Source organism: Panthera leo, chromosome A1, assembly GCF_018350215.1.
Source record: "Panthera leo isolate Ple1 chromosome A1, P.leo_Ple1_pat1.1, whole genome shotgun sequence".
Taxonomy (NCBI): Eukaryota; Metazoa; Chordata; class Mammalia; order Carnivora; family Felidae; genus Panthera; species Panthera leo.
The window spans coordinates 99,814,499-99,936,394 of NC_056679.1; the positions used below are offsets into that span (position 1 = coordinate 99,814,499).

The 121,896-nt window shown below is 37.0% G+C and overlaps 1 pseudogene; it reads left to right on the forward strand.

Annotated features, from left to right (window-relative positions):
* Window positions 1-12,201: 12,201 nt before the first annotated feature.
* Window positions 12,202-106,782, forward strand: LOC122229919 (annotated as a pseudogene).
* Window positions 106,783-121,896: the final 15,114 nt, after the last annotated feature.

Below are 121,896 nucleotides of genomic sequence, written 5' to 3' on the forward strand. Positions count from 1 at the left end.
CTTTGAAAAGTTATTGTGAAATTGAAGGTCCAGAGCCAACTTCGGGAATGGCAGAGTAAGGAATTTGGTGGAATCCTCTCTAATGAAAATAATAAAGTCACAAGGCAAGACAAGATTTAAGGGGTGAGGAAATAGACTCTACACTTGTTGGGAGGAATTACAAAATCATGTTACAAAGCAGTATGGATCTTTTCAACAAATATTACCATGAGATAGGATATCTACATGCAAAATAATGAATTTAGACTCTTTCCTTACATCATACACAGAAATTAACAAAATGGATCATAGGCTTAAATGTAAGCACTATAACTAAAAATCCTAAGGTGGAAAATAGAGGGAAATCCTCATGACAATAGGTTAGACAAGAGTTGCATAGACACAACACCAAAAGCACAGCATCACAAGAAAAAGATAAACAGAATCTTATCAAAATTAATAACATTTTTGTTTCAAGGGACCATTAAGAAAGTGAAATGACAGGGTGCCTGGGTGGCTCACTCGGTTGAGCGCCGACTTTGGTTCAGGTCACGATCTTGCGGTCCGTGAGTTCGAGCCCCGCATCGGGCCCCTGTGCTGACAGCTCAGCCCGGAGCCTGTTTCAGATTCTGTGTCTCCTTCTCTCTGACCCTCCCCCATTCATGCTCTGTCTCTCTCTGTCTCAAAAATGAATAAAAACGTTAAAAAAATTTTTTTAAAAAAGAAAGTGAAATGACAACCCACAAAGACCCCACCCAAATTAAAAATGGACAAAGGATTTTAATAGTTCTACAAAAAAAAAAATAGATACAATCAGTTAATAAGAAGAAAAAAGATACTCAACATCATTAGGGACAATGACATATCATTTAACATTCACTAGCACATCTAAAATTAAAAAGATAGTAACAAGCGTTAGTGAGGATATGGATAATTGAAACTCTCATACATTGCTGGTGGGGATGTCAAATGGTGCAGCCACTTTGGAAAATCGTGTGACAGCTCCTTAAGTGCTAACTTACCATACGACTCTGAAATTTTACACCAAAGCATATACTCAATAGAAATAAAAATGTATTTCCACACAAAAACATATACATGATTGTTCATAGCTACATTATTCATTATAACTAAGAGTGGAAACATGCAAAAAGTACATCAATTGATAAATGGATATACAAAATACAGAATATTCATTCAATGGAATATTAAAAAGAATGAAGCACCCATAAAAGCTACAACAGAGGATGAGAGGTTGGGAAGATGCCAGAGTTGACAGACCCTAAACTTGCCCGGTTCCCGTGGTTGAAACTAGGTAACACTTTGGTGTCAATAATCCAGAAAATGAACCAAAGACTGACAGAACAAACTCCACAACTAAAGGTTGAGAACCTGGAAGAGGTTCTCAAAGACGCAATTTGGGAGTAAAACATACCATGGCCATCTGTGGTCTGGAGGGGGTGCAGAGAAGGGCAATAAACAAACTCTCACACTGGGGAGCTCACACAGCGCACACAAATCCCCATTAACATTTGGCTTTGGAAGCAAGAGGGGCCAAAGTTCTTACATGAGTTCTTACAACCAGCAGGACTTAAAGCCTGGAATTTTAAACATCAGTGGGCTCAGCTCTGAGAAAGCCTGGGGGCATTAGGAAGCTGAATCCCTGCCCTTAAGGAGAGATGGATGAATGGATAAAGAGGAGTTATGTGTATATACAATGCAGTATTATTCAGCCATAACAAAATAAAATTTTGCCATTTCCAATGACATGGATGGAGCGAGAGAGTATAATAGCAAAATAAGTCAGTCAGAGAAAGACAAATCCCATATGATTTCATTCATATGTGGAATTAAGAAACAAACAAATGAGCGAAGAAAACAAGAGAAATAATCCAAGAAATGGACTCCTAATTCTGGAGAACACACTGATGGTCACCAGAGGGGAGGTGGGAAGGAGGATGGGTAAAATAAGGAATTAAAGAAGACACTTATCATCATGAGCACTGCATAATATATAGAAGTGTTGAATCACTATATTCTACACCTTAAGTTACTATAACTGTATCTTAACATCACAGAACATGACTGGATGTTAAGTATACTGGAATTACAATAAAAAACTTAACTAAACACTGCCTACAACATGGGAGAACTTTGAAAACATTGATGCTATGAGAGAAAAGTCAGTCAAAAAAGTTGCATATTATATGATTTCCTTTAAGTGAAATTCCAGAAGAGGCAAATCTAGAGAGTCAGAAAGGACATTAGTAGTAGCCTTAGGCTCAGGCAGGTGGGTGGATGGAAGCAGAAAAGTATTCGGGAATGACTGCTAATAAGTATGGGATTTTTCGGTAGCGTGATGGTGCAAATGCTCTAAAATTAGATTGTAATGATGGTTGCACATTCTGTGAATACATTAAACAAAACTGAAGGGCACACTTTCAATGAGGAACTTACATGGTGAGTGTTTAGCTTACTTTTTTTTAAATGAAGGGCCAAAAGGTAGTAAATATTTTAGTGTATTTCCTGGCATGAGAATTCTACCTAGGCCACCTCAAAAATATAACTTCTGCATTCTTAAAAACAAACAAACTCTAGCTACCTTGGAAATTGTTTTGACAGCATAACACAGGGACTCAACGTCTGTGTTGCCACATCTTTTTAAATATCTAAATTTTTCTACTGCCATCTCTTCTGCAAATTTCTGATAATTATTCTAAAACACTTGATTTCATTAAGTGTTTTCACTGTTTAAGATACTACTGTTGGTATTCATTACTAAGCCTCTTTTATGTAAATTCTCTCCTCAAGGATTTCAATCGTTTGGCTTTCCTTAATGTCAGTTTCTTTACAAAAATAGACTGGCTTTCTTCCCCCAAACATCTTACTACCTATGGAATCATAATTTTTAACATGATGCCGTTATAAAGTCTGTAGTTACAGGTAACAAACCAAGGCCAAGGTTTAACCAATAAGAGAATACACGATCCTTCATAATCAGAAATCTGAAGAAGACTAATAATGGAGGTTAATTAATACAGGGCCTCAGTACTTTTATTTAAGATTCAAGTACGTTCCACTTTTCCACCATCATCTGTAGCATGTTCTCCTCAGTTTCACTTCCCTCATGGCCCAAGACAGTTGCTAAAATTTTATGTCCACATGCTGACATGTCAAATACAAGTTGAAAAATAGAAACTATTTAAAAGTCTCTTTATAAAACTCAAACAAAACTCTCCTAGAGCCTTCTGGTAGATGTCCCGCTTTCACAATAATTATCTAAAACTGCATTATATGCCTACCCCAAGTCCACCTAAATTCACTCTCTAGGCCTGGAGAGGAGCCTGTCACAAGCAGAACATCGAGTTAACCGCAGTCAAGTATAAAATTCAGTTAGGTCAAGAAAGGTCTAGAATGACTACTGATTATATGGGGGAAGAATGGTTATCAGCTTTATACAATCACTCCTCTTTAATTTATACTCCATTAATTGAAATGTGCCATGTCATGATTTCTTCTATCTCTTTCACTTTCCCCAAGCCTGTCTATTCACCCCATGTAGAAAATAAGTCTTGATTAACTACCTTCAGCCACCCACATTGATAAAATGTTTCCTTAACTGTTCATGAGATCAATACATTCTACGATGGTTTTCAATCTAAGAAAAACAGGTCAAAAGGGGGTCATCAAAGTTATATGCTTTCAATTATAAGACAAGTCAGTCATGGGGATATAACAACAGCATGATGACTATAGTTAATAATACTTCATTGTATATTTAAAAGTTGCTAAAAGACTAAATCTTAAAAATCCTCATCACACATAAAAAAATTGTAATTAGGTATGGTGACAGATGATAACTAGACTTATTGTGGTGATCATTTCACAATATATTGAATCATTATGAGGAACACCTGAAACTTATACAGTGTTTATGTCATTATACATCAATTCTTTTTTTTAATGTTTTAGGAATTATAGCTGTAGGTAATTTAAAGCCCATCTCTCCAAATTCAGTATTTTTTCAAGAAGAGACCAAAGTCAAGAAAAAGAAAATCTAGGAAATAAGAAAGAAGATCCATTTAAATGACAAGGAAGAGGAGGATAAGAGTAAGAAAGCAGTAAAGTAGAAGAATAAGAAGGTGGAGGAAATGGGAATAAAACAACAGAAGAAAACAAAGGAAGTGATAGTGCAAGGAAGGGAGAGAGACAAGAAATAAGAAGAGGAAGGAAAGAAGGAAGAATACACAAAGTGGAGATGAGAATGGGAAACAGAAAGGTAAAGGCAGACACCTAAGATTAGCACATGAAAGTTGACATGTTTCACACTTTTCTTAAAGAGCACATGGAACATATAACCGTGTGGTAATCAATGCAGGAGAACTACACACATGTTAACAGTTATCTATCTGGTAGAAAGCAGACCATCATTCATGATTCTGACATCATGATCAGTCCTAGAAAAAAAGAACTATCAACAATGCATGGATTCATTTGAAATAGACTCAGCCACCAAGAAAAGTGGAGTCAAATACTGAGTGCTGAGAAGCACAATGGTCTGACCTTTGTATTTTACTGTGTATGTTTCTCAGACTCAGAACGACGTATCATCTAACCTTTCAGAACCCCTTGAAGGATCAGTTTTTCAGTTGCCATTAACTGAGCACTTTTTAAATTATCATTTTCTGGAAGTGTATCAAAGTTATGTTAAGTGCTCTCTTAATTCTACCAATTGCTAAAAGATTTATGCTGAAGTACATACATTACTTAGCATCATGGGGATAAACCAGAGTCAAAGTTTTGCCACCAAACTATTCAGGTAGCATTTCCCCTTAGGTCATTCTAAACTTATACTATACATACTGTTGTAGGAATGTGGAGACAAATTACAAAACATGTAAAGATGACAAATATGGACCTACAGGTACAAGATCTCTCAGCAAAGCCATTTTGCATCCTCACTTACACAGGAAAAATAAGAATCACAGCAAGGAAGCATCTGTTTTCTTAAATTCTACATTAAAATTAAAATTAGTCAACATACCAAATAAGTATATTTGGAGGCATGTGGCTTTGACCTACAAAATTAAGCCCTGTTTCTTGCAACAATAAACCTATTTATAAGTTATCTAAAATAAAATGAAAATCTCCCTGTTCCAGTCCAATTACATATCTCTTATTTTTTCCTTTCCTTGTGCAAATAGGGGTTCATACATAGTTATTTCTTTATTTCAAAAATGGGTACATAAACTCTGTAATTTGTCTTTTTCAATCTCACCTGTAGAAATTCATCTAAATCACTATATATCACTCTTGTTCTTTCCATAATTATATTTTATTCCATAGTGCGAATGTACCATAATTTAACATTTGCTTAGTAAAGTGGAACATTTCAGATGTATCAAGCCTTTGCTCTTGAAATGTGCACGAATATGAATTTTTCAGTAGTACAGGACTATACATACTTTCATACCTCATTTATAGTAATACTACTTTTATACTTCTTGCCCAAAACATGCAAATAATTTATTAATTGTCAGAAGTCCTAATTTCAATAATGGTCAAACCAATGACAACATCTCACTAATCTAATGGCTAAGAAATATAATTGTTAAAAACCAACATGAAGATTTCTGCTTTCTTGCAGGATGTAGAAATCCCTAACACAGATGCAGTAACCCCACTTCTGGGAATATATCCAAAGATAATGAAAACACTATGTCAGAGAGATAAATGAACTACCATGTTCATAACAGCATTATTTGTAATAGTCAAGACATGAAAACAATTTAAGTGCTCTTTGAGAGATGGATGGATAAACACATTGTGGCATAAACATATATACAATGGAATATTATTCAGCCATAAAAAATGAGGAGATCCTGCCATTTGTCACAACATGGAAGGTCCCTGATGGCGTTGTCCAAAGTGAAATAAGTCAAAGAAGACAGATACTATATGATCTCACATATGTGTATAATGTAAAAAAGGAAAAAAAAACAGAAAAAGAGATCATTTCTGTGGTTACCAGACATGGGGAGTGAAGCGAATTGGGTAAGGATGGCCAAAAGGTACAAACTTTCAGTTATAAGAAAAATAAGTACTAGAAATAAAATTAAAAACATGTTAAGTATAGTGAAGAGTGCTGTAGGATATACAGAAAAGAGAGTAGATCCTAGGAGTTTATAATTACAAGGAAAAGATTTCTTTCTTTCTTTTTTTTAAATGTTAATTTATTTTTGAGACAGAAACAGAGCATGAGCAGGGGAGGGGCAGAGAGAGAGAGAGAGAGACAGACAGACAGACAGACAGAATCCAAAGCAGGCTCCAGGCTCTGAGCTGTCAGCACAGAGCCTGATGAGGGGCTCAAACCGATGAACTGTGAGATGATGACCTGAAATGAAGTCTGACACTTAACCGACTGAGCCACCCAGGTGCCCCAAGACATATTTATTTCTTTCCCTTTTATATTTTATCTATAGGAGATGATGGATGTTAATTCATCTTTATTGTGGCAATAATTTCATGATATATATCTCAAATCATTTTATGCTGTATACCTCAAACTTATACACTGTTGTATATCAGTGTATAAGTAAAACTAGAAGAAATATTACCAATGAAGGCAAAGAAAAAACAAATTGATACAGGAGTGTTACTCTCACATTAACAACAAGGAAAAGTCAAGTAATCTAAAACTTACAACTATTTTCTTTTCCATCAGAAAACAGGTCCTCAGACTACCAGGTATAATGAATTCCAAGGAGTAACAATCTCCTCTGAGGAAAGACAAAACACATAGACCTTTTTCCCCATGGACAAACAGAGGAAAGAGAGAGATCAAAAAAAGATGTAAAAAGAAAACTGAGGTTTTAATAAACTTTCAGGGGCTACGTGTGACTTAGTATAAAATAGTTTAGATTCTCTGAGATACCAGGTATAAAGGGATGTTTGTTTTTCACTACTCACTAGCTATTTTGCAAAGCTCTCAACTAGCATTAAGAGAAAAGATTACAGACATGGAAGAAAATTGAAAGTGGCACAGATATGCCAGAGGTGATGGCATGATGCCGACAGACATGCGTGAAACCAAGTTCCTTCTCTCCTGCCAATTGAAACTTGTCAGTCATTGGAGCAACGGACAAGAGAAAATTCCTCCTCCAGCTTAATCCCAAGCAAAATTGGCCCTGTGGTTGTGTAAAAGTAAAAGCAGTCTCATGCAGAGGGAGTGGGAGAAAATCCACTTGTTCTCATGATCCTAAGTAGATATAAGGTGAAAGACTGCTGTCATGGGGGGAGGGACAGGACACATGTTCTACTCTATACCTCCAACTAGTACAAGGACACTATGAATAGGAGAGCAACAGAAATGCTGAAAAATATGACCACGGAGCTTTTGAAAACACAGATAACAACAAAGATTGACATTTTATGAGAGAACTGAGAAACTCTGACCCTGCCATATACTTTGTACTAAGTACTCATCAAAAGTAGTGTGCCTAGAGTAGGGACAAGAGGTATAGGGAGAAACTGGTGCTGTTCAACAGCCATAGTGGCCCTTTAGAAACTTAAGATCCAGTAAAAACTCCTGAGAAAAGGTAGCCACAGAATGAGACAAAATATGTGCAATACACATTTCTGATAAAGGAATTAAGTCCAAAGTATACAATAAATTCTTAAAACTGAAGAGTAATGGGGGAAAAAAAAGTTAAAAATGGGCAAAACTTCTGAATAAATACATCACCAAAGACAATATACAGATGGTAAATAAGCATATGAAAAGATGCTCAACATCATTTGGTGTTTAGGAATTGCAAATTCAAACAATGAGATACCTCATTTGTTAGGATGGCTCAGATCCAATCAATAGGCAATACTAAATTCTGGCGAGTATGCAGAACAAGAGGAATTTTTATTCATTTATAGTTGAGATGCAAAATGGTACAAGAATTTTGCAAGAGACTTTGGTGGTCTCATACAAAGTTTAATATAGTTATCATATGACCCAACACTAGTGCTTTAGGTATTTGCCCAGCTGATATGACAAGTTATGTGTATACCAGACCCTGCATGTAAATATTTACAGCAGCTTTGTTAATATTTGTCAAAAACTGGAAGCAGAAAAGATGTCCTTCAATAGGTTAATAGATAACTGTTGTGCATCCATATGATGGAATATCATTCGGTGGTAAAAAGAAACGAGCTGTGAAATCATAAAAACAGATAGTGATATACATTTAAAGTTCACCTAAGTGAAAGAAGCCAGTGTGAAAGAACTACATACTGTAGGATTCAAATTATATGGCATTCTGGAAAAGATCAGTGGTTGCTGGGGGGTTGGAATAAGTGAGGCAGGCTTGAATACATGTAGCACAGCTGAACTTTTAGGGTAACCTATTCTGTATGATACTTCAGCAGCTGATACATGACATGAAATTATCAAGACAACACAGAGAGTAAACCTTAATGTGAACTACTTACAAAATAAAAATTGTGTATAATTCACTGGACCCCAGAAGGGAATGCAGACTGGGGAAACATATGAAATAAGTTCACCCAAGAAGGTGATTGGAGAAAATGTGCTAAGTAACTTTGGAATAAGTGGAGTCCATAAATTTCACCAGAAGAAACCGGGGAAGGAGTGTAGTCGAGTTGATAAATTTCTGCCACATGGGGGTTGAAGTTAATAATTCTGAAAATGCTATATATGGATACTGGAAATGAACAATTAAGTAAATGCATGGCAGATGGTGGAAGCCAGGTGTTTCATTGCTGGAGTGTGAATTTACAAATAAGCCAAAGAAGCAGACTAGAATGATCTAGGTGGTGATGGACTAAAGTGGCAGACATTGATATAAACTCATGTTTAATATAGATATAGATGATTGCATCAAGAAACATTTATAGATATGTATTTATACATGGATTCATAAACCCACATTCCCTTGCTCTGTCGGAGGAGAGAACTTAAAAGCAAAGCCATGTAGGAGCAATGAGATCACCCAGTTCTTAAATCTTGTTTTCTAATATGACTCTACAATAAAAGGGACCAAGACTCTTTGGAAAAATGTCTAATTCTAGGACTTGGGCAAGAAATTTAACAGATGAGCTGGAAATAGTATTCAGTGCCAGGATTATGGAAGTGCTCAACACACGTGTGTATACACACACACACACACACACACACACACACACACTACACACACACACACACACACACAAATGGAGATACATCAAAGAAATCCAGGAACCAATTGAAACATCCCCCAGGGGCCCATGCTGGAACACTGTGAGAAACAAACAACAAAAAAGAAATAGTAGCAGGTTATAATCCAGAGTATTAAATAAATATCTATGAGGCTATACTGATATGAATGTAACTCTGCACTCCTTAACTGTGGGCTGCATATAGTACTTAGTTCAAAAGAATACAGTTCGGGAAGGGTAGGTAATTTTACAGTGGAAAATGGCAAAGAATACATAATACAATGCTTAAGGTCAATATCAACTTTTGTAGATCATGTTGACAGTATGTAGCAATGATATGATGAAAGTGGAATTTTAGGTCAATGGTTTTCCTTCCCAAAATGCACAATGCCAATCTAATCATGACAAAACAGACAAATTCCAACAAATAAACATATTACAAAATACCTGACCAGTACTCTGTCAAACTGTCAGTAACCTGAAAAACAAATAGAGTCTGAGAAACTCTCACGGTCAAAGGGAGTCTAAAGAGATCTAACAACTCAATGTAATGTAGTCCTGGATGGGATCCTAGAACAGAAAAAAGACATTAGATAGTAAGTTTAAAAAGTGAATAAAGTATGGGGGTGCCTGGATGGCTCAGCCAATTAAACCTCCAACTCCTGATTTCAGCTCAGGTCATGAACTCAGTTCTTGAGTTCAAGCCCCACATCAGGCTCCATGCTGTCAGCTTGGGATTCTCTCTCTCTGCCTTTCCTCCACTCACTCTCTCTCTCAAAATGAATACATAAACTGTTAAAACGTGAAGAAAGTATGGACTTTTATTACTACTAATAATACTGATTCATTAGTTGTATCAAAGAAATCATTCATGTTAGGTGTAAATAAGAGGAGGGAATGGGGTGGAGGGTATATGAAAATGCTATCTAGGTCTTCCTTCCTCTGAAAATCTAAAACTATAATCAGAAATAAAGTTTATTTTGGGGGGTGCCTGGGTGGCTCAATTGGTTAAGCATCCGACTTCGGCTCAGATCACGATCTTGCAGTTCATGGGTTCAAGCCCCACATTGGGCTCTGAGATAACAGCTCAGAGTCTGCAGCCTGCTTCAGATTCTGTGTCTCCCTCTCTCTCTGCTCCTTACCTGCTTGTGCTGTCTCTCTCTCTCTCTCAAAAATAAACAAGGGTTAAAAAAATAATAATAAAAAAACGTTTATTTTGGGCCAGATATCAAAGTATAAAAGTAAATAGAAACAAAGATAAAAATAAACATTTTTAGCAAAAAAAAAATGCTTACAGTATTCCTTTCAGTAAAGCTGTGATGCAATAAATACAAAAAGTAGGTTTCCATGTAAAAATGACATGACACACAGTGGAAATTTGTATTCATACAAAGAAACAGTAAAATGGAAATGGTGAAATGACACAAATGTAGGTATTTTTCTTGTATACTTTCTGAAAGTAAAAGTCCAAAATGTACATAGTAACATAGCATTGTGAAACTTATAACACATAATACAGTAAAATGTATCATAACAAAAGCTGAAAGAATGGGAAGAGAAAAACACAAGTGTTTGAACATTCTTACACTATATATAAAATAGAATATCATTTGTAGACAAATTCTGATAGAGAAAAATACATTGCAATCCAGGCCTATCTCAAGAAACAAGAAAAATCTCAAAGATGTACAGTGTAAACTTTCACGCAAATTTTAAAACTTAAAACTCAGAAGTTTGCATAATGAATCAATAGTGGAAACATACTTGAATCATAAAACTACTCAGGGCCCCCAAAAAAGACATGAAACTATTTGAAAACACAAAGATAGAGGAGACAAAACAGAAAGTAAAAATCAAGATGTTAAGTTCGAAGTCAACCACACAAAAAAACTGCATTAGGAATAAATAGCCTAAATTTTTTCTATTAAAGGAATAGATTGTCAGATTCTATTTGAAAAGGTTAAACATAAAAATAAAAAAGAAACAAGCAAAGCTACTATCATCCTTAAAATTTTCAAAACTACTCTCTTGATCTAGTTGACATTTCAAGAACATTGCACCCAAAAAGAGCAGAATACATTTTCAAGTATATTCTTGAAGGGAATGTTCACCAAGGGATATTCACCGAGACAAAACATTAATTCTTGATAAACTCATAAAGATAGAAGAATGTGTACTCTGACGACAATAAAAAAAATAGGAATCGATACCAGTATATTTCAGAATTTTTTCAGATATCACTTAGAAATTAAACAATGCACATAAGTAACTCATGGGTCAAAGCCATAAAAGATATTAGGAAATGTCTTAACAAGAATGAATAAAGACACCATAATCAAAATTTATGTGTTTTAGTGTTAAAACAGTGCTTAGAGTAATATTTACATCATTAAGTACTCGTAACAGGAATAAAGGTGTCAAATCAATTTTCCAAACCTCTACCAGAAAGAGCTAGAAAGAGAAATAAAGTTCAAATAAGCAGAAAAGAGTAATAATGACAAAAGCAAATTCAATGAAATTGGAAACAGAAATTAATAATAATAAATCAATAAAACCAAGAATTACTTTATAAAACATCAATAAAATTCATTGAACTTTAACTGATCAAGAAAAAAAAAACTCACACACAAAGTACACCTATCAAGAATGAGTAGGGGAGTGATGTCAGCTTTATTGTGGCATGAGGCATGCCTTTCCCTCTCCCTTTGATTTAAAACTAATTGGATACTCATAATCAAAACTAACTACCTTTACACACTACACCAAGACTTCCAAGAGTTTCTACACACCTGTGTTTCCAAAAGTGGGCAGACAGGACTTTGGCGAGAGCACGTAGCCGAGTTAGTGAGCTTGCTTACCCCCAAACTCACTGCGATCTGGAAAAGGGCAACTGGGAGAGTGCAGGACTGGGCAGATACCCATGGGTATGGAGCATCTGTGGAGATCCAGCCTGTCTATTAGAGGAATCCAGCAGGCCATCTGAGCATGAAAGAGATGAGTTTTGAGACAGCGGAGATGGACGAACATGCCAAGTCATCCCCCCTCTCCAGAGTGACAATGCAAGGTGTTGAGCTTCTAGTGGCACCTGAGGTGATCACTCTGGCAGAGGAGGCAAAAAGCCAAAGTGGTGAGTAACCACCCAGCCATCTCAGATGTTCAGGTTGCAAGTGCAGGGGCCCCCTTCTTCCAGTAGCATCTCGATTTCTGAGGTGGGACCACTGCAACTTGGAAGACACAGAAGAAAGAAAAAGACAGACAAGACTATCAAAGGGAACAAATTTCTGTCTCACTGCTATGGGTCCATGATGGACCTCTGAAAGTGCCCACTGGAAGATCCCCTTACAGGGCTGTAATCAGCCCCCTCCGCCCCACCCCCCCAGAGCTCCAGGTACTAAGCCCACATTTCCCCTAATCTGTTGCCAAGAGATCCAGCTCTAGCAGGAGAAACCACAAATTTGGGCTATAGCACCACCTTCTGGAATACAAAAGAAAGATATCGAATAACCAATCTGCTGAACTTCAAGAAACAAAGTAAACATAAATTTTTAGCAAAGGAAGTTGACTGCTGCTTCAAATGTGACAAAAGCACATGTCATCAAACACTATAAAATAATCAAGTAATTATGGTATCACAAAAGAAAATTCTAATTCTCCAGCAACTAAAGTCAAAGGCACAGAATACTGCAATCTGATAAACCATTCAGAACAGTACTTATAAAGAAATCAACCAACTTCAAGAAAACTCAGAAATTAACTCAATAATTAACTCAATAATAACTCAATCAATTAACTCAATAATAAAATTAATGAATATAAGGGGTTCTTTGCCAAAGAAATTGAAATTATAAAAAAAAGAACCAAATACGAGAGCTTAAGAAATCAATGAACGAGATAAAGAATAGAGAACATAGCTAACAGAGCAAACCAGATGTGTAGAGAAGAAGGGACTTGGAGAACAGAAATATAGGAAAATTCAGTTAAAGGAGAACATAGAATTATAATTTTTAAAAAGCAAAGAGGGGCGCCTGGGTGGCCTAGTCGATTAAGCGTCCAACTTCAGCTCAGGTCATGATCTAGTGGTTGGTGAGTTCCAGCCCCCTGTGGGACTCAGTGCTGACAGTTCAGAACCTGGAGCCTGCTTCAGTTCCATGTCTCCCTTTCTCTCTGCCCCTCCCCTTGCTGTGCTGTGTCTCTCAAAAATAAATAAACACTAAAAATATTTTAAAAAGCAAAGAAATCTGATGAGAGTTATCAGATTTGATCAGAAGCAAATATAAGAATAAATGTGTAACAGAAGAAGAAAGGGAGAAAGGTGAAGAGAGTTTACTTCAATAGTAGCAGAACTTCCCAAATCTGGGGTAGGCTTCAAACACCAAAGTCCATAGTGCTAAAAGAACACCCTAGCATCTCAAAGCAAAACAAAAACAAAACAAAAGCTTTCTCCCAGACACATTATAACAAAACTCAAAAACCAATGGTAAAAACTTCTTAATGGCAGCCATGGGGGTAAAAAGTAACATACAAAGGAACCGCCATTAGCCCTGATGTGGATTTCCCAGCAGCAAGTCTATAATCCAGGAGAAGGTAGAAGGGCATATTCAAAATTTATCTGGTAAAGGTGTCCTTCTGATAGGTAGGAGAAATAAAGGTTTTCCCCAAACAAAAATTGAGGGAGTTCACTACCACTAGACCTGCCTTGCAAGAAATACTTCAAAGAGTTCTTCAAGCAGAAATTTTAAGAAATGGTCACCAATGAATTGAAAAACATGTGAAAGTACACAACACTATGGTAGAAAACTGTAACTGTATATTATTATGATCTATTAACCAATTAAACTAGGCAAAAAAGTTAAAGGAAAAGAGCATTACAAACAACTATAACCTACTATAATTTGTTAATGAAACTGATCAGTTGTGACATTAGGAATACAAAAGGGGAGGAATAAAAAGGTGGAGCATTTACAGGCAAACAAAGAGAAGCTGCATCAACATTAAATGGACTATTTTATCTGTGAGATGTTTCATGTAAGCCTCATGGTAGCCACAAGCAAAACTCCAGAGTAGACTCAGGAAACATAAAAAAGGAACAGAGAGATTGGTCACATTACCATGGAAAACCACCAATTTACAAAGGTAAGCAGAAACAGAGCGGGAGGAGGGCGGGGAAGAGTAGATGTACAAGACAATTAGAAGGCAAACAATACTCCTGTAGTGGTAAGCCCTTATGTATCAACCATCACTCAAAATGACCCATATACACTAAACAACAAGTTGGAGGTTGCCAGCGGGGAGGAGGATGGGCAAAATGGATACAGGAGAAAGGGAGATACAGACTTCCAGCGATGGAATAAATAGTCACAGAAATAAAAATCCCAGCATAGGGAATACCATAAATGATATCATAGTAACATTGTACGGTGACAGAGGGTAGCTACACTTGTTGTGAGCATAGCATAATAACATAATGTAAGAGAAGCAATATATATGCACCCACTATTAGATCCTCTAAATATTTTAAGCAAATGCTGACATATTTGAAAGGGGACACAAATAGCAATCCTGGTAAGTCACTTAAATATCCCATTATCAGCAATGACAGGCCAGTGAGATAGAAATCAATTTTAAGAATGGAATTAAACTCTACTTTAAACCAAATGGACTTAGTCATAGATACAACATTCCACCCAACATCAACAAAGTCCACATTCTTCTCAAATCCTCATGAAACATTCTCTAGGAAAGATCATATGATAGGACACAAAACAAATATTAGCAAATTTAAGAAAACTCAAATCATACCAACTATCTTTTCTGACCAGAATGGTATAAAGGTAGAAATAAATAGGAAAAAAACTGGAAAATCTACAAGTATGTGGAAACTAAGTAAGACACTTCTGCACAATCAACTGGTCAAAAAAAAAAAAAATCAAAAGGGAAAATTTAAAAATACCAAAAAACACATGAAAATAAAAATAATAGCAAATCTTGGGCATTGGGGCAAGAGCAGTTCTGAGAAGAAAGTTTATAGCAATAAATACATATATTAGGAAATTTAAAAGACCTCTAGTAAACAACCCAAAGAACATCTCAAGGAACTAAAAAAAGAACACATTAACCCAAAGCTAGCAAAAGGAAGAAATAATAAAGATGAGAATATAAATAAATAAATCTAAAAAGCAACAGACAAAATAAGACTACAATATGGCTTTTCATAAAGATATATAAAATTACCTATGTTAATAAGAAAAAGAGAAGGATCAAAATAAGAGTAAGAAGAAAATAATAATAAGTAAACGTTCCCACTGATACTACAGAAATACATAGGATAAGAAACTACTATGAACTATTATATGTTAACTCAATAGCCCAGAAAAAATAGATACATTTCTAGACACACAACCTACCAAGACTGAATCAGAAAGAAATAAAAAATATGAACAGACCAATAACAAATAAAGAGAATGAATCAATAATAAAAAATCTCACAACAAAGAAAAACCCAGGACTAGACAGCTTCACTGATGAAACCTAACAAACATTAAAAGAAGAGTTAATTCCAGTCCTTAAACTCTTCTAAAAACTTGAATAGGGATGAATACTTCCTAACTCATTCTATGAGGCAAGCATTACTCTTATACCCAAATAAGGACACTACAAAAAAGAAAACTGACCAGTATCCTTGATAAATATAGATGTAAAAATTCTCAAGAAAATACTGGCATACCAAATTCAAGACATAATTAAGGGATTATACCAGGTCCAAATGGGATTTATCCTTGAGTTGCAAGGTTAGTTCAGCATATTATTAATTAATAAATGTAATACATTGCATTAACGGAATAAAATATAAAACTCACATGATCATCTCAATAGCTCCAGAAAAAACTTTTAACAAGATACAATATCCTCTGATAAAAAAAAATTCAACAGACTGGATATTAAAAGATATATTTCAACAAATTAAAGACCGCATATGACAAATTCACAGCTAACATACTCAACAGAAAATAGTTTTTTCTCTAAGATCAAGAACTAGACAACAAAACCTACTCAATCTTAGTACTAGAAGTCCTAGTGAGAGCAATGAGGCAAAACAAAGAAATAAAAAGCAAACCAATTAGAGGGGAAAAAGTAATATTGCCAGTATTTGCAGATGGTATGATTTGGTACACAGAAAATCCCAAATAAAGAATTTTTTTTAATGTTTACTTTAGAGAGCACACATTCTCATTCAAGAAAGCAGGGGAGGGGCAGAGAGCAAGGGAGACACAGAATCCCAAGCAGGCCCCAAGCTCCTAGCTGTCTGCACAGAGCCTGATGCAGGGCTCGAACCCACGCACCTCAAGATCATGACCTGAACCGAAGTCAGATACTCAACCAACTGAGTCATCCAGGCGACCCAGAAAATCCCAAATATTTAATGAAAAAACTGCTGACACTAATAAACAATTTTAGTTAAGTTTCAGGATATAAAGTTAACATATAGAGTCCAGTTGCATTTCTGTACACTGATAATCAAACACCTGAAAGAGAAACTAAGAAAACTATCCCATTCACAAAAGCATCAATACAATACTTGGGAATAAGTTCAACCTAGGGAGTTAAATTATGTGCGATGAAAACTAAAAGACTTTGCTAAAAAAATCTGGAAAAGTCACAAACATATTCATGGATGGAAAAAATTAATGTTAAAATGAAAGCTGTGTGTAGATTCAATGCAATCTCCATCAAAATAACAATGACATTCCTCAAAGAAGTAAAAAAAACAAGCCATCTTCAAATTAGTATGGAATCAGAAATGACCCCAAAGCAATCCTGAGGAAAAAGAACCAATCTGTAAGTATGACACTTATTAATTTCTGACTACACTACTTTAGTAATACAAACAATATGGCACTGGCATAAAAATAATCACAAAGACGAATTAAACAGACATATACAGTCAACAATTATTTGACAAAGGAACACACAACACCATACAGGAAAATAGAGTCCCTTCAACAAATAATGTTGGGGAAAACAAGATAAATATACAAAGAATAATGAAACCAAATCCCTGTCTTATAGTACTCACAAAAATTAACTCAAAAAGGATCAAAAACTTAAACATGAAACCCTATACCACAAAACTCCTAGAAGAAATCTTAGAAAAACTCCTCAACATTGGTCTTCACAATGATTTTCTGGATATGACACCAAAAGCAAAACAAAAACAAGTATCAACAAATGAGATAACATCAAAATTAAAATCTGCTACACAGCAAAAGAAACAATTAAAACAAGAAGGCAACCTATAAAACAGGAAACAGTTTTCAAACACGCTATGTCAAATAAGTGGTTAATATCCACAATACAGAGAATTCATAACACTCAATAACAACAAAAAATAATAATGTGATTAAAAATGGCCAGATGGTGGTGCCTGGTGACTCAGTAGGTTAAACGGCTGACTCTTGGTTTCGGCTCGGGTTATACCACAATTTGTGAGTTCAAGACCCACATCAGGCTCTCTGCTATCAGCACAGAGCCTGCTTCAGATCCTATGTTCCCTGCCTTTCTTTGCCCCTCCCCCACTCATGCTCTCTAAAATAAACACTTTGAAAAATCTTTAAAAAAAATGGCCCGAAGAAGTAAATACACATTTTCCCAAAGAAGACCTCCAACTAGCCAACAGAAATTTGAAAAATTGGTTAAAAAAATAATGGCCTTTATTTTTTTTCCAATAGCTCATCAAAGTGGGAAGTTACTCAACTAACTTCTGAAGCAAGGAGCCAATTTGAATTACATTACCATATATTTCTTTCAGAAATACACCATATTATGATCCTCTGCCAAATACTTCCAGAAAATACTTACACTTTCTAACTTTTCTGTTTGGGCAAATGTCTTTTCTGTTTGTTATACTTTCTGGGCATTAACAAAGTTAACAATTATCTTCTGGTTTTCTACAGGTGTTTTGTAGGGGCAAGGGATCCTTTCTGGGGAAAGCAGTAGCTTTCCAGTCAAAAACTGTTTTCTGCTAGAAAACCATTTTGGATGCTACTGGCAGTGGAAACCATTCTCTTTGCACTTGGAATGGTATTTATGTGATTTCCCCCCCCCCCCCCATCTTCATGCCTATTTCTGTCGATCTTTCAAATTACTAAAAGTCATTCCAGTATTTCTTAAATTCTTATTTTTAATAATTGTGTTATATAAGCTTCAATACTTTCCTACTGCTATAGAAGAAAAATGCATACTCCTTGTGTAGAATCCTCAGATTAAGCTGAGAGTTTTAAGTGGGTCTACAAACATTCTCTACTTATTCTATCTAGTTTTCTCTATTCCTCATTATTCAGATTTTAGATATGCTTATCAATTTTAAAACAGTAATCGGTGATTAATAAATTCATTTAACTCTTTCATTTTTATTGAACTTATTAGACATATAGCATTGTATAAATTTGAGGTGTATTACAGGTTATTTTGATAAAAGTATATATTGTAACAATTGTGGTTATAGCAATATTTAGCACCTCAACCACATTGTGTAATTGTAATAGAATATTTTAGTCCATATTATAATGTGCAGTCTCTATGACGTACTACTCATTACAAGTTTGTACCATTAAACAACATCAATTTAATCACCTCAGCCCCCATCCCCAAGTAATCACAATTTCACTGTGTTTCAGGAGTTTATTCTTTTTTAGATTCCGAATATGAGATCATCCAGTCCTGGTCTTTCTGTGCCTGGCCTATCTCACTTGGCACAATTCCTGCAAAGTCCATGAGTGTTCTCATAAATGGTACCCCTTCTTATGGCTGAATAATATTCCCATTTATACATATACCCCATCTTTTTATTCATTCATTGATGGACATTTTGATAGTTTTCCTATGTGGGCTATTATAAACAATGCCATAATAAACACGAGACTATGTTTGACTTCCAAAGTCTTTTTAAATTTCCTCTAGGTATACACTCAAAACTGGAAATTGGGATATCATATGATAAATACATTTAAATTTCTTGAGGAAATTCCCTATCATTCTCCTAGTGGTTGTACCAAACTATATCTCGCTGTACTTTTCATTTGCATTTCCCTCATGCTTAGTGATGTTGCATATCTTTACATTTTTAATGTTTATTTGAGAGAGAGAGAGAGAGAGAGAGAGAGAGAGCGCACACAGGTGGCGAGGGGGGAGAGAATCCCAAGCAGGCTCCCCACTGTCAGCATAGAGCTCAATGTGGGGTTTGATCTCATGATTATTAGATCATGACCTAAGCAGAAATCAAGAGTATGACCCTTAACTGAGCCACGCAGGTGTCCCAAACATCTTTTCAATTTTTAATTGATATAAGTGAATGGATAAGGTACTATCATTTTTTAGGAAAATATCCTATTTACTAGCATCTTTTATAAATACATCTAAGGCCAGCATGGCTTCTTTACTCCTGGCCTACCCCATCTGAAAACCTTCAAGATATCTGTATTTTCTATCTCGATGTCTGTTACACATTTCTATAATGTTAATACATATCTCAAATTGTCAGTATTGCTCAGTAAGTCATTAGCAAAAAGGAATATATATTTTACTTCTGCATTTATCATATTATTTAGAACACTGTAGAATGAACTAGAACAAAGGGAGGATATATGTGGTAAACACAGACATTACAAGAGTTCCAACTACTGTTCCATTTAAGTTTCACAACAGTCCTATGAGATACGTAGGTACTATTGTCCCCAAATGACAGATGTGGAATCTTTGTAGTGGGCACTTGACTTCTCAAAGATGACTCATCCAGTGGAAAAAATGGAAACGAAATTCACTTTAGGTAAAAACCTGTAAGTTTTCCATTACATGAAGCTACACTCAGGCTTTTATTAAATTAGTACTTTTTTGTTTATGCTACTTATTTTTTGTTCCATGGGTATATTTTTCTAACTTCCCTTGATTCTACATTCATTAAAACCAAGTAATAGGTATCATACCACTTTTATGTTCTGTTCATTATAGACAATCAGGTTTTCTTACCGTAGCAAATGAAAGCAGTGAGATCATAATGTACCATAAAACATCAAAATGAAGTTTGCATGTTAAAACCTGGATACCCAAATCTCACAAACATTAACAATCCTATGCCTAATAGGACATCAGGATGAATAATGTCATGAGTTATGTAAATGGCAAACATACATGATTCACCTTAGCACTGTCAATGTAATAACTATAAATATTTGTCAAGATGGAAACTCAAAACTAACAACTAGTTGACTCAGAAAAATTCTCTACAGATATTCATGGCAGATGGGTTTCTTGCACTGACACAACTTTTCCTGGGAGGAACTGATTCAGAAGTCCATTGTAAAATCTGTAGTCTACGTCACTCTATTTTAGTACATTAAATTATGTGAAATCAAGCCAACTCTATTTAATAAGCCAAGTAAGTTTCAAAGTACAGCCAGAAAACTATTCTAATGAACATGCACTGTTATAACATTTTCAAAAGAAAATTTCATATAATCAAAATTTCGTATCTCCAATAGTGATAAGCCCCAGAACTCCTTTAAGCATTAAGATATTATGACTTAAAAGTTATTTTCCGAAGATATTTAGGGGAAAAATCCTTCATTATGAGGTTTTGATGGAAGCTTAGCCTCTTACAACAAAAATCACAGTATATATCTTTATTCCCCATTATAGGGCAGTATCTCAAAAAATATGGAATAAGGCAAGGTGTTTTTTTTTTTGTTTGTTTGGAAATGGGCAACTAAATATGGCTCCTTAAAAAAAAACCAAAATCAAAGCCCAAGAAGGATGCTTAAGGATTTTGAAGTATTTTTCTTCCCACACTGCATCAAAGAAAAAACAAGGCTTTTCACATGTTAACAACAAAGATTCTGTTATAATCAGGGGAACATACAGAAAGTTTGTGTACATGTACATATATGACAAGGCTTAATTTAAACTCTTAAACTTTATTAATTACTATGTGTTATCAAAAAGATCTATGTGTTACACAAGATGCTGGTGACCTGTACATGATCATGCACAAAACACTGCTGAGAGAAAATGAACCATGAAAGAAATTCAGGAACATACGGTGTTCCTAGATGAGATGACTCAACATTCTTAATATGCCATTTTTTCCCCAAACTTTTTTTTTTTTTCATTGTTTAAATTTTATTTCTGAGAGTGTGTGCCCAAGCAGGGAAGGGGCAGGGAGTAGGGGGGGACAGAGCATCTGAGGCAGGTGTTGCAATGAGAGTAGCGAGTCTGAGGTGGGGCTCAAACTCACCAACTTGCAGATCATGATCTGAGCGGAAGGTGGAGGCTCAACTGACTGAGCCCCTCAGATGCCCCTTCCCCAACTTTAGAGTCCTTACAGTCCAACCAAAATCCCACCGTTTTTAGTGAAATTGATAACCCAATTCTTAAGTTTATGTAGAAATGTCAAGGGCCCATACATTTTGAAAATATTGATAAAGAAAAAAGGTGGTGAATTTGCACTACCGATTTTAAAGTTTTAAAGCAACCAGCAGAGTATTGGCATTAAGATAGATACACAGAAAATGGAGTCCAAAAATACACTAAAACATCTAGAGTCAATTGGTTTCCAAAAAAGGTACAAAAGCAATTTAAAAGTATTTTCAAAAACTATTCCTGGAATCATTTGATATTTATATGAATATAAATTCTCTAATATTATCTCCCGTCATATAAAATAAGCTCGAAATCAATCATAGACCTTAATGTAAAAGCTGGGAACCTTGTACCATTTCTTCAAGAAGGCATAGGTAAAAATTTTTTCTGACTTAAGGTTAAAAGTTTCATGGATCAAACAGAAAAAGCATAATTTCGTAATGACTAGTAGTATTCCATCAATATTAACAACATCTGCTATTTGAAAACCACTCAAGAAAACAAAAATGAAGTCCATAATGAGAACTCACATATCTGAAGAAGTCTTTGTAATGCAGAATGTATCTCTTTGAAAAAAAAAAAAATCAAAGTACGATAAGAACACAAATAAAAAGCAGACAAAATATGTCAAAACATACTTTACCAAAATAGACATACCAAGGATCCATAAGAAAAGTTGTTCAACATCATGCTTCACTAGTGAAATGTCAATCAAACCACAATGCAATACTACACCTTTTACAATGTGTACAATTAGAAGGACAGCATACATTGGAAAGAAGGTGGAGAAAATTCAGCACTGTTACTGGGAATAGAAAATGTGCAACCACTTTGAGAAATAATTTTGATTTTTTTTTCAAAGTTAAACATATGCCTGGCATATAACCCAGCCATTCTACTTCTAGCTATATGGATAAAACATAAATCTAAAGGTGTGTTCCTACAAAAGACTTGTACAAGAATGTTAATCACATTCTTATTTCTAATAACCCCAAACTGGAAACAATCCAAATTTCCATCAACGAGTGAATCATAAATGAATTATGTAACCTTCAAAAAAAGGGTCCATTGCTGAGTAATTAATTGAACAATCTAATGATAATGCAACAACATGGATCATTTGAAATAATGCTGAATGAAAAGGTGGGCATACTATAGGGTCACATTTGTATCAAACTATGTAAAATAAAAACTAATCTAAAATGGAAAAAAAAAAAAACACAAAAAACAAAAAACAAAATTGATCCATGATGGTCCGGAATAAGTTCAGTGGTTTTCAAGGTTTACAAAGAGCACCAATGAACTCTGCATTAACAGATACGGTCATTATCTGGTTAACAGTGATGGCTTCATGTCTATTTATCTATGTCAAAATATCAGATTATGTACTTGAAATTTATGCATTTATCATAGGTTATCTCTACCTCCATCATACTGTTGCACCTGTTTCTTTATGATCACTGTGTACAGGAAGGCCAGAATATGTCAAGTTGCCCACTCTACTGACTTCTCCCTCTACCTAATAAAAGTATCGCTTCCCTTTACTTTTCCACTTCAGTTGCTCATTTGAGAACAATGCTCCTTTGAAAACTGATACCATGTTTTCCACATCTTCACATAAATCCTTGTACAGTAATGATGACAAGGTTTAGGTAGACATTTTATCCATGGCAAAACCTGTGTTCCAGTTTTTTTCTCTTCGGGTATCATAATCAACGACATAAATATTTGGATTTATTATCCAATCTATTCTAAAATAATTAAATTCTTTTCAGGTAATTTTAAAAGACAATCATTTTTTTAAGCACATGCAGCATTGAATTACACCGTATTGTTTTACCTCTACCACTATAAATGTGAATTAGGCAAGACACCTACATGGAAGTTTCTATTTAACAATAGTATCTCCCTAAAATAGAGTTCACAAATAGGACTGTTAAAGAAAACACATTCTTCTGTTTGCCACTGGTTCAATCCCTTGTCCAAGGAAGTCAGTCATCCCTTGAAGAAAATCAAGATGTATTATAAACTGTGCACAGCATTATAGAAGATAAAACCCGCAACAGTTAAATGCTGGAATAGTGTCCTGACCTTTTTACAATAGAGCACACACAGGGAAAGGTAACATTTCTAAGTACAACATGGTAAGGTGAAGCCAGTTATAGCTGGAGGGAGTTCTGTAAATTTCCCACTCTATAAAACCATGTCAAGGGCTACAGGATCCGAATCTCAAACATGTCCATCCCCCATGTGTAGCACACTGGGAAGCTCTGGGCTGGGGGATGTTTATGCAGCCTAGGGGATGTTGGTGTAAATAGGAATACTAAATTTCCCATAGCTTCTGTTTTGGGCTAAGTAGGATTTGTTTTCCCTAGGTTTCTCCAACAGCTGCAATCCCTCCAATACCATTCTTCCCACTTACCTCAGATTTATGCAGAACTATATTCCTGAAGAGTCATCATGTATCAAGTTTCAATTTGTCATTTTTCCTATCCTGTGTATTTTACCAGCAACTTGTCTGTTTTGTGAAGAAGGTTGACAACCTTAACGCTTCAGTGAAATTACTACAGCAGCCATTTTAATTTTTTTTTAAGTTTGTTGATTGATTGAGAGAGAGAGAGAGAGAGAACATACACCCTCACATGTTTGAGTGTGGGAGGGGTAGAGAGAAGGAGAATGTGCAGAGAGAGAATCCCAAGCAGGCTTTGCACTGACAGCAAGGAAGCGTGATGCAGGGGTTGAAATCATGAACCATGATAACATGACCTGAACCAAGATCAAGAGCTAGATGCTTAACCAACTCAGCCTCCCAGAAGCCCCAGCCATTTTGTTTTTTACATAAAAAACTTATGATTACCATATACTTTCTCTTAAACTTTTCTGTCAATTAAACACAATAGCACATAAGTATGAAATCATATGTAATACGTATTTACCTTTATTCCTCTTGTTTTTAGTATTAGAAATTCAATAGGTCAACTGCTCTAGGAAGCAAAGAGTAAACATTATCAAAGTCACCCTTTGCCTGGAATGAGAAACAAAAGAAATAATCCCTTTTTATTGTCCCACTTTACTGCCCAGAAAACAGATCATAGTCACAGTATAGTGAAGAGAAAACCACAATATGGAGGAAAAGCAGAGCCCAGTCATCTCATTCAGTTAACCAAATGGATCTTGAAGTCTAGAGAAACCAAGGCAGCTAAAATTAATTGGGTAGCTTATCATAAAGGGCAGAGACACTAGCCTACAGAGAATCATCACACACATATGTGAGGAAATTACCTTACACGCAGGAAGGAGTCACCTCAATGTATTAAAAGGAAGAAACCTCTTTTGTGCAGAAAACCTAATTCAAGAGGCACACGTCCAGCATTCAATAGAGGTTTGCCTCAGAACAAGGATTAAATTGTCCCTAAATAAACCACTGTCCTCGCTCAATCTAACACAATTTACAAGAAAGACCCCAAAGAATCAAAAGCTTCCAAGTAATTTGACTCCATCTCATAACAGAGCACCAAAATATTTATGGAAACACATTAGAATCCAGCACCCATGAAGGTAAAATCCACAAAGGCATCCAATTACAAAATCCCTAGGCAGGTAGAGCAGGGCAAACTATGACCCATTAATAGAAAAAATAATAAATAAATCAGCCCAATTTATAAACTGAACTTCATCAACATTCACAATGCCTGCACTTAAAAAAAAAAAAAAACAACACACTTCTACAAGAATTAAAAACAAGATACAGACGGTAAAAATCATTTCCAAGCCACGTATGAGATAAAGGACTTCTATACAGACTATAAAAGAACTCTGAATACTGAATTGAATATTTAAACCCCTAATACACCAAAGTAGATACAGAATCACCAACATCTAAATGAAAAAAAAAATATTCAAAAGCATTAAGAAAATGTGAATTAAAACTATGAAACAATAACATGCACATGTTTAAGTAATTAATATTTTTAAAGTTTCATCATACCAGGTCACCTGGGTGGCTCAGTTGGTTGGGCCTCCGACTCTTGCTTTTAACTCAAGTCTTGGTCTGGGGGTCATAGGTTCCGGCTCTGTGTTGGGCTCCGCACGGAGCACGAAGCCTACTTAAAAAGAAAAAAAAGGAGCTTGAGCATACCAAGTTTAGTGAGATTTTTAACAAACTCCAACACTCAAACATTAAGGAACGAATGAGAAAACACTTCGTAAAGTATTTTGGCAGCTTCTTAAAAGGCGAAACATACAAAAGACATATAAGCCAGCAAATCCATGTCAAGGCATTCACTCGGGAGAAATGAGACCATCTGTTCACACCAAGGTTTGTTCATGAACGTTGATAGCACCTCTACTTCTAACAGCCAAGAACTAAAAATAATCCAAATAGCCAATAAAGATCAAGGGACAAATGCTGATGTATTCTTACAATTAAATACATTTTCTCCACATTGTGGATCAACCTCAAACTTTCTTAAAGAGAACATAGCCAAACAAACCAAAAAAACCTACACAGTCTAGAACTCTTTACACACAAGTGTAGAAATTCTAACTTCTCTCATGACACAACACACATCAATAGCTGTCTGGGGACAAGGAGGTGCAGATATGGACAGAAGTGATTGCAAATAGGCACAAGACAATTCCGGGGATGTGATATGTTCATTACCTTGATTGTAGTGGTTATTTCCCAGATGTTTATACAGGACAAAACTTAAATTGTACACTCTATAAAAACGATGATCAATTTCTCAACTTCCAATAGTTTTAAAAGCATTTTTAATCAAACAAGAAAATATGCCTGCTGAATTCTGAGCATTATTGTTTTAGAATTTGTAGTCCAACAAAAATCTTAGCATCTTCCATACCTTCGTGAATTTCACACCAGAGGGAAGTGATATGCTTTGATGATGAACTCCAGAGAAGAAAATGGCCCACACCTGGAGGAGTCCCTTCTCAGTTGTCTGTCCTCAAATCTGCTCCCTGAGACAGTATTCATGCTGGTTTTCCCTCTGCTGTACAGCAAGAGACCTGAACTATTAAAACACACACACACACACACAAACACACACACACACACACACTTATATTTAAAATATATGAATAAGCCACATTATTTGCCATAAAATTGGCGTGTGGTAGTTTAACAGATATTTTTGAAAGCTTACCATGCACCAAACACCAATCCATGCTCCGCAGATGACTGAATCACCAAACAATTCTGGGGTTTTGTCCTCAGGAATCTGACCTGCTACTGCCAGTGTGGCTAATTTAATTACTGGATTTAATACTTCACTACTCTTTGTTTCTACATCCTTTCCCCTTCCTTTCATTTACAAAAACAAATACTAGAAGTAGTAATCTTGTAGGCTGCCACTTCATAAAGCCTACCACGCAAAAGCTCCTCCCTTTGCAGGCTGGCTGTACTCTGTTGACTAATGCTAAGACGGTTCTTATACTTCAGTGTGAAACCATTTCACCTGAAGGGCTCGTTAAATACAATTGATGACAACCCCTAGCTAGTGTTCTTGATTCAGTTGACCTGGGGGGAGCATAAGAATTTCCATTTCTAACAAGTTCTCAGGTAAAACCAATCCTGCTAATCATTAAACCACACCTTGAGAACCACTGTTAGGAGCCCTAACAGGTGCTAATAAGAATGCAAGGAGAGGCTGATTCACGGAGAAAAATATTGTGACTCTTTAAGAACCAGTCTTAGCTTGCCTAGAAATGGTGAGAGTGGGCATCTTTGCCTTGTTCCTGATCCTAGAGTTTCCAGATATTTTGCTTTTGAGTATGATGTTAGCTGTGGGCTTATCATTTATGACATTTGTTATATTAAGAAAATTTCTATTTCTAGGATTTTTTTTAAAATTTGAGATGTCATTAACATAGAGCATTATATTCATTTCAGGTGTACAACATAATAATTCCATATTTTTATATATTGCAAAATGAGAACCACAGTAAGTCTAGTTAACAACCATCAACACACATAGTTACATCACTTTTTCTTGTAATGAGTAATTTTAAGATTTTCTCGAAGCAACTTTCAAATATGCAATAGAGTATTATTAACTGTAGTCACCATGCTGTACATGACATCCCCATGACTTCATTTATTTTATAGTCGCAATCCCTTTAGAATCTCTTTATCCATTTTGCCCACCCTCTACCTCCCATTTCTGGCAACCAACGATGTGTTCTCTGTATATGTGAGTTCAGTTTTGCTGTTTCTTTAAATAATGTTTTCATGTTTATTTATTTTTGAGAGAGACAGAGACAACATGAGCAGGGGAGGGGCAAAGAGAGAGAGGGGGAGAGAATCCCAAGCAGGCTCTACGCTGTCAGTGCAGAGCCCAATGTGGAGCTCAAACTCATGAAACCATGAAATCATGACCTGAGCCAAAACCAAGAGTCAGACACTTAACTGACTGAGCCACCCAGGCACCCCAGTTTTTGTTGTATTAGATTCCACATATAAGTCAGATCATAGGGTTTTTGTCTTTGTCTGACTTACTTAGAATAATGCCCTCAAGGTTATCCATGTTATTCTATGCACCTTTGTTGTTTCTTAGTGTGCAGCTGTTATCACTACAATCTCTGCCTCTGTCATCCCATGTCATTTCCTTGCGTGTCTCCATCCAAATTCCTCCCTACTAACTGGGATTCCAATCATATTGAGTAATGGCCCATCCTATGACTTCATATTATAACTTGACTGTGTCGGCAAACACCCCGTTCACAAATAAGGTCCTGTGTCCAGGTACCAGAGGCTATGACTTCAACATATCTTTGGCAGAGACACAAGTCAACCCATAATGAGACCAAGCCATTTCAGTAAGGAAGATCTATGAGCAATTTTGTAATCAAGTCTCTTCTTTCCTTTTTATTTTTTTCTCCCCTGGTAAGACACCTATAATTTAGGTGTCTTTTTCTTTTCTAGGGACACAATTCTCTTTTTTCCCTTGGATTTTTTAGGGATTCCTTTCTTTCAACGAGAAAGAATTACCAAATTGGCTTTCTTCTCAGGATTTATATTTATATATTGATTAGTCATTATCATTTTTTTCTGTATAATTCAATGCAGCACACCAGGGGAACCATTTAATGATAGTTCACAAGAGGAAGAAGGGAAGGCTGTTCTGCTCAGTTTGGGTGCATTCTGAATCATTTTGGGAGACCCTAAGAGATGCAAGGATCAGTGTAGGATTGGTTGCTCTTTCTAAGTTGAGATTAGGGAAAGTGGGAACAATCTAGTGATGGAGCACTACTCTGTGGTAAGAATAGTTTAGCAATAAGGTATCCTCAGTAATACATAGGTGTAGAAATATAGGGCTGGGATCATCATTGATAACAAAGCAGTCATCAGTCAAAGAGGGGGGCTGTTTTGCATTCTTCACCAGCAACACAACTTGCCTTTGGGGAGAACGATGTTTCATGTTAACTTTGCTGCTGGCTTTACTGTGTATGTTCTCCAGACTGAATCATTGCTGGGCTGCTTTTCTCATTGTTGGTCCAACTTGCTCTTTCTCTGTTTCAGTTTGGTGAGCTCTTTACTCTCTCATGACTGAAATTCTCCATGGTGTGGACTGTTGCCAAACATCCTTACTGCACATTGCCCAACGATCACTGTAGAGGTCAGTTTCTTCATAAATCATGCTCCTTAAAGGTTATGTTTTTACAGAGGAACTTTTGTTTTTTAATCTCTGCTGCGTCTTATTGATATTGATTTTGGTTGGTTTGGGAAAGAGAGAGTTAAGAAATTCCATGCTCCTCCACACTTTATTCAAGCGGTGGGTGAAATTATTTTTATTTTACGTCACAATAAGCATGTGAAATGGAATCTTAGGATTTATTCAACGTAGAATGAGTTTTATAGGGATGCAACTATGCAACGATAATATGATCAGTTAGCAACTACAGTAAAAAATAATATATTTTTTAAGTTTATTTATTTTGAGACAAAGTGAGAGTGTGAGCTGGGGAGGGCCAGAGAGCAAGGGAGGCAGAGAATCCCAAGCAGGTTCCCCACTGTCACCAAAAAGTCTGATGCAGGGCTCGATCTCACAAACTATGAGATCATGACCTGAGCTGAAATCGAGAGTCAGACGCTTAATTGACTGAGCCACCCAGATGCCCCTACAGTAAAAATTAAATTACAGAATGGAAATGGTTATTTTGTTGACATGTAGATGTAATTTCTGATTAATACAAGATTATGTCAAACTACAAACAACACCTTTTTGGAAAGTGATCACCTACGCAGTTATTTTTATACAATCTGTGTTTTCCCACAAGTTGGGAAATGAGTATTATTCTATATATAGCCCTAGGGAGATCCCCCTTATTCAAAACTGGAGTTTTAAGTAAAAAATCATCAGTTTAGAGAAATGGCAAAGAGATGGATATAGATTATTTTAGGATTTTGGTGGTACATAAAAATATGGAAATTGACTTTATGAAGCACATTTTAAGGACACAGAAGTATAATATCTTAATAATAATCATGAAAAAAATTTAGTTTTTTGAAAAGTCTTTAAAGCTGGGGCGCCTGGGTGGCTCAGTTCGTTGTGTCTGACTTTGGCTCAGGTCATGATCTTGCGGTTCATGGGTTCAAGCCCCGCATCAGGCTCTGTGCTGACAGCTCAGAGCCTGGAGCCTGCTTCAGATTCTTTGTCTCTCTCTCACTCTGCCCCTCACCCACTCACACTCTGTCTCTCTTTGTATCTCAAAAATAAATAAACATTTTAAAAAAGTCTTTAAAACTAAGTGGAAATCATGAGCGTTTGGAAATAATTGAACAATTTTGATGGATGTACAAAAAAAAAAAAAACCTCACACACCCCTGAAACTATGATAAACCTGGTCACTGCACAGCATTTCACTCCATTTGTATTTGCAAAATTCATTTTCTGGTACACACATAAAAGAAACATTTTTCAAAATTGAATATGAACTTCTTTGAACTGACATCTCATTTCTGGGAAATGCTGTGGTTGTCACATATACTTGTCACAAAAGCAATTACTCTGAGTGCCTTTTCAAGTAACAAATATAAAAAGGTACACAGTCACAACATGGTCTGACTGTTCATTCATGCAAAATTAAAACAGCAATAGCAACAAGTAAAACAATCCTGTCAATTCAGTGAAGTTAAAACCAGTCTGGGGAAGATGCTTAGTAAAGAAAATGGGGAGGAAAAAAATTCTTCTTAAAAATAGAGGCCCATCTTTCAAAAAAACATTGGTGCTAAACATAGAAAAGAGAAGGCATGAGCAATAGGAGAGTGGGTGAGGAGGAAAGGTGTCGAAAGAAACTGTTTCTGTTTTAAACTACATATCACCCAGACTCATTCACCAAGTCTCATACACAGAGCACCAGAGACAGGGCTTCTCGGGACTGGATCAGTGCAATAAACTTTTTGCTAATACTTATTTTTGAGAGAGAGAGAGAGAGAGAGAGAGAGAGTGGGTGAGGGGCAGAAAGAGAGGGAGTCACAATCTGAAGCAGGCTCCAGGCTCTGAGCTGTCAGTATAGAGCCGGATACGAGGCTCAGACTCACAAACCATGAAGTCATGACCTGAGCCAAAGCCAGAGGCTTAACGTACTGAGCCACCCAGGTGCCCCACTATTGTAGTTACTTTATAACCAATATTGAAAACAAATCAAAGTTAGATAATCCTACAGTGTATGGATGTCTATTGGGAGAAAATGACAAAGTTCTCGTCAAACCAAATATTTTTGCCTTTGCTTTCCCTATTATAAAAAAATAATTAAACTGCCTACGTTTAAAACAACAAATTCCTTTAATTTTATAGCAGTTCAGTTTTACACATTTTTAGTGAGAGTTCTGCCTTTTTTCAAACTGCAAAACTGAGCACTAGGACATATGTATGACTAGAAATTAAAGATATCATGACCTCTGGCAAAAAATGATACATCTTGGAGCACCTGGGTTGCTCAGTCGGTTAAACATCCAACCTCAGCTCAGGTCATGATCTCAGGGTTTGTGAGTTCAAGCCCCGCATCAGTCTCTGTGCTGACAGCTCGGACCCTGGAGCCTGCTTCGGATTCTGCATCTCCCTCTCTCTCACTCTCTGCCCCTCCCCCACTCGCACTTTCTCAAAAATAAACATTTTTTAACAACTTAAAAAAATAATACATCTCTAAACCCTTATAATGTTTAATTTAAGGCTGGTTAAACCTTTCCTTCCACGGAAGGATAAACCACTCAGTTTTTCTCAACTACAAACAGTGTATCAAGAGAAAATGGTGAATCTCAAGAAAATCATAGTTGCTTCAAACTATTTTTTCCCCAAGTCTTTATTCTGGCTGATTATTGTGGGCTTTTCCTTTCAGCCTATCAAGAAAGAACATCCAGAGAGGAGGATGGATTTGGAGAGTAGTTTCTTGAATCTGTTTGGAGCATCTACAGGACTAATAAGGCCGTTTACATTCATAGTCCGATGGTAGCCTGGAAACAGTCTACAGATGGATGATACAGCCAAAGACGTTCCTTAAGCAAACTCCACCTTAAAATTGTTTTGTCCGTACTAACTTCTCTTCGGACATCAGTTTCATCTTTAATAATGTCAGACAATCAATCTCTTTAGTTTAGCCATAAGGTTAGGTAAGACTGGGAAATTTCTCACTGCCTCTAGCAGGTGAAGCCTAAAGACAGGCTCAGAAATAGGCAACTTTACAGTCTTCGTGAACTTGGACACACACTGGTTTGGAGGGCTTTCAGCAAACAACGTTAGTTCACTTCAAGAATTTTGGATATTAGCGTATTACCTCAGTAATAAACCTTAACCATTAGTACAGTGACTTCTCTGAGTTCTGTGACTCGTCTGTAAATGTCATTTAAATCAAGTCCATTAACATCATTGTTACTCTTTTATATCCTTACAGCTTTTCTGATTACTTCTCTGTTATTGAAAGAAGATTGTTGATATCACCAACTGTAATCATGAATGTATTTCTCTTTTCAGTTTGTCTCTTTTTCACTCACATATTTAGAAGTTGAGCTTTTTTATTGTTTTAATGTTTTTATTTATTTATTTATTTATTTTTGAGAGAGAGACAGAGAGACAGAAAGTGAGCAGAGGAATGGCAGAGAGAAAAGGAGACACGGAATCCAAAGCAGGGTCCAGGCTCTGAGCTAATAGTAGAGAACCGGATGCGGGGCTCAAACTCTTGAACCACAAGATCATAACCTGAGTTGAAGTGGGATGCTTGACAGATTGAGCCACCCAGGTGCCCCTTAGAAGTTGAGCTTTTAACATATATATACATATATACATTTATGATATATTTTTCTGGTGAACAAACTCTTTTGTCATTCATTACGAATGCCCTCTCTACTAATAATAGTATTCTTTGTCCTGAATTTTATCATTATCGAGTGCTTGTAATACCTTTTGCATTTTTTTTTTTTTACTTTTAACTCAGCTTGTATCTTTAAGTGTGTCTCTTATTACCATCCTGGTAGTCAAAGGGTTCCATTCCTTTAAAGATGACAGTCTGGAGATTATCAGGGAGAACTTGGGCTTTCTGTTCTGCTGGGATGTAATTACAGATCTTTGGGCAGAATGATCAACTTTTAGAAAACTGAACCACCTGCCATATTTTTCAGTGATTTCAATAAATTGCCCTGGATATAACATATCTGATAAGTAGTTCTTAATGCAAAACATACTTTTTTTTTTTAACCTGCCCTGAGAAATAATACAAGATCTGGATTCCATTTAAAAACAGGACTAGAATCTCACTCTCACCCTTCATGACTCCTTCAACCATTCCCTGTCTCAAACTCAAACATTCTTCTGTATCATTTCTCAGACAAGGAAAGGATGGCACAGAGAGATTAACTGATGGAACTGAAGTAACAAGCCAGACCCTGGTGTGAATATTGGGTTTCTGGCTCTCTGTCCTGGGTGCTTTCCTCCAAGACCATTACCTTTCGTGCATGTCCTACCTGAAAAAGGTTTACAGCCTATTACTAAAGTATCCCGTTTCCACCCCCAAAAACCCTGAAACACATAGAAAAAACACAGGTATCTTTACTCTGATTTAGCGAGAAGAAGTTCAACTACGTCACTCCAGACTTCATAACCACTCTTGGTGAAAGTGATCTCCAGGCTTGCTTCTAGTGCTGTATGCTTGAGGATGGAGAAGAAACTCCACTTTCAATGTTCCTAATGGTTTAACATTAGAAAGTCATAGTTCCAAAGTCTTATATCAGATGTATCAGATATACAGGTGTGTGTGTGTGTGTGTGTGTGTGTGAGAGAGAGAGAGAGAGAGAGAGAGAGAGAGAGAGAGGATCTATACACTCTAAAAATAATCCTAATGGTTTGATTTTATACAAATATTCTTAGTAACTGAATCTAATAAACTGGTAAATGAATGTGAATATACTCCTAAAGTGATATATAGGATATTTTTTTTTATCATCACTGTAGTACAGAAAGCACTCTGTGTGTTATTGTTGAAGATACAACAGTAGTAATAGGTAGTTTCTGCACTAAAAGAGCTTAATGTTCAACATTAATATTGAAGTAAACAACTGTATAAATATAATTCAAAGAAGATAAGGTCTTCTGGGGATGAATGTTCTTTAAAAAAAAGAAAAAGGTAAATAATACCAGAAGCATGAGGAAAGGCTCCATGAATAATCTTCATGGCATGCTTTTATCCACACAGTAATCTTAGAAGATACACAGAAGAGAGGTGACTATTATCCTCACTTAATAAATGCTCTCAGCATCCATTTGCTTATTCCATATTCATCCAGCTAAGAGGTAATAAAAAGAATAATTATTCTAATTCAAGTCATCAAAATTCAAATGTAGAAAAAACTATGCATTCTACTTTTAGAGCTCTGCCTTCCATTTCTAACTGACCTAGACCAAATCACTTAAAAATTATTTTACGCTCACTGCATTCTCTGGTTAAAAGCAGACATTTTCATATCGATGATCTTAAATGAATTACCAAGTCCTCTAAAGTTGTAACATATAAAAAAAAGTTGTGACATATGTCATATACCAAAGTAATTTCAGAAGTTTCCATTGGTAAGTTACAGAGGAAGAAATAGGAGGTGGAATTTTCCACAAAGAAAATATGAAACCCCATTTCCTTGGTAATCTATGACTCAGAAAAACATATCCAGATAAATCATTTTCCAAGACTGATATTAGAGAAATAGTAGCCAGTGTGGGAAGAAATCCAAGAGTGGACAAATGGCCGTATGGTATTTTTTCCTTCTTCTTTTTCTTTTAATGTAGTGCCTATCTGGAACTCCTTATTCCCTTTATAATAAGAACCTGGTGCTTCTGCTTTATTCCTCGCCATGTGTGGGTGATTATGGGGGAGGATGGCTGTCTGTCAAAAAGCAGATGATGCCCACAGAATGCCTGAAAAAATAAAACTGCTTATTGCCAAGAGATCGCTTGGGTTTATCTGCCACACACAGACTGTCTGGTCGATAGACAATGTAATTTGTGTGAGACAGTTGTGTCGACATGTAGTACTGAAAACAAGACTTTAATTCTTAATTAGCCGCAGTAACTGAATTTTCTTAATTTTTCAAAGTAGACACATGAAGACTAATCACTGATTATTGAACAGTGCTTATACTCCACATAATTTCATTACTAGCAAATAAAGCACTTATCATTCACTTCGTCAGTATTTTTAAATATCATAAAACTTCATCTGTGCTTGATGATGATATTTAAAAATTTCTTTTAATGTTTATTCATTTTTGAGAGAGAGAGCGTGCAAGAGGGAGAAGGGCAGAGAGAGAGAGGGAGACACAGAATCTGAAGCAGGTTCCAGGCTCTGAGCTGTCAGAACAGAGCCCGACTTGGGGCTGGAACCCACGGACCCACGGGATCATGACCTGAGCTGTGGTCAGACGCTTAACCGACTGAGCCACCCAGGTGCCACAATTAAATTCTAAGATGTTAATATATCCTTCCATTAGTCATTTATACATACAGATGTTGTTTACATATATTTTTTAAAAGTCTATTCATAATAGCTAGCAATGTTGTGGTAAAACTATATCTACTCACAAAAATTCTAAAATAATCAAATGTAAATTTTGTAATTTATAGGAATGGTACAGAAAGATGAATGTGATAAATACATATTCTGACTAAACTCCGTGTAAAATTCACAGGACTACCAAAATTTTCTTTGTGATTCAAATAGCATATGAAATGAATAAATGCCTATAATTACCAGTGACCATGCTCCTTGCATTCCTGTTAATAATAGCTTTTAGAAAGATTAATAAATACAATGACTAGCTGAAAATAATTCAGTGTGCTCAATTGCTACAATTTACACTAAAATTTTTATTCTGCATTCTTTTTACAAGTTTTATACTTTGATTAAAAAGAAAGAACTCAATATTCTAGGGAAATCCTCAGAGGCATACTGATTTTTTCACTTTTGGAAATATAGAGGATTAAAATAATTGGGGGTGCCTGGATGATTCAGTTGGTTCAGCAACCAACTCTTGATTTTGGCTCAGGTCATGATCTCCCGGTTCATCAGTTCTAGCCTGGCGTTGGACTTCGCACTGACAGTGCGGAGCCTGCTTGGGATTTTCTCTCTCACTCTCTCTGCCCCTCCCCAGCTTGTGCTTTCTCTCTCTCTTCCTGTCTCTCTCAAAAGTAAATAAATAAATCTTAAAAAAAATAAAATAAAATAAAATAATAAACACATTGTAGCCAGTTATGCTGATATTTCCCTGGATAGTATGGATTTTTAAATATTTTATTTCCTTCATCTGTTTGTTGAAATGGCTAAGAATGTTATGGAAGATTGCTGGAAGGATCTGTATTAACAATGTATTGATCACCTTGTGTTCAACTGCTGAAAAGATCCACAGTACTAAAACCCTCTCTACACAGTGAAGAGCTCAGTTACAAGCAGAAGATACAATGCAACCACAGCAAGAGAAACATGCATCAGTAAGCATCTGAGGCCACAGATATAGCCCCTCCTGTCCTCTCACATCTAGGTCCAAAGGACATACTTTTTCTCTTCTAGTAGAGAAGCACTACCTATGCCTATGTAAAACACCTTGATACCAAGAAGTGTAAAATCTGCCCCTGGTGGAGAGGAAGGTCTGTTGAGGTGAGCTGGTCATGTAGGCATATTCTAGGCACACTCAAGCTAGGTGGCCATCTGTGATGCGTTTCCCAACATCAACAACCAATTCTCTACTTCCCAACATTAGGTGTGACACTAAGTATCCATAATCAGCAAAGACCCCACAGGTTAAGGGTGCAGTCCCACAAGACTGCCCTGAGATATGAGCTGTAAATGGGGTACTCAAGCTATCTGCACTTCAGCCTTCTTGACTACGAGTTTGGAGTTTCCCATGACCCTCTCCATTCAGCTTCCAAAGTTTGCTAGAACAACTCACAGAACTTGGCGAAGTGCTGTGTTTATTATTTCAGGCTTAATATAAAGGATACAAATCAGAAACATCTAAATGGAAGGGACGTATGGTGCAAAGTAGAGGGACAAAGGTGATGCAGAGAGTCCAAGGTCTTTTCAGGCATGCCACCCTACCAGCATGTTGATGTGTTCAGCGACCTGGAAGCTCTCCAAATCTTATCATTCAAGAGCTTATACAACCCAATCTCCAGACCCCCCCCACCTCCCCCGAAATCGGGAGACAGAAGAGTTACCAGTTCCAATGGCTATTTCCTTTGGTGACCAGCCTCCATCCAGAAGAGTCATCTCATTAGTATTAAAAGAACAAAACCAAAACCAAAAACACCTCTTATTACTCAGGAAATTCCAGTTTTGGCAAACATATAATACCACACCATCCCTAACTATTGAAATCCGTCATACTCCATGGAAACAAGGTACAAATCATAAAAATCCAATTATAATTACTAAACAGTTCTGTCTGATAGGCTGGTACATTCTACTCCTGAAACAATTTACAAAACCATGCTTATAAAACATTATTTATCTCTAGTTAATTTACTTTATGGGGCGTCTGAGTGGCTCAGTCGGGTAAGCATCCAACTTTGGCTCCGGGCATGATCTTACGGTCTGTGGGTCCGAGCCCTGCACTGGGCTCTGTGCTGACAGCTCAGAGCCTGGAGCCTGCTTTGGATTCTGTGTCTCCCTTTCTCTCTGCCCCTTGCTCACTTTCTCTGCCTATCTCAAAAGTAAATAAACATTAAAAAACATTTACTTCATAACATTGGCCAAACATCATCATCATGCTCTAGGTAACTTTGAAGATAAGAATTTGATAAATCCAGATGGGGGTGATTAACCTATAGTATGTAGGATATATAAAGAGAAGGCTAGCAACAAATAAATGTTCACTTATTCAAAATATATAGATTTAACGTCCACAGGTAATGTTAAAAAGCATTCCTCTTTCTATTAGAAAGTAGAACCCTATACTCAATAGATCAAAACTAAACATACAATGCACAATCAGTGTCTGTGACAAAGAACAATACAATTAGGATGTGTATTTTTGGGGGTGGTGCCTGGGTGGCTCAGTCGGTTAAGCATTTGCTCAGGTCAGGATCTCATGGTCACGATATCTAGCCCTTGTGTTGGGCTCAGCATGGAGCTCAGACTGGGATTTGGATTGGGATTCTCTCTCTCTCCCTCTCTCTTTGCCGCTCCCCTGCTCATGCTCCTGCTCTCTTGCTCTCTCTCTTTTTCTCTCAAAGTACATAAAAGATCCAAAAACAAACAAACAAAAAAAAGAATGTATATTTTTCATGGCCTGTCAGCTGGTAGTATGAATGGAACTAGGACAGCCTCTGAAGTGAGAAATAGCGAAAAGATTCTGTGCGTAGTTTCCCATTTCACTGAATGAACGTGCCCACACAAAGAACTCAGCGTATGTTCATTGTGTACAAATGAGTGGAAGCAAAAAGAATACTTATCTACTTATGCATGTCGGTATTACTTAGTTATATTAACTGAACAACTACCAAGGGCAGACTACACCTCCTCCATTCTATTCTGTCCTGTTAATGTTAAATATGGCTTTCACATTTCAAACACTGCCTGTGAGGGGTACTCTGAGAAGCTAAATGAACACCTTCAAGTACTTCAATACTTCCCTAGGGAGAGGATGGGAACACTGGCTTGGTAAATTCAGACATAGAAGAGAAGAGAGAAGGTCAATAATGTAAGATTGCAAAGCCAAAAGCTGATGATGACAGGAAAGCTGGAGGTAACAGAAAGGAAAAATGTGGGCGGCAAAGATGTAATTTATCTCTTTCATTTTATCTCCTGAGGGTGTACTGTATATTTGAAAAATAGGACCCTATCCCAGTCTGAGAATTTTCAAATGCGATGGAATATTCCAAACCAAGTGAAATGGTTGGTTTCCACCCTGTACTCCTGTGTAGGATACACTGTTGATTGCGTGTAGGATACACTGTTGATTGCTTCCCCATGTACTCCTACGCCCTCTCTCCTTCCTTAAAGAATATGATTTTGTTCATGGATCCAGTCGCATCCTGACATTTCTGGGAAGTCTGGAACAATCTGTAGCCCCAAGAAGTGGGTCCTAAATGATATAAGCCAGTCTCAGTCATTACATTCCCGTTGACAATTGGTCTGGGTTTAGATGTGTGATGTAATTTTGGCCATTGCAAGCTAAGTGCTAAGACTGGTGCAGGATCCTGGGAAAGATGTTCTCACAGAAACATAGGTCGTCTCTTTCCTGCAGCAATTGCTGTATCTAGATATGACACCTGAAAGTGTGGCAGCCTGGAGTCTGGCCTGAAGGTGAAGCTAACATGGCAAAGACTATGCAGACAAAAGATGATTACTTTTGTGCCACAGTCTCACACGACCTTAGACCAACTCTGATTGCCCTTCTTATGTGGGGGAATAAACTCCATTACTCTTTACTGTCGCTTGCAGCCAATGCAGTGTTTTCCTCCCTATGTTATCAAATCCCACGTACACCTTTCAGTTCTTCTCTTGACTAGAATTTATAGAAGCATTGACACACTTACCAATTTTCCCTTCTTGAAATATAAGGGCTTTTTTTAAAAAACTAAAATGTCCTATTTTTTTTCTATTATCACCAGACACTTCTGGATCTCCCTTTGCGTCAATCACCTAAATTTAGAATTTCTCAGGGCTTTGGCCTTGGACCTCTTTCCTTTTTTTTCTATACTTCCCCCATAGTTGATTTTATTTTCCCTTGGCTCTTAATACCACCTCTAACCTGGTTATCGCCACATGCACATCTCTGCTACAGACCTGCGCTCTTAGTCCCAGGTACATATTTCTGACTGTGTCATTGAGATAGCCACTTTCAGGGAGGTTCCGGAAGATGGCGGCGTAGGAGGACGCGGGGCTCACAGCGCGTCCTGCCGATCACTTAGATTCCACCTACACCCACCTAAAGAAACCAGAAAACCGCCAGAGGATTAGCAGAAGGGAGTCTCCGGAGTCAAGCGCAGACTAGAGGCCCACGGAAGAGGGTAGGAAGGGCGGTGAGGCGGTGCGCGCTCCACGGACTGGCGGGAGGGAGCCGGGGCGGAGGGGCGGCTCGCCGGCCAAGCAGAGCCCCCGAGTCTGGCTGGCAAAAGCGGAGGGGCCGGACAGACTGTGTTCCGACAGCAAGCGCGACTTAGCGTCTGGGAGGTCATAAGTTAACAGCTCTGCTCGGAAAGCGGGAAGGCTGGAGGACAAAGGGAGGGAGAGCTGCTGAGCCCCCGGACGGCAGAGCTCAGCTTGGTGGGGAACAAAGGCGCCAGCGCCATCTCCCCCGCCCATCCCCCAGCCAAAATCCCAAAGGGAACCAGTTCCTGCCAGGGAACTTGCTCGCTCCGCGCAAACACCCAACTCTGTGCTTCTGCGGAGCCAAACCTCCGGCAGCGGATCTGACTCCCTCCCGCTGCCACAGGGCTCCTCCTGAAGTGGATCACCTAAGGAGAAGCGAGCTAAGCCTGCCCCTCCAGCCCCCGTGCACCTTGCCTACCCACCCCAGCTAATACGCCAGATCCCCAGCAACACAAGCCTGGCAGTGTGCAAGTAGCCCAGACAAGACACGCCACCCCACAGTGAATCCCGCCCCTAGGAGAGGGGAAGAGAAGGCACACACCAGTCTGACTGTGGCCCCAGCAGTGGGCTGGGGGCAGACATCGGGTCGGACTGCGGCCCCGCCCACTAACTCCAGTTATACACCACAGCACAGGGGAAGTGCACTGCAGGTCCTCACCACGCCAGGGACTCTCCAAAATGACCAAACGGAAGAATTCCCCTCAGAAGAATCTCCAGGAAATAACAACAGCTAATGAACTGATCAAAAAGGATTTAAATAATATAACAGAAAGTGAATTTAGAATAATAGTCATAAAATTAATCGCTGGGCTTGAAAACAGTATACAGGACAGCAGAGAATCTCTTGCCACAAAGATCGAGGGACTAAGGAACAGTCACGAGGAGTTGAAAAACGCTTTAAACGAATTGCAAAACAAAATGGAATCCACGATGGCTCGGCTTGAAGAGGCAGAGGAGAGAATAGGTGAACTAGAAGATAAAGTTATGGAGAAAGAGGAAGCTGAAAGAAAGAGAGATAAAAAAAATCCAGGAGTATGAGGGGAAAATTAGAGAACTAAGTGATACACTAAAAAAAAATAATATACGCATAATTGGTATCCCAGAGGAGGAAGAGAGAGGGAAGGGTGCTGAAGGGGTACTTGAACAAATTATAGCTGAGAACTTCCCTGAACTGGGGAAGGAAAAAGGCATTGAAATCCAAGAGGCACAGAGAACTCCCTTCAGACGTAACTTGAATCGATCTTCTGCACGACATATCATAGTGAAACTGGCAAAATACAAGGATAAAGAGAAAATTCTGAAAGCAGCAAGGGATAAACGTGCCCTCACATATAAAGGGAGACCTATAAGACTCGTGACTGATCTCTCCTTTGAAACTTGGCAGGCCAGAAAGGCTTGGCACGATATCTACAGTGTGCTAAACAGAAAAAATATGCAGCCGAGAATCCTTTATCCAGCAAGTCTGTCATTTAGAATAGAAGGAGAGATAAAGGTCTTCCCAAACAAACAAAAACTGAAGGAATTTGTCACCACGAAACCAGCCCTACAAGAGATCCTAAGGGGGATCCTGTGAGACAAAGTACCAGAGACATCACTACAAGCATAAAACATACAGACATCACAATGACTCTAAACCCATATCTTTCTATAATAACACTGAATGTAAATGGATTAAATGCGCCAACTAAAAGACATAGGGTATCAGAATGGATAAAAAAACAAGACCCATCTATTTGCTGTCTACAAGAGACTCATTTTAGATCTGAGGACACCTTTAGATTGAGAGTGAGGGGATGGAGAACTATTTATCATGCTCCTGGAAGCCAAAAGAAAGCTGGAGTAGCCATACTTATATCAGACAAACTAGACTTTAAATTAAAGGCTGTAACAAGAGATGAAGAAGGGCATTATATAATAATCACAGGGTCTATCCACCAGGAAGAGCTAACTATTATAAATGTCTATGCGCCAAATACCCGAGCCCCCAGATATATAAAACAATTACTCATAAACATAAGCAACCTTATTGATAAGAATGTGGTCATTGCAGGGGACTTTAACACCCCACTTACAGAAATGGATAGATCATCTAGACACACAGTCAATAAAGAAACAAGGGCCCTGAATGATACATTGGATCAGATGGACTTGACAGATATATTTAGAACTCTGCATCCCAAAGCAACAGAATATACTTTCTTCTCGAGTGCACATGGAACATTCTCCAAGATAGATCATATATTGGGTCACAAAACAGCCCTTCATAAGTTTACAAGAATTGAAATTATACCATGCATACTTTCAGACCACAATGCTATGAAGCTTGAAATCAACCACAGGAAAAAGTCTGGAAAACCTCCAAAAGCATGGAGGTTAAAGAACACCCTACTAACGAATGAGTGGGTCAACCAGGCAATTAGAGAAGAAATTAAAACATATATGGAAACAAACGAAAATGAAAATACAACAATCCAAACGCTTTGGGATGCAGCGAAGGCAGTCCTGAGAGGAAAATACATTGCAATCCAGGCCTATCTCAAGAAACAAGAAAAATCCCAAATACAAAATCTAACAGCACACCTAAAGGAAATAGAAGCAGAACAGCAAAGGCAGCCTAAACCCAGCAGAAGAAGAGAAATAATAAAGATCAGAGCAGAAATAAACAATATAGAATCTAAAAAAACTGTAGAGCAGATCAACAAAACCAAGAGTTGGTTTTTTGAAAAAATAAACAAAATTGACAAACCTCTAGCCAGGCTTCTCAAAAAGAAAAGGGAGATGACCCAAATAGATAAAATCATGAATGAAAATGGAATGATTACAACCAATCCCTCAGAGATACAAACAATTATCAGGGAATACTATGAAAAATTATATGCCAGCAAATTGGACAACCTGGAAGAAATGGACAAATTTCTAAACACCCACACTCTTCCAAAACTCAATCAGGAGGAAATAGAAAGCTTGAACAGACCCATAACCAGCGAAGAAATTGAATCGGTTATCAAAAATCTCCCAACAAATAAGAGTCCAGGACCAGATGGCTTCCCAGGGGAGTTCTACCAGACATTTAAAGCAGAGATAATACCTATCCTTCTCAAGCTATTCCAAGAAATAGAAAGGGAAGGAAAACTTCCAGACTCATTCTATGAAGCCAGTATTACTTTGATTCCTAAACCAGACAGAGACCCAGTAAAAAAAGAGAACTACAGGCCAATATCCCTGATGAATATGGATGCAAAAATTCTTAATAAGATACTAGCAAATCGAATTCAACAGCATATAAAAAGAATTATTCACCATGATCAAGTGGGATTCATTCCTGGGATGCAGGGCTGGTTCAACATTCGCAAATCGATCAACGTGATACATCACATTAACAAAAAAAAAGAGAAGAACCATATGATCCTGTCAATCGATGCAGAAAAGGCCTTTGACAAAATCCAGCACCCTTTCTTAATAAAAACCCTTGAGAAAGTCGGGATAGAAGGAACATACTTAAAGATCATAAAGGCCATTTATGAAAAGCCCACAGCGAACATCATCCTCAATGGGGAAAAACTGAGAGCTTTTTCCCTGAGATCAGGAACACGACAGGGATGCCCACTGTCACCGCTGCTGTTTAATATAGTGCTGGAAGTTCTAGCATCAGCAATCAGACAACAAAAGGAAATCAAAGGCATCAAAATTGGCAAAGATGAAGTCAAGCTTTCGCTTTTTGCAGATGACATGATATTATACATGGAAAATCCGATAGACTCCACCAAAAGTCTGCTAGAACTGATACATGAATTCAGCAAAGTTGCAGGATACAAAATCAATGTGCAGAAATCAGTTGCATTCTTATACACTAACAATGAAGCAACAGAAAGACAAATGAAGAAACTGATCCCATTCACAATTGCACCAAGAAGCATAAAATACCTAGGAATAAATCTAACCAAAGATGTAAAAGATCTGTATGCTGAAAACTATAGAAAGCTTATGCAGGTAATTGAAGAAGATATAAAGAAATGGAAAGACATTCCCTGCTCATGGATTGGAAGAATAAATATTGTCAAAATGTCAATACTACCCAAAGCTATCTACACATTCAATGCAATCCCAATCAAAATTGCACCAGCATTCTTCTCGAAACTAGAACAAGCAATCCTAAAATTCATATGGAACCACAAAAGGCCCCGAATAGCCAAAGTAATTTTGAAGAAGAAGACCAAAGCAGGAGGCATCACAATCCCAGACTTTAGCCTCTACTACAAAGCTGTCATCATCAAGACAGCATGGTATTGGCATAAAAACAGACACATAGACCAATGGAATAGAATAGAAACCCCAGAACTAGACCCACAAACGTATGGCCAACTCATCTTTGACAAAGCAGGAAAGAACATCCAATGGAAAAAAGACAGTCTCTTTAACAAATGGTGCTGGGAGAACTGGACAGCAACATGCAGAAGGTTGAAACTAGACTACTTTCTCACACCATTCACAAAAATAAACTCAAAATGGATAAAGGACCTGAATGTGAGACAGGAAACCATCAAAACCTTAGAGGAGAAAGCAGGAAAAGACCTCTCTGACCTCAGCCGTAGCAATCTCTTACTCGGCACATCCCCAAAGGCAAGGGAATTAAAAGCAAAAGTGAATTACTGGGACCTTATGAAGATAAAAAGCTTCTGCACAGCAAAGGAAACAACCAACAAAACTAAAAGGCAACCAACGGAATGGGAAAAGATATTTGCAAATGACACATCGGACAAAGGGCTAGTATCCAAAATCTATAAAGAGCTCATCAAACTCCACACCCGAAAAACAAATAACCCGGTGAAGAAATGGGCAGAAAACATGAATAGACACTTCTCTAAAGAAGACATCCGGATGGCCAACAGGCACATGAAAAGATGTTCAACGTCGCTCCTTATCAGGGAAATACAAATCAAAACCACACTCAGATACCACCTCACGCCAGTCAGAGTGGCCAAAATGAAGAAATCAGGAGACTATAGATGCTGGAGAGGATGTGGAGAAACAGGAACCCTCTTGCACTGTTGGTGGGAATGCAAATTGGTGCAGCCGCTCTGGAAAGCAGTGTGGAGGTTCCTCAGAAAATTAAAAATAGACCTACCCTATGACCCAGCAATAGCACTGCTAGGAATTTATCCAAGGGATACAGGAGTACTGATGTATAGGGGCACCTGTACCCCAATGTTTATAGCGGCACTCTCAACAATAGCCAAATTATGGAAAGAGCCTAAATGTCCATCAACTGATGAATGGATAAAGAAATTGTGGTTTATATACACAATGGAATACTACGTGGCAATGAGAAAAAATGAAATATGGCCTTTTGTAGCAACATGGATGGAACTGGAGAGTGTGATGCTAAGTGAAATAAGCCATACAGAGAAAGACAGATACCATATGGTTTCACTCTTATGTGGATCCTGAGAAACATAACAGAAACCCATGGGGGAGGGGAAGGAAAAAAAAAAAGAGGTTAGAGTGGGAGAGAGCCAAAGCATTAGAGACTGTTAAAAACTGAGAACAAACTGAGGGTTGATGGGGGGTGGGAGGGAGGGCAGGGTGGGTGATGGGTATTGAGGAGGGCACCTTTTGGGATGAGCACTGGGTGTTGCATGGAAACCAATTGGACAGTAAATTTCATATATTAAAAAATAAAAAAAAATAAAAAAAATAAAAATAAAAAAAAAAGAGATAGCCACTTTCATATTCCATGATCTCTCATGCTGAACGAGTCCAAAATCGAGGTTTAGATGATTCCAACTAAAGTCTCCTCTACGGGAACCAGAAACATGCTAAAATGATACAGTTACTGGTCAGTCAATTCAGAAACTTAGGAGTCAGCCTGGACCCTTTTCTGACATCTAGCCTACCGGCAATATATTTTGAATCCATTTACCTCTATGTGTCTCTCTAACAGCATTATTGCCTCCTTGGTGGAGAGCAGGAATACCTTTCACCTTACACAACAGCCTCATGACTGACGTCCTCGCTTTTGGTTTCCTTTTATCCATCTCCTATGCAGCAGCTAGAGTATTCTTTTGCAAATGACATTAGATCCATTGTGTATATGTGTGTGTATGTACATGCAAACACACACACACACACACACACACACACACACACACACACCCCACATCTTCCTCATCCATAAAAAAGAATGAAATCTTGCCATTTGCAACAATGTGGATGGATATAGAGAGTAGTATGCTAAGTGAAGTAAGTCAGTCAGAGAAAGACAAATACCATATGATTTCACTCGTGTGTAATTTAAGGAACCAAACAAATGAGCAAAGAGAGAGAGAGGAGAGAAACCAAGAAAGACGCTCTTAACTATAGAGAATCAACTGATCGTTGACCAGGGGGGAGGTGGGAGAGGGTGGGTTAAACAGGTGTCAGGGATTAAAGAGTACACCTGTGATCAGCACCTGGTGTTGCCTGGAAGTGTTGGGTCCCTAAACTGCACACCTGAAACTAATATTACACTGTACGTTAACGAACTGGAATTTCAATAAAAACGTGAAAAAAAGATAAAAAAAAATGAAATCAGGTCATCTGCTAAAAGCCTCTCTTCCCAATGCCATTTTAATGTGCCTCCACCTAAATCCAAAGTGTTTTAAGGAACAGAGACTAGCACATGATCTAGACCAGAGGACCTCTCCAATATCACATCATGGGCCCCTGACACATTCCTCATGCTCCAGACACACGGTCTCTTACAGTGCCTTCCAAGAGGACAGACCTCTCCCCTCCCCTTTCACTGGGTTAATTCCTGCACATCTTTTAGCTTTCACCCTGAATATTACTTCCAAGTAATGACAGCCAGAAACACCCCATCTAAATTGTATCCCCACCTTTTATTGTCTCTCATGAAACTATTTCATTTTACTTTTACATCACTTATGAATACATCGACACAAGCATATGTATCTGTGTATGGGCATGTATACATGTGTATATACATACATATCCATATATGTGTGTATAAAGAATGCTTGTGTATACATAAATATATATATGCACACATACATAAACACACACAAACAACACTGATGGATGTACAATCTGCATCTCCCTCTAGAGAATCACATTCAGGATGACAGGCCAAAGTCTGTTCCATCCACCAAGCACCTACCACCGACCTTGGAACTCAGCCAAGGAGAAGGAGCCCAGTTTTCAAAAAGTTCTAGGCAAGGCAAGGAGGGTCACAGGTAGAAAAAGAAGCAGGTCCTTACAGCCACCACTAGGCATGCAGTATCTAGCCTGCTGGAAGGGTATTAGTAAACAGGGTGGCCTGTGCTAAAGCTAAGGCAGAGACAAATAGCTTTTACATTATTTCCGTAGAGCCTTACTGATATGAATATTCCTTAGTCTTCAGTGACGATATGATAGAATTCAGTTAGATTTTCCCAAAGAAAATAAATAACATTTATGTCAGGTTTCTTAATTTTTGTTTCTAATGTTTTATTGCTACCATAATAACATTAAGCACATTGTCAGTAAATATTGATTTGCTATAAATTAATGAAATGACAGATTCCCATAGATTATTGGAATAATGCTACCAGAAAGAAAAGCTACAGTAAAAATGTCATGAGCTAAATGTGAAATCCAGTTCTGACAATTTCTAGTTATTTGTTTTCTTATTTATCACAACTAGTTTGACCTTCCTTCTGGTGGGACTTTTTAGGGAATGTACGTGATAGTAAATGTTATAGGTCTTGGCACAGTATCGGGAGCATCAACACTGTAGGGGCGCCTGGGGGGCTCAGTCAGTGGAACAGCCGACTTCAGCTCAGGTCATGATCTCAAGTTTCGTGGGTTCGAGTCCCGTGTCGGGCTCTGTGCTGAGAGCTCAGAGCCTGGAGCCTGCTTTGGATTCTGTGTCTCCCTCTCTCTCTGCCCCGCCCCAACTTGCTCTCTCTCTCTCTCTCTCTCTCTCTCAAAATAAATAAACAAAAAAAAAAGGAGCTACAACACTGCAAATGATCAAAAGTTAGGGAAGTTACCTTATTGTATTTTGTTATCTAATTTGTTAATGAAGAAGTCAATGTATGTAATGTTTTCAAGAGAGAGCACAGCTAGATACACTGGCTAATGAGTCATTTATGTGAACATGAAATTTGAGCTAACAGGGTAGATAAAAATTATGGAAAACCCAAAATAGGAAGGAAAATTTCAGTGATTTATGACTTTCAAATATGATTACATTGATCCATTTATTGAAAAAAAAATACATTTCCCTATACATTTTTCCCCACACATTTAAAAAAAATCAATGAATCTATCAATAGTTTGCCCCAGTTTACATTCTATTATATTCTTACTTTTTTATGTTGCAATATCCATGAAACAATGTTTTCTTTCCATTTCTATAATCTAATGAGCTATCTAGATGCAAAGTCATGCTTAGCTTTATTGGCAAGTCACTTTACTACCAAAGAATAATGCTATCACTCATCTATGCACACACAAGGATTACAATGCCCTGAAAAGTTGTTTTAAAAAGCAGAATTGAACAGTGAAGGCTTTGTTTCATACTGAAAAGCCATGTGAAAAGTGATCTCATCTATGTGGCTTCTTTAAAGGCTTGTTCAATCTTTGGAATCAAGCAGCAAGAATTTACCCCATGCCATTTCTGATGATCACTTCAGAAATGGCTTCAAATTCTCACTAGAAGAAATGCCATCTATAGCACCTATGCAAGAGGAAGGATGGGAGTGGAAATACACATAGTCCCTTCCCCACCCACATTCTAGTGTGTACATCATTCACGAGCGACACGAATGTTTATGGAATGGGTTAGGGACAAAGGAAAAACAAGACAAATACTGCCCCGTTTTTACATACTCTCAATTCAGTTATGCCCCTCAACTCCAAATCTCAAACACAAACTATTCCAAATCTTTTTCTTTTTTTCATGTGCCAACCCCCGTATCAGTCATGTTCGTAATAAATTCTAGTCACCCCATTTTCCATAATACCAGCCCCCAATAATACGCTCTAGAAAAGTGATTTTTAAAATTCTGAACTTTGGGGGGCACCTGGGTGACTCAGTCAGCTGAGGATCTGACTCTTGAATTCAGCTCAGGTCATGGTCCCAGAGTCCTGGGATTGAGCCCTGCGTCAGGGTCTGCATTGAGTGTGGAGCCTGCTTGGGATTCTCTCTCACTCTTCCTCTTCTCCTCTTCCCCACTCGCACTCTCTCTCAAAATAAAATAAAATAAAATAAAATAAAATAAAATAACACTGTGATCTTTCTGGGTTTTTTTGCTTCTTTATGAATTCTTAGCTTTGGAAAACAAAGCTTTATTTTGATAACTTTAGAAAACCTATTAACCATAAATGGAAACAAACCATTTACTTTTTCTTGCTCCACAACAATGCACTTTATCTTTGGGACTATGTTTGGTAAAAGTCTATACGTAAAGATTCCTTTCCCCCTTTATACAATGTAATGAAAAATTTGACTCCCTCAGGGGTGCCTGGGTGGCTCAGTTGGTTAAGGATCTGACTGTGGATTTTAGCTCAGGTCATGATCTCACAGTCGTGAGGCTGTGGCTCTGTGGTAGCATGGAACCTGATTAAGATTCTCTTTCCCTGTCCCTCTGCCTGTCCCCGGCCCATATGCGTACACGCTCACTCTCTCGCTCTCTCTCAAAATTGAAAACAAAATATTGACTCCCCCAGAAATGATTCATGTGATGATTTTTAACATTTATATAATGGGGCAAATGCAAACATACACAAAAGAAGAAAAAATAAGGTAAGTAGAATATGCTTAATGGTATTTAGGATAATATTTTTAGGCAAATCCTATCATGGCTGAATACAAATCCATATTCTGAGTACTCAATTGGGATTCATTAATTATGCAGACAAGTTTAACTACTAAGCTGCGTGGACAGCTACTATAGACTTTAAATATCTCGTGCTTCTTCTAACCTATACAGCATACTCTTAATGTCTGCCTTTCTTAAACACAGTTTTAATCCTAATGTAATGCACAATTGCATGAAACAATTTTAGGTAAAAATCATGTAAGAAGATGTTGCCTCTCCCATTTTCACAAAGCTACACTTGACCCAGATCATGTTTCAAACTCAATTGGATTTCAAGTAGGAGTTAAGCCACAGCTCACCAAACACTTCATCATATTATCTGATTGCATTTAAATTGTTTTTAGGTATTTAAGGAACAGATTCTTCGTAGGGATGGTGGAAATAACAACACTCTCCCACAACAACAGTCAAATTCCTTTGATCGTCTGTTTTTAAAGTTAAATCCCTTTCATCCCTAGTGTGAAAAATTTTTTTAAAGTCTGGTTTTCTGTTAAAGACTGGGCAGGAAGCTACATAATTCCACTTTATGCCCAGGCCAGGAATGCTAATCTCAGCTCCACCCCTAATATCTCTGTTTCAGTCAGTACACATGAATTTCAGGTACCAAAAATACTTTCATAGTCTCCCCCCTCTGGTCTTTTAAAATATTCTTTGCACAGTATGAAATCATAAACATTCAATATGTCTCACCCTCAGGAGTAGACGACTTGAATCAAACAAAGTAGCAAATGTCTTGGTAATATTCTTAAAAAAAAATTTTTTTAAGTTTTATTCATCTTTCAGAAAGAGAGAGACAGAGTGTGAGTGGTTAAGGGGCAGAGAGAGAGGAAGACCAGAATCTGAAGCAAGCTCCAAGCTCTAAGCTGTCAGCACAGAACCCTATGTGGGACTCAAAACTACAAACCGTGAGATCATGACCTGAGCCGAAGTCGGACACGTAACCGATTGAGCCACCCAAGCACCCCAGTCTCCGAAATATCCTTACCCCTACCTCCCCAACAATATAAGAGGTGCATATTCAACCATCAGCATGAAAGGTTTTATGGAAAGGCTGGGAGATATTTGTCTTTGTTTCTTCATTAAACAGCCTTTGGTCAATTGTGACACCACTGCCCTGAAGCACCATTTCTCAATGCATTCCATAACATATGATATTGGCACAAAGTGAATAGATTCTACAAGTAAAATAGTCAAAACGTGGTAAAAAAAAATTGGGGACACACCAGGAAAGCTGAGTTGAGTACAAGAAGATAGGCTTTCTTGCACAATTTCCCTAAGCTTTCCATATATTAATTTGAATGAGGAACCCCCAAGAATGAGAGTGTCTATGAATAGTTTCTCAAAGCAGGTGGAGGAGGAAGTACACGAACTGCAGAGAAAGACAAACTTGGACACAGATTCAGGTTTATGCTGTTGTCACACTACAGGTTTAGGTAGTAAAAATCTCTCCAAGCCTCAGTTTCCTCACCCGCCATATGAACACAGCGGATAGGACAGTCTCTGAAGAGAGACACGCTAATGCTCAGATCCCAGAATTGTCACTTAGTCGCTTGAGTACTTGCTATATCTTCTTTGTATTTTGGAGATTCCCTTTAGAAAGTAAATATAATAACAATTATCCCTACTCCCAGATTCACTGTAAGGATTAAACTGCTTAGGAAAATGCCCAATAGAACGGGTCCTCACTACACGTGAGTTTCTTCCTCCCCATTTCCTTCTGTCTCACACCCAGGAACTCAGGATCTCTCTGTTGCCACCAGGTTATCATGTTCTTTCCAGTTTTGCTTTTTGGTCCCATATTACATCACAACACGAACTTTTTATCTCCTCATTCAATTTGCATGTTGTTTCCTGAACTGGCCACCTTATCTTGTCCACATTTAGCATTGAGATCAACTGAACCGTGCCAGTATTTTATTGGCTCTGTACATTCATCCCCTCCAAAGTCCTGTGCTGTTAAAGGAGCCCTGAAGAGCACTGACAGTGTGAGAAAATTCAGACACCACCCTAGCCAGCAGAGTAAATGGTACCCCCAGCAAACTACCAGCTCTGTTTCCTGAGGCCAACCTTGCTCTTGGTCGCTGGTCTGATGTTGCGCTTTCCTCTGGGAGCAGGTTGACTTGCATTTGCCAAGTGGTGTCAGAGGAAAACAGAATGGAACCAGAACAAGGCACAGAATTAGTTTTGTTTCCACAACATCAGGCTTTAGCTCTTGCCTTTGTCAAAAAGAAAAGCTAAACCAAGTTTTTTCCTAGCCACAAAATCTAATCAATACCTACATACAGTGTATAAAGTGAAAATAAAGGATCCTTTTAATGAGAATATATTTACTTTTAGAAAGTAGCCAAATAAACTATATTACAACTCTTTTAAATCTGCTGAAGTCCAGCATCCCCATCATTTAATCTATTTTTCTACCCTTATTATCAGTATATCCTTCCCACCTCAAACAGACATACCTCAGCTCTTAATATTCTTGAACTCCTGGTAACTTTTGACAGTTGGCTATTGATTGCTGCCTTGTGACATATTCCTCTCCTTTGGCAAGCATGCCACGGTACTGTCCTAATCCACTTTTATGCCAAGTCCTTCCTGTCTCTGTACAGCCACGTGCACTACCTAGCCTATTTCACCTATACCTTGGTGAACCTAGATTCAAGCACTACCAATACATAGATTCCTTAATTCATCAAATATTGTTTCAATGCCTTTATCTTTGATGGTCCACAATTGGCACAGGAAGAAGCCCTGAAAAAAATGGGCATAGTCCCTGAAATCATACAGCGCACACACACACACACACACACACACACAATAAATTGTGGTAAATATCAGAAATAAATGAATACGATGTTGTGCCAAAAATAATTAGATTGGAATGAGATGTAGAGCTGGTTTAAACTGATTCGAGAGGCTAATGGAGAAAACTTGGATGACGGAAGGCCTAGGATGTCATACATCAAACATTATTAGCCATAGAACAAGTTTCAAAAGTTTCATATATATATAAAGTTATATGGAGCATGTTCCCTTACTCTGGCGTAATTCAGCTACAAATCAATAGCAGTAAGTAATGGAAAAGAACCATATATTATTGACATGGAGTGCTGAGTTGTCTACTGCTGAATAGTCCATTAGTGAAAGAAGAAACCAAAATGGAAATTGTGAAATATTTTGAACTGAATGACACTGAAAATATAGCATTGAAATTTGTGGTATATGGCTCAAGCTAGGCTTATGGAAATATACAGCATCTTCCTTGTTTGAAGAAGGCATGTAGAAAATCAAAAATCTAACATACTTAAGTTATTGGGGAGTTAATTAAGCTTCCTAGATCTAAAGTCAATATAAATAATAATTACAGGGGCGCCTGGGTGGCTCAGTCGGTTGGGCATCAGAATTCGGCTCAGGTCATGATCTCGCTGTTCGTGAGTTCGAGCCCCGCATTGGGCTCTGTGCTGACAGCTCAGAGCGGGCAGCCTGCTTTGGATTCTGTGTCCCGCTCTCTCTCTGCCCCACCCCTGCTTGTGCTCTGTCTCTCTCTGTCTTTCAAAAATGGATAAACATAAAAATTTTTTTTAAATAATAATAATAATTACATTTCTCTCTGTCAGAACAAAATCTTAGGAAATAAAACTTTAAAACTAATACCATTTGTAATAACATCAAAAAAATAAAATAATAAAAGATAGGTCTGACAAAAGATATGCAAAACCTTTTGCATCAGGAGAATGTAAAACTTTATTGAGTAAAATTAAAGACTATCTTAGTTTAAAAAAAAAAAAGGAAAATATCATGTCCTTGGACTGAAAATCTGCAAATCTTTCCAAATTGATGTACACATACAATGTGAACCCAGTGAAAACCTAAGCAGCATTTTTGTGGAAATGGGCAAGCTGATTCTAAAAACATAGGTCTGCAAAGAGCAATAAATTGCCAGGAACAAAGTATGAATGCCTAACACACCAAGAATTGTTATAAAACTATAGTAACCAGTGTGTTTATTGGTGCCAGGAGAGACAAACAAGACAGTGGAACTAAGATCGTCCAGAACTAGAACCACTTTGATTTTGACAAAATTAGCATTCTAGAGCAGTGAAGAAAACAGCAGTCTTTTCTATAAATGGTTTTTGGTAAATTACAAATGAATGAACTACATAAATAAATAATGAAAAGTGAAATCCCTGCTTCACAACATACACAAGTATCAAACCCAAGTGGATGCTATATATGCAAAAGGTTAAAAAATAAGAATTCTAGAGTAAAGATAAATTGACTTCATAGCATGGGATGCTTCATTAAATAGGAAAAAATGATCTAACACAAAGAAAAATGTAAATAAATTAGAGTACATTAATATTATAACTTCCATTTAAAAAAACCCACAAAACACAAAAAGAATAAAAAAGTAAGCCTAAATTGGGAGGTTATATTTACAATACATGTAACTGACAATGGATTTCATATTAGGAAAGTAATAAAGATCTTTTATTAAATAAAAAAATCAATACTTACAGTGGGCAAGAAATTTGAATCAGCACTGTGTAAAAGAAGAGAGCCAAATGACCAATAAGCATTTTAACATTTATTTATTTTTGAGAGACAGAGAGAGGCAGAGCATGAGCAAGGGAGGGGGAAAGAGAGAGAGATACAGAATCTGAAGCAGGCTCCAGGCTCTGAACTGTTTGTTACCACAGAGCCTGACAAGGGGCTAGAACTCACGAACCACGAGACCATGACCTGAGCTGAAGACGGACGTTCAACCGACTGAGCCACCCAAGCGCCCCACCAACAAGCATTTTAAAAGTTGCTCAACATTCATATTGATCAAGGAAACACAAATTAAAACTTCAATAGCATGCCACTGTGTAATCCACCAGCATGGTTAAAATGTAAATGCACATACCTAACAATATTATATAATGGCAAAGGTATTTAACAACTGGAAGCTCGTCCACTATTAATGGAATTACAAATATAAATGAGCGCAGTCACTTTAAAAAGTGTTGGGCAGGATACACTAACTTTGAACATGATACATCCATCCTCCTAGATTCATAACAAACAGAAATAGATTTGCATGACCCAGAAGCTAAGTACAATAATGTCCGTAGCAGCAGCATCTATAATATCTCCAGACTAGAAATATGATCATGTTTATCAGCAGTTGAAAGGTTAAATAAGTGGGGCTATACTAGGGAATGCCACTATGTAATGGAATGCTATACAGAAATAAAATTAATGAACAACAGCCACCACAGCCAATAGGATAAATCTAACAAGAATATAAAACTTTCAGTGAAAAAATATCAGACAGAAAAATGCATACTGGATGATCCCATTTGTATAAAGTTTTAAAACTTTAGTGTTTCAGGTTAAAATGGTGGTTACCTTGGGGAGGGAAGTAAGGTTATGATGGAGAATAAGAAGAGTTTCTGATGTGCACCTGATATTTTAATTTCTTGACATATGTGGAGTTCACTTGGAAGTAATTTATGGAGTTATGATGTTTAGGTACATGCACTTCTGTGTCTACTTCTCATACTTCAGTAGCAAAAATATCTTACCTAGAAATTCCGGTGTTGTCATGTCTTTCCACAACATAGAATCTTTCAATGGCTCCCCATGCCTTCGAGAATTCACAAGCACTTCAAATTGTCTTCTGGGTCTCCTTTGCCCCCCTTGCCATAGAGATACCTTATTTTCAAACCACACAAAACAGTCTCTATTGTGATTTTGCTTTTGGTGTGCCATCTGGAATCTATGAAATGGTTTCCTGATCCATGTAACTAATTTGTCTCCCTCATTAAGGGCTACTTCCTCTAGAAAACTGCCTATGAACCTCAAGTCTCCATTAAGTTTATTTCCTTTGTATTAGATTAGGACCTTGCTATGTTTCAGTAAAAGCTCTTGCAACTGTTGTGATTACCAGCCTATGTGTCTATCTTTTCCTGGAAAGTATGGGTCTTACTCCATTCAATGTTCTCAGTGCCAAGCACAACGTGTGGCATATACTAAGCTCTTAATAAAATACTGTTGAATTAAATCGCCTGTCATTTGGTTGAAAAAGGTAGCTTTGGTTGTGAAAACCAAGAAAAGCCTGCTTGTTTACACATTTTTATCAATTGTACTGTACTTGGGTAGAAAGGGCTGCAAAGGGGAAGTTAACTTAAGTTTAATGAAAACACACGTAAGATTTACATTGTACACTGAAAGTTAAGGCAACTTTTTTCCAGTTCACTCAGATCACCTTCTAGTCACTCTTTCCCTGGCTGGGTCTAAATGGTTTTTACTGAAATCAACTTTTTTGGGGGGAGAGGCATTAGAGAATATCTTATTATTCGCCATGGGTAATATGGAATTTATGAACCCAAAATGTTAATTAGTGTTATAGCTTTTCTGCACTTTTGCAGAGACTGAATCACAAATAAATATGAATCATTTCTGCAGATTTCTTATCAAGGTCTTAATTTCTTAATTCTGGGGAGGACATTTTTCACATGGCTATCTCTATGTAATAAACATTAAGGACTAGTTTAAAAAACCCTTATGTTCTATCTCTGTCAAGGTTTCCAAAATGCTACTTCCATATTTACAGAAAGGCAGATTAAGAAGAAAAACCAGTGACAACTCCTCTTACTACATGACACAGTATGCCCATAAGCCTACAGAAATGACAATCCCATGGGTTTTACTGAGCCTATTAAAGAGCAACGATCCCCAACAGTTAGTTGTCTCTGTGGCCCATTATAAGCATCTTTGATGAAAACTTTTTCACAGAAGTCAAACATCTTTAAATGTCAAGCAAAGCCAAACACATAAAGCCTTTCTCTCCAGACTCAAAATGTACTTTATTCTACAGTAACATTCTGTAGCAAGTAAACAGATAAGGCATCTTCAGAAGAACTGGTTACTTGCCCTTTAAGCAATGTTTCTCTTCCCCAATATGGCATCTAGGACTCTTTGATTTTGTGTAGAGGGAGCTCATACCAAACAGAGAAGCTCTGTCAAAAAGCTATAAGGCTGTTTCTCAGAACTTAATGACTGTTTGGAGAGGGAGGGGAAGTAGCAGAGCGTCAGGATTACACAAATGCGAACCTAAATACTGCTGGAGACACAGAAGCGGAGTCTTACTCCTGCTTCATTGCACATATCGTCCTATTATATTTCTTTCTACACACTGGCTTCGGCTGTGCACCATGCCATGTGATAGAAAATATCTTTTTAAAGCTTCTTGGATTATTACAGATACAATTACTCAAAGAAGTTGATTCTGTTTCTTTCTCTCTCTGTGTATATGTATGTGTGTGTGTGTGTGTGTGTGTGTGTGTGTGGTGATAATGCAAAGAACATATATAATATGTATGTAATATATATGTATGTATACGTACATATTCTGCATTTCTATTTAAAGACATACATATAATGTTATAATTAAACTCAAATTAAAATAATTTTAAATTTATATTTAAAATTTTAATTTATTACAAGATTTAAATAATTAGATTTATATATGTATATATGTATGTATATATGTATATGTATGGATATATGTATATATATGTATATATATATTTAATATGATGGATCATTTGATATCTTTATCTGTAATGCTTATCAAGGCACATCTCTGAAAGTATACACAGGATTAATTTCAACTCAAAAAACATACACCTTTGAGTACATATGTGTATACACACACACATATACTAATGTGATATACATTATATAAATTGCTATATTGCATTATGCTATTTATATTGCACTATATATATATATATGATGATGTGATATACATTGGTGTATCACAGACACACTCATATACACACCTACCATGAGAAAGAAAAGCTAATGTGCCTTGCTTGTGTCCAGTGTACCATTTTGGATCAAGCACTGATGAGATGACTAGTATGACTTAGTAAAAGCATAGCCTTGCAGGTCCCCTCCAACTTTGTCAGTCAACAGGGTGTCATGCTACCTAAAAGCCAAAATGAAAGATCTAAACAAAATGCCAGTAAATGCCAATTCTTTTCAGTCGAGGACAAAAACTTTGCTAAAAAAAAGAAAACTCTACATACTTAGCAATATTAGTGCTGACATTCAACAAAGATTAATCGTTCAGAAGAATCATTCATTGTTTATAACACTATACTTTTTCATCCTGAAAATGGGACATTCTGTCCTCTATCATCTTACAGATGATCTTCTGGTTGAGACCATATCAAGAAGATTTCCATTCTCAAACAATAGATTTTTCATTGTCCCAAGAAGGAATTAAGTAGCAATTTTAACAGGAAGCTTATATCTTATAATCTGTAAGCTTCACATCCACTGATATCATATCCAACTTAATTCCAAAAAACTATTTTTTTCAGACATGTGACACTCAATTTCTGTAATACAAGAAATATCAATAATTCAGAAGTTAGTTTCATACATTTTTGCATGTTTGCATGTACATTCATTACATTATCTAATTATAGAAAACTGCACTAAAATTCTTGCATTCTTTCAAGGGTAGTGGGAAGAAACTGAAAACATGGGAGCAGAGCAAGAGTCCAAAGAATTTAGAACTGCAACAGAAATAATAATAATAATAAAGCACTGAAAATAGATATCAACTCCCAAAATTTAATATTCAATAGTTAATTGGCCAAAACTATTAGACAAATTCACCCTATAATTTTAGCCCACAGGTTGACAAATCTTTTATATAAATATCTAATTTCACACTGTTTTTCTATGCTAACAAAATCAAATATTCAACAGTTTGAGCTCATGAATGGGATAATTTGAATATAGTCATAGATTATTAAAGGAGGATATTTGGAATGCAATAAGAGAACTTGAAAGGATCTAATGAGTAGGCTGGTATTTTTAACAACATCTATTGAACTTTATTAATAGACACAGAATGGGAAGAGTCCAGGTAGGTAAAAATGTTAAATAACACAAATTGTCTCACTTTGGGAAACCGAAGTTTTGAGTTTTTGTTACAGCAAACAATTTTACATATTGGACCTATTGAAATGTCCAAGGATTTGGCAGTCCCTCAGTTAATGTTGTCTTTCAAAAAATTAATAATTTTGCAACATTCTCTTATTTTATATATGTATATAATAAAATATATTTCTATATAATAAACACATTATTAATTGAGGAGGGATACATATAAATATATAATAAATAACTATTATACATATTATTTATATATATTTAACTTGATAGGTCATTTGATATCTATAATGCTTATGGAGACACATCTCTCATGGTATACTAGGGGACTTATTTATTTTAAAAGAATTTAAATAACAGATAGAAAATGATACATTACCATTATATTTTTTTCACATTTATGAAGTTAAAGAAATTTTTAGAAACACAGATGGATGGATGAATGGATAGGTGAATGATCATAGGTTTTGCATTGTTCAAAAGTGTGTCTAGCTAACACAAGAAGAAGTAATTACTAACATACACACTTTTAAGTATTAAAAAATTGGAAATCGATAAATGAAGAATAACTTTATGTCAAACTAGATAATAAGTATTTGATACATAATCTCCCATATATAAAGCAGGGCTAATTAAGCATTTTTTTTTTAAGTGACAACCCTCTTCTCCTTGATACTGTTTTTTAAAATCTGTTTTCTGTTTCTTTGATTCCTCCTATGAGTGAGGAAATAAATTAACTATTGTATTTAATTTCAACTAATTTAAGTCCAAACAGCCACACATGGTTATATTAATAGGTATGGTACTGGACAGTGCAAGACCAGATTATCTCTCTTCTATCCCCAAACAAACCATCTAAGCCTTATGTAATATTCTGTCTAGAAAGGCACTACAGCATGTGGAGAAGTATGTTCAGACCTGGCTTCTTGCTCCCTCTCCAAAGTTCGATTTCTTCATTTATCTGTCATTTTCTTCTCTTGGCATTATTCCTTAATGCAAAACAATGAATTATATATATACACGTACAGCTGTTTAAATGAAAAGAGAAGTGATTTAAAACATGTGAACATGCTTCCTCAAATGGTATCTAACATTTGCATTTAGAGAACTAGCTAAGAGTTGGCATTTGCAAAGATTTCCCAGGATGTTACTCACATTAACTATTTGTGACTTATCTACTCTTTGCAACAAAGAGAAAGAGAAATTGTTCTTACTAAGAAAGAAAGAAAGAAAGAAAGAAAGAAAGAGAGAAAGAGGAAGAAAAGAAAAAAGAAAAGAAAAGAAAAGAGAAGAGAAAGGGAAGACTGGTGTCAAGTCTGTGTCCTATGCTGTCATCTGTCAAAAGCAAACAATTTTCATACAGAACTAAATAGCAAAGTCTGTCTCCCAACCTGCCCAAGGTGATACCATCAGGTAGAATCAAATTCCATGATTCTTCTACTCACAGGCTGCTTAGGCTAAAAGTAAGGTTCACAGGTTGCAGACACAAGGCAAAAGAAGAGGAAAATATCATTTAATTCTCTGCCCTTCAATCTACTTTTCCGCCGTGGCACCTTCTTCCTTCTTCCCCTGCCCTCTTAGATAAAGGATTTTTTTTAAGTTTATTTATTTATTTATCCTGTGAGAGTCAGAGACAGTGAGAGCAGGGGAGGGGCAGAGAGAGAGAGAGAATCCCAAGCAAGCTCCATCCACACTGTCAGCATGGAGCCTAATGCGGGGCTCGAACTCATGAACCATGCGACCATGACCTGAGCTGAAACCAAGACTCAGACACTTAAATGACTGAGGCACTTAGGCGTCCCTTGCCCTGCACATTCTTACTAAGGCCACAGAGTCACAAGAAAGTTTGTCCCAGGGTATAACAGAATTGCAGTGTTCACATGACATATGGGTGTGATGTATCTTATGGACAGAAATGCCTTCTTCAGTTCACCTGGTATTTGATATTTGGAAGGCAAGGTACAGCACTATCGTTAACTGCACAGGGTATGGAATTAGACAAGTGGCTTTAGGTGGCTTGGATATTTATTTAGTATCACCTCAGGCGAGTTATTTAAACTTTGCATGTCCAAATTACCCCACCTATAAAAATAGTGATATTAAGCTGCCTCAGGGGATGATTATTAGGAAAAATTAAATAATACACATGAATTGTTACCAGCTTCTACAAATGGAAGCACCTGCAATTTTTAAAAGGACAAAATTAATTAAATAAAGGTGTAATTTAATAAGTGATCTTAAGAAGTGCTTATCATCCAGTTTTACTTTGCTACTTTACCCCTGTATTTAATTCTGCTCTCCGTTGACACTGTAAGCTATTTTTTAATGTTTATTAATTTTTGAGAGAGAGAGCATAAGCAGGGGAGGGGTAGAGAGAGAGGGAGACACAGAATCTGAAGCAGGCTCCAGGCTTTGAGCTGTCAGCACAGAGCGCGACATGGGGCTCGAACTCACAAACCATGACATCATGACCTGAACCAAAGTTGGACGCTTAACTGACTGAGCCACCCAGGAGCCCCTTTCAACCATTTTTAAATACAAATGACTGTTACTGCGCTTTCTGTTTCCCTGACTGATTCCCACCTGAAGGAACACCCCAATCTTAACATCTCTGCAACTATACTTTTTTCACCCCTCAAATGTAACACTATTTCCAGAGTTTCCTTTACTGATAAAGTACTGGCATTCCTTTGTCATTAAAGTAATCTTCCACTATTTCTGTTCACAAAATCAGTGTCCACATCACATAAATTCCACAACATGGACATGTCTTAAATAAAATTCCTATTCCCATAGCTACTGCCTTACTACAGACTCTTAATATCTCAACCTATGGTTATTCTCATAGTCTTCTAAGAGGCCCCCTCTGTCTCCATTTATGACCCCTCCAAAACACCCAAGTGACTTTGAGACAACACAATCTGGTCATGTTGCTTGAAAGCCTACAGTGAGTTCAATTGTTTATATTATGAAGCCCAAACTTTTCATCATAGCACACAAAACTGTTTATGTTATGCCCCTGTTTTTCTTTCCAAACTCATCTCTTACTATATTCTACTTTCCAGTTTTACAAAACTACCTGGAGATTCTCCAGCATCCCATGCCACTTTTGGATACAAACAACAAAATGTCACCCAAAATATCTAGAGGCAAAAATGGAAAGGGACACTTGTGATAAAGGTATGAACAGCTCATAGACTCTCATGTGGGTTAGAAGTATAACTCAGGCCGTAGGGAGTGAAATTCTGAATTAGAACATTTCTATTAAGTTATTATCTAATGCATGGTGTCTAATCTATGTCTCCCAAGTCTGCACTACTCTTTGCAGGTTCTTGACCTGGTTTCTCTACTCGGCTCACCTTGTGCATGCCCACGATCCAGATGCCTCCTAGCTCCAGAGCGTATCACCAATTAATTATTCTGTTCCATGTCACTGAGTTAAAAATCTAGCTCAAACCATCACTGCTTAGCAAAACATATTGATGATCATACCATGTATTGGTTTTTTCAATTTTTATGTCCTCCACTCACTGTGTCTTTCCCTATAGAACAAAACAAAACAAAATGAAATATTGAGCATTATTTCTGTGGGTGGTGGAAAGCTCTAGCAGTTTAAGCTGGAAGCAGCAGATGGGTGTGGAAGGTACACAGATTAACCTACACAAAGCCTGTGTGTTTCTACCTGGAATACACTTTTATCCCCATCGTCTGCTGTTGATAACTATCCACCTTGCAAAATGCTACAATCTTCCTGAGGACAGAGACTGTGTCTTGTTTCTTGTTTTATCTCCAGCCTGGAAAATACTACGCAACCTATAAATAGCTGTCAAATTAATGCAGACATACTCTTGTCACTTCCCTATAAGATCTTTCCTGTCTTTTGCAAAAAATAAAAAAATTTAAAAAATCTAAAAACAAACAAACAAACAAACAAAACAAACAAACACAGTCCTCTCCCTCCCTTATACTTCATGAGACATACATCTATGATATAGACCCTGTGTTTTGTACCCTCTACACATACCTTTATTAGAAACTAAGATACCAAAGTATTTATTTGATTCCTTCACTTTACTGGACTGCAAGATCCCTGAGGATACATCATGATTTATTCATTCCAACAAGATTTCGAACCCATAGCTGGTGCTCAAAAATGTCTGTTGAATGAATGAGTGAAACAATGGGCAACTTGACACTCCGGAGGTCCAATCAGATTTATACCTCCTTGATGACAGCACTGCTTTATGCAAGTTTATGTGGTTCACCAGGAAGCAGAAATAGGTAAAACTGCACAAAACTTGGCATTGTACAAACCATTCCTTACGTCCACGAGCAAAAACACTTCAGTCTGTTGCTGCCCCTCGTGTGCTTGGCCTTTCACTAAGGAAAATGTTCATCATCACACCCACTCTTTGAAGCATGTTCAGGAGACTCTGCTAAAAGGTTCTGATACAAAACTGAGGTTCTGATACAAAACTTTAACTGATTTGCCCCAATGACACAATTATAATGAAAGAAGTTTTGATGGAATATACGAATTGGCTCTGTTTAAATACCCAATTCTTTTGTTTGGAGATCATCTAAAGGGTATATCATATGCCAAAAATAATCAGATGTATTGTTCTTCCATTCCCTTAATGAACTCTACCATACTTTGTCTTTTCCAGTAAATTGCAAGTGAGTCACCATTTGAAAATTAATTCTAAAAGAAAGCAACTTTCCAAGCAAGAAAATGGTTAGTATTAACTTGAGTGTAGGACCATCTGTCAGAGTTAATGCCCATCAGGGATTTCTTCCCTAATGATTTGTTTCTGCAGCTAAGGAAAAGCAGAATTTTTGAACTTTGAATAGTGGCCAATTCTTTGTATATATACCAAGTTGTGTTCAAAGCTGATTAATGTTCTTCAGGCTATAAATATTTCTATATTTTTTTTAAAAAAGTATTTCCATAGAATAAAATTAGAAGGTGAAATTCTCTAAATTCTCTAAATTCCTATTCTCTGGAAATAACACAAATGAACACTACAATTTTTTATATAATTTGTTTGCTTTTTTAATCTTTTTAATGTTTAGTTTGAAGGGTGGGGGGGAGAGGGCCAGAGAGTGAGAGAGAGAGGTAGACACAGAATCCGAAGCGGGCTTCAGACTTTGAGGTGTCAGCACCGAGCACCACATGGGGCTCAAACTCATGAACCGTGAGATCATGACCTGAGCCAAAGTGGGACACTTAAATGACTGAGCCACCCAGATGCCCCTCAAATAATTTGTTTTTAACATCGTTGAGGGTTGCCTACCATCTTTAAATTTGCTTAATGTTATTAAGGTTGCCTCAAAGTTTTAAACAGATTAGTTGAAAAAAGCGAAAGTAGTATTTTTCCAAAGTGTCAAAATAGATATCTCTAATTTGCCTGTGTTGATGCAAGGTCATTTTAAATGTCTAATAGAGACAAGAGTTCTCTTACAATAACCTCAAATAATTAAATGAACGCCCTCTAATTTGTATGTGTTTTGTCTTTTCTGCTCTCATATGACAGTGAAGTGGGTGAATTGCTCTCTAAAGTAGCCAATTACATCCACAGTTAATTAACTGTATTAATTATCTACAGGACTTTTTGTACAATAGAGAAGTTTCAGGCATTACAAATGTAATTGGCTTCATCTTTTAAAGTATGTGGGTATATTATGTTCAGTAAATATACACTATTGCTTATGGTAAGCCCACTGTATTATGGTTATCAACTGGGGCCATGGAAGAGATATTGAAATCCTTTGGGAACAATTTGCTTTAACTTTTCATTGTAACAAGAGTCAAATTCATCAGATTCTTCTTTGGAAAATCATGTATACTGATAAGCAAAAGTATAAAACTCGGGGTGAAAACAAAGAATAGCTGGAACCAGCAGTAAAAGCAGAATTTAGCTGTTCCTTTTTGTCTCCAGAGAACCCAAGAGGAAATCGGCGTGATTGAATCAAGGCCCACCACTGTTTCCAACAAATCCAACCCCTCCATGTAAAAATCCATCAGGATTCTCTCACATTTCACCTGTGGCCAACCAAACTGGGCCAAATGGAAACCCTGAAAGAGTCAGATTTCCATTACTAACTTAGTAATCATAAGCAAAGTCTTCTCTCAGGTTCTGTTTAATTGGTCAAGGGTTGTATGAAAGCAAAGATCTTCAAGAGACATGACTAAAATCCTAGAAAAGCATCATCAGAATAGGAGACAATTTGTCTCACCTTTCTGGGCAGAATATTAACTTCGAGAAGTAGGCAAATCTGTTTCTGCCAAAAAGGATAGAGATGGAAAAGATAGTAATAGAACAGGAAAGAAGAAAGGGAGTGGGGCAATCCGAAGCTAAAACTGTGCTATTGTTAAGTGTCTTTAGAGAAAACATTGCCCCCTCTGAATACCCAACACTGAACTACCCATTATTTAACTGAATTTTATAAAAAGTATCTGGAAAAAAATTTTTTTTGAAAAAAGTGGTAAGATTTGAACCTTATTTTGGTTAATGAGTAGTTTTCAGAAAACGTTTTTTATTTCATATCATTTGAATGGCACAAAATTCTTAATAAATAGCACATAAAAATAAATTTGGCATAAAAATAAGCCAAAAATTCAATGATGAATTAAAGTTTATAAAATTATATAGACAATCCTTTGCTCAAATTATTAGTTTAAAAAAAAGTTTTTACATATTTCAGCATTAGCCTAGGGATAATCCTGAAAGGATTTAAAGTGAATTAATTTAGGGACACTTGGGTGGCTCAGGCAGTTAAGCATCTGACTTCGGCTCAGGTCATGATCTCACAGTTCGTTGGTTCGGGCCCTGCCTCAGGTTCTGTGCTGACAGCTCAGACCCTGAAGCCTGCTTGGGATTCTGGGTCTCCCTCTCTCTCTGCCCAGTACCCTGCCCCCCAACCCCTGTTCATGCTCTGTCTCTGTCTCTCTCTCTCTCAAAAATAAATAAAACATAAAAAAATTAAAATAAACAAAATTAACATGTAGATTGAAAGGTTTATAATCACAGGATAATTTTTGAGCACTAGAAACAGGCAGATGGGGTTCCTAGATGTCTCAGTCAGTAGAGCATACAACTCTCCATCTCAGGGTTGTAAGTGCAAGCTCCACATTGACTGTGGAAATTATGTAAAAATAAAATCTTTAGAAAAATTTAAAAGAAAAAAGAAACAGAAAGATATAATAAAGGCCAGCAGCACAGGACGCAATATTCCACATTATTCAACATAAGGGAAATGCAAGTAAAAACCACAGTGTAATACACTGCCCTTATCCTAGGACTATACACAAAATTTTCAAAGGAAATGGAAATTACAAGTATTGGTGAGGATGTGGTAAAGTTAAAACTGTCATACACGACTAGTGGGAATATCAAATGGTGCAGCCTTTGTGGAAAATAGTTTGATTGTTCCTCAATAAATTAAGCAAGCAATTACCATGTGACTCCGCAACTCCATGTTCAGTTAGATACCCAAAAGAACTGAAAACAAGTGTTAAAACAAATATCTGCACACAAACATTCACACCAGCACTATTTACAACAGTCACAAAGTAGAAACTGGGGCACCTGGGTGGCTCAATCGGTTAAGGGTCCCACTTTGGTGCAAGTCATGATCTGATGGTTTATGAGTTCAAGCCCCACATCAGGGTTTGTGCTGACAGCTCAGAGCCTGGAGCCTGCTTCATATTCTGTTTCCCTCTCTCTCTTGCCCCTCCCCCACCCACACCCTGTCTCCCTCTCTCAAAAATAAACACTTAAGGGGCGCCTGGGTGGCGCAGTCGGTTAAGCGTCCGACTTCAGCCAGGTCACGATCTCGCGGTCTGTGAGTTCGAGCCCCGCGTCAGGCTCTGGGCTGATGGCTCGGAGCCTGGAGCCTGTTTCCGATTCTGTGTCTCCCTCTCTCTCTGCCCCTCCCCCGTTCATGCTCTGTCTCTCTCTGTCCCAAAAATAAATAAAAAACGTTGAAAAAAAAAATAAAAAAAAAATAAAAAAAATAAACACTTAAAAAAATCTTTTTAAGCAGAAACAACCAAAATGCCCATCAACTGACGCACAGAGAAACAAATATGGTATAGCCATACAACTATATTCAACTATGGTTGAATATATATAGTCGAATACAGTTGAATACATACAACTGTATTCAAGTATAAAAAAAACCAAGTACTGATTGATATATGCTATCAGATGAAGGAAGTGTGAAAACATACTAAGTGAAATATGACGGATATAAAAGGTCACATATTGTACGATTGCATATGCATGAAATATCCAGAATAGATGAATTCACAGAAGCAAACAACAACAAAATAGATCAATGGTTGCCAAGGCCCACTAACAGAGGGAAAACAGGAAGTGACTGCATAATGGGTCCAGGATTTCCTTCTGGGGCAATGAAAATGCTCTGGAACTACATAGAGTAGTTGTTGTATAGCAACGTGTATTTATTATATGTCACTTAATAGAACATTTTAAAATTGTTAAAATGGTAAGTTTTATCTTATATGAACTTTATCATAATTTTTTAAGTATTAGGAAAAGAAATAGAATGAGGAAAACAGGTGGCTTCAAATGAAAGTAATTATTTCCAAAAACAAAAGTGCATTTTTTTTCCCTCTACACTCCATAGCAGTTGCTAAAAACTTTCCACCCTTGAATCTTACTGATGTTCCTCTTCATAAGTTCCATCAGTGTCACACTTCCTATGGTGCCCTTTCTACCTGCAAATTCAGTGCTGGAACTAGCACAAGTCATGTTAATTTTGTGGTGCTTGACAGAGTCCATTCTTTACCATATTTGTCGTTGACATAAGTTGTAAAAGAGGCAGCTTTCAAATACTTATTTTCATTTTAATTTATCCACTTCGAAAAAGGTAAGTGCTTTGGATTATTGAATATTATCTCTTTAAGCTATTTTTAACAGAGGATTAGAAGTGATGATTCCTACAATTCTCCACTCATGACTCCTTTTCACCCTTTTCTAGAAGCTAAACGTTACAAGTAAGCTTATTAGTTATTGTTTTGCGCCATAGGCAATGATCTCATATATGACGTTTAGCCTCAGACTTAGCCCCTGAGATGTTCAGTAATCATCTCTAAGATACACACATGACACTCATTGTAAAGTACTGCCCATCTTAAGAGGGAGAAATAAATGATTTTATTGATATTTACAGATATATTGGCCATTTAAATAAATTAGTTTGTTCCAGATAAAATGTCATGCTAAACCACAGTGACTTAGAGCCTCAAGCTGGCATGATGCTGGTATTTAAGGCTTTAGGAAATTAACTGTTAGCCTGAGGAAGGGAGACATACAATCACCAGGATCCATATCAAATGCAAAGCTCTCACCATCTGGATGCTAATATAAACCTCCCTGTGGGACGTTAAAGCTTAACCAATCATGTAAGTTCAGGCAAAAGGAAAAAAAATAAAAGGGACAAAAGATTTTTTGGCTGATTCAAAAAACATACCATCTAGTTTTCCAAAACATGCTATTTAGATGATTAATATTACACAGGAAAAAAATTATGTTTACAATATGACTTCTAAGTGGATGAAGTAGTGAATGATGAAAATACAATATGAAAAATGAAGACCTAAATTCCACACTACAAAAACTACAGTCTGAAAGATGAGTTAAGTCTGATCCAGAAGGATTTCAGAAACTGAGATGAGACTTTGGTTTTAAGGTATGAATAAAAGCAAATATGAAGAGAGGGAAAGGGCATATTGTCACAGAAGTCAGGCACCATAAGCAAAACCCAGGTGTCAAAATCAAAAAAATTGTGTGGGAATAATACTAGTCCTTTTTTTGTGATTTGTTTGTTTGTTTTTAATGTTTATTTATTTTTGGGAGAGAGAGAGCAGGGGTGAGGCAGAGAGAGAGGGATACAGAATCTCAAGCAGGCTCTGCACTGTCAGCACAGGGCTGGAACCCATGAACTGCAAGATCACGACCTGAGTTGAAATCAAGAGTTGGACGTTTAACCAACTGAGGCACCCAGGTACCCCAATACTAGTCAAGCTTGACAGAAATCAGGTGGCCATGTTGGATACAGTAAACAATAATAAAGAGAGAAAAGCAAGACAGAGCCAGAATATGGAGTTCCTTCGATGCCCAGGAAACGTTTGAATACATGCAAACGAAAGTGGAAAAATGTCAACGTCCTTTGACCCTGGCCGCTGGCTGTCGCCCTAGGAGGATGACCTGGTCTCAATATGCAGTGTAAAGACAGAAAATTGTAGAGCCAATTGTAGGAAACAATCTGGATGTTGTTAGAATGAGTTAGTTGAGTAATCCTGAAGACCAAAAATGTAGAATGAGTGTGCAAGTAGAGAAAGTGCAGATTCAGGAGCCAACAAATGATAATGCATCCCGACAGAGCAGGTGACAGGAAGAAAAGAACTAGAGAGGCAACAGAGATGTCTAGCTTGAATTCCTCTGGTAGGAAAAAATGAGCAGAAAGGCAACTGAGGTGGATTTTGTCAGTGTTAGGCTTGAGAAGTCTGTGTAGATTGTATTTCAAGAAAAAAATATTATCTTCTCCACCAACCTCAAAATATTTCAAAGGTATAACAAGATAATAGGTATGAAAGTGTTTTCCAAGCCTACATATAGCTTATATGTAAATGTAAACATAGTTTATATTAAAGATGCTTTATTATTATCTTTATTATTAACATTTACAATATGACAAGGCTGAGATTCAAGGAGGCTCAAGTTTAGAAAGACTAGTGGTGTGTCCTTGGAGATTAAAATGAAAACTTTGAAGAGAGTTGAGTTTCCTTGGTAAAGTGGATTTAAAAAGAAGAACAATGGGCTCATAGTGTCCAAAGTTCAAAAAAGAACAAATGCCAAACTTTCAACTAGAGATTTAGCCTTGTAGAGCTGGGTAAAGGTTTTGTTTTCCCTGTCACAGAAGTTAAATTTGATATGAATCAAATTCAAAATGTAAACATAATGGACAACCCAATACATTCCAACTTTTTAACTGTTACGTCTGTCATATACACAGAAACACCTACACACAGAGAAAGCACAAGCAAACAAACACACAAAATAAATAAATAAAAACCCCAAATTTGATGTTTAATGGTGTCGGAGTGCACAAAGCAAAGATTTCAGTTTATTTTCAATCAGCCTTTTTGAAACTACAATAATGATTACATTGAGATTTTGTGGTGTGTGTGTGTGTGTGTGTGTGTGTGTGTGTTATCTGAAGGTAACAGCCAGGGTTCTGTGAGATGTGTTTCTTTGCAGTAAAGAGTATCTCATTACAAAAAAAAAAAAAAAATTACCCTGTCAGTGTGTCTAGGGAAAGAGGAAAGGAAACTGCTAAGGAAATCCCTTAGCTTTGATAAGTAAATTAAAGTAACTAAATACTATGGAGACAGAGATAATGCCTTACATGAATTAATGGTTAAGAAAATCAATAGTCTATAACTTTCGGGTTAGTAACAAGATTTAATTTAAGGCTTACAGCAGAACAAAGTTGTTTTGCACAAAATTCCTCTCAGAAATAGATTGTCTTTCTGAAGAATAATTCGTTCAGATTTGTCCTTTCTCCACACCAAGACACATTATAATTAAATTATCAAAAGTTAAAGAGAGAATATTAAAATTCAGCAAGACAAAAACAATGGGTTACATACAAGGGAACCCTCATATGACTATTAAGCTAATCTTTCAGCAGCAACTTAACAGGCCAGAAGGGGTAGCATGATCTATTCAAAGTGCTAGAAGGGGAAAACACTTCCAAACAAGAATACTCTACCTTTGCAGGTTATCATTCAGAAGTAGGGATAGTTTTCCAGACAACTAAAGAAATTCATCACCTCCAAACTGGCCTTACAAAAATGTTAAAGTTGAAAAGGTAAGGCATAAGGAGAATAGAAAGGTAAAAATCTTACTAGTAATGCAAAAGTAGTAGATTAACTGCTTATAAACCTGATATGAAGGTTAGATGACAAGAGTAGTAAAAGTAAGCATAACTATAATAATCAGTTAAGAAACATGCAAAATAAAAATATATAAAATATGACATCAAAAACATAACACATGGTAGGAGGGAGAATAAAAATGTAAATTTTTAGAATGCATTCAAATTTAAGATGCTATTAACTTAAAATAAGTTGTTTTCAAGGGGCTTAGTCGGTTAAACAAGTGATCTTGATTTCAGCTCAGGTCATGATCTCATGGACATGGGACTGAGCCCCACATCAGGCTCTGCGCTGACAGCATGGAGACTGCTGGGGATTTTCTGTCTCCCTCTCTCTCTGCTCCTCCCCCACTCACTCTTTCTCTCACTCTCTCTCAAAACAAATAAACATTTTTAAAAAATAGATTGTTTTACATATGATGTAATATGTGAGCTTCATGGTAACTACAAAGCAGAAAGCTATAACAGGTACATAAAATGAGAAAGGAAGCTAAATGTAACATGGAAACAGAAAAAGAAAGAAAGAAAGAAAGAAAGAAAGAAAGAAAGAAAGAAAGAAAGAAAAAAGGAAAAAAAAAACTTATCAAACCACAAGGGAAGAGAGTAAGGGAAGAAAGGAACAGGGAGGAACTATGAAAATATCCAGTCAAAAATAAAAATAATGAACAAAATTGCAAAAAGTACATTCATATCCACAATTACTTTAAATGTGTATGGACTAAAATCTCTAATTAAAAGACACAGAGTGGCTCCAGAGGTGTGATGGAATGTCTTGATGTGAACGAAAAATTGCATTGGACCCTGGTTTAAAAGAGCAAAAAAAAAAACTTCATTCAAAGAAATTACAATAGAGATCAGGACTATTACAGCGGGGCAGAGGCAATGAACTCCACTCCACTGAAACAAAAGGTTTTTGTGTTTAAACACTAGGGGGAGCTATAGTTTAGTGGAAAAGTACTAGAGAATGTTGGTCAAAGTGAGGAGGCCATCCTGTTGGCCAATTGGTTCTTATCAAAGTGAAGCTCCTACTCTTATAGTCTGAAAGGCAGGGCTGTCTCTCTTGAGGTTTACCTTTCAGTGGGAAGGTTCCCAGGTACTCCTGGGTTGTAAAACTGTTGAGAGTCTGTGAGAAGTTTTACATCTCAAAGAGAAAGAATTTACAATTGAAAGTTCACTTAGGTAAACACTCCTAGAAAAGGAGGTCAGGGGCCTATAATCTAGAAACCTGTCTAAAATTTAGCGAAGCTGAGGGGAAGAGTAACGTTGTCTTGGTCAATAGACTTAGAGAGATACCAGAATCAGGACTGGGGCACTGGAAGACAACTGGGAAAAGTCAGGAACTACTTCTTGCAAAGAATATGCTTTCTAGTTGTCCCCATGTATAAAATGTGTTCCTCTATATTGTCTCAAATTCTTTTATTTTGCCTTACTATATACTTACTGAAGGTACATCAACAAAATTCATTTGAGCTATCTAGCATTCTTTTAAAATCCAAGTTTTTTAAAGTTTATTTATTTATTTATTTATTTATTTTTATTTAGAGAGAGAGAATGAGCAAGGGAGGGTCAGAGAGACAGAATCTCAACCAGGCTCCACACTTACCATGCTAAGCCCAACTAGGGGCCAGAATTAAGGAACTGTGAGATCATGACCTGAGCCAAGATCAAGAATGAGACACTCAACCAACTGAGCCACCGAGGCACCCCAAAGTCCAAATATTTTAATCTCAAATATTCAAGAAAAGTAAAGAGTACTTTATTAATATGAACAGAAAATTATAAATTAGTTCTCAAAAGACTCTGTTGAAGGCAATAGAGAGAGACTCTAAAGCCTTGTTCAAATTCTGACTTCACCCTCTATGATCTAAATGACCCTGTGCAACTTTTCACACTATATTGTTTGTTTCCTAGTGTGTAGGAAAGAGATACACAGGACTATTAAAATATTTAAATATATTAATATTAAGTGCTTAGAAGTACACTGATGAAAGAAAAGTATTACCTATTTTTATCTACTTCAAGAAATGGAATAATTTTTATAATATCTTTCTAAAACCAGATAAATAAAACCTCCTTACATATGTTTTAAATTGAATTCTGATTCAGGATGATTTGTTGTTTTCAGTTTGCTCTTTGGAAGTAGGTCCTATTTTCTCTGTCATAAATTATTTAAACTTACCCAATTAGAAAAAAATCTTACTAAACTAAATTGGTCATATGTCTTCTGACATTAATATCATATTTTGTTGGGTATTTACCAAACAATTAACCCAAAAATATATATGTATTAAAATAATATTTCCCTCTAAGTCATAAATGCAACTGTATAACTGTGAAACAAGACATATTTGTGACCAAATGGACTTTAAACAATTTATGGTTAAGAAAGAAGGCTGCCTTCCTATATTGCCCTTGCCAGAAGGTGAAGTAATACATTCTTTTTCAGGCAAATATGTAGCACAGAAAGACAATACATCATTGTAAGTAGTACAAATAATTAGAATTTAAAATTACACATGAGAACAGTGATATCACTAAGATAATGGCACAGGTCATTCCTGACTTCACTTCCTTTCATAAGAACAACCATAATCTCTTCAAAAACAAAACACCACTGAGAGAATCCTAGAACAAGAGAGTGAGGCTGAAGCACCCCTGGGGCCACATAGACCTACACAGACTGCATTAGAAGGGTAAGAGATGTGGCTACATGTTGGCCACACTGCCCTTCCCCCAGGCCAGCACAGCACCACCTGGAGAGGGCTCCCCTGAGACTCAGGTTCCTCCAGAGGGAAAAGAAAACTCAGAGGGGACAACCAGCCCCCTCCCTTTGTAGAAGTTATGGGTCCCTTTGTGGGGGACTCCTACTCTGATCTTGCGCCACAGAGATTATAGGGGAATCTGTGGGCTCAGCCACTGGGAGTCTGACTGTGAGAGACAGCAGGGCAGGGACTCGCAACAACAAGCACATGGATCTTGGCAGAACTTAACATGCAGTGCCCAAAGTAGTAATCCCAACCAGAAGCTATGTTCATCTGCAGAACCAAGTCAGGGGATGTACTCTGACCCAGAAACTTGATGAGGTGCAGATTTGCCTGATTAAATGAGGAGTTCTGCTGGCCTTAGAGCCCAGTTTACTCACACCCACTCAAGGTGCTGAGTCACAGCCCCAACCACTGTGGAAAGTGCCTTCTAGCCTCATCTGACCCCAAGGGCTAATGACAACTCCTGGAAGGTGTGCAGCTCAGTGGCAATCAAGCTAAGAGGCAGATGAGCAGATACCAGCATACCAAAGCAATACCAGCATAGAGGCTCCCCATGCTATACACTGACAGAGGCTTAACTCATAGCCCATGCTGACTATGATTAACTCATAGCTGCAGGCCCCCCCAGCTGGCGAGACTGGAAAGAGTAGTTTAGAGCATCCTCTCCTCGCCCACCTAGGCAAAAGAGCTGAAGCATAGTCCCATCCACTGGGAAGAGTGTCTTCTCAACCCAACTGGCCAAAAGAAGTGGTAGAAATGCCTGAAAAGTGTACAGCCCAGTGGAACACGAACTCAGAGAAGGGCAAACAGAGCTAATAGTTTGCAGAGTAAAGCCAGGGACCTTGTTTAGCCAGAGACCTTGTGGTGTGGGTCAGTTTGAGTTAATGACAATAAACTAAGAGTTTTACTGGTTTTAGAACGCTTCTCTGAGAGCAGGGAATCTAATCTGTAGCCCTTCTCATTGCTGAATGCAGCGTTTCGCTTTTCCAACCAGGAAAACTTATCAGAACATACAGAAAGCTGTGTAACCCATTCAACAGCCCTACATGCATTGGCCTTTTAACAGAGAACACATTCTGGGATTCTACCACCTGCAGAGCAAAAATGCTAGCCTCTGACCAAGAAATTCAGGGTGGACTTAGGCCTGATTTGAGCCTTCAAACAACAAACTCTATAGTCTCTGAGTCCTGTCCTGCTGCCATGCCAGGGAAGGGAAGCTAATTCATAGCTATATCTGCTACTGAATATAGCCCATATTTGTGACCAGAGAAGCCACACAGACATGGAGCCCTTCCTAAAGACTCATATAGGTAGGGAATCGAGCCAGCAGTCCTATCCAGCCTTTCTCAGCCAGTAGCACATCCTCCCATCCCGTCCCTAGAGCTTGATTAGTTGCCACCCTCAAATAAACCATAATAGACCATAACCACCCAAACACATCGCCAGCAGACACATACAGAAAACTAAACTGAACTGACTGGTAAAGAACTGTTTCTGCCAAGCAAACCTGTAAAGTCTTTTACAGGAGCCAGATTATTCAAGTTCACAGATACAAAAAAAAAAAAAAAATCAGATAATTATGACACCATCAAAGTAAATTAATAAAATTCCAATAATTGACTCTAAAAATATAAAAATCTAGAACTTTCAGAGAAAGAATACAGAATAATCATTTTAAGGAAATTTAATGAACTACAGGAAAACACAGATACACAACTAAATGAAATTAGGAAAATAATGCATGAACAAAACGAGAAGTTTTATAAAGAAATAGCAAACTTCCAAACAAACAGAAATCCTAAAGTTGAAAAATACAATAAATGCAGTGAAGAATTCAATAGTTTCAAAAGTAGACTGGATGATGCGGAAGAAAGAATTAGTGACCTGGAAGATTGGACATTGGAAATTACCCACTCAGAAGTGAAAAAAAGGCGGGGGGAGGATAAGAAAGATTAAAGTCCCTATGGGAAACAAACAAACAAAAAAAGAAACACTATTTTCAATATGGGTATTCCAAAGGGTGAAAAGAAAAAGAAAGAGACAGAAAGTATATTTAAAGAAATAATGGCTGATAACTTCTCTACATGGGGAGAGAACTGGACATCCAGAACCAGGAGGCCCTAAAGACTCCAGATAGGCTAAACCCAAATATGACTACATTAAGATATATTGCAATTAAATCATCAGGAGTCAAGGACACAGAAAGAATTTTAAAAGCAGCCTGATAAAAGAGAATAATGTACCATTTATGTGCATTAAAAGTAAACAAAACAAAACAAAACAAAACACTAATTAACATCATAAAAACACAAAAAGTTTGATTATATCAAACTTAAAAGCTTTTTGTACAGTGAAGGAAATCAAACAGTGAAACAAAAAGGCAACATACCGAATAGAAGAAAATATTTGTACATGATGTATCTGATAAGGGGTTAATATCCAAAATATATAAAGAAACCATTCAACTCAACACCACCAAATTAAAAAACAAACAACAAAACCCAAGTAATCCAATAAAAAATGGGCAGAGGACATGAATACAGTTTATTTCAAAGAAGATATACAGAAGGCCAACAGACACATGAAAATATGCTCCACATCACTAATCATCAGGGAAACACAAATCAAAACCACAGTGAGATAGCCCTGATACCCATTAGAATCACCAGTATGAAAAATACAAGAAATAACAAGTGTTGACAAAGATTTGGAGAAAAGGAAACTTTTGTGCACTGTTGGTGGTAAAGCAAATGGTCAGTTACAGTGGAGAACAGTATGGAGTTTCCTCAGAAAATTAAAAATAGAAATACCACATAATCCAGTAATTCCACTTTTTTTTTACCAAAGAAAATAAAACTACTAATTTAAAAAGATATACACAAGGCTATGTTTATTGCAGCATTATTTAAAATAGCCAAGATAAGGAAACAACTCAAGTGTCCATCAATACATGAATGTATAAAGAAGATGTGGTATAATATATGCAATGAAATAACACTCAGCCATAAATATGAATGAAATCTTGCCATTTGTGAGAACATGGATGGACCTAGAGGACATATGCTAAGGGAAATAAATCAGACAGAGAAACACAAATATATGATTGCATCTATATGTGGAATCTAAAAAAAACAAAACAGGGGCACCTGGGTGGCTCAGTTGGGTAAGTGGTTGAGTCTTGGATCATGATCTCGTGGTACGTGGGATCGAGCTACACATTGAGCCCTGCGCTGACAATGCAGAGCCTGCTTGGGTTTGTCTCTCTCTCCCTCTCTTTTTGCCCCTCCCCTGCTCATGCTTGCTCGCTCTCTCTCTCTTTTCTCAATATCAATAAATAAATAAACGTTAACAACAACTACAAAAAAATGGAACCTTTGGCTTCTGGCAGAGGCAACATGCTTGCCCCAAACTAGCACTTGCCTGGAGACTCTGCTGTTCTGGAAGGTTGTCAGCACTATGTTTAAAAAATAAAATAAAGTAAAAACCAAAACAAACAAACAAACAAACAAACAAAAAACAGAAACAGGATCATAGATACAGAGAATAAACTGGTGTTTGCTAGAGAGGACAAGAGTGAGGAGATGGGTAAAATAGTTGAAGGGGATTAAAGGGAAAAACTTCTGGTTATAAAATAAAGAAAACATAGAGAGAAAAGCACAGCATAGGGAACAGTTAATATTGTAATAATGTTGTATGGTGACTATACTTATCATGAGGATCACTGAGTAAGGTATAGAAGTTTTGAATCACTATGTTATATACCTGAAACTATTATAACATTACATGTTACCTATAATTCAATTAAAAAATCATGGGATAATGAGATGACATATTTAAAATATTGAAAAAAAGCAACTAACCAAAAGACGTGAAAACACAAAAAAAGACAGAAGGATAAGAAAGAGGGGGACAATGAATCTGCAAAACAACCAGAAAACAATAAAATAGCAATAGTAAGTCTTAATCTATCAGTAATATTTAAATGTAGATGGATAAAATTCTCCAAACAGAAGCTATAGAATGACTAAAAGAAATTTAAAAAATATATATGTGCAACAATATACTGCCTACAGAAGATACACTTTACCTTTAAATACACACACATAGACTGAGAATAAAGGGGTGAAAAAGACATTTTAAGCAAATAACAGCTAAAAAAATAAAAGCAGAAGAGCTAAATTTACATCGGTTAAAATAGACTGCAAACTAAAACTTGTAAAATGAGACAAATAATGCTATTACATAATAATCAAAATATTAAGAAAATATAACAATGTAAGTATTTATGTGTCCAACATCAGAGCACGTAAATATATAAAGCAAAAACTAACAGAGTTAAAAGGAGAAATAAATGACAATACAACAACAATTGAGGTCTTTAATACCACATTCTCAACAATGGATAGACCATTCAGAACTAATAAGGAAACAGTGAATTTCAACACTATAGACCAAACGTACTTAACAGCCATATACAGAACATTCTATCCAAAATACCAAAACACACATTCTTCTCAATGACACATGGAACATTTTCGAGGATAGACCATATGTTAGGCCACAAAATAAGTCAACAAATTCAAGAAGAGTGAAATCATACCAAGGATTTCTCTTACCATAATGGCTTGAAACTAGAAATCAATAACAAGAGGAAAACTGAAAAATTCACAAATACATGGAAAGTAAACAACACTCTCCTGAACAACCAAGGGATCAAAAAAGAGATTACACAATAACTAAAAAAAGTATACTGAGACAGAAGTGCCTGGGTGGCTCAGTTGGTTAAGTGTCCAAGTTTGACTCAGGTCATGATCTCACAGTTCGTGAGTTTGGGCCCCTCATCAGGCTCTATGCTGACAGCTGGAGCTTGGAGCCTGCTTCAGATTCTGTGTCTCCCTCTCTTTCTGTGTCTCCCTCTCCCTCCCCCTCCCCTGCTCATTCTCTCTCTCTCTCTCTCTCTCTCTCTCTCTCAAAAATAAATAAACATTAAAAAAATTTTAAAAAGAGTATACTGAGACAAACAAAAATGTAAACACAACATACCCAACACACCAGAACTCATGTGATGCAGCGAAAGTAATTCTAAGAGAGATGTTCATACCAATAAACACCTATATCAAAACACAAAACAGATTCCAAATAAACCACCTAACTGCTTTAGGAACTTGAAAATGAAGAACAAGCTGAGCCCAAGGTTATCAGAAGAAAGGAAATGATAAAGATTTGAGCAGAAATAAATGAAATAGAGAATAACAATAACAATAGAAAAGATGAACCAAATTAAGAGTTGGTTCTTTGAAAAGATAAACAATATTGACTAACTCTTAGCTGGACTAACCAAGCAAAAATCTTAAAAAGACCCAAATCAACAAAATTATAAATTAAATAGGTGACAGCATAACTGATAACACAAGAAATTCAAAGGATCATAAGAAGCTGCAATTAATAATCATACAACAAACTAGGCAACATGGAAAACCAGAAAAATTTTTAGAAACAAAAAACTTACCAAGACTGAAACAGAATAAAATAGAAAGTCTAAGTGGACCAATTACGAGTAAGGAGATAGAATTAGTAATCAAAAATATCCCTAAGGAGAAAAGCCAGGGACCCCCTAGCTTCACTGGTGAATTTTAGCAAATTCTAAAATTTCTAATTTCTTTAGATGTTCTAAAACATCTAAAGAAGAATTACCAATCTTCTCCAAATTCTTCCAAAAATCAAAGATAAATGAACATTTTCAAAACTCATTTTACAGGACTACCATTATCCTGATACTACAAGTGAAAGAGTATACTACTAGGGAAAACAAAACAAAACAAAACAAAACAAAACAAAATAAACACTACAGGCCAACATCCCTGATGAATACACAAAAATTCTCAATAAAATACTAGCAAACAGAATTCAGCAGCCCATTAAATGGATAACACCACATAATCAAGTGGGATTTATCTAGTGAGATGCAAGGATCTTTCAACATGTGCAAATCAATCAATGAGATACATTACATTAATAACACAATGAAAAAATCCATATGATCATCTCAATAGACACAGAAAAATTATTTGAAAAAATTCAACATCCATTAATGATAAAGCCCTTAACAAATTAGGCATAGAAAGAACATATCTCCACATAACAAACACCATATGGGAGAAATGTTAGCTGTGGAGCTAACATCATACTCAATAGTGAAAAAATAAAAGGTTTTCCTCTAAGATCAGAAATAAGACTAGTGATCCCACTGTTACCACTCCTATTCAACATGGAACTAGATGTCCTAGCAAGAAATGGAAACAGAAGTTACCAGAATTGGAAAAGAATTGAAACTGTCTCTATTTGAGGGGACATGATTTTACATATAGAAAATCCTGAGGACTCAACAAAAAAACTCTTAGATTTAATCAAAGTCTTCAGTAAAGTCACAAGATACAACATGAACATACAAAAATCAGTAGCCTTGCTATACACTAAGAACAAAATTTTTGTGACAGAAATTTAAAAGTCAATCCCATTTACAATAACATTGCAAGCAATAAAATATTTAGGAATAAATTTAAGTAAGGAGGTGAATGAGCTCATGCTGAAATCTACAAAGCATTGTTGCAAGAAGTTGAAGAAGACACAAATAAATGGAAAGGTATTCCATGTTAATAGAACAAAAGAATTAACACTGTTAAAATGTCAATACAGTTGACAAACAGGTGTGAACTGCATGGGTCCACTTACACAGTTTTGTTTTGTTTTTTTATAAATAATGTATAGCACTGTACATGTATTTTTTTCTTCCTTACAATTTTCTTTAACATTTTCATTTCTCTAGTTTACTTTATTGTAACAATACAATATATCATGTATGTAATACATAGAATATATAAAATATGTGTTAATTGACTGTTTATATTATCTGTAAGACTTCCACTCAACAGTAGGCTATTAGTAGAGCTTTGGGGAGTCAAAAATTATACATGGATTTTTGACTGCATGAGAGTCATGCCCCTAACCCCTGTTTGTTCTAAGATCAACTGTACCACCAACACCATGTAGAGATTCAATGCAATTCCTATTAAGATTCTAATGGAATTTTTTACAAAAGTAGAAAAAAAAAAACACTCCTAAAATGGATATGGAACCACAAAAGACTATGAGTAGCCAAAGAAATCTGTGGAAGAAGAGCAAAGCAGAAAGTATCACGCTTCCTAATTTCAAGCTATACTATAAAGCTAAAGCCATCAAAACAGTATGGTACTGGCATAAAAACAGACAAATAGACTAATGTAACAGAATCAAGAGTCCAGAAATAAATCCAAGCATATATAACAAATTATTATTTGACAATGAAGCCAATAATACTTGATGGAGAAAAGACAGTCTCTTCAATAAATAGTGCTGAGATAATAGGATATTCACATGTAAAAGAATAAAACTGGACCCGAATCTTAAGCCACTTCACAAAAATTAACTCAAAATAAATAAAGACTTAAGTGTAAGAATTGAAACCTCAAACCCATACAAGGAAACATAGGAACAAACTCCTTGACCTGGGTCTTGGTAACAGTTATTTGTATATGACTTCTAAAACATAAGAAACAAAATAAAAAATAAAGTGGGACTACATTGGACTACAAAGCTCCCACACAGTGAAAGAAATCATCAATGATGTGAAAATACAATCTACAGAACAGGAAAAAAATATTTGCATACCATATATCAGATATGGTGTCAACCTAAAAAAAAAAAAAACAAAAACCACACAAAGAACTCCTACAACTCAAGAGCAAAGAACAAGTAATCTGATATTAAAATGTGGGCAAAGGATCTGAATAGACATTTTTTCAAAGAAGACATATAAAAGGCCAACTGGTACATGAAAAGATGCTCAATAGCACTAGTCATTGGGGAAATGTAAATTAAAAGCGCAACGAGATGTCATCTTATGTCTGTTAGAATGGGCATCAAAAAAAAAAAAAGACAAAAGATAGAAATGCTGGCATGGATGTAAACAATAGGAAATCCTTGTGCCTTATCAGTGGGATTTTAAATTGGTGCAGCTACTGTGGAAAAGAGCATAGAGAATTCTCAAAAATGAAAAATAGAACCACCATATGGTCCAGGAATTACATTTCTGGGAATACGTTCAAATGTAATGAGAGTACTATTTCATAAAGATACCTGCACTCCATGATCATAACAGCATTATTTGCAATAATTAAAACATGGAAATAACCTAAGTGTCCACTGATGGATGAACGAATAAAAGAGTTGTTATGCAAACACACACAATGTATATACATACAGTGGAATTTTATTCACCCACAAAAAATGAGAAAATCATACCATTTGCAACAAGTGGATGGACCTTGAGGACAATATAATAAATGAAATAAGTCAGATAGTGAAAGACAAAAATTGTACAATGTCACTTATGAGGAATCCAAAACACTAAACTAATAGAAAAAGAGATCAGACTCGTGTGTTATACAGAGGTGGGGTTAGGAGAAGAGAAAACTAAAGGAAGGTAGTCAAAAGGTGAAAGTTTCCAGTTATAAATAAATAAGTATATATAAATAAATATATACTAGGGGTATAATGTACAACGTGATGACTATTGCTAATGCTACTGCATGATGTATAGAAAAGTCATTAAAAGATTAAATTCTAAGTGATCTCACCACAAGGAGAAAATATATATTTTTTATTCTTTCTTCCAACACACACACACACACACACACACACACACACACACACACACAAATGGCCAACAAGCACATGAGAAGATACTCAATATCACTAATCATTAGGGAAACACAAATAAAACCAGGAGGTATCACCTCACACCCTTTAGGATAGCTACTAACAAACAGAAAACCACAAACATTGGTGAGGACAAAGAGAAACTGGAACCCTCACATACTGTTGGTAGGAATGGAAAATGGCAGAGCAAGTGGGGAAAATGATATAGCAGTTCCCCAAAAAATCAGAAACAGAATTACCGTATGATGCAGGAAATCTAGGTATTCACTCAAAAGAATGAAAAGCAGGGTCATGAAGAGATATTTGTACAACCATGTTCATAGCAGCCTTATTCACAATAGCTAAAACATGGAAGCGACCAAAATATCCATGGATGCATGAATGGATAAGTAAAATGTTGTATATACATGCAATGAAATATTATTCAGCCTTAAAAAGGAAGGAAATTCTGACACAGGCCTACAGCATTTGTAAATCTTGGGGACATTATTCAAAGTGAGGTAGGGCAGATAAAAGGATAGTTACTATATGATTCCACGTATATAAGGAATGTAGAGTGGTCAATTCATGGAGATAAGAGACCATAATGATGCGCTGGCAGTGTAGAGCCTGCTTGCGATTCTCTCTCTATCTCTCTGCCCCTCCCCCACTCATTCTCTCTCTCTCTCTCTCTCTCTCTCTCTCTCTCTCCCCCTCAAAATAAATAAATAAATAAACTTAAAAAACAAAAACAAAAACAAAACCAATGGGCTGAATAAAAACCGTGGTCTATAAAGATAAGACCATGTCCCCAGAGATAAGAATGGCTTTTACATTTTAAAGGCTTACAAGAAAAACAACAACAACAACAACAAACAAAGAATGTGTGACAGAAATTGCATGGCTTGCAAGTACGTGGCCTGCAAATCCTAAAATATTTACCATATGACCCTTTGAAGAAAAAGTTTGTCAACCAACCTCTGCTCTATAGAACATAGGTGGAGCCCTAAATTTAGCTTTTACTTTCAAGGCAATTGCCTGACTTAACACCCGTGATTTATGTTTTGTTTTTTGTTTGTTTGCTTGTTTTTGTTTTCTTTTTTTTTTTTAATGGACTTTTAGAAACTTGAGGCAAAAAAAAAAAAAAAAATCCAGATACTGTCCAAATTGTAAAGCATATTGGGAGAATGTCCAATCCAAAAGATAATATTATCAGAGTAAGGGAGTCCTGGAAACACAGGTGCATACACAGGGTGCCACAAAGAAAATGGTCTACCCCCAAAACGTCACTGACTAAAGAGGAATAAATCCCTCCGAAGGATTTGCAACCTTAATTCAGCTTTTATATGTTTGTAGCTTGAATCCATATAACCTGAAAGGCCTGAAAAATCTTACAGCGAGAAGTTAGTATGAAGTGGCCCTGTTTGGCAAGGAATATATTCCAATATCTTGGCAGAAGCAAACATAAGTATGCTCTACAAGGACCTCTTTTAATTGAAGAATCAGAGAATTCTCATGGATGGGCTCTGAATAAAAACGACCATACATTAAAAAAAAAAAATCATAAAACACCTAGGCTTAATGAAGAAGATAGTAGCAAATGACTTATAAAAACTTAAAATACCAGCATTATGAAACAGAATATAAAGTAAGTATGCTTACTATGTTTTAATCCACAAAAAATATAAGAAGCATTATAGAGAGCCAGGAGCCATAAAAGTTAGCCCACCTTGGTGGTAATGGATCCATGGAAAGCACCCCAGGCATAGGTATCCAGAGCTTCTGGTGTCCGGGAGGTTTCCTCCTGTCCCTGGGGCACCTCTCCACTCAGCATAACTCTTGCCTCAGCACCCACAATAGATAAGAGATGCTGTCATCTATTTCTTGCTGGTATGTGTGAGGTGCTTCTTGTTCCTAGATGGTATTACCTGCATATTTCCCACCTCCTTCTAGGAAAACCATTAGATATTCTAGAAGGAGGTGATCTGGTCTTGTGATGGTTGAGTACCTAGTGAGTTCTCTGTGTATTGTCTAGTAGGTACTGGAGTAGTTGTGTTGGCTGCGGACAGCTCTACTCTCTTATCACCCTCAGCCCCAAATCCCTGACCAATCTTGAAACAAATGATAGGAAGGTGGTTCTAGGGGTCTGTGGACATAAAGATCATCCACAATTCACTGTACAGGAAAGAAAAAGGACTCTAGATATAAAAAGCGGAAAGGGATTTATTATGAAAAATTAAGGATAAAAGAACAAAATCTAGTTTGTTTTTAGTCTAGACTTTGCAGAACTGGATAAGGGATTTTCCAAAAATCCGTTTTGAGGCTTCTACAGCAGGACTGGTCTAGACGGTTAAACCTGCCCCTATCAGGCCCCTGCCCAAAGACACTACAGCCCTAGGGCACATGGTCTCAACTCTTTAACGGACCCTTCACCTGCATTTACCATGAGATGCTCCCATAAGCAGATCACAACCTCAGGTGTACTTAAATACCTATAGAAACAGAAGAGATACAACTTCATTTTTTCCCATCCGTAGAAAAATTCTTATACCCAGCATTTTATATGTTTATTCTTAAATTTGACATTTATTCCTTCTATAAAAGGAAAACCGCACAACTAATAGATAGATAGCATCGTAGATACCAACCATAGATTTATATAATCAAGTAACCATATGTTCAAGAATTCTGCCCTGGGAGAAAACCAACCCAGAAGTGAAGCTTTAAATGTTGTTTTCCTTTTTTAAATTTCTATTTTTTAAATGGTAATAGTGTAAGTGGATTTGAATGCCAAGAAATGGATGTCTCTATAATTAATGAGAAAAGAATAACTTTCACATTGCATTGGCAGAGATGTTTATGCTAATTTTCAATAATTGAGGAAGTGTGGCTAATAAATAATATTCTAAATTTAAATATCATTTTTGTCAATAGGTTTTGACAATGATACTTACATTACCACAGGAATCATTCAGCAATGCAGTGTCTTAAATAGCATGCTACAATTAGCTTTTTGTTGCTGTTTCTCTTCTTCTTCCTCTTTGTTTTCTTAACACAAATTCCCAACTAGATATCTGTGACAGCAGAGTCATTACCTGAAAAAAATTCAACTCAGCAAAGAGAGAGTTTTTATATTGAGAAGTCAAATAATGAAACATTTGTCATTTCACTCAGACATGTCAGGGACACACCATTTGCCAGTCATTGTAGTAAGTGATGATAGTGTAGGAATGAGCCAGGCTCCTTTCTTTTTCTTAAAGAAATGGCAGCCCAGCACTCTCACTGGAAGATTCATAAACAAGTGAAATAGTAAGTCAAATAGATAGCCTTTAATTGCAACATGCACAGAGGAAGGGTAACAAACTCTGGCTTTCCAGTCTTGAAGAACAGAGAGAAATAATGGCATCCTGGTTTCAGATGTTAGCATTCTCAGCAAGTAAGTGGCTTGAGTGCCTCGGAGGGAAAATCTGGAAAGGCTATTAGTACCACATCACAGCGAGAGGCACAGGGATTTGGTCTTAACTCCTGCCCCATGACAAAGGCTTACATGTTTGTAGATCTAGCCATAATTACCTCGTGTAGAAGCATAATCATTGTGGAAAGTCCAGTTCTACTATTAGTTGCCTCATACAAGGTCCAATAATGGATGAAGGTCAGAGACTGTCTTCTTTTGCCTCACTTTCTTTTATCTCTATCAAGACTGCATTACTAAACATCTACTCCTCAACACTTTCCTCTTTCATACTTATTTTGAATAAGAACTATTCAGACAAACAAGGTTGGGAAGGGCATCATCTTGAGTCCCCTAAGAAATAGATGCCAAGATAGAATTAGCAATGTAGGAGATTGAATGTAATGTCTATAAAAGATATAAGGGGAGGGAGAAAGAGTAGGCAGAGAGTGAGTTTAGACCATGATGCTGGTCTAAAAACTGCCAAACATTATTTTTTTTAATTTTTGTAATGTTTATTTATTTTTGAGATAGAGAAAATATCTCAAAGCATGAGTGGGAGAAGGGCAGAGAGAGAGAGGGAGATACAGAATCCAAATCAGGCTCCAGGCTCTGAGCTGTCAGCCCAGAGCCTGACATGGGGCTCGAACCCATGAACCATGAGATTATGACCTGAGACGAAATCTCGAGTTGGACGCTTAACCGACTGAACCACCCAGGCACACGCCTGTCAAACATTTTTTAGAGTGAAAGTTCTCTAAGACCAGAAATAGAGCTTGACATTGAGAAAGTTTGTAATAAGCACTAGCTGAGTAACAGAATAAGCGAGGTTTTGGCAGGGAGGGAAAGTGGGAGAGAGAAGTAAATGCCAAAAAAATAAATAAGTAGCAATTAGTATTGATGCTGTCACAATGGTTGGGAGATGGCTGAAATAAAATTTACTGAATGACTCCTTCTGAAAGCAAGGCCTTGTGGTTTTTTAGGGAAATTAAAATTGGTCTCTACTGTTGCCAGAAGTTAGTAATAAGCACTGGTTGATCATCTACTGAGTACACAATGTGAATGAAAGATCTGACCGCGTGAAAGATTCATTGAGGTAGGAGAATAATATACTTAGAATAATAAGGGTCCTGGGAAAGCAAGGGAGTAGAGTCATACTCTAATTGTCCTCTTAGTTAATGCTGTGCAGCAAAATAAAAAAACAAAAAACAAAAACAAAGACAAAAACAAAAAAAAACACCACTATTGTATAAAACATGTCCTTTTTATTTTCTTCATAGATTCTATAAGTTGGGGATTCAGGCAGAATACAATAGCAATGCTTTGTTTCATTCCATGATATCTAGAACTTCAACTGGGCATTATTAGAATAGTACTGAAGTTAGAATTCTCATGCATTTGCCTCTGTATCTCAGGATGTTCTTTTTAAGATAATGATTTTTGTGCCTATACTTATAGGGTCTACTGTTCACTACTTCCCACTTTGTTTTCTGATGTTGATTTCTTTCACTATTCAGGATCACTCTGAACAGCTATCTGCCCTTGACATGAATAAAATGACTCTTTCTGAATACCCAGTAGTCATAGTTGGGAATGCTTTAACGGGTAACCAAGTAAAAGGGCCATTAATATTTGCCCACATATACTGTGGCATTTTCAACACAAAATGTCATTATCGTTTAAGCCCCTATGACCTCTACCATTTCCATTTTTTTGCCAGTAATCTCTATGGATTAAATGGTCTTTCTACAGAAGCTGTATTAATTATCTCAAGTCATCTATTATGGCTCCAAGTGAAAGGGAAATATATATCTTCTCAGGAGCCTCTCAAGAATGTTTTGGTAATCCTTCTAAAGAACGCAATTTATAAAGGCACTGATTTATTTTTAATAGTCAAGTTCCATCCTTCTTTTGCCTTCTTTCAGCAAGATTGGGGAACCTGTTGCTTTTTAAACATGTCCTTGTTAATGTAATTTAAACACTGCAACTTTAGGAGCCTGTTGCTTTTTAAACATGTCCTTGTTAATGTAATTTAAACACTGCAACTTTAGGAGTTGGCATTTTTATTCTGGTTGTGAGTCTTTATTGCCAGAGCATAATATAGGTGAAGATGTCCACTGAAGGAATCAGGAAAGGCTGCTATTACTGTAGGTGAATTGCGAAAATATGCAAGACTAAGTAAAATACGGTTCAATTTATACAGAGTTTGAAAGGATGGAAAAAAATAAAGTAGACCAATCTTTTTCAGGAGGGGCCGAGTAGATGCCATGTTCCTTCTCTCACAGAACTTAGAGTCTCCTATATTCCTCTGCCCTGCTACCCTTAGGATAATCAAGAAATTTTTATTTAAACATTAATAGGTGTCTTTTCATTAGTTCAGATTTAATTAATGTCATCTTTCCGGCCCTGGCTCCAGAAGATCTTCCCACTGGCCTCTCCCCTTCCAAGAAATAGAGAATAACTATGCACTCATCACAGCTCTTTCTGTCTGTACTGGTAAAGAGAATATTAAGATCTAAGTATCTGCCTCAACTGAAGCCTCTATCAGTAAAACATGAACCCAAAAGAATCATTTTCCCTAATTTTTTCTATCTTTTTTCTATCTTATGACATACAAGCCATACTCTCTCTGATACACTGGCTACAAATGATAAGATCAGAAGGTGGTACCAAAATCAAGGGCAAAGAAGCCCAGGCTGGATGTGAAGAAGGCTGCCCGTCTCTGAAGTGACTTGGCCTACATTCTGCCCAATAGGGGTGCTGTATATGTAATGGTGATAAACTGACCCGATTCCTTGGGCTTATGACATAAAAATAAGCACCAGACCATCCCCATCAGTTTGTTTCTCTAAAAGCTATTGTACAGCTCAATGCTGGGAATGCTCAGTTCAGGAGTGGTTGTCAAAAAAGGGGGCTATAATTTGTATCATTTCTTGGTCCTTCATGGTCATTATGTAGCTTTGCAATAAATATTGTCTCAAAGGAATCCCAAATAAGATTCCCCCTCAAAACCCGTAAGAGCTTAACTAATGCACAGTACTGACAGATTGATTAAACTTTTGTGATGAGTGTCCCAAAGACCACCCCAGGTTCAGTGATTCATCAGAAGGACTCACAAGCCTCAGCATATACACAAGTATAATTTATTACAATAAAAGGATACAAAACCAAAGCATCGAAGAGGAAAGGCATATGGAGCAAAGATGGGAAGAAACTTCCCATCTCACGCTTCCAAGGGTCCTATCCAGTTGGACTTACACAGGATATGCTTAATTCCTCCAGCATCCAATTGTGACAACATGCGTGAAGTGTCGTCATTAGATCCTCAGCATCTAAATTTTTATTAGGGGTAGGCCACACGGTCACATTCTACTTAGCGCACACCAGGATTCTTGACTCCTAGAAGGAAAACAGTTCTTCAGCTTAAGCCACATTGATTGCGCAGTCTGGGCACAGGGAGCCACCTTTATTAGATACGGACCAGTGGGAATACTCCCCAAGTTCAAATGCCCAGATACAAGCCACAGACCAACCTCGCAAGCCAAGTTTTCTAAGGATAGCAGTTTCACATCCCCCCCTTGCCAGGTATTTCTCTTCCCTAAGATAAATGACTTCAGATTATTTTACACTAACTTTGAGAAGCTATATTCACAAATTTCTAATGAGTTTTGTTGATTACATTTAGCTTTTCCTAAGTTAATGGGCATGACAATGCTTCATTTATGGAAAATTAATTGCCATGGGTACGAAGTTAATGTGTTTACGTTTTATTGCTTTATACTACTTGAAGTAATGCTGTAAATGACCTATTAACTGTCCAGATGTGAATAGGTCCTTTCATATGTTGGGGGAATTTACCTTTCATATGTTGGGGGAAAAAATTAAAAGAAGAGTGGAAGGTCGTTGAGGCTAGATTGAGATGCGACTACAATATTTTAAATTAAAAAGGGCATTGAGTTTTAGCCAATTGGGTATACTAGAAGTGACTACTTTTGATTCATCTCTATTAAAATGTAAGAAAAATCCTCTAGTGGCAAAATTCCAAGCAAACCCACTCAGGGAAATTAGTGATTCATATTAGCTATCTGGATTAACTGTGCTGCTTCCACCAGAAGACAATCAAGAACTAAACTATATTCTAAGGAAGAATTAAAAAAAAAATACTGTGCATTCGGATTAGAACAGATGTTATATTAGGAAATGCTGGATTATCCACTCAGCATAGAAAGTCTCGACATTCCCGTTTGGGAAGAGCCACAGCAGTATAGTTAGGAATTATGCTGTCATCCTGAAAAGGAAATCACAAAGCCAATGAACACCTTCGATTTGAGTTCAGGGCTTGGCCCTTTGTGGGTCTCACCTCCACCCTGGTCCTTCACAACTGAACCCGCTCCTCCACTATTTTATTGGTTAATTACTCTATCAATTACTTTTCTTAATAAGCTTAAGTTAGAATTTTTTGTTTGGGTCCAGTTGATGATTACAAACATAATTATTAATCCATTTTTAAGCCAACAAATTAAATGCTGTCTGAACAATGGCAAAGTATTCTATCACTTTCTAAATGAAGAGAAACCATCAGCAGAGGAAGTTTCTCACATTTTTCTTTTACCTTGACCCTTAGTTTAGATGATGAGACACATTCATGACAACAATCACTTCAAGAGCAGCTGCTAACTAAATTTGGGTTTACACCCTCGAATTCTTCAGCTCACTAGCCAACATTCTCCCTAACAGGTTTATAGTTTTCATTAGCATCAGAAATGTGTACTTTAGAATAGTACACATGAGCAGGGTAAGAGACTTAATTTCATAAAAGGACTTTAAGCCGAGTGACAATGCCGAATAGCATTCACCAGGTACAAACAAAACAAAACAAAACAAAACAACAAAACAAACAAACAAAAACAACCCTGACTTTAGATTTGTGTACCACCTCAGGACAGTGAGCACAATCTGAGATTATTTTTTAAACATTGAGCTAAACCACATACCAAAACAGTTTATCTTTTTAAATAGTAACTATATGAACCTAGATAATAAAAGCTACTATTTTTCATTTTGAATGATTTCCTTCAGAAAAAGAAAACAATGAAGTGACCTTAAAAGGTGGGCTAAAAAAACTCTCTAAGGTTACAACTTTAGTAGAATGATCTGAAACTTCACAAAACAAAATTTGACTAAAAAGCTAAGCGCCTTGAGTCACTCACATGGTTAACTGGGACATTCTCTGCCTCTCATTCACCCAAATTCACCCAAATTTCAAGCACCACATTACAAAATCTGAAATCATGTTGAAATAACACACATTACCTAAATAAAGCTAGAACATGACTTTTCTTTTTCTGTCTGGGTAGAAAACTGGTAGAAAACTGTCTGGGGAACAAATGGCCATTAATCTCATCTTTTAGCTGAATACGATAAAACTATGGACGAGGAAGAAAGATATGGCAACTATTCCACCACCACAGATTTTAGCACTATTAATTGCTTTTTAGTTTGGGGAGCATACTAATCCACATCTCGGTTGTCCAACGACTCTAATAAATCCAGGTTCCAGGGCTCATATTCCAAGAGAGACTGAAAGTATCTTTCACATGCTCCAGCCCCCATTTCCTAAATCTTTCCCAGGAAAATACTCGAGCCCTCTAATTTATACAGTGGGAGCAATGAGTGCCAATTCTGGAAGGGTCCCGGTATCCATAGCCACTGTCCTCACCACCATAACTTGTGGCCACCGCCAATGTCACTGTGGACTGCTGCTTTACCTGGGCCCTGAGACTTCAGGTTCATACCTGAGAAGGGATTGAGAAGGGAAATCTCAATAAAGGAGAAAACAAAATGAAGTCAATGAGGAAGATAAATATGGTTTTGTAACAACTGCTGGAATGATTTGGGGAGTTAAATACCGTAATGGAAAATATAGTTTCCTAGAAAGAAATGATATTAGACATGTTCACAGGATGACTGTAGATATCAACACATCTTAGATTTCTCTGTTTTTTTACGTTAGATTGGAAGCCTTGGGACGTAGACATGAGGAAGGGAATCTGCAATGGTGTGATTCACTTCACAGGGGTTTTTTCTTCTAAGTCTACCCACAGTAAAAAGTTTGAACTTAGGCAAACATTTCTCCCCAATTCATTTCAGTTATAACTCTTTCCCGATACTAAGATTATGCCTTGTGTCACTTATCTTAGACTTCAGATCAGTTTAACTATGGCTGTGTTATATTTTGCATCTTTAAAACTCCACCGTCTTTAATGACACAGAGGTAAAATCAGAACTGATTAATTTTTCTTTCTCCGTGTTATTGCTGCATATTCAATTTTTTTTTTTTTTTTTTTTTTTTTTTTTTTTTTTTTTTTTTTTTGGTAAGCACATGATCAAATATATATTGTTTGCTCTGTTCTGAGCAGGTCTGTAAAACCCGTTAAATTATCCTTATATAATTTTTTGAAAACTTAGCTTAATCTTGGCTTTCTTCTTTCAGACAATTATTGCTTTTATATGATGCTGTTCTTCTTGGCTTTGATTACGTGTTCCTCCTTCCAATTTTTCTATATCTTACTTCAGTTGTAAGTGACCAGAGAGTTCCTGCAGATACTGCAGGTTCTTTAGATGTCTCATGATATGTTAATCATCAAAATACATTTTCCATGTGTCATTAAAATATAGAAACTTTTTCTTCAAGCTAACCTTCTCTTGGATTTTCTGGTCTGAACATCAACCTTTTATGGGATAAACACTTCCTGAAATCTCCTTTTGGACGTCCAAGATATATGTATTTTCTAATGTATGTATATGTATTTTGTTCCAAGGTTCTGATTTCCTAGTAATTCACCAATCAGGTAGACTTTTATTTCTAATATTTATTTATTTATTTATTTATTTATTTATTTATTTATTTATTTTGAGAGGGGGGAGGGGCAGAGAGACAGAGAGAGACACACACACAGAGAGAGAGAGAGAGAGAGAGAGAGAGAGAGAGAGAGAGAGAGAATCTCAGGCAGGCTCCATGCTCAGTGTGGAGCCCAATGCTGAGCTCAATCCTACGACTGTGAGATCATGACCTGAGCTGAAATCAAGTGTTGGACGCTCAACTGACTGAGCCACCCAGGCTCCCCATGGACTTTTTGTATTAATGTAAACTATATACAGAGTCCAACTTTCCCCCTATTGCATCCCTAAAATATCCATGCATCTCCTAAGATCCTGACTGCATGCCGAGCTCTACACCATGATCAAGTGTTCTGTACAAAGCACCCTGTAAGTGACTCAGATATAAGTCATCTATTAGAAGCAATGAAATAGAAAAAAATATTAAAATAATCACTTTTTTCATTTGAGACTGCAATTCTTTCCCACCCACATGAAAATATATTTCCTTGGCTACATTTTCCTGGGAATGGATACAAGGGGATATATTACATTAAATCATTCTGCATAACTTGATTCCCACATGATAGATTTTTAGTGCTATGATTTTTGCCTAGTTCTGGGTCAAATATCTTCCCTAGCAAACTCCTCAGTTTGAATTCCAAGAATGGCTCAGTTTGAACTCTTTTTCCACAGAGGTTTTTGATTTTCCCATTTATTTCCTTTCTCATTATACTGTATCAGAAAATCCTTTAAGAGAATTAAACTTTGATTAAGAACCAGGTCAGATTGGGGCACCTGGGTGGCTCAGTTGGCTAAGCATGTGACTTTGGCTCAGGTCATGACCTCACAGTTCGTGGGTTCAAGCTGCATGTCAGGCTCTGTGCTGACAGCTCAGAGCCTGGAGCCTGCTTCAGATTCTGTGTCTCCCTCTGTCTCTGCCCTTGCACTCTCTCTCTGTCTTTCAAAAATAAATAAACGTTAAAAAAAAGAACCAGATCAGATTACATTCTGCTGCAACCTTGGTAGTCTCTTTCTATCATTCCATCAACAAACATGGAATGATTATCTATTGAAACAGTACCTGTTATAGCTACTGGCATTACAACTTAAAATAGAACAAAACAAATCCCCATCCTCAAAAATCTTATTCTTTAGTAGGTAAGAACACAATAAATAAGATTAAAAAAAAATAAACATGTATGTTAGAAGGTAATGAGTGCTCTGAAGAAAAATAAAGCAACAGGAGGAATATAAAGTTGAACACATGTGCAGTTTGTGATGGAGTGGGTAGGTCTGGTTTCACTCAGATGGGGCCATGTGAGTAAAGATGTGATGGAAGTGAAGGAGAAATTCAAGTGAACGTCCGGGAAATGAATGTTTCAGATAGAGGGAAGGTCAAGTATCAAAACGTTGGTTTGGGAATCTGATTGAAATGACTGAGGAATAGCAAGGAGGCTGGTGAAGAGTGAACTGAGATGATAGGTCAAAGAACAATCGTGTGGAGCCTCTCTGTGATTTGTAAGGATATTAGTCTCATGATGTGGGAAGCCCTTGTTGGACTTGATGGTCATGATATTATACCATCTAATTTTACTTTTTAAACAATATTACTCTGGGGGCTCTATTACAAATAGACCAAAGGAAGGCAAAGGGGAAAATGAGAAAAACAACAGTAGTAGCTTGGGGCAATGCATTAGTTATAGAAGTTGGGAGACATGGTCAGATTTGGAACAGATTTTAAGGCAGAGTGACAGATTTTGATGACAGATAGAACATGGGTTATGATAATTTAAGTGAAAAGGATGCCTCCAAAAGTTTTAGCCAATGCAAATGGAAGAGGAAGTTGCCCATGATGGAGGAATAGAGTTTTGTGGGTGGTGCTAGAGGAGGAGAGACTTTTTAGTGTCAAGTTTGAGATGCCCATGAGACAACTAGCAGGACATATTTGTGAAGTCAATTGGACATATTTCTAGAGTTGGGAAGGGAGGTAGATTGTAGAAATACACGTTGGATCAATTAGCTTCTAGATGGATATTAAAAGTCTTAAGGCTTTATGAAACTCCCCAAGAAGTGAATTGTGAAGAAAACTAAAGGAAAAAAAAAATGACTGTATGCTGGGACACTCCAACATTAAGAGACCAGGGAGACAGGGAGATAAGAAAAAATAGATAAAGCAGAAAGAAAATAATGGCCTGAGAGGTAAGAAGAGAAACAGAGAGTATGGTATCCTCTAAGACAAGTAAAGAAACTGTTTGAAGGAGAAGGTAGTGATCAAAATGTTACAGATAGTTACGTTACTTTTCTAACCTGTCAAAAGTTTAGTCAGGCTGAGGGAAACAGTTAAGCTTATCTTGATCACATTAAAGGCCAACATGAATGAGCGACCATGAATTGAAGGTTAGATCTGTCAGTCCAGTTATGTATTTTTCTCATGCTGCAACCCTATGGGTTGTCAGAGAGTTTGATTTAACTAGAACTGTGGTTTCACTGAGTATAATTAAACAACAGAAGGACAAAAGAGTTAAGGACGCATGCCAAGAGGTGACGAAAATGAAGGGCCATGAAACTTAAGGACATACAATTGAGGGGAAAGGAGAGCACATAGGGACAAAAGGGACAACAAAATATTAGGAAGCTCATTGGTCTGAAGATGCTGACAGGCTTAAAGGATTATGTGGATGGGGGAAATAGAGGGTGTGAGTGGAAAAGAGAGACAGTGGTGGTCAGAGGTATGGTCCTTGAAACTGACAAGATCTGGAGGGTAACACAGGACAAGGGGTGGAGAGAGAGAGTGCAAGACAAGATCAGTGGAAGCAAGGAGGCTTGAACGGATAAAACATATGAATATTTAATCAAGAATAGTGTCAAGACTGACACTAGGAAAAAGGACAGTAAGCTGAAACTTAAAATCTTTAAGGAATAAGAAACAGTGACCTGGGGGCAAGATGGATCATAAATTAAATTTAAAATAGAGGCAATTCTTTTTTGCTAGAGCCCAGAGCTTCACCATACAATGGAATGAGTAGTTGCTAAAATGTAAAACATCAGTCCCTCGAGTAAATTCGTTAAACAAAATACTTTAAGAAAATATATCAAGATGTTTATTTCTTTGGATAAAAGATTGTGAGTGACTTTAATTTTCTTCTTTGTTCCTTTATGTATTTTCTTAACCACAAAGGAGAACAAAATACTTTCCTAATCAGGAAATAGTAAGTGAGGAAGGAAAGAAAGCAAATAATTACATTTTCTAATATGTCATTGTGACTAAATCAAGTTACTTTGTGATCACTAACTTGGTAAATTATTGTTCCTCCCTTCGAAAAATAAACAAATTATTCAATACCAGTTTCCATTTTATAAATATTTCCACTTATTATTTCCCATGATCTCAAGAGGAAATTAAGCCTGGCATACTTTGGAGCTGTGGTTAGGGCATGATGCTATTCCCCTGAAAGTCTTATTTAAAATACTTCTGCTATAGCCAAACTGAAAAAAATTCCTTCCTGAGAGTCAAGTTTGAGGCCAACATATACATATTTTAAAACTTGGGAAACCATATGGTATTTCAATTTCCAGGAAACTTTGACAGTAAGCTTACTCTCCGTGAACCCAAATCACAGAATTCCAGCTTCCCTGCCTGGCCTACATTACTGGCCTTTACAATTAAACCTCAAGCCAATGGCTAACTGCTCCTTTTGAGAAGGATCCACAGTCTGGCTTTCTAAAACCATTTTCCTTTAACTTTTTGTTTAGTAAGTTTCTTTAGGCAAGTTCTTTGTCATATATCTCACAGTTGTGGTTCATAAGCAAGAGTTAAAATAATATAAGCAGCTAGGAGCCTTTTTTATATTTATTCTCAACCTGATAACATAATTGGGAGCCATTCTTTAAAACAGTGATATGGCAATAATAATGTTCATCCATTTTCACTTGGTGTCAGACACTCCCCACAAAAATTAATTAAATGCTTCCATGAACTCCGACTGCCACATTTTCTTTAGGGTCCTAATTAAAAAGCCATTATTAAAAAACCCCAATGCATTAAGCTTTCAACCTGGCAGTGAAATACTGACAAGTTTTTTTATGAAAGACTTACAGATGAGCCAGCGAGTCAACCCCGTCAGCACATGTTCCAAAATGAGTTCATTCTGCCCTTGCTTCTGCTCCCGACGAAGTCATCTCTTTACAAGCATTACATTTCATCTCTCTGAATTTGCTAGAGGTTCTTCAAAGAGTTTTTGCAAGCGTTTAGTCAATGTATTGGCAAAGCTTCGGTAAGGTCAACGAGGGAAGTAAGACTTGAATATCCGAATTTTAGATCTAAAATATTCCTTGTTTTACATACTGACATTAAATGAATGCAATGTAAAAAGTCAGCAAGGTGTGTCCTCTGTACTTACAAGGCCTGCTCAAAATTATGTTTTCTGACGGTACTTTCTTACCTCTTGATTGGTATTACTCTGGACAATATAACTGGTATTGCTTTGCAAAAGCTTGCTTCTCCTCAGCAGTAACTTCTAGAGTATCAAGTCTGTAAAGCTAAGCTAAAAATCCAGATTTTGTAATAAGACTTTGCTACAAATAACTGGAAGCTTCCAGGAAGTGTATGTGTGTGTGTGTGTGTGTGTGTGTGTGTGTGTGTGTATTATATACTTTTTTTTAAGATTTAAAAAAATTTTTTTAATGTTTTAATTTTTATTTTTGAGACAGAGAGAGACAGAGCATGAGCCAGGGAGGGGCAGAGAGCGAGGGAGACACAGAATCGGAAGCAGGCTCCAGGCTCCGAGCTGTCAGCACAGAGTCCGACGCGGGGCTCGAATTCATGGACTGTGAGATCATGACCTGTGCTTAAGTCAGACACTTAACCGACTGAGCCACCCAGGTGCCCCTATATTATAAAAAGTTTTATTGTAACATGACAAAACTTGCCTACGTGGCATCATTTTTGTAAACATAATTGAAACTTGAAACAATACATTTGTAGTGTCCCCTAGTGTACCTTGAGCCATATTTCTCATTCATGATTTGCAAATCAAGAATACAAAGCCTAAACATAGTTATGTGAAAATGGTAATTAAAGACAATTAAAATTTTTAATTTTAGTTTTAATTAAAATTTTAATTAAAATGAATCTTATTAATTTTAATAAAAAATTAAAGATAATCCTTTACTTACTCATGCAGAGTAGAGAAACACCTATTTTTTTTTTTTCTTTCCAGTGGGGAGGGCTGTGTCACAGTTTAAAAAACAAGAAGTCATGCAATCCGAGAACTCTAAGCGCCACTCTTTCCAAGAAGTGTAGACTTGAATTATCCTTTGTTTGGGAAAAAAATAAAAGTAATAATAAAAGAGTTTGTCTGGAAGGTGAGCAGATTTGCAACTATTTGGACCCTATAACCTTGACATATTTCTTGTATGGCTCTTTTCCTCCCTGTATCTGTATAGTACTGTTTGTTTTTGGGGGGTCATATGTATAGATTCTTGACCAAGGGGATCATGAGCAGAGACACAAAAGGCCACAGGAAAGTCCTGCTAACCTCATCTTCTACCCAAGAATATGTTGTTCTGCCCTGGTGCTACATCAAATGTGATTGTATTTAAGGATGAATGATTCAGACCACAGTAGATGTTCTGATATCAAATGACTACGCTGACAGCATAAGACCAGACCACTTCCCTGTGGGTATGAGCAAGATTTTAACTAAGGAGAGTGGATATTCTGACTACAGGTCATTCAATGACAAAAGATGAAAAACAAAGATGTAAGCCATTCAACTCCCAACAAAACTGCCAAAGAAGCTGTTCCCAGAATGCCAGGCGGGGTTTCCGAATAGAGGTGAATAAAATGCCCGTGAGGGGTAAACTTGGTTTTGTCAAGCAAAGTCAGGCTAGCACCTGCGCTGAAGAGCATCCTGGGAAGCCTTCTGACATGGAATCGCAGCTGGTGGCATCTGCATACAGTCACATTCAGGAACCATCCTAATTTATTTGCATCAGACTTCCCTTCCCTTATTCCCAATCCTTCTGTGTTCTGATTACAACTTACGACCTTACCTCCATTTTCACAGGAGAGAGGATGAGCAGGTTGAGGACTTTGCCTTGAGATGGCAGCAGGCAACTTGCGAAGGGAAAAGAGACCATTGGAAGTATCAGCATTAATCCACAACACGACATGTGCCTAATGTGGCCAGTGACTACCAGGACTATACTGGGAGGCACAAAGAATTCTTAGGAAACCCACTACAATACTGAAGGATAAAAACCTGCTAAAAGACTAGACATCATGCATCCAGGAGTGAATAAGCACATCAGGCCTTTTGATTTGGATATACATTCAGTATAACATTTGCAATTGTATATTTTTATTGAAGTTTCAACCTACTGAATGGGAGAAGACACTTGCAATGATATAGCTAATAAGGGATTAATATCCAAAACACATAAAGAACTTAACACAACTCAACACCAAAAAACTCCCCAAATAATCCAGTTAAAATGGGCAGAGGATGCGAATAGACATTTTTCCAAGGAAAACATACAGATGGCAAACAGATACATGAAAAGATGCTCAATATAACCGATTATCAAGGAAATGCAAATTGAAAACACCATGAGTATCACCTCACACCCATCAGAATGATTAAAATCAGAAGCACAAGAAACAACAAGTATTGGTGAGGATGTGGAGGAGAAGGAACCCTCATGCGCTGTTGGTGGGAATGCAAACTGGGGCAGTCACTGTGGAAAACTGTACAGAGGTTCCTCAAAAAATTAAATATATAAATACCATATGACTCAGTAACTCCACTACCGAGATGTACCCAAAGAAAACAAAAAAGCAAAATCAAAAAGCTATATGCACCTCTGTTTATCACAGCATTATTTACAATAAGCCAAGATATGGAAGCAACGTAAATGACCATGAATAGATTGAGAAATGGAGAAATGGATATTATTCACAGGTAAGGGAATATTACCCAGCCATAAAAAGAATGAAGGGGCGCCTGGGTGGCTCTCGGTGTCAGTTGGGCATCTGACTTCAGCTTAGGTCATGATCTAGCAGTTTGTGAGTTCAAGCCCCACATCGGGCTCCATGCTGAGGGCTTGAACAGAGCCTAGAGGCTGCTTTGGATTCTGGGTCTCCCTCTCTCTCTGCTCCTCCCCCACTTGTGCTCTGTCTCTCTCTCTCTCAAAATTAAATAAACATTAAAAAATTTAAAAAAAAGAATGAAATCTTGCCATTTGCAATAACATGAATGGATCTAGAGGGTATAATGCTAAGCAAAAAAGCCAATCAGAGAAAGGCAAATACCATATGGTTTCACTCATATGTGGAATTTAAGAAACAAAACAAAGAAACAAAAAAATAAAGAAACCAACATAAAACCACATTCTTAAGCAAAGAGAACAGACTGGTGGTTACCATAAGGGAGGTAGGTGGGAGGAATGGGTGAAATACATAAAGGGGATTAAGAGTATGCCTATTTTGATGAGCATTGATTAATAAACATATAGACCTGTTGACTCATTATACTGTATACCTGAAGTTAATATAACAGTGTATGTTAATTAGACTTAAAAATTGTATTGAGGTTTTATTTATTGGCTTTCATTTCTTATGCTTACATAGTAGACCTGAGACTGCCGTATTTGGGAAAGTCTACTTGCAAGATTGGCCCTGGGCTGCCATGTGGAGAGCATGGGCCACAGAAGCACTGTTTTGATGCCCAGGTAGTAAATGTGATACAGAGTTTTGAAACGGACATTATTCTCAGTCTGAATCCAATTCAAAGTGTATCCAAACCAATTAAAACAGTAGGGAAAATGGCACCACCTTGGCATTCTAGGTTGGCATCCTAACTCTTCATTAATTCATTCATTTTTCATTTAACAAGTGTTTACTCAGCCGCTCCAGGGTCAGGTACTATTGCTGGCACTGAGTATAGAATAGTGAACAAGACAGTCTTTTCTAATAAAAGTTACACAATAAAAAAAAAAAACAACTAAAGAGGGGTTCCTGGGTGGCTCAGTCAGTTGAGTGTCTGACTCTTGATTTTGGCTCAGGTCATGATCTCACTGTTGTGGGACTGAGCCCCGAACTGGGCTCTGCACTGACAGCATGGAGCCTGCTTAAAACAAAAACAAAAACAAAGCACCTAAAGAAAACCATGTCTGGTAGCAATAAAAGCTATGAAAAGAACTCAAATAAAGTAAGAGAATCGAGTAAGGAAGAGATGGGTTCTCAGGGCATCATCTGGCAAGGAAGTGGTTCTCACTAAGGGCATCTCTAACAGTGGCAGCTTCCTTTCAGTTCTCGGTAGACACTGAACATCTGTCAGGGAACCAGGCAAAAAGAAAAAAAAGAGTAAGACAGGACAGATATGCACATGCAGGATATGCAGGCAAACCCAGACACAACTGGGAGACCCCAGAGGGACACTACTGTCCCGGGTTATGCACATGGGCGTCAGAGCCATTAAAACTTAAGTTATTATCTGTTCGTATGACCTCACTGTGCCCAGGACCTGCTAAGATGCAGGAGTTTTCAGATGATACAATTAACGGCACAAATAGAAATGGAGTGACTCAGACAGACAACTGGAAGCCTGCACCTGGAGCTAAGGTCAGAGATCATATCTGAAGATACATATTTGGGTGTCACAGAAAGAGTGGTTAAACAGTGATAATAGTATAACAAGACAAGCAAGAGTCCAAGGTGGAATCTTGAGGAATTTTCACATTTAGGTTCAAGGGGATGAAATAACAGAGAGGAGATATTCATGTAAAGAGAATCAAAATAGAGAAAGAGCAAAACTAAAAAAAAATAAATAAATCATAGTATTCCAACAAAAAGGCAGAAGGGTATTTGGTAGTGACAAATTCTATGAAGATAAGAATAAATGCTGAGGAATAAAAAAGAGCATCATCAATGTGATGAAATGAAGCTAAATTGTACAGTGTTATAAAGGAATTCAGATGAAATAGTTTTAGATCAGGTACCTCAGACACTGAACCAAGAAGGGAAAGACAGAGCTAGGAAGGTGCTAATAGATGTGTCTGTCACCAAGGTGGCAATTAAATAAGCCCTTATTAATTTTTAAATAAATAAGTATAGAAATAAAAGGGTAACGGTAAGTGTATAAGAGTTTGACTTTTTTTTTTTTTTAAGAGAGAGAGCACAAGTGGGGGAGAGGGGCAGAGGGAGAGAATCTTTTTTTTTTTTCTTTGAGAGAGAGAAACAGAGTGTGAGCTGGGGAGGGGCAGAGAGAGAGAGAGGGAGACACAGAATGTGAAGCAGCCTCCAGGCTCTGAGCTGTCACCACAGAGCCTGATGTGGGACTCAAACCCATGAACCATGAGACCATGACCCGAGCCGAAGTCGGACACTTAGCCAACTGAGCCACCCAGGTGCCCTGTAGAAAGAGAGAGAGAGAGAGAGAGAGAGAGAATCTTAAGCAGGTTCCATGCTCAGTGCAGAGCCCTACATGGGGCTTGACCCCAAGACCCTGGGATCCTAACCTGAGCTGAAATCAAAAGTCCAACACCAAACGGACTGAGCCACTCCAGCACTCCTGACTTTGTGTTTTATTGTTAATGAGAAAAGCAGAAGGGAAGAAGCCTATGACAAGACAGAAACTGAAGTTACTGAAGACAGGAGGGATGATTATGAAAGCATGACACAGAGAGCAACAAGGAAGTAGACCTAGAACATGGAGAGGCATGTACTTCCTCTGAAGCAATGAGATAGATAGAACTCTTCTGATGCTTCAAGGCGAAGATTAAGTTATATGCAAGAGTTAGCGCTTGATAGCTGCAGTCCCTTTGAGAGGCTGGAGGCAAGGTAACTAGCAAAAACTGCAGGGGATAGAGTGAAATGATCTAGAAAGGACTCAAAACTTCCAGAAATTTTGCCTTTAAAATGTTAGCCCTTCCAAAGCAGCCACATTCTAAATGAAGACCTATCCTACCTCTCTTCCTCAAACTCCCACCCAAACATGTGACTGAAAGACTGGAGAATCAAAAGCAAGGAGAGAAAAATTTGCAGATTTATATGAGGCTGACCGTGCACGGGAAAAGGTACCTGATCACAAGCTTTGCAGGTGCAGGTGAAATTTACCTACTGATGGTGACCCACTGGAGACCTCTGATGGGTTCCTAACTTCAGGTTCCCACCCAGAGAATGTTACGAAGATTGACAGGTGTTCAGGCATTCATCAGTGGTTTTTGGTCTTTTTTTTTTAAATTAAAGTATAGTTGGGGTGCCTGGGTGGCTAGGTTGGTTAAGTGTCCGACTCTTGATCTCAGCTCAGGTCATGTTCTCACACTGGGTGAGTTTGAGCCACACATCGGACTCTGTGCTGATGGTGGAGAGCCAGCTTGGGATTTTCTCTCTCCCTCTCTTTCTGTTCCTCCTCCTCTTGTGCTCTCTCTTTCTTTCTCAAAAATAAGTAAACTTAAAAAAATTAATAGAAAAAATTAAAGTATAGTTGATACACAATATTAGTTTCAAGCATACAGTATAGTGGTTGGACCACTCTGTGCGTTAGACTAGGTTCACCAGGAGAGTAGCCACATCTGTCACCAAACAATACTGTTGTTATACTGTTGGCCACATTCCCTATGCTGTACCTTTACAAACTCGTACAACATGGCCCTGCACAAAGTCTAGTGAGGGTGATAAAAGCAACCTTGTTAAAAAGCACAATGTTGGGGTGCCTGGGTGGCTCAATAAGTTAGGCATCCGACTTTGGCTCAGGTCATGATCTTGTGGTTCATGAGTTCAAGCCCCACATCAGGCTCTGTATTCACAGCTTAGAGCCTGGAGCCTGCTTCAGATTCTGTGTCTCCCTCTCTCTCTCTGCCCCTTCCCTGTCAGCTCGATCTCTCTCTCTCTCTCTCTCCCTCTCAAAAATAAACATTAATTAAAAAAAAATAAAAATAAAAGTGAATGAAGCTAAACTCACTGAGGCAACCAGAAAAGAAAAATGAAATGTAGCAACCTAGCAATTTCTGGGTCAGTTCAAGAATCCCTGAAGTTCTTACATGATGGAGAATATTACCTGGGATGACCTCATGTAGACTGAGAAAAACTTCAAGATCAGAAGTTTCTTGTGGCCATGACTGAAGTTGATACAAGGTAGTTTTTATTTTATTTTTTCTACATAAACAATTTTATGTCTGTACTATATAGCATTTTAAACAGGATCTGGCTAGCTAAAAACAAAAACTAAGTATGAGGCAAGGAACTAACCAGAGCTCTCACTTCTATTTAAGAAATTAAATAACAGGGGCATCTGGGCAGCTCAGTCGGTTAAGCAGCCGACTTCAGCTCAGGTCATGATCTCCCGGTTTGTGAGTTCGAGCCCTGCAAAGGGCTCTGTGCTGATAATGCAAGTCCTCCTTGGGATTCTCTCTCTCTCCCTCTCTCTTTGCCCCTCCCCCACTTGTACTCTCTTAAATAAACTTAAAAAAAATTAAATGACATATACGAAGGAAATCCAGTGGCCATTAGTTTTGCCCTCATATTTTGGTCTCCACCATCAAAATCAACATCTAATTCCATTTCCTGTTGATTGTTGTTATAAATCGAGTACAGAGATAAATAAAATGTTTCTTAACAAAGCAAGATAAGAATCATAAATTTCAAGTAATACCTGCCAGGTAAGTGAGTTCAGCATTTTAGTAGGCAAAGGGCAGAGAAATGTGTGTCTCTCTCTCTGCATGCAATCATGGATTGACCTGGTAATAGCCTTTCTAATTAATTTATGATGCTTGATTTCATTTCATTCAGGGTGTGAGTCACACACAAGCTCTGATTTCTCACCACTTTTGATATAATTATAACCTAAAAATCTTAAAAGGAACTTTCATTTTTTAAGAAAATGTACTGAGAAATCATTTGGAAGAAGAACCTCATATTAATTGTCATTTTTTGAAAATTACATTAGTACTGTGGTAGTTTTAGGAAGATAGAACCATTATTTAAAAAAAAAATTTTTTTTAAGGTTTATTTTTGAGAGAGAAAGAGAGAGAGTGCAATGGGGGAGGGGCAGAGAGCAAGAGAGAGGGAGACACAGAATTTGACAGAGACTCCAGGCTCTGAGCTGTCAGCACAGAGCCCATCGTGGGGCTTGAACTGTGAGATCATGACATGAGTCAAAGTCTGACGCTTAGCCAACTGAGCCACCCATGCACACCAGAACCTTTAATTCTTAAGCTTATATAACTCACTAGCGGCTTTTAAAAGATAGCTAAGATTTAAATTATTTGTTTCTGAGAGGTGTTCTTTTTATATCACAATAAGACAATTTCCCTTGGTTGCCAGGAAGTTTTTCTAAGGTTGATCAACTATAGTTATCTTTTTGAAATCATTATGTCATGGTCAACTAATTAATGTTACAATATAACATATTTCATAAGCTAATGGCAACTTTGTGAATGGAAAGAAACTGTCCATGTTGTACACAAGTTTTTGAAAATCCTTCTGTAATTAATCATCTCCAGCTCCTCTGCACTGTGAAATGGACTATTTTGGCTTCCCAAATAATTGCAATTTATAACTAAAGAAAGAGCTCCAAAGAACCTGGGGTACTAATGGGAGCTATCCTCCTTTACAAACTGATTAAAACTATAGCTGCAGATGAAAACTGGTACAAGCAAGCCAAATATATCTTACCTGGCAGTTGCTGGTAGAATTTCTATTTTATAACCAGTGTTTGGTTATCATCACCTGAAAAAGTATGTTTTATGTTTGGGAGGATTTCTTGAAGCTCTAAGATTGCCCATTATATGTAGTGTTTATTCCACAAGTTTCTGAAGCTCCAGATGTTGAAAGTACATTCCAATTATCCGAATATTTGTAAATATTTAATCTACACTCAAACACCCCTCTGTGGCTTATCACTAGTGAGTAACTTACCTCATCTCATCAAGTCCTTTGTTAGAAAGCGTCCCACAGGTAGCCGAGTACTGCAAAGACCAACCAATAAAAATTAAAAAAGAAAAAAAGGAAAGGAATTCTGCAGTAAATTTGCAAATATCTTCAGAGATTGCATAAAATTTGTATTGGAGAATGACTTGAATCATATCAAAACTCTTCATAGATAAGGATCTAATCAAATTATACCAGTTAACTGAAAAGGGGTCAGTAAGAATGGTGGAAGGAAAGGTGTTTCCAGAAACAATGACTGGAATATCAAAGGATCCATAGCAACCTTGAAAACAATTTGTAAAATTTTTGGATTTTTTTTTTTTTTTTTGCAAAATACTCTCTTAAGGTCACATGGCAAAGGTCAACAGTAAAACACAGGAATTAGTAATGTGTTGTCTTACACATTTGTCAGCTAAATTACCCTCAAAGTCCATCCTAAAAACTAGGTCACAGAGGAAGAAGGTGGTGGTGATTGCCAAGACTGGGCTGAGCCCAGTGACAGGACCACAGTGTATTAGGAGACTTTACATCCCACACTGGTGCAACAGGTTGCCAGCTACATTCAAGAAACTGCTGGTGCCAGGAAAGATTCAGCCCCTTCTCTGTACGGGACACCTTTGGAGCAAAGAGAGTTATGACTATCTCAAAACTCAGATCAGTGAGGTTCGTATTGTGAGAGGAGATGTTCGTGGGAATCTGAATTATCCAGAACAGAAAGGGCTGACTGATAGGCAGTTTAGAATTGGCTGGTTCCCTGGGCATCAAGTTATTCCTTGGGGAGGCACAGCCAGCTTAGCCCCGTTGCAGAGTGTGTCTGATGTGGACATTCTTATCTCAGGACACACACACAAATTTGAAGCATTCGAGCATGAAAATAAATTTTATGTTAACCCAGGTCCTGCCACTGGAGCACATAATGCCTTGGAAACAAACATGATTCCTTCATTCATGTTGATGGATATCCAGCCTTCCACAGCTGTCACTTATGTGTAGCAGCTAATTGGAGATGATGTGAAAGTAGCATGAATTGAATACAAAAAATCTTAAAGCCAGGCCTGTCTTGCCATGTTTTTTTTTCATTCCCCTGTTCAAATAATTAAACACTAATGAGCCATAAAAAAAAAAAAAAATAGGACATCTATCTTTTCAAATTAGTGTTTTGTTTTCTTTGGGCAAATACCCAGTAGTGGAATTATTGGTTCATATGTTATTTCTATTTGTAATTATCAAATATTTAAGAGGACAAATTTTTGGTATACACACAATAAATAAATTTGCTTTATTTTTCCACATAGAATTTAAATTAAATGTTTTCTATTGGTCATGATGACATTTTTATTTCTATTTTTGATGGATTCTGTTTGTGACTGTACCAGGTAACAATTATTCTTAGGGAACAAGGGATTCCTTTATGTCAATTACCTTTACCAGATAAATCAAAACCTCTGGTTCTTTCTTTCTTTTTTTTTTTTTTTTTTTGAGAGAGAGACAGAGAAGGAGAGGGCAACACAGAATCCGAAGCAGGTTCCAGGCTCTGAGCTGTCAGCACACAGCCCGACGTGGGGTTAGAACTCTCAAGCTGTGAGACCATGACCTGAGCCAAAGTGCACGCTTAACCGACTCAGCCACCCAGGCAACCCCCTTTCTTTTTTTTTTTAATGTCAGATAAGGCACAGACAACCAGATGTTTAGTTTGCCCACATGTCTGTCTTTAACGCAGTTCATGGGAAATTTAAGTTGGGCAGGGTTTCTACCTATCACACGTTATGTAAACTCAGTGTGGCTACAGAAGGACAAGAACTATCAGTTTAGCTTAAGTATATTTGTGTATTGTGACTGAGACAGAACTTTGCTTTAAATATATGGTATTTGTGTGAGTGCAAGGGTGTGTGTGTGTGTGTGTGTGTGTGTGTGTACGTGTATATAAATAGTAAAGAAATTTAGATGTGTAGTAGATTAATAGGAGTCTGAATAGAAAGGAAAATATTAAGCATGAGGATTTTTATAGAACTCAGAAATGCACTGCCTTTCCTATTTTGTCAGTTGATTTCTATTGTTGTTGTCATGTGTCCTAGAGAAAAATCATTACTTGATAAATCCGCCAAAATTGGATGAATACGACAGGAAGGATTACTATTTTCCAGATTATATATTTTATAATTGATCTAAAACTTCTTTTTTTTTAATTTGGGGAATTTTTATTAATTTACACAGCCTGTACATGTGCATCCTTTCTTAATTTACTAGTTTATCAATTTTCTTAGAAGAATCAATACCCAAAGTACCAGTAAAATGTAAATTCTGATAAACAGGTTCTAACATAAAAGCTGAACAGTGTTAGTCACCCGTCAAAAAGGGATACTCTTGTCTCTGAGACAAGGTCTCTCTGTTTCCTGAAACAAATTCCTGAAAATCGGCATCTCACAGACATGCTTCTGTTTTCTTTAATTTCAGCTGCAGGCAGTAGCCATTTTAGAAAACATAACAAGACCCAGAATTTCTGATTTCCTTCCAATTTAGCTAGCTAATAGACAAAATTTCTTATTGCTGATTGCACTAAACCTGAACTCTTCCTCTCCAGGATTTTGGCAAAACGGCTTTCTGAAAATTCTGGTGGAAATATGTAATCAGAGCTCTCTTATCAGTAAGAGAAACAAGTGCGCTGAGTTTCATGGGCACTGAATGAACCAGACTTGACGGCCATGTTCAAAAGTCAAAAGCTTGTTTGAAGGGGCAACTGTACACCGTAAAGAAATGTTTCTTTAATCACCTGACTAAATGGTCAAGGAAAAGATCAGTGGGACTGATTGAGAAGCTTCATTTGTGCTTCAATTTGGGGATTTATTGTACTTCAAAAATTGGCCTAGGTTTTAAGTTGTTTGGATGATTGTGAAATAAAATATATATATATATATATATATATATATATATATATATATATATAATATAGCCACATTGGTGAATTACATTGGCAGTCTACCAAACAGAAATTTCAAGGAACAGGTGGTTATGACATTAAAATGAATAGAATCTCTTTCTCCCGGTAACAAAGGAAACGGGGTTTCTAAAAGTAGAGTGTGCATATTTCATAAAGAATATTTCATTTTCAATAGAAGATGAGTTTATTAGTGATAAAGATAAATTTAATTATGAAACATGGTATCTTGAGCAGATAAATGAAAGTAAATCTGCATTCGATATACAATTTTTAAAATATGATCAGTTCATCTAGAAGAAATACAGCACAAAAACAGGTTCCTTGGAGAAAAAATAGAATACAGGAAATGACAAGTATTTTTTGTTTTGATACCAGGCAAGAACTTTTTTCCAAAAGTCCTATTGCAGTATTTACAGAAGCAATTCCTTGGATTTCCACAACCACCCAAGAAATAATATCACGAATGCATCGATGACTACATTTTCAAGTTCTGAAAATTTATCTTCTCAGACAGTGAGGTGCTTGAGGGGAAAAAAATTTTTTTTAGTAAATTACAATTAATGACCACAATTGTTACCATCAAGTTTGAACGTGTGACCTGCCTCACACCTGTCAGATGGAGAAAAGGCATTCCTTTTACACCTCATTTCAGTTAGGAGATCCCAAACCACTAAATGACCAACACGGCCCATGCCACCCATTTAAGGGTGTGCAGGCCAGCAAGCACCCTCTGAATGTCCCATTGGCAGATTCCAGCCATTTGCTTCTTTGCCATCCTGCATGTGAGATTAGAACTAAGGCCACTTAATGGAAGATTCGCCCAGTGATGGTGGAAAAAGGGAATGAGCAGCCAATGAGGAACGAAAGAGCAATGGGGCAGGAAAGGGTTTGCTTTTGCTGGAAAAGCAGTGGCAGAGAAAACTGTGGCACTAAGGATCCCAGGGCTGGCCCGGGAAAGATAGAATCTGCTCCAACAGGAAATTGACAAAATCACATGCAACCTATTCATAAACACTAGTCCCTTCTCGAAGGTTTGGACCAGAGGGTCAGGGAACATTGCAGTTCCCTGCAACTGCAAACTTTGCAGTTTGTCTTGTCACAGGATTCAAGAAATAGAAGCCTGTTGCTCTTGAAAAACACCCTTGACACAGGGGGTAATGAAAGGTGCCCATTTTGCTTCAGGCCATGATTCAGCTTTCTCATCCCTTGTACCCTTTCTCCATTCCGTGTCCTCCTACCCCTGTCCTACTCTCACATCACTTCTCTCTCCTTCCCTCTGTTCTTCACTCCCACTCTCCCTTCTTTAAAGGTAAAGAAATGATCCACTTTCAACTCCTTAGCAAACAGGGACAATGTGTTTTTTTTGTTTGTTTGTTTGCTTGCTTAATAAAGAGGAAGGAGGTAGCTGGTTTCCTACCCCTTTGGCTTAAAGTGTCCTCTTGTAAATTTTAGAGGCCCAACCTGTTTTTAAATATTTTAATGTTTATTTATTTTTGAGAGGGAGAGAGAGGGGAGAGAGTCAGAGAGAGAGAGAGACAGAGTGCAAGCAGGGGATGGGCAGAGAGAGGAGAAGACACAGAATCCAAAGCAGGCTCCAGGCTCTGAGCTATCAGCACAGAGCCCAACATGGGGCTCCAACCCACCAACCTCAAGATCCTGACCTGATCTGAAGTGGATGCTTATTGATTGAGCTACCCAGGCACCCCTAGGGATCCAACCTTCTGATTTGCAGGGCAAGATCCAGGGCCTTCTAACTAGTGGGACTATAAACCCACACCTCTGAAATGGAGCTTAAAGTTTCTCAGGAGACACACAGGACATAACCCCTAAATTAGTCTTCTTGTATCTGGAGGAGATAAATCTTAATTATCTTCTGCATTACTGTATAAATCTGTTCGAAATCCTGTCCAGATTTGGTAGTTGATTTCATGCTACTTACACACCTGTAAACCTGATAATGTTTACTCGATAACACAATGTGTTCTTTCTCTCTTCTTCACTGGTGTGGAGGTTGTTTTAGTTCCCCATCCTTCCGTCCTCTCTCCTTCTTTGTTACCACTTTTCTTTCTTTTCACAAATACCGAGAAGGGACAGAGAGCACTATGGTAAATACAAAAAGACATCGGAGCGTAACAACCTGGACTAAAAGGTTAAAACAAAACCATCTTATTTGTTTCAGTCTCTTTAACTTCCCCATCAGGATTTTAAAATACATGTTTTCTTTTTCTTGCTAAATCGGGTGTTATTTCAGTTAACTTTTAATCATTTTTTTTCCTTGTTGTGATTATCTGGTTATTGTTTACCCAGGAAATATTTTTTTCTGCCTGCATTATTTTTAGCTCTGGTTGCAAAAAATCCTAACAAAGTGTTTGTTAATTCCGTTGTTTTTGCATGACTCATGGTGTGTTGTCTAACATTATTGATGCATGAGGCTTGTAAATACCTGAGCTTGAAAGGGGAAGGATTCAATGCTGTCTGAGAAGTTGAATCTTTTACTGCCATTAATCAACTAAAGTCTATGTGCTTCCCTTGAAAGCAAGTTTGATTACTCTAACACTTTTTTTCTTTTTTAAGTTATAAGCCAAACTTAATCTTTGAAAGCAAGATAATAGAAATATATTTAAATGCTTACAGCTTATTACAAAATTAGAATATTCATTGCATTCTACTTCTGTTTGAAGTTAACCAACTCACATTGAAGTTAACCAATCGTATCATATATATATATATATTGATATCATATATGATATATATACATATGATATAATATATTATATAGATAGATATAGATATAGATATAGATATAGATATAGATATAGATATACATATATATATACATATACATATACATATACATATAGATGGCCTTAATGTTCCCCTCAGTTTGACTAAATTTTAGATAGGTTCCTTCCTGACTACAGGCCCCTGACTTCTATTCTTTTAGAGGACATATTTTAGAAAACTTAAAATTATAAATTATTTCTTTGTCCTTTGAGATGTGAATCTTGTCCCAACTTCTTGCCAGTGTCTTTGGATTCAGGACTGTCTTTCTCAAGGACCTGGGGGCCATCCCTTTGAAATGCAGACATCAAGAAAGATAGAGCCCATCTTCAAGCTCTGTGACAGGATAGGACCCTAACTTTGATAAGCGCCAATTAGCAATCACAGATGACTTAATCACTTTAACCAACCGGATAAAGTCCTCCAGCACTGTTTCACTGCTCACCCCAGGGCTTAAAAACTCTTTTGCCTTTGTTTCAATGGAGCATATATATTACATTTTATTTAAGTATAGAATGGATTCTATATATTGTATACATATTTATACATATGCATTTTATACATTTTATATGTATGTATACACATCTACAATTTTATGCATATATAAATATATATTAAACATATTTATGCACACACCCCCATATATATATGCAAAAATCTAAATTTAATAACACCAGAGCCAAGTACTATGGTTGAAGCAGATATAGAAGATACAGACCATTCTATTTTTAAAATAACACTATTGTTTCATTCTACACTCTTCACTGGTCCCTTCCTGTCCCAACACATGAACACACACACACACACACACACACACACACACACACACACACAGCAAATCTAGAGCCTCTGTAGCTTTGGAGTGGAGTTATCCAGGAGTCTTTCTGTCATCTGTGAGCAAGGAGGAGCTGATCCTATCTGGAGAAGGGAGGGGAGGTTCACCCCTTTCTTAGCTCCTGGGAAGATTCTTGCTGGATTGTATATAGATCAGGACTCTCAGTCTCCTCACATGGAATGATAATGTTGTTGATAGGACAAGTAGACATTGTTCTAGGATTAAGCATCAAGGGCTTGCTTATGTGGTCTCTGTACTTGAGTATTTCCCTTCTCCTTCATTACATGTTGGGCCATCCAGAGAAACTTCATGTCTGTCTCGTCCAACTTCGTAGTATCCTTATTCCCTGATGAGCCCGGAGCTCTGTGCACAAGACCCTAGCTCTTACAATTGCATTGCTGAGGACCCAGGGTGAGTGGATTGCTCACCAAGACCATAACCCACTAGGTGACAAAACATTGTCCTTCTCTGAATTTGTTTTGTATCTATATCTGTTCTGTCAGTCAGACTCTTCAGTCTTACACTCTACACCCATACTTGCTTCATTAGAATTTACAATGACTTTCTGATACAGCTCATGGAAAAGCCAATGAAAAGCTTCTCTGCTCTCTATCACTCATGTTGCTGGTGAGATAGCTTGCTTGAGGCATAACAAAAAAATATATAGAGATGAAAACAAATATTATTTATTATGTGCATTATTGTGTGCAATAAATAGCATTAATATATAGTGGCATTACATATGCATTGCCTAATACAATAACAGCCATCCAACTTTAGTGTTATTATCCCTCTTTTACAGATTGGTAATCAGAGCTGGAGATTCATAAGAAACTTGGTCAGCTATGGAGCCATTAGCACTAAATGCAGAAGCTGAAATTCAAACGCAGGACTAGTTTGGGCACAGATCTTAAACTCCTTCTATTCAGCAGATATTCAGTGTTAAGAATTACGACACTGGTGGCAGAAGGAAAAAACTCTCAACTGCAAAAGTGACGGGTGTTATAAAAATAAAGGCACAGCACTAGGAATCAGAAAGCTTTCCAAATTAGTTGTGTGACCTTGAACAAATCATCTAGTTATTTGAAATAGCAATTTCCTTATCAGTTGAATGAGGAATTAGGGCAGCTGGTGATTTTACAGATCTTTTATAAATTAAAAATTATATGATTCTTTCTGAATGCTAATTAGGCTCTCAGATACTTCCTGGAAATATGCATTTGAAAAGAACGCTTACTGCCATTTCCTCTGGAAACTTCTAAAGATTCATAACACAGTGTGGTATAAGAATAAAGTACTTCTAAAGATATATAACCTAGTGTGGTATAAGAATAAAGTTAGGAGGGGCACCTTGGTGGCTCAGTCTGTTAAGTGGCTCATGATCTCCTGGTTCATGAGTTCAAGCCCCACTTTGGGCTCTGTACTGACAGCTCAGAGCCTGGAGCCTGCTTCAGATTTTGTGTCTCCCTCTCTCTCTCTGCTCCTCCCCCACTTGCACTCTGTCTGTCTCAAAAATAAATAAAAAATATTTTTAAAAAAGAATGAAGTTAGGAAACTTGTGAAAAGAATAATATCTTTCCATTAGATTTTAAATAAAAATGCTTCAAAGTCCTTAACCCTCTCTTCATTCATCCATGTAGTGAACATAAAAATAATAAATGTCATTCATCTCAAGTTTTGTTTCACAGAGGCTGCCTCTTTCTTCTTGTCTAAGCATGAATCTGAGAAGTGCTTTTTCTCACTCTCCAGCCAAGCTAATGAATACCAGAGGGAGAAAAACCCATAAATCCCAATATCTAGCTCACAATTTGCCTTCCATGTGCCCAGCTAATAATTTTCAGGTTGAACGAGTTTTTGTGTCCGCATTCTCCAGGGATATGAGAAGCCACTAACCATGATTAGGATTGCTGGAAGTGGAGGAAATGTGTAGGATCAATGTAGGTTTGGCAGCCAAAGCAAATCTACTTTAGCTTACATATATTAAGAAATGTGTTTGTGAAACTCATCTGTTATGGGGAGCAGAAGATAAAAGAAAGTTGCCTAATACGGGTAAGCTACCATGCTCATTCAGATGTACCAGTGATAACGTCAAAACCATCTTCGGCTGTCCAGTTACAAGTCAGCTTGTGCTTACTGAATGCCAGCAAAATGCACAAGGATTTGGTAGATGCCAGTAGACTAGCAAATTGCCTTTTTATTATCCATTAACATCATCTCCAATAAAATCACACTATCCATGGGCTCCATTACAAAATCAAGAACTTATCCTTTTATCGTTACTAATCACCTAATGTACCTCTATCTATGAACTTAAATATTAATGTGGCTAGTAATTTTTCATGACCTTCTACGAATCAGTCAAAAGCATCCTAAAGGGGAGAACTCTACATATCTCAAGAAGTTTTTCTTCTACTTCATATAATATGTATATAGGTAAGCAACAGAGAAAGACAGAATGTGAAAGGGACAGTGCCTGTGCCCAGGCCAATTACAATATAGTCTGCGGTCTAGCGGTTTGGATGTTGTATACAAATACAGTAAAACCTTGGTTTGCGAGCATGATCTGCTACGGAAACACTTGTAATCCAAAGCCCTTATATATCAAAGTGAATTTCAAGAACCGTTGGCTCAGTTGTGATCATGTGACATTTGGCATCACATACTGCTTGTATTGCAAGACGTCACGCATTTATCAAGTTAAGATTTATTAGAAATGTTGGCCATCTTGCAGAACACTTGCAGAACAAGTCACCTGCAATCCAGGGTTTTACTGTATGTTCTTTTCCTGGTACAAAAGGGATGGGACAGCAATCACAACTTTGAAATTCTCAGTAGACCCATTTATTTGGCCGTTGGCAAGGAGCAATTAATTTTGTAAGGAAAGTAATCTTTTCCATTGCAGGACTCGGGAATGAGTTTTACTGCCAACAGTCTCTTTCAAACCACAGTTATGAATTTTACCTAAACAAATCTAAAGCTCACTCTATTAACATAATCTTTAGGCTGCCCTTAAACTCTGGGTTTTTAATTTCACTTGAATCATACTTGCACTTTTCTGGCATGCTTTTTATGAAATATGTTATAGCCACTATCAAAAAAGGAAACTACTGCAATTCAATGTAGGCAAGTAATATTAAAGGGAATACAAAAGCCTATACCAATCCTGAAGTTTAAAAGTACAATTCTACAAAAAAAAAAAAAAAAAGGATGTAGTACATCCTTAAGAAACTAATGTAATAGGTTTTTTAAAAATATTTATTTATTTTTGAGACAGAGAGAGACAGAGCACCAGTGTGGGAAGGGCAGAGAGAGAGAGGGAGACACAGAATCAAAGCAGGCTCCAGGCTCCAAGCTGTCAGCACAGAGCCTGACACGGGGCTCGATCTCACGAACAGCAAGATCATAACCTGAGCTGAAGTCTAGTGCTGAGCCTACTGAGCCACCCAGTTGCCCGGCAATAGGAGTTTAAAATGATAATCTTTCATAACTAGACTTAGTGTGGTGATCATTTGGCAATGCATATAAATGGCGAATTGCTATGTTGTACATAGGAAACTAATATAATATGGTATGTCACGTGTATTATATTTAAAAAATTAATAAAATAAAATGGTAATCTTTCTACCTAGAATTTGGCTTAGGCTCCAAAGGCTGAAAACAATAGCACAGGTGCCAAGTATCCATATATCCTACAGAGAGATAGTAGTTCATGAATGCTAGAGCATGAGAAATATACTCAGATCCTTCAAGGTCAGCCACTTCACCAAAGGGAAAAAAAAGTGAAGACTGAATAGTCACAGAAAGGATTTTCTTGGAAAACTCTGTGAGTTAGAACTACTCCCAGAGAGGCAGGAAGAGAAAGCTTAAAATTCTTCCCATTGAATAACATTGTCTCAAAACATGTAAAGGAAAACTTGAAAAAAAAAACTGCAAAAAAAAAAAAAGCTGCAAAAAATACACGAATACAGAAACAACAAAGGAATATATCCCATTCAGTAATTTTTAGAACAGACAGACAAGTCGGATTCTGAGTTCTCACCTTGAAAATAAGAATGGTGTTGCCACCACTTACTACTATGAGTAAGAGGTTTTTAAATGGGTATTTTTAAAAATACATCTTAATACATTAAACAGACAACAGCCTAGAAACCATTTCTCCAGCAGCCTTCCAGAGGCTCATGTACATCACTACATCCCAAAATTCATCTATGACCCTAAAAATGCTCAATATTTCTTAAAAACACAATAATCTAGGTAAAATATACTAATACAAATATAGGTAATCTAATTTTTCCAACCAGAGAAATAATCTTTCCCCGACATTCCCCACATGTATGACAGATATATAAGCAGTATGACAAGGTAAAGAAAAATGACAATGGGGGGAAACAATTTATCAGAGGAAACTCTCAAAGGAGGAGTAGTATTTGTCCTTGGTTAGTAGTACATTTATAGGAAGTTTCACACTGTGTGGTGAAAGGCAATATTTGGCCTACTTTTGACACCTCACCAGTGTCAGTAGTGAGTGTATAGGGACAAAGATATTCTAACCATCATTAGGAATACAGCCTGCCTGGTGGAACTGTGGCTATTTCAGACCTTTCTGGTCAATGTGTTATTGTTTACAAATATCCACTTCTCTTTCCTGTAAGAAAATAATTCTTCCTTACTCCTTTGAAGCCAGTAATGGCCCTGTGACTTGTTTTGAACCATGAAATATGAGCAGAAATGACCTGTCATTTCTGAGCTTTAAGAGCAAATGCAAGCTATAGTCAACTCTCAGTACTCAAGTTGGTTACGTTCTGTAAAGTCTACAAATCACAAAGTAGCAAATACTAAGTTAGTGTTCCTAAGAGAAACATAGGGTTATGTTCCTATGAGCTTCTGGTCACATTTTTGTCAACCTGTCAATACAACTGGTCAACATCTCATGAATCCACAATTTTAACAATACTTTCCGTAACTTCAGATATTACTCTATAGCTTGAATATTTATACTATAGCTATTACTTTAGCACTTTCTGGAGCAGCCTCTGGTACTTATGGGCAATTTTCCTCTTCCTTTTTCTAGATGGACTGTTTTATTGATCTATTAACATTGAACTCATTGCCAATAGCCTTATAACTAAAGCCTAAATAAAGTTTATCTAACACACATTATTTTCTCTGTGAGGCACATCACAGCCTTCTTTTGCTTAGGAACAGTAGACAGCACTTCAGCACTATTCTTGGGCCATTTTAAACAGAAAAATTACTAACAAAACAGAACAAAATGTGAAAAAATGTTACCAAATAGGTCACACACACACACACACACACACACACACACACTTGTTTACAATCTGAGAACTGAAACAGGAAGGGAGAGTGTTACCTTGTTTGACCTCAGCTAGAAAAATGCACGTTTGGCAAGTGAAAATTTCCCCCATTTTGTGCATGTCTTTGAAAAGACTACAACAGCACTGTAAGCACTGGCTTGGGAGTTAGAGGTAAACTTTAGCAAGAAGGTGAATTTGCAAATAAAGAATCCACAAATGAGGATCAGCTCCATAGCTTTATCTTGACCAGTGACATTCCAAATATCTGCTGCTTCATTACTCTGGGCAGTATGGGGACCTCAAATAACCATGGATGAACATGTAGCAGGAGTCAGAATTAAACTTTTATGCTTTAAGTCTTTAAAACTTTGAAACTATTGGTTACTTCAACACAACCTAGTCATCCCTGACATAAATACTCCTGGACCTAGAAATTCCACTGCAAAATTTATCTAATAGACTTACACATCTGAACAAACACATATAAAAGATGGAGGCACCTGGGTGGCTCAGGAGATTAAGTGTCCAAGTTCAGCTCAGGTCATAATCTCATAGTTCATGAGTTCAAGCCCTACATTGGGCTCTCTGCTGTCAGCATGAGCTGGCTTTGGATCCTCTGTCTGTCCCTCTCTCCACCCCTCCCTGGTTCTTTCTCTCTCTCTCTCTCTCTCTCAGAAATAAATATTTAAAAAAAAAAGGAAGACATATACAGATGGATATAGAATACTTATAGAAGGATGTATAAGAAACCAGTAACTCTGATAACCTCTGATAATCAAGATTAGGAAACTGGGGTATTAGTTTACTGTTACCGAATAATGTATTTATTTGCTTAAAATTGCACATATTCTTTTTTGAATAAAAAGACGAAATTAAATTTAAATATTAAACTTAAAAAATTCAAAGGATGTATGTGATTAATTTTTAAATCAGCATTTATGTTTTTCCTTAAAATTAGGGAAACATCAGCTATCGTAGCCTGAACATTTCTAGAAACCTTAGATTGTTGTCTTTATGAATTACTATATCACTAGGGGCAGATTAATTCATTACTTATGTGAAGGATGGCTTTGAGCTATTTTCAATCATTTTTAATCACTTGAAATTGTTATTTCTTTTTAGAGGTTATTATTGTCTTTTCTGAGACCCCAAAATGTCAATATGGGATTAAGGCAGTAGAACAGTTGAGAAGCCAACACAACTCAGCTTCCTGAAGTCACTACTTTTCTGGTGAGCCTAGTCTGCTGTCAGTGGATATCAAATCCATGCACCTTATCTACCTTATTTTTCTTAATTTTTAATTCCAGTACAATTAATACAGTGTTATATTAGTTTCAGTTGTACAATATAGTGATTCAATAATTCTATATATGACTCAGTGCTCATCACAATAAGTGTACTCTTAATCCCCCTCAGTTATTTCACTCATCCCCCTATCCACCTCCCCTCTGGCAACCACCAATTTGTTTTCAGTATTCAGGAGTGTTTTTGTCTCTTTTTTATTTTGCTCATTGTTTTGTTTCTTAAACTCCACATGTGAGTGAAGTCATATGGTACTTGTCTTTCTCTGATTGACTTATTTCACTTACCATTATACCCTCCAGGTCCAACCATGTTGTTACAAATGGCAAGATTTCATTCTTTTTATGGCTAAGTAATATTAGTGTGTATATATATAATATCTATATCTATATAATCTATATCATCTATATCTATATCACATATTTATCCATTCATCTGCCAATGCACAGTTGGGTTGCTTGCATATCTTAGCTATTGTAAATAATGTTGCAATAAACATAAAAGTGCAGGTATCTTTCCAAACTAGGGTTTTTTGTTTGTTTGTTTCTTTGTTTGTTTTCATTTTCTTTGGGTAAATACCCAGTGGTGAAATTACTGGATCACACGGCAATTAGATTTTTGATTTTTTGAGGAAACTCCATACTGTTTTCTACAGTGGCTGCACCAGTATGCATTCCCACCAATAGTGCATAAGCGTTCCTTTTTCTCCATATTCTTACCAACACTTGTTGTTTCTTGTTTTTTGCTTTTTTTTGTTTTGTTTTTGTTTTTGTTTTTCTTTTTGTTCTGTTTTTTATTTTAGCCATTCTGACATATGTGAGGTGATATCTCATTGTGGCTTTCCTTCGTGTTACCCTGATGATTAATGATGTTGAGCATCTTTTTCAGAAGCTTATCTATCTTGAATATCACAGGGAAATGACTACATAGAATCAGAGGATGAAATAAATGCCTTCTAAAACTATGATTCCTAATCTTCTGATAATAAAAGGTGATAATTCTACCTCTTAGCAAAACATTTTTTGGGATAAAAATATACTTCAATGTTAAGAAAACATTTTGAAAATAAAACATCTTCCATAATTTCTCTACCTTAACACCTACTGAACAAATTTTTCTATCAACAACATTCTTTTTATTTTTATTTTAATCCTTCTGAATTGTCTACCACTATCCACAGATTTCCTGAGGACCTGCATACATACACACAGTTTCTACATTATAATTAAGTCTAATTGATTCCAAAAAAACTATCAAATGTTTCATTGAACAATTTTCCTTATAACTGTGGTATAACTTGATAACATTCCTGTACTAGTGAGTCAGTGCCACATTATTCAAACAATATGCCTTCAAATCAGATTTATTTGTATTTACATAAGAATAGTTGTATAAAAACAATTGATGTATATTTGTAAAAGGAGACTATAGAAAATAGCTTACATTCAGGAAAATATAAGTTTATTGAGAAATATGTACTGTGTCCTTGTATATTTTATATGTATGTATAAAGAGAATGATTATTTATATAAATAAGCATACATATATAATATGTATGGTGACAATAGGTAGTCAGTGAAAGAATATACAAAATGATTTCAATTTTTACATTGTGTAAGAAAAAAAAATCTACTTCCTTAGCACTACAGTTAAGAAAGTTTGGGGGCGTCTGGGTGGCTCAGTCGGTTGAGCATCCAACTTCGGCTCAGGTCATGATCTCACGGTTCGTGAGTTCGAGCCCCGCATGGGGCTCTGTGCTGACAGCTCAGCGCCTGAAGTCTGCTTCCGATTCTGTGTGCCCCACTCTCTCTGCCCCACCCCTGCTTTTGCTCTGTCTCTCGGTGTCTTTCAAAAATAAATAAACATAAAAAATTTTTAAAAAGAAAAAGAAAGTTTGAAGTAAATATTTCCAATATTTACATATATAAACTGATTTGGAAAGCCAAATTGCATTTGGATGTTTAGCATATTGCAAATCATCATTCTTGAACTGCTACCAACAGTTATGCCCTCTGACACAGGGCTGTTTTGGCACGCAAACCAAACTTGGTGACGTTGAATGTCAACTCAATCACCAAGGAATAAAACAATCCTTGTGTTTTATTATGAGAATAAAATCATTATTTATCAAAAACTGACACTATGTTCACAGAAAATACTTAATCTCAACATAAAGTTACCTATCATTTTCAGATTATTTCCCATTTATCCTACTAAATTATGAAGTTTCATTTCTAACACAGGAGGAGGAAAGTAATACATGACTAATAAATAAAAAATCTGGTCCCAATTTGTTTAAATATATACAGTTCTCAAAAAACTGTTTCTCATAAAGAAACAGGAAATTTAATCCCTATTTGATTTTCTCTCAGGTAAATTATCTTCAATTTGAAGTATTGGAAAACAAGGTATTTAGGGGCTCAGGTAACTGAAAATTAAAGAAATAGTTGCTCCATAATGTTAATAAGCTTCCAATTTCATTCTGACTCTCCATCCTTTTCCACTATGTGAATTTTACCTAATACCCCCAAATCCTTGTGCTCTCAAATTAGTTACCAGGTTCAATCAGAGTTTTATACTTCTTTATCCAAAATAAGGGGACCAGAAATATGAAATATGTTCTCTTCCTGCACTAAGTCTTGGGCTGTCTTTTCCTTGAGCCAAACAATTCCCTTGTCAACCATTGAATGTGGAGATCAGGGGAATGAGATCCCATCCCCCTGATTTGGTTAGGCGTGTGAGTGGAGTTCACCCATACCATATGGTTGTTTTTCCATATGATATGGTTCCCAACCAAAGATCTTATTAGGAAAAGAGAATAGGCAAACATTTTCCAAGAAAATAGACACAATATCTTTATGTCAACTGACATATGATATTTCTATGGCACAAGTAAAATGTTGAAATCTTTTCAGATTTGAGTCAAAGTTGTAAAGAACAGCTACAAAATTTGCCAATTCTACCCAATGGTAGACTATTTGGGGGGA